The sequence below is a fragment of the Sesamum indicum genome, linkage group LG8 (genome assembly GCF_026168435.1).
Source record: "Sesamum indicum cultivar Baizhima isolate 11 linkage group LG8, ASM2616843v1, whole genome shotgun sequence".
NCBI classification, from domain to species: domain Eukaryota; kingdom Viridiplantae; phylum Streptophyta; class Magnoliopsida; order Lamiales; family Pedaliaceae; genus Sesamum; species Sesamum indicum.
The window spans coordinates 26,619,275-26,741,170 of record NC_142664.1 but is presented as its reverse complement, the minus strand read 5'-3'; the positions used below and the strand labels follow the sequence as shown (position 1 = coordinate 26,741,170).

The window sequence follows — 121,896 nt, the reverse complement described above, 5'->3', positions numbered from 1 at the left end:
TTTTCATCATTAATATTACTTTAAAGTCAAAATTCTCCACCAAGAAAAAAACAAAAAAATCTGTATGAGTGCGTGCAGTTTCCAGGAACCAAGACCAAAAGTAGCATATATCTGATTAATATGATTGTTCACCCATGTATGTTGTAAAAAAAATTTAGTTCCTTGTTAATTAATCACTATAGCTTAGTTTATATTTTTCGACAGCATTGACTAATATCAAATAATATAGAAAATAAAATATGAGATATAAAATTACAAACTTTAATAGCCCTAAATGAGTACAAATTATTTGGAGTTTAAAGTTCTAATCGGACATGTGAGTGTATATCACTTTTATGTGAATTTATAATTCTTAATTATATTAATATATTAATTGAATTGACTGTAAATCGCTCAATTTATTCAAATATTATTGTAATAATATAATAATTGCTTCTATTTAAAAAAAAAAACATATCCAAGTCTGTTTCCGCTTTAAATGTTGTCAGATTAAAATATATGCTTACATATACCCCAAAGTGTAATAACATAAGAAAATACAAAAAAAATAAGAATAGAAGATTGGAACTTGGAAACAACAGTTTTGGTTTATAAGATTGGATTTGGTAAAATTTGGAAAGCGTGATCTTGGATTCGCAATTACCTGAAATATTATATTAGTGTCGCATAACTTAGTGTGGTCGGCACAAAACGACAATCTTGCTTTTACCTCATTTGGGAATATATGCACAATTTTTTTTGCTCTCCACACACTCTGATCAGGACATATGCTGCTCCTCATCCTCCTCCTAATTATCTTACTACACTCCGCCTCAATTCTTCCTTCTTACCATAACATAAATGACAATGTTCGCTTAATTCCTATGTGATATGTCTCCAACATTACATGCAAAATTGCCTTGTCTCATTATGGAATCAATCCCTCTTCTTCTTTTCTACAGAAGAGAAAAGGAATCCTGAATTCATTTTAACACTGATATAATCAGCCTAGAATCGCACATATTAATATTCCTGCATAAAACTGACCTGCTGGGACACCCAAACAGGTGTAGAGTACAGTAGACGATCGATTACCTTTGTACGGATACATAGACGTTACGAAAGGGATCTAACATCAACACACACAAACCAGAGCAGAAACATGTGAATCTCTGATTCACTTTATTTTAGATAAAGATCCATTGTCAACCGGAAACTTGATCAATTGTTTCATTTGTGGTGATGAAGTCCAGTGTCTTGTCGTTGTAAATTTCCCACCAGCGCTTGATCAGCATTTTCATGTCCTCTCTGTCCATGTATTGCTCTTTGTCGGTGTACTTCCAAGGCTTTGACCCAGTAACGCAGTAGTGAACCACTTTCACTTTGTCGAGCTCAACGCACTCAGGGTGCCGCCAAAGCATTGCCACAAGCAAGTTATAGGTTGCGGGGATTGGCCTCGATGTATTTTTGAAGAAAAAATTGAGATAATCCTGCATAGTGAATCATTGAGACAGATAAGTGTGGATTTAGTTTCAGCAGTGAAATATGAGACTCTACTAATTTTTTACCCAAGCAATTTTCACTTACCTGCTCTGCGAATGGGGTCGGAGGGGTGATTTCAAGGGTGCTCAAGAGATTGTTGTATGTGTCAAGATCCGGCTCAAAAACGAACATGCCACCATTGAAATAAAATGGTGGTTCATTGCCCAGTTCTGCAGGCCACTGGACCTTGTCTGCACAAGGCTTGCCCTGCATCTCACACAAGCAGTCCATCACAGCATATAAGCAGCCACTCGGCAAATCAAAGAGGTGGTCTATATTGTCAAACACTTGGATGTCCGCATCCAGGTAAATCATCTTGTTGTACTCCACGAACTGCAGTTATTAAATTTGAAATACCAAGTGAAGAATTAGCTAACACATGATGGCACGCAATAGAATCCTTGAAATGACAACTAGAAAGGAAACAACTCCATTAAGAAACATTATATTCTCAACTTATATCATGCATTGATAAAGTTCCGAACTTTATGGTCAGCACATATGAAAAGTTGACCAAAATAAAAGGCAGTAAGAGCCTTGGTGAAAAGGCTCACCTCCCACAGGCGAAGCTTACAGTAATTGAGAGCGAAATACGCCCTAATATACTGGCTATCCGTGTTGCCAACAGGAGGACAAACGGGCTCAATCTCACGAAGGAGACACCCCTGGTTTAGCAGTAAGTTGCGGTGATCCTCTGGCACGTCAGGCAAAATTGCCACCACCAGCGGATAAGCAGCTTTCACCTTCCTTAGTCCTTTTGCCAAACAAATCACACCTTTCACGTAGTCGCCATCACCAGCCAAGAACGTAACATAAGCACAGCTACAATCATTGTTCCCTCCAAGAGTTCTTGCTGCCTCAGCTGCATTTTTTATTGTTGGAATGATAATTTCAGGAACCATTTGGACAAAAATGATTTGGAGCAGAAATGAGACTAAGTTGTACAAAGCAGATTGGTTGTTGAAGCAGGAAAGAGCATACAAGCAAATATATAAGCCTAAAAACTTCAGAAAGAAGTTTAATGGACTGATAGTTCTTCCCCTCTACTGACTTTATAGTTGGACACTTACATAAGGATAGGATTTGGTAAAGGGCTTGTCACATTTCAGAATTTCTTGGTAGCGGATGAGAAAGGTCTTCAGGAAGCAAAATATGCTCACAGTATTCACCTTTCTCACAGACTAGATGACAAATCAACCGCTTAAACAGAATTGAAGGTGTTGCTTTTCTATCTCAATAGAACAAATTAAGAATCCTTACACGCTATTACTTCAACTTATTTATTTACCCTATAACTCTGGTGACTTTCGGTAGGTGCTACTTTTTTTTATCCTGATGTAACAAATTAAGAATCCTTGCACACCATGGAGTGACTCTAACTTATTTGTCTGTCTATTGGTAACGGTAGAAGAATATTTCCAGCATCAGACATTTGTATTATCTTCCGATTTCTAAAACTTTCGGCAGGTGGTCAGTTTTATCCCGACGGACCAAGTTAAGAATCCTTTCACACCATGGAATGACTTCGGCATTTGCTTGTTTGTCTATCCGTAACAGTTAAAGAATATCTCCAGCATCAGCAATTCTATTATCTTCCGGTGCTGGTGACTTTCGGTAGCATTTCAAGGGAAAAGACAAGCTTTTTCCCAAGAGAGCAAAGATATTAGTAACTTCTTGGAACTTTACTGATTTTAATGGTTTCCAACTATGGTTAGCAAAAGCTCCAGGCAGTAAGAACTAATTGCATTCTGTAAATCACGACAAGATGAATTTATTGTTCTTTTGCAATCAATAAGAAAAAGGAAAACAATGGTGATTGACAGACGAAAATAGGGGCTATGTTAGATTATCTGTATGTTCCTTTCGGTTTGAAGAAAGTATTGGAGAACGTATTTATGTATGGTTCTTTTGTTGGTTACTTTTGGAAAATATTTCAATTAGTAGATAGGATCATATGAAATCTTTTTAATGATTGGAAGGCATAAACATATGTTCTTAATTGACGTAATAATTTCAATACATATCTATAAAAATATACAAAACTGTATTAACAATTGGGATATAGATATTCATGGTATTACATTTTTAGTAATATCCCCAAATTTTTCAGTCTCTTGTGGTTCCGAAATGAAATTTAACTTGCAGCACAGTGTTGTATGATTTCAATCAAAATTTTCAAAAGATTTTCTGCATATTCTGTCAACTAAAAGCCAGTACATTTTAGAGGGCAAACACTTTATTTTATGCCTATGTGCTCATCTCACCTGATTATTTTAGTTTACCACCTTCCCTAGCAATATTAAACTGATCAACCAGGAATCCATGAGTGGAAGAGAAAAACTAAAAATGGAGCGCTTGATAATTTGCATATTAAGCAGGTGTAACAACCACCAATACCACTAGATAAATTGAAAAGAACAATACACTAATAACACTTAGAAGACCAAGGATTCTAATAGTCTGAGTGCAAAACATGGAAGCAGGCTAGCATCAATGGACATTATGAAAGTAACTCTTTATTAAAAAGGTTGATCAACCAGCTTCTACTTCACAAACTTTATGATGTCCTCTTCAGAAAGTCAAACAAGATCAAAATGGTATAGCTTATGTTACCTTCACATATTCTACCCTGGCACCCTAAATCCCCACTAGCCCTAAACATGTATCACAGTCAAAACATAAGTCAAACTTACAGAACAGCAGCAACTTCAAGCACTCAACAAACTGATTATGGTAGAAGCTTTCGGTTAATCTGAAAATGGAAATGTATAATCTATTTCTTTTCTGTTTTCTTATCTTTTGGATGAATAAATTAAGATCTCAGACAAAATTCAGTATTTAGAAATAAGCAAAGACAATAAACACTAGCATCTCAGTTACCTAGCCTAGTAAAGTATAGGTGGAACTGCTAATCAGACATGGATATTATACATGTTAATAGCGACATTCACTAATAGAGAAAAGCTCATGTAAAAAAATATTAAAAAAAAAAAAGAAAGGGATGAAATACAGTTTGCAGCTTAAATGCACAGAACGTAGAGTGGTATATTGCTCTAAGAAGCACCAAAAAGATCTGCATACCTCAACTTTAAAGGACGTATAGGAATAGCTGAATTGAAATACACTTTCACTGACTGTCTGCAGAAAAGCGTCAAATGGATTACGCGTCCACCAAAACTTGAAAATAGATACACATGCAATATTTATTCATAATGTCAAATTAACTAAAATTCATTCCCCTGAGGTAATATTATCAAACTCTTATGATATTTAAGAAAATTGAAAAACCAGCAACTCAATTATTAGCATTTCCATTTTGGCTTTAGCTTCCAATTTCTGCATATTTGTAGTGAAGGACAGTATTACAACCACATAACTTAATATATATCCTTGATTGCCTTTATAAGAGTATAAGAAGTAAAGCAATAAAAATTCTCTAGTGAGCTATGAATAAGTTGATAGTAAGAGAATCCATGAAATATCTCTGCCATGTTATGGACACACGAGTAGGGAACAACTAGCATACCATTCCGCTGTGCCCGAGTTTGGGATATCAGGGAATCAATCTATATGTCCAATCAAACTAGAGGAGAAAATTTTTGAAGAAGAAACTACTTGGGGATGTTCAATGAATTCATGCTGTGAATCAGCAACTCTTGCATAAGCACAAGTCAATAAGCAATCAGCACAACCGTGCTTTACAAGAAATTGTTCCTTCAGCCATTTCTGGTCAGTTGTTTAGATATCCCAGCGACTAGTTTAAAACGTATAACAAACAATCCCAGGATAATGCAACCCCATGTAACCTTCAACAGTTCCAACCACCAAACTAAAGCAAAGAGGGGGGAGAAAAGAAAAAGATAGCTTCTTGATAAAAACCAATTAGCTTCTACAATGTAGAGGACAAATAGAAGAAATCGAGATGCTTGTCCTTTACATAATGCATAATTGCTATTAACCACACACATATAACATGGAAACAAATTAAAGTTTAAAGGAATGTCATTTGTTAAAGACTAAAAGCAGAAACCAGCCAGATTTACGCACATTAAGAATCAAGCATGACATAGCATATTGTAAATATACAACAGATGCAAGTAGTTGCAATTTTAAGATTACATGCTTGATGAGAATTTGAAGTTTCAAATTCAGCCCAAACCAAAAGAAAAAATCACATAGCTAATGTAACCAATTTTCAATCTTTAATAAGATATTATCAATTGTGTACTGTAGGAAAAGCAATATAATATAAATAAATAAAACACACAATTTCAAAAGAATTATATAATACTAAGATTTACAGAAGCTCCATCTTCAACTCAAGTTCTAGCACCTCGGATTACCTGACTATAGAGACAAACCAAAATTACAACAAGAACCTCACAGACCGGAAAAAAAATTGCAAAACTGAACATAAAACCACAAAAGCAATAATAGTAATAGTAATGCTTACAATCCCCGAGTGTTGCGAAAGAATTGAAGGTGGTGTCTGAGATTGGGGATCATCCGTGTGCTTCATCCTCCAACTTTTTCATATTTAAGGTGATATTTTCTCAACATTTGCTCCATGCAAATGCACCTGATGATGATCAAATGAAAGATCATCTCCTATTTGCTGGATTGGAGTGCCGAAGGGCGGAGCCGGAGATGAAATCCTCCACCTACCCCTCAGCTTTGCGAACGTAGCGGGATTTACAATCCACATTATCCATTTCAGTAAGCAAAGGACATCTGTTTCTGCGCACTCATCTCCTTACGCCATTAACAAAAATCATTTTAATCCCCTCCAAAAGAAAAATAAAAAAGTTCATTTTAAGGAAAATTTTCTTCAAGATTTCTTTTTTTTGGTTTATTTGTTCGTTTTTATTTTCACTGTTATCCTTGAGACACCTATTAAATTTGAATTAATCATGAAACAAGTAGTTGATGAAATATTAGGTCCTTTGTCACGAAACATATAAGTTGGGAAACAAAAGAGGGAGTACAGAGCCATCCCCAATTAGCTTTATGGGCTCATTTGGAGACACCACTATTACATCGTCCCGGAATTTTCCTGAAATTCCAATTGGGTCTTTCTTTGTGATTCTCTACAACATCCAGTTTTGTTGCTCAATCTGCCTCTTTAATCAATCCTTTGATTCTTTTGATTGCATTTGTTAAATTTGATTCAAAGATAACCTTCTCAATTGCAAGAAAATGCATTTTTTTGTAATAAAATACAATATGAGTTTTATAAATATGTCTAAAAATGTAGATAAGAGATAAATTGATCCCAAATAAAAATTCTTTTTTTTTAAAAAACATTAAGATATGATTTACAACAGTTTTTCGAAGTTCTTTTTAGCTACACGTTCTTTTATAAATGGGTCGATTTTTATTTGTTTTAATTACATAAAAATGGAATAAAATAGTCGAAAAAAACAAAATTCAAATGAAATAAATGTAACTTTCAATCTAAGAATTACTCAAATGGCATAACTGAAACTACAAACCACCAAGAAGTGTCAATTGAAGGTGTTAATTAAAAGTAGTCCATGATCTATTGGTAAGCCCAAACCACTATCCAAAAACTCACTTACCTGGATGGCCCAAAGCTGTTGACCTGGCCCATCTCTTGGCTCAACCCGCATCTCTCATCCGACCCATCTTTCTTGGTACTTATTCTTTGCTTTATTGCAGATGAAATCCTAAATCTTTGCTCTGCCTCTCTCTCTCTCTCTAAATCGCCTCCGTATGCTTTTCCTTTTTCTCCTCTGGAATTTTCCCCATTGTTCTTCTCTCACCATCATCACTAGCCGCTCTCTATATGTATCTTTCCTTATGTATCTGGTGGTTAGAATAATACAAAACAAAAGCCTCATTTCTTATCTTCTCTTGCTCCTGATTGAAAAGTTCTCAGTGGACTTGGTTCCTTAGTAGAGTACTCCTAAATGAGTTTGTGGATTTGAACCTTTGTGGCAAAACTGTTTTTAAATATTGTAACAGATATAGTCATTGCTAGCCTGAGTGGCTATGGTATTCCCTTCCATCGAATCTGGCTCATTGAACCAACTATTTTACTCTAATTTTCTTATATCTATTACTATATTTATAGATCTATAGATATTCTTATCTGTATATATATTATATTATTCTTTCTATAATTATTAATTGTAATATTAATAATTTTCATAACGCGACGAATTATTTGTAAGAGTTGATCAGGATTTTTTGGGCTCACTCCCAACAAAAGGGAGATGCAATTTACCCTTTACTTCTTTTCTTTTTAATTTCTTTTACTTCAATGCAAGAATGATTTGATTTAACCTAATCTAAAATTAGAATCTCCTCTTATGCCAAATTTTGCCATCTCCTTCCGCAAAATTACCCAAATAGGTATATCAAGCCAAAACTAGCGACTTTTAAAAGCTATATATAACATACATTTCTATATGTATACCACAGCAGAAGCGACCAACATATATATTGTCACAGAAACTTACATCTTCATACACTTATTCATGCAAATCATCAAAACCTGCGCAGCACATGCAAACAACCTACGCTGCCGACGAAGCCGAGATATAGTGCACCACCACCTCCGCCTCCCCTAGTGTCGATGCCAATTTCGCACGTTCTGGTACCCCACCACCACCGCCAGCAGGTACAGAACGAACGTCGGTTGTGAAGTCCAAGGCCTCGTCGTTGTAGATGTCCCACCATCTCTCCACCAGCATCTTGATATCTGCCCGGTCCATGTTCTCCTCTTTTCCAGTGTACCTCCACGGCTTCGACCCGGCTACGCAGTAGTGGACCACTTTTACGTTGTCGAGATCATCGACCCACTGCGGGTGGCGCCACAACATTGCTACCAACAAGTTGTAAATGGGAGGAATTGGCTTCGAGACGTCTCTGAAGAACATGTTGAGGAAGTCCTACACATAGATTGCACCTCACAAACAATCAACTAGTATAAGAGTTCAATTGAGACTAATTCTAGCTAAAATTCTTCGCAACGAGTGGAATTATGACTCTGTACATGCCAACGAATTTCCATTTTAATCCTGTATATATTGAGGTCTGACATCTTTGGTTTCATGAAAAGTTGATTTGACAATTTTCCCAAATTGAGGTCTAGATTTTCCATGTGTACATCACTTGGGGGCATTAACGTACGAGGTTGCATTTTATTACCTGCTCAGCAAACGGTGTGGAAGGGGTGATTTCAAGGGCGCCAAGCAGTTGATCATAAGTGTTGAGATTAGGCTCGAAGATGAACATGCCACCATTCAGATAGAAAGACGGTTGAGGCCCGAGCACTTCCGGCCACCGGAGCTTCTGCTCACAAGGTGTGTCATACATCTCGCACAGGCAGTCCGCCACACCATAGAAACAGCCACTAGGCAAGTCGAAGAGGTGATCAATGTTATGGAACACTTGGATGTCTGCATCCATGTATATCATTTTGTTGTACTCCACAAACTACACTCCAAACCAGAATAAAAGATATGATCAAACGTTTTATTTTCAATAAACTAGTTTGAATTCCCTAGTGCCCTTTTTCTAGTGGCACCAATCGACCTCAAACCAATTCAATTGCTTGATCGAAATGAGCAAGTTTTCATGCTTACATCCAGCTAGGGATGATTACACCGGCCCCCACTAAGTTTGGTATAATTATATAGATTTCATTATTTGAAAAATTACATCAATCTAGTAATGCTGGTATTTATAATTAAACTCATATGTTGGTAAAATTCATCAACCAAACATGAGGAAAGATTATTCCAACTTTTCTAAGGGCCGAGTATCCCAATATCAAACACCGATTTTTTTTTTTATTTTAAGTTTCTTTTATTTCATAAAAAAGTAAGTTAAATGAACTTGCCAAGAATTTAGAATTAGTATTATGCAATTAGCCGACAAAATTTCTAAGATTTTGAATTTGTAAATAGTTTATTTTTCCGGCTAATTCTTGAAATTCCTACTAACTCAGTCCAATCAATGTACAAGGTATCAGATGATAGATTAAAATTGCAAAACAAATAGCAAATAATAAAACTTGAACGGATATCAGTAGTTCCCCAAAAAAAGAAAAAAGGAAAACTTTTGCTGTATGTGTCAATTTTTCAAGAATAGCCCACTCATTCATTCACAGGATGATCAGTACTATACGTTAAACAGTCGAAGCATCGTATTACAGACAATTCCCACATACTTGGATCGAACATATGCTCCCCCGGTTATATCATGCATGTTCCTGAATTAAATTTTCTATTGCAAATTACCCGATTACATCCTCTATCTCGTTCATCATACGTACGCCACGCGTACATAATATCATATTTATATAGGTCGCACACAGGTACGTATATTGAATGAAGAAGTTGCAGATGGAATACAGATTGTAATATCATCTCTTGCATGTGTCGGTTTACACATAAAGTTAAGAAATGTCAAGACAAACTAAAATTATAAGGCTGAGCAGGTAGGTAGCTTACCTCCCAAAGCCGGAGCTTGCAGTAGTTGACAGCAAAATAGGGTCTGACAAAAGGGCTCTCCTTACCGGTGGAGGGAGGGAAAACCAGTTCGATATCACGGAGGAGACACCCTTGCTCCACCAGGACACGGCGGTGCTCAGCCGGAACGTCAGGCAAAACCGCCACGACAAGAGGGAAAGCAGCTCCGACCTTCCTCAGACCCTTGGCCAAACCTACAACCCCTTTCACATAGTCACCATCACCGGCCAAGAAGGTGACGTACGCATTCCTGGCCGCATTCCTGTTGATTATCATCAGCTCAGCTCCGCCGTCTCTGCCTGCTTTGGAGTTCACGATTTCAGGAGCCATGACAACAACCCACGTAGTTTTAATAATTATCAGAAAATGTTGTTCTCAGAATATTGTATATACGAGCATAAGTACGTATATATGTATTGTTGGAGTATCTGAAGGGGTTATTTAAAAGGACGAAGGCTAAGGAACAAAGTTAGGGCAAGAGTTGACGTGTAAGAAGGAAGTGGAGTAAGGAAGACACGTGGGCAAAGGGCATCAAAGATTGATGTGTTTTTGGCTCTTGTGAATTGCTTAGGCGTTGCTTAGGCATAGCCACGTATCATATGCCAATGTAGGAATAACATGCATCGTGGGAACCTTTAGATCCATATAAATTCAAGACATACTAATATTGTTGCATGGTTTAACCATCAAATTTGAAGTTATCTTTTTATTTACAAGAAGTTGTGGAACAATGTATCTGTTTGTTCATTCCCAGATTTCATCATTTTATTTACTCTCCAAATATTTTCTTAATATATTTTATTTTTCAATAGATTTTGTTTTAATTTTCATATTTTGTGTAGCTTTTGTTTGAGCCTAATAATTTAACATAAGATTAGATATTTTTGTAGGTAAAATTATATTTTTGATCCTGTAATTTTAGGTTGTTAGTACTTTTCGTCCTATAATTTATTTTATTTATATATTTAGTCCTTTTCTGACGAATTTAGTGCTAAACATCTCATATTTGGTCCTTTTTTTTGCTAATTTAATCCTGTTCCAACGACTCATAGTTACAGGATCAAAAAAATGAGATCTATTACAGTGTGAAGTGGATGAAAATTGTCAATACAAAACTAAATTTATCGAAAAAAGACCAAATATGCGATGTTAAGGACTAAATTCGTCCAAGAAAAGGCTAAATATGTAAATAAAATAAGTTACAAAATTAAAAGTACTAACAATCTAAAATTAACAGAAAGTTCATTTAAAGTGAAAAAAATTATTATTTTTCTCCGATTTTGTAGCGCTTTTCAAGTTGTAATCCAATGCATCCATTTTTTCTATTTTTCTTCAAATTTTAAAAGAGAATAAACCAAAAAAATAAATTTAAACAATAAATTTTCTAAAATTTATTGACAATTTTTGTTGAGATTATTTAGAAAATTTGTTGCTTAATTTTTTTTTTATTTATTCTCTTTTGAAGTTGATAACTCTGTCTATTGATTGGATGATAAATCCAAATTTTATTATTTCATCTTCAAAGGTTCCTATTATACCTCTCTCATTAATAGTTTTTATCGGAAAGATTTTCTTAAGGGAAGGTATTCCAAAAATAATTTTGTTAGTTAAATCTTTTATTAATAGGAAGCTTGTTGAAATACACTTTTTATTATTACATATGTAAGCTTTTGGAATTTTATAATCAGTCTCTTAATACTAGGGTTGAAATGTTAGAAATTAACAAGAATACCGAATTAATTAAAGAAAAATATGAAGATGATTTTCTGTCCACTTTAGAAATAGCCACTAGTCAAAAGTGGAATGCAAAAATTGATTTATTAATAAATAATAATTTTAGAAAAAACATTTACTGCACTTGTAGATGGACGATTCCTAAAGTAAATCCTAGACTAATTTATAATTTTGGAAGATTTGACTGTTGAAAAATTAAGCAGATAGTAAAAATCATTGAAGAATTTATTGCACTTGATAATAAAGAAAAAGTAATAAATTTTTTAGATGTCATAGATACGAGGCAAGAATATAAATTGCTATTATAGGTCTTCTATAAATAGTCTTTCAACCCCTAACATTAGAAGACTGGTCGAAAAAATTTTCAGCTGTGTTAGGAATTTAAACTGGAAAAGATACCAATAATGTGCATGTTAATGTTCATGCATGCGCCCATCAACTCCTCTCCACCACCCCACCGCCCCACCGCTTCAATCCCTACTTTAATAACAAGGACAAACCAAAAATTAAAAGGGCCCCCGAACCGTCATGTTCCATCTACAAATGTCAAAATTATAGTTTTAGTCCTATATTTTAAAAATAATATTTGTAAAATATTTAAATGATAAGTTGGATATTTTAATTAATTATACTTACATGTTCTCTAAAAATATAAAATTATATTTTTTTTCAAACAACTTTCATAATTACATTTACACATTTTCTAAAAGTTCACTATTTTAGACTTCACACCCTATCGTTAAAACTTGAAGAAAAAATGCTGATAGTAGCTAAAATCTTATGTAAAATTTCAATTTTACTCCTCGACTAGCATTCTCATGTAATAATTTTGTACTTAACAAAATAAATATAATAATATCAACTTCACTCTATATATACACATTATATTCTCTTTATAATTACAAAATTATACATGAAATTATTAAATTAATCAAAAAATTAAAAATTTATGTAATTTATTTTTTCTAACATCAGTATTTTTTATTCAAACCCTAACAAAAGGAAGTCATGTGTCAATAGAGAATTTTCAAACCAAGGGCAAATGCAATAGCACAGCTTCTTGGGGAAAAAAATAAAATTTTGCAGTTTCAAAAGAGTCTAAATGTAATTAACCTTAAAATGTATAATTCCTAGCAAAATTAACTCATACACACACAAAAGGTAGCTTATTATTATAACCAATGTGCATGGCACACTTAAATATATGTACGCAACTAAAAATACATATTGTAATTGAAGAAATAAAATAGTAGCTAAGAAAATAGATAAAAGAAGAAAGAAAATGAGAAGTTACTGAAAGAAGAGTGAGAAGTAAAAAGTGAAAATTAGTAAGATAATCGGCCGGGGGGAGGGGGACATAACAGATCAAAAAAATTGAAAGCCCCACAAAATTTACTTTTTCAATTATAGAAAGCTATAGATTACATAAAGCGCACCTATATTCCAATTCCCATGTCATCTTTTTTTAGGTGGATGAGAATTCAACAGTGTAAATTGTAAGCCAAAATGAGGTGAAAGCAATGAAAAAAACCAATGTGATTCCTAACAAGTTCTCCACCTTTTTAGGTATTACAGGATCTTCGGAAATCAGCTGTTTGTAACCAGGAAGGGGAAAAATCAAGCTGCCGCATAGTCACTCTACCATAGAATGTGATATATATACCTGCAAGAATGCACAAGCAACTCTTTCCATATGACCACATTAAATGCTTATGCAAATGAAACAAAGAGAAGAAGGATTGCTCTATGTACATCATGCGATCTTTTTCCTCCTCTCATGTAATCTAGTTGTGAATCCTTCAAACAACGCTAAACGCTGATTGAATGGTTGATTGGAAACGAGTGGCTAGGGTCTGCGTAGCAAATGCTTGAAGCTGCTTCTTGGCATCTGGAAGAGAGACAAAAAGTTACTCCTCAAGGAGATAATATCATGCCTCAAAATAAAGCCTTCCTAGCTTGAATTCTGGAAGCAAATTTGCATGATTGTTGTGTCCAAAAATGCAATTCTAGAAGAGCAAACAAGTGCCAAAAGGTAGTTCATATGTGAGAAAGAGTAACATAATTCACAAGAAGTCTATCACCAATAGCAATATAATGTAAGCAAGACAGCACCAGCAACTCAGTAGGTTATTCCAATATGATATCATACAAGAGAATGACATTCATACCATAAAGCAAGTTATATATTAGATGATATATCGTTGTCATAAGAAATATGAGAGTGAAAATTTAGGGAATATTTCTTACATGATTCGGTAATTTTGCTTCATAAATAAGGTGTTATATGCAAATTCATCAAAAGGATAATACTCCAGGGACGGCAAAATAAAATTCATACTCGCGTAACTTTCCATATCCTTCCAATTTGAAATGCCAAATTAACCAACTGCAAATCCCTCTGAAACCCATGACATTATAAGTCACAAATCCATAAAAGAGAATTAAAACATTTCTTTTGGCACCAACAGTGCAGAGGAGCACCACTAAGCTTTGATATACATCTTTAGCCAATTTGAAAAAAAATAAAGTATCCACAAACCCAATTGACAAGATATCCATATTTCAGAAAAAGCACAGTAAACACTTAGATGCAATTTTTAATTTGAGAGCCACATTTTAGCTCTCCTCAACCATTCAAATGATTTTCCAGGTTTAAAGATATCCACATTACATAACAATCAGAAAAATGTATGGAACTGGAGAAAGGAATTAGGCAATCTACTTACCTTTACGGCATTTAGTAAACCCAACAATATTGGCAATGCTAAGGGTCAAACATACACCAACAACAAGCAAATAATCAGCTTGCAGCCTAACAAGAGAGAATATGGCAAAAAAGATCCATAATACTGCCTACAGAAAGAAAAAAGACAAGGCTTTAGGTAATTTGATGAAAAAATGAAAAAGGCTTCATGCCATAGATATATGATTGTTCTAGATGAATATATAAATGCAGGCTTCATTGTAGATGTCAATTAGCAGTTATTTGTCTTGTGTCCAATGTATATTCTCATACCAGCATTTGCTTACCCGTTTCAGCATTTCTCTTAATATGTTCTCCATTTCTTTCCAGTTGAACTAAACATAAGATGGCTGTCAGAAAGGTTAATTCAAAACTGTTTACTTACTGTAAGGTATAAAGTCCACCAGAACAGCCATGAATCCTTCTTGTTGATCCGAGCCATTGACTGAAAAAAGGGGGCAAGAGGGATAAAATCTATTTAGTAGGACAGTGAACACACAAATTCATGAAGCAAGAATATTCTTACCTCTTGGTCAAGGCATTCAAATTTCCACACACTTTCACCACCCTCATCTATTTCATTCCACCATCTAAGGCCCACCAAGATGCGTCCACTGACATTCTTGACCACCCAAAAATCAAGAGCAGCTAGAAGTACAGTGACCACAAATATGATGACAAAACTGTTGACAAAGAGAGCTGATAGAATATAAAATGCCAATGCAGCACCCTGACAAAGGAAAGCAATTGAGCTGATGTTACAATATTTACAAACACAAAAGATTACAAAAAATGCCTTACCAGACATCAGAAAAGGTATATGAAATTGACCTTAAAAAACACATGGAAGAAGCATATCTGTGGATGACCATAATTCTCCCCTGGAGGCTGCACAAAGAAAGAAATTAGTCCAAGATGGGCTCTCTGCTCTCTGGCACATTTTTTTATTCCTTTTGTGTGTGTTCATGGGGTGAGAGGGGAAAATTGAGAACATAATATATCTTTGTTCTGCCATAAACACAAACAGGAGATGATAAAAGTTGGTTTTGTTTACAAGGATTTTCTATACATGCTATGATAAGCACGACAATAAATTTCAGAAATCATAAAACAGGCATTCATTATTCAACAGGAGACTGACATAAGAACAAATCACCCTGTAGAGTGAAATGCACAGTGAGTGGAAGAAAATCATACATAATACGCTGACAACAAGTTCTAGCACACAAAGACATTCTGTGATGAAGCCACTATGACAATCTATCACTTGATCCTAAAAAAATTACTTTCTCAACTCTCCATTATCTCATGTTGCCCCATTGAATCACTATCGGAGAGCAGCATTATTAGAAAAGTGAAAGAAACATATGCCATCACCTCAACAAGGCTAGGCTGTATTCACCCGCCAATCTGGTGAATCATTGGCATTCAATCAGCTTACTATCTAGCGCAACAAAATCTTAAAATCCCAAGTCCAACAATTGAAACCCTTCAAATTGACCGAAGAAACCATAGGATTTCTAACCTTGCCAGCCCAGGAGTAAAACTAACCAGACCTGTATCTTGGGTACAATACAGTACATATATTGAATTACTGATCAACGCCGCAAAAGAATTACACCCAGATAACATCATCAAAAATACCCATATTTCGCATATAAATACTTCACCCGCACATTTCAAACAAAATAAAGCAGATTTTTTCTTCTCAATGATGTTGGAGATTAAACTTACCGGATTCAGATCCATTTTGTGGGAATTCTGATTCGTAGCTTCTTCAATTCAACTTCTAGGATTATTCTCCCAGGTTTATGGGCGGAAATTGATTCAATTGCAACTCAGGTTATACGAATTAAGAAATATTGCAGCTTCACAACATTTATCATGATGAAGATCGTACTTTTGGTAAATTGCAGAGGGACCCCGTAATTCAGGACATATTATGAAATCACCCCCAGAGTGCTCTATATGGACATCTTAAATTCTTGTGCAAAAGAGTATATGTTAAGCATCACTAAAAAAAAAAAAGTTGCTACTATTGTAATTTGAATATGTTAAAATCCATATATTTAAGAAGAAGAAATTGAAATAAGAGCATATGTCACATAGAAATATGATGGAATAAAGTGGGCATTGATGTGTATATAAGTTGGATGTGGGGTCAAGTTGTTCTGTATTGGAAGTTTATATTCAAAATAAACTCCTCATATTAAGTTCAAGTCCAAAGTTGTATTTAAAATGTTATGAAAACTTGAGTAAACATATGGTTGTTCTACACGTGTGCCGTTGCCTGCCCATCCTAGCTCCACGCGCAGGTGCGAGTGTGGCTGAATGTCTTAGTTTCAAAATATTTTTTTTGGCATAAAAAACATTTGAATTTAATTTGACATGAATAAAAAGCAACATTTTTCAATAAAAATATTTTTAAAATTGCATTTAATATGTTTGACCAACTATTTTGAAACTGTCAACTGTTGCGAACAATTACTGGTCGTTTTCGGCCGTTTCAATTGGGTATTGATGTCCGACTTAATGCTGTAATAATGGCTGCTGCAAAGGAAGTGCCTATAAAAAGTTGTTCCTCCTTCGTTTTCACAACACCACAACCAAGAACATTTATCTTCTCTCGTCTCTATCTCTCGAGTTCTATCTCAAAATTCATATTTTGAGCTTTAGTTTCAATAAAAATGTTATTGAGTGTTGATTGAGGTATTTATTAGTATAAGTGTAATACTGAACAAATATTAATCGTCTTATTTTAGAAAAAATTGCATAGTACCCAGTTCACTTTTGGACGAGACGTATAATTTTTTCAAAACAAACAGATTTTCTATGATTTGGTTAGTGTGTCGTTTCTGTTGGATCGTGAGTTGATACGACACAACTCTCATGGTAAGTTATTTTTTAATTTTATCGTAAAATAGCATATCTACTTAATATCTCTATTATACTGTTCCAACGTGAATATTTGTGTTTTGATTCCAAAAATTGATTAATATATCCGGTTGTCAATTTCAAAACAATTTTACTTATTGTTGATATGAATTTTTCCAACAACTATGATTTGCTTGCTTGAACAATTGAAGATGTGAGGATATGTTGGATTTTTAAAATTTTGAAATATATATATATATATATATAAAATTAATATTCCATTAAAACTATTAAAGTGGATTTTTTAACATATAAATAGTTGGGGGTGTAGTAGTGAAGCAAAGAAGGGCTTATTTGATATAAAATCCATTTTAAGGGGTCTTTCAGTAATTTTAATACTACTACTCCTTGTTTGTGTAAATCTAATAATATTTGAGTTGAGCCAAAGCAGGGAGACAGAAGAGTAACTTGTAAAGGAGTCAGATGGGAGAATAAAGAGGTCCAAGAAGAAATTGAAGAGGTAGAAAAATGTTGCAGTGCATATTTCTTCTATCAGATTCCGGGTATGGTTTCGAATCTTTGCTGTTTTATCTATCTCTGTGTTATGTGCCTCAGCGAAATTGTTACCGAAGATGTGTGTAGTGTAATCTGGAAATCTTTTGGTTGATGGGTTTTCCAGTGATCAAACTAGGAAAATGAAAACAGTGAATCAGTGGAAAGGGAATTGCGCTCCGGAATTTCATTCTATCTTTATTGCTTCGTGATGCAAGAAGTTGTTGATTAAATGAAAAAGGTTATCTTGGATATCTCGCGTATTTCAGTTGCAGCTGCAAACGGTTTTTCGTATTTTCAGTAATGGGAATCAGGAATAGATGGTAGATGTTTTATGGCTCTAGATTTGTCATATGCGTTTGCTCAGTAAAAAAGATAACCTTGAGATCTTCCACTTCAAATGTGGTTGATATTTGGTAATGCAAAGTCCAAAAAGAAAAAAGATGTTTGATGGTTACTGAATTATTGAAGAGAAGAGAGTAAGCAGATGATTTGGTTGCGACTGTGAAATTTCAGGGAGGTGATGCTGGAAAAACAGCTCACGGGTCATCGGGTTGACCGCTCGATATGTGCATGGTTCTGGGACCAAATACTTACTCAAGGTGACTCTTTGAAGGTAACCCGCCTAATATAAATGTAGCATGTTGCAGTTCGGACAATTTGGATCATTCCGTTATGTTTGTGAGCTGTATGCTTAATATCGTTTTTAATAGCGAGCCCTTCCTTTTTCATTTTTTTTTTCTTGTGATCTTCTAGCTTGTACCCGTTATTGCTTCACCCACTCACTACCTATTTCAAGTGGTTCGTGAGGGGATCACATTTTTGGCTTGCACCCAAGTTGAGATGCCACCTTTGATGGCAATTGAGGTGGGTATCCTGTCTCCTGGTTCTCGCTATTTAATTCAATTAATATCTTTTGTTTCTCTGAGAAAGTTATGGATCCATGAATGCCTCTTCCAAAACTTGGAATTGACATCTTCAAAATTGTTGGACTTTATATATATCAAGTTGCCACTTTGTGTAGATATTTTGGATTTTGGGCTGATATGTGCTATTCTAGTTGTTGTGATGTGTTTCTGATTTGTGGGTACGATATATAGAGCTCCAAATTGGTTCCTCTCGTTTCATAATCGCAACAAAGACTTGTAATTGTCAATTTCATTCATTCTGAATAACGAGCTTTGCACTATTGATTTATTAGAGGTTAAAGTGAAACACGGTTGTAAGATTATTGGTTTTTCATTATTTCGTTTATAACTGCTTTGTGTGAGATAAAGATACAAACTGTTGAAAGAGGCTATCAAGGGAAGAAAGCATACATGCAACTATCCACGTAATTCAATTACGACTTGGTTGTTGGACTTTGTCATCATACAATGGCTATCCAGATAGTTTCTCCTTTGAAACTTATCATTCTAACCTAAGCTTCAGAAAAAGACTGAAGTTAGGAGGACTGCTCTTCAGCTGAAGGAATACAAGTGCAGCCATACAGAACAGTGATAGCAATCATTTGATGCAGCAGGCAAGTTACAATTTGGTGGACATGGGTAATTGGCAAGATGGTAATATGCCAACTACATTACCGACAAGAAGATTCTGTTGTCATATTGCATATAGATGAATCCATTTCATCTAGGATGTAGATTTTATAAAAAAGATAATTGTAATAAATGGGTGTTGACATTATTCTTGCTAAGTTGTGTGTTATGAAGTAGTGGCATCATCATCGATGCAAGCAGTGCTTCCTCTTGCACTTTGACATACCATATTATGCATATTATAACAATAATTAAATGTCCATGTGGCTGAGTCATTCTCAATAATTCTCTTCCACTTTGCTTCTAAGTTCTTCGAGACTTTGCCATGTCATGCTTGGTAGTGTTGATCTATATATGCATTGTGCACAAAGACTTGTTAAAAACTTGACGGTTTGATTTTTAGTTCCTTTGCAGGGTAGCTGATGTTCTTTCAGATTATTTGGATGGATTGAACGAAGATCTGATTAAGGATAATTTTGTTATTGTTTATGAGGTATCTGTGATGTTCTCATCATTTTGAAGTGGTCTTATTTGATTCTGCATTACTATGTTCTCTCATGACCTACTTATGTGGCATGTTATGTACATGAGAAGGCGATGTTCACTTAAGTGTGAAGGGATCTAAACACTTGTGTGATTTCTTAATTTTAATGTTGGCCAGTTTCAAGGTTTATTCTTTGATTTCCTGATAGAATGTTACATAAAATATTTGTTGGCATATCCAGCAGTTTTTTGTTGGTGGTCACAAATAAATCGTTCCATGCTATTGTTATTAACAGTGTAAAGTTTCACAGACATATATTATTAGTGTTTCCATAGGAATGATTATTCAATATTTTATATTCCTGTATTTCGTAGCTTATTTAGTTGATCATTTCAGTATATCCATTTTGAAACTCATAAGTTTTGAGTCATGGCTATTCATGAGATTTGTTTACATAAATCCAAGCTCCGGGAAACTAAATTGTTTCATTGACTTTGCTTAGACAGGAGGAGCAGGTAACTACATTAAGATCTCTCTATTAAAATCTTTTTCCTTAATCAACATAGGAAATTATTAAAAAGGACAGTTGTTTTTAAGTTTACTCTTTTGTTCTACTATTACAACCTGCATTATTATGTCAGGACATTTATCCGCTATCTGGTTGGTATTTTGGGTAGTCAGGTCAGAACTAGATCATTCCTTACTGCTACTAAGATCAGTGTAAAATGTCAAATTTCTAAGATTCCTCAACTTCATTAACTATGTAGTTAATAATCATTGTGTTACCTAGTATAGGAAATGTTAATGCAATAATTTCTGATTCGTTGCTAGTCACGATTCTTTATATACATCAAAACTCTGGAAAATAAAGAGTTTGATGGACTCTTGATAAGGCAACAGGACTAGGACTATGATGAAGATGGATAATTTGTCGACAAGAAGAGTGGTTGTAGGTTCAGAATGAAGCAAGCTTTTGTTCTTACCTTGACTTTAATCTGTCTTTATAATTTATTTGACATTCTTCCAAGTAACTCTAGAATCTTAAGTTGGCGGATTTTAATTAATTTTTGCAGCTTCTGGATGAGATGATAGACAATGGGTTTCCTCTAACTACTGAACCTAACATCCTGAGGGAAATGATAGCTCCACCAAATCTTGTGAGCAAGGTTTTGAGTGTTGTCACCGGTAACACCTCCAATATGAGCAACACACTGCCGGGTGCAACATCATCTTGTGTTCCATGGAGAAAAACAGACCTTAAGCATACCAGCAATGAAGTTTATGTCGATCTTGTGGAAGAAATGGATGCCACTATAAGCAGGTGGCTTTTCTTTCAAGAACTCATCTTCCACTTATTTCTTTTCCCCATTAGATTCCAGAATTTAACTCCCTTCAAAATCTATACAGCTTTCCAAATTATATTCTGTTGATTTGGATATTCCTGATCACAATACCTGGTGTTTTTACATGCAAACTTGCAACATAACTTTATCTATTTTATGATTCTATCTGAATCCTCTCATCTTTTTCATTTTTCTGCTGCTCAGAGATGGAACTTTGGTAAAATGTGAGATATATGGTGAAGTTCAAGTAAATTCTCATCTATCAGGTCTCCCTGATCTCACACTGTCATTTGCGAACCCTTCAATTCTTAATGATGTGAGGTTTCACCCTTGTGTTAGACTTCGACCATGGGAAGCAAACCAAATTCTATCCTTTGTGCCACCTGATGGACAATTCAAGCTTATGAGTTACAGGTTTGCAGTGTTTCACCGATACTCTTTTGCTAGCGGAACTTCATAGTTTATTTCATATCAAATGCAACCTCTACACTTTCCCTTTCAATATTTGTCCTCTGTTTTCAGGGTAAAGAAGTTGAAAAATACTCCAATTTATGTGAAGCCACAACTGACCTCTGATTTGGGGACATGTCGTATAAGTGTGTTAGTTGGAATACGAAATGATCCTGGAAAGGCAATTGACTCCATAACAGTTCAATTCCGACTACCTCCTTGTGTTGTGTCATCTGACCTTTCTTCAAATCATGGAGCAGTAAATGTTCTTGCTGACAAGGTACTCAATCTGGTAGTATGCCATGATGGGTACGCTAGTATGTGTGTTTCTTTTGAGTTCTGAACAAATGATATATTCTATGGTATACGATTTTTCCTCCAAAGGTTGAAACCCGGGGAATGTGCTTAGAATAAATAGTCAAAGGCTTCACTCATTTGAATTTGAAGTACTTTATATCAGGACTCCATCATGAACTAATTATATAGTCGCACTCATATTCTCCTCTCTTGACGATGCATTAACAATTTTGCAGACCTGCTCGTGGACTATTGGACGAATCCCAAAAGATAAGGCTCCATCAATGTCAGGTACCTTGGTGCTTGAAACAGGCGTAGAACGGCTTCATGTGTTTCCCACTTTTCAAGTGTCTTTCAGGATTATGGGTGTCGCTCTCTCTGGCTTAAAAATAGATAAACTGGAGTTACTAAATTTACCTTCACGTCCATATAAAGGTTTCCGAGCTCTTACACGAGCAGGTGAATTTCAAGTAAGATCATAACTTTTTGTGCAAGAAGGCAAAACTTATCAAGCGGGACCATGACTTTTTGCCTCAAGTAGGTCTCTCAACTGTTGTATCCTTATTGTGGTGCATTGAAACATGAATTCTGCTATTGTTTAGATTGTGTGCTTTGGTCCTTTAAATGTAACTTCTTTTTCTGAGCAGTAGAAGATAGAGTAAATATGGTTTGCAAATCTCAGAACCAGTTTTCAGATATGTGAAATTCTTGGATGAATCAATCTTTTGGTTGCCATTTTTATCAAGTGGACGGTGTTTCATGAGTCCAAATTATTCTTTTTTCTTTCTTTTTTTCCCCATTTTTCACTGTTGTTTTTCAAACTCTCTTTAACTTCCGTTTCTGCATAACTTTGAACTTCTCTACAACTTATCTCACTGCCAAAAAGAACACAGAAATCATTGCAAACAGCCCTTTAGTTTCATGTAATTGTTACTCAAATTTTCGTAAAGGATAACTCAAAGCAGTCAACAGTTGAACATCACCCCTCATAGATACTTCTATCAAAAAGACTAGCACTATTAACTTGGGAGCAACAACAATTGGAGAAAGAGGAAACCTAGAATCTAGATCATAAACAGACTTGAAAAGGATCGCTTTCAAGCAGCTACTTTGTTAACCCTAAAAGAATTCATAACTTCACGGAGATCCTTTTCCTCTTCTGCGAATGACTTTTCTGGTGTCTGTAATCTTAACTCATATAATCGATTGTTCTCAACTCCAAGAACAGAAAGGTAACGTCGATCCCATTCCAGACGGGCGACCCGGTCTTGAGGCATCACAGCCAATTCATTATTGTTTGCATACGACTTTATGTTTACCTAATCACATCAAGAAAATTACTGAAATCAGTAAATCTCAGCATATGAAGAAGAAAAAAACCACTACACGTTCGTACGAGGAAGCTCTATAAAGATCTCACCTCAACCTCATAATACAACTTTCCATCATCGGCTACTTTGGATGAGGTGGAAAGAATACTCGACTCCCGCCTGACACCAAGCCGAGTCGACATAAACTCGGTCAAATACTGCCTCATAACATTTTTCCCGGCTTCCTGTGGTGGGCCTAAATCTTCGACAGTCTTGTACCTGGAGGATGAGGGTGAAGATATGTTGACTGAAATATTCTCATCGAGAACAAAAGGATCTCTGAAAAATATATCAGCACCAGCACCTCGTACTTGGATCCAGTTCTGAGGGTACTTAAAGGAGTAACCATCAAAAGTATCTATATATTCCCGGAATCCGATGGATTGTGCAACCGCAATATTGTGCAAACCATCTTGTGAAAAAATGAAACCTGATAAGATCAATGCCATCGCGTTTCTCCTTGGAACTGTAAAATCTTTATTCTGGTTATATATAGTAGAAAATGTATGGTGAGAAGCCATGCAACACAAACAATGCAGTGTTTTATCATGGGTATCAAGTTAACAACGAGAAATGAAATCGCACAGATCAAGGAAGAGAAAAGAAAACAGATCAATCATTTAACTGTGCAACATGGTGTTGAGCTTACAAATCCAAGTCAATATGAAAGCTAAAGATAAATGTTATATCCTTATCTTTTTCACAATTTTGTTGACGTCATTCACACAACCCAAACGAGTGAGGAACCAATTCATAAACACTGATTTAACCACAGTAAGAGGTCTAGATATCTCTTCCAGCTCCACTCTTACCAAGCAAGCTAACTGAGACCATCATTTTAGTTCCCCATGAAAGACTCCCAACATAATTCTACTCCATTGAGGGTGCAATTTTATACAAATTAACAAGAACTCAATGCTCGGCATTCCACATCCGATCACATATTCTTGGCAAAAGACAAAAACGTTCCTATTATTTTAATTAACACATATGATTAAAATAGTCCTATCAATAACACTGTGTTTAGATCGTTGGCTTAACAAATCCTTGAAATTTGTTTAGGTAATTTCATATTAGAAAGTATTTCAAATACTTGAACTCACATTTCGAGCTATGATTGTGAAATACTGAATGATTTCAAATTCCTTTAATACATAGTCGTCTGAAATCATTCTCTAAATTCCTCCACCCATACCTAGGCTAAGTCACTTTTGCTGCTCATTCACTACGAATTTCCTTGCTTTACCCGATTATTGTTAAAATGCTACAAACAGATATCCCGGTCCAAGTAAACTCAATTTCCTAAGAACAGAGATTCTTGTCCTAAACGTCAGACTACAGCTCTTTAGCCAATTTTAACTGAGCAACTGCTACCATCAATCAACTAAGACTAACAACAGATCAAAGCGACGGACGAAATAATACCCAGATTATTCCACAAAAAGGATAAAATATAAAACCTGTTGAAAGCTCACGGCCGTCTTCCCAATGCTTCGACCCACTTCAGGCAACTTCTTCTGCCCGAATGCTAGCGCCACCACGCCCGAAATAACTGCGAGCTCCGGCGCTCCAAACCCGGGAAGGCAGTTGCAGGAAATTCCACGCTTCATGGCTCTCCTGGGCCGATACGCACAAAGCCGGCGCCCTGCCCAGTTACAGACATTGTAGCTGAAGAAAACTGAGGTGGAGGATGACAGAGAGGGGATTCTTGCTGATGGGTTTAGATTCTGCGATACCGTAAGTGCAGCAGATGAGACGGTCGACATTTGAAGACTGTGTCAGCTCCTGTTCTTGATGGGTTTTTCTCCTATTTGCTGCGCTGTGCAGAGTTCTTGTGCAGAACGGAGATAAAGTTAAGTAATATCCATTGATTGGTGGGGTGGATTTCTCTGATTTTCGTGGGTCTAAACGGTTCTTCCCATAGAATCGAATTGATTTGAACCCGGTCCAACATTTCGATAAATAAAAAAATTCGACACGACAAAATATTACATCGAATCAATTTGAATTAATCGGTTTGATTTCAATAATTATTAATTTTTTTAATACTTTGATTTAGTATTTTGATAAATCAATGTTTTTATTAAATAAATAGAAAAATAAGTATTAAAAGCCATACTTATATGTATAACTGGGTTTGCTAACATTAGTATAAAAATTAAATAAAAATTCAATTTTACCCTCGAGTCGATTAATTTAACTATTTGATAATTATATAAACCCCTTTAAAAATTTAGGGTAAATACGAAAATATACACCCCTCCAAAAGTTTTTGAAAACTACATATACCTTTGCTAATGTTTATTACATTCTACATATAATTTTTAACATTTTACAATACTATCATAACTCATTGTTTTAGTAAAATGATTGATACATTTAAATTTATAAAAGTTTCTTTATAAGTTTGACTATAAACTCATTTGAAATCATATATTATAAAATTGAGAAGTATATTCTAAATCAATTCAATCAAAATTATTTTGAATTTAAAAATCTAATTAAACACTCGATACATTTTTGTTACTTTATCTTAATAAATATTAAACTTTGGGGGTCTAGTTATAAAATAAAAAATTCTTAAAGGGGGCTATTGTAATATCACAAATTTTAGAAAATGTGCCTACAATTTGAATAAACTTCAAGAGTGGTTCGTGTTATTTACAATGAACAGCAAAAGAGTAATTTTATCAAGAACGTATAAATTTTCTAACAGCCGTTAATATCAGGACAGATAGATGTAATTTATTAAATCATAGAAAATCTAAATACAATTCGATCATAGGCCTCGAGGGAAAATGATGTAATTATCCCTAAAATTAATCAACGTTTTTCAACATTCTTGTTTTTAATCTTTTGGTATTTGAATACTTACTGTCAATTGGCTTCTTTTGATTTTTCGACTTTCCTTCTAAATAATCTTATTTCTACATTGAACAAAAGAAAAAATAAAAAAAATACAATTATTACAAGACCCCTCTAACTTTTCAAATAAATAATTAATTTTTTTCTCCGACTAAATTAATAATAATCATAATATAATTTCAACCGCTACAGTTATAACCATTTTTCAATTTCTTATTTTACTATATTCATCTATGTATTCTTCTATCCGTAGAGTACATTGAATGTACATAAATGACTATAGCAGAGTTTCTCTTATTCATATTAATAGCTACTCTAAGAGGAATGTTCAATATGCAAACTATTGATAATAAATAATAATAATTAATCAATAACTATTATTAAATTAAAACAAGAATTATATATTAATAAAATTTAAACTCGTGATTTTATAGTTAGCCTCGTTCTCATCTCAAAAATAAAATTCTCGAATAGAAAATAAAGAAAAAGTTGAAAAAAAGTAGTAAATAGAGGTGGGGGCTTATAACTTTTAGCAAAGAGGCAAATATCCATTATCCATTATTATAATTCTTATTTTATTTTATGGGGTATCATTATCCAATCACATCTAAATTTGGTCTCGAGTATTATCCATTCACCAATGGCTGAGATCGAAAATTCCACGTCAGAAACGTGGAACGTGGCGCTTTTTCAGTGGGCAGAAGAACTAGAGGCTTGCACTTTTTCATTTTAAGGATTACCAATAATTAGTGGATGAAATGTTTTGTTCCACGTCACTCCTACTTATATCCAAACACCATTAATAATTCCAAAATCTCTCTCTCTTTTTTTTAATGATTTTGTTATATTTTATTGTATTTTTTGGTACATTTTAATAATTAAATTTGATATCACGTTCGTATGTTTCTATTTTTTAATTGTCTAAAAAACAATACAAACATATTTTTGTCTCTTTTTTTTCTAATTATAAAACATGCAATTCACATCATCTTTATTCATTTCTTACGAGTATATAACAAAACATATTCAAATGTGTATGGAAAATAATAAAAAAAATATCAAGAATTAAAAAAATTATATTAATAAAAAAGGTAAGGAAAAAATGAAGCTAGACAAAACAAATGAGATAAATGTGAGAATCAAAGAGAAAGATAAATTTTTTTGAAAAAAAAAATATCATTATATATTATAATAATAATAAAGAAATGAATGAGTTTTTGGTATGTTGTAATGATAATAAGTCGCATATTATTAGCATTTGATAACTAATTATTAGGCAGAGTTGGCAAAATGGGGTATTGGTGTGTTGTCGAGCGATTATTGTATAATTTAAAAAAATATCAATTATATAATAAATATATTATATTTATTAATTGATGATTTTATTCAATTAGATTTGATTAAAATATATATTTAAAAAATGAAAAGAAAAAGAAAAACAGAAAAAAAAAAAAAAAAAATTGGCGCGGGTTGAACAAAGTCTAAAAATTGCTTGGGGTGGAAGTCGGCCCTAACCGTCCTATATAGAAGGATGGAAGAAACTAACACATTCGATGCGCTCCCCACTTTCCAAGAATTCAGACACCCATAATATCTCATCTTCTGCTTCTCCACCCAAAACCTACCCTCTTTCCCTTCTTACATCCCTATAAATTCATTTCAATTTTTTTACTACATACCGTTGGATTCGTTATTTTTAGAATTCAGATATCGCGTAATAGGAAAGTTGTGTTTTTTTTCCGCCATTTTCGGAATTTTCTGAATGAGATGAGAGCTACCAAATTTGTAAAAATGAAGCCCTGTTGTAGAATTTTGTTACCTTGTAGGAACACACCTTTTTTGGGTGTCCCAATTCCCAAATCCTCCAATTTTGCGTCGCACACTAACTGTTTGTTTGATTCCCACTTTAGTGCCCCCAATGATCGCACCTCTTCACCTCGTGTTTTCGTGTTCAAGACCATCCTGGGACAATCCCAGAAGCCGAATTCTGCACCCAATTCGAATTGGAGTCAGTCGAGAATTTTCTCAACCACCTGCGGGTGTAATTTTAGCAAAAGAGCGCATTATTTAGTTGGTAGTGTTGCATCAAATGTCAAGAGTTTTTCTACATCTATTGAAACCCGTGTCAATGACAAGAATTTCGAGAGAATTTACGTGCAGGGTGGGCTTAATGTTAAGCCACTTGTGGAGAAAATTGATTTGGATGAGGATGCAGTGAAAAAGGAGGATGATAGGATTGAGGTTAAAGATGTCGAAAATGATGTGAAAAATGAGAATTTGAAAGAGGCTGAGAGTGCAGACGCTGCTAAAGAAGAGTCTGAAATCGAAAAGGACGCGTGGAAGCTGCTGAGGGATTCGGTTGTGACGTATTGTGGGAGCCCTGTGGGTACCCTGGCTGCAAACGATCCAAATGACAAGCAGCCACTTAACTATGATCAGGTGTTTATAAGGGATTTCGTCCCATCAGCCTTTGCATTTTTGCTAAAGGGTGAGGGAGAAATAGTGAGGAATTTCTTGCTTCACACCCTGCAACTACAGGTATCTAATTTTCAATCTTGTAAATCAACACTTGTATATATGTTTTCATGTTGTCCGTGTGTATATGCGTGAGTTTTAGTGTTAGCATTCCTTGTTCATATGGATGTCGAAATTGAGTATTGGAGATTCAAAATTGGATCTGTAAAGAAAAGAAGAGTTTGAATTGGAAATGATACACGACTTTGCTGAACAGATAATTTTTATATAAATTGAATTTTCTTTAGCCAGTGCCTGGAGATCATCCTCGTCAAGAGCAGTTGGTGAAATGATGTGGTTACTTAACTCGTTCATTTCTTTCTGTTTTAATAATATTCCCCTCATTATTCTAGAGTTGGGAGAAAACGGTGGACTGCTACAGTCCCGGACAAGGATTGATGCCAGCAAGTTTTAAGGTTAGATCTGTGGCTCTAGATGATAATAAGTTTGAAGAAGTTCTTGATCCAGATTTTGGAGAGTCAGCTATTGGCCGAGTAGCACCTGTGGATTCTGGTATAAATCTCTCTTTCAATACATACAACAGCACTGGCTAGTGACAACTTTGAATAAAAGTGTAGCCTTCGTTTAGTCTCTTTTCTTTTCTAGTTTCCCTGTTCATTTTATCTTGGTATTTCTTCAATATTAACAGAGCAGCGGTCCATCTTTTGTTTGTCTCAGCCTAGAAACTTATTGATTTCAATTTCACATACTACTTCTCTAATATTAATATTTTCAATTTTATGTAGGACTATGGTGGATCATTTTATTGAGAGCTTATGTGAAGCTTACTGGTGACTATGCTTTACAGGAAAGAGTGGATGTACAAACCGGGATAAAACTCATAATAAATCTGTGCTTGTCTGATGGTTTTGATATGTTTCCTTCTTTACTTGTCACTGATGGCTCCTGTATGATTGACCGTCGGATGGGTATTCACGGGCACCCTTTGGAGATTCAAGTGAGCTTACTACATATATCTCTTTTAAAGTTATATTCTTGTTCGTTACCATCTTCAATATGGAACGTTAGGCCAGTAAGTTATGACTGTCTGTCTAATATTCTGTATGAAGGGTCTAAATCTTGAAAAGTAACTCTCCACTTCTTTAAAAAAGTATAAATTTAGACAATGAAGTTGTGTGGTTTTACAAAATAGGGCTGTCGTTTACTTGTCACATGAGTATCATGAATGGGGCGATGAAGCAATTCCATAATTCTATGCTTATGCTGCACATAATATACTTCTTAACTGTAAACTAGGAATGCCGTACTAATCAGAATGTGACATTGTTTTTGTTCTGTAGTCCTTATTTTACTCGGCTCTTCGATGTGCACGGGAGATGCTTGCATTGGATGATGGATCAAAGAATTTGGTGAGAGCCATCAATAACAGACTCAGTGCATTGTCGTTTCACATCAGAGAATATTACTGGGTTGATCTGAAGAAAATCAATGAAATCTACCGTTACAAGACTGAGGAGTATTCCACAGAAGCCACTAACAAGTTCAATATATATCCCGAACAAATTCCTCATTGGTTAATGCATTGGATTCCTGAGGAAGGCGGTTATCTTATTGGCAACCTGCAGCCAGCTCACATGGATTTTAGGTTCTTCACGCTCGGAAATCTCTGGTCCATAGTATCATCTCTGGGTACTCCAAAACAAAACGAGGCTATATTGAATCTCATCGAAGCTAAATGGGATGATCTGATCGCTCAGATGCCTCTTAAAATATGCTTCCCTGCTTTGGAGTCTGAGGATTGGCGAATAATCACTGGATGTGATCCAAAGAATACGTAAGTGCCTAAATGAAGTTTATTCAGTGCTCCATACCGTTTATATTTCTCTCCATTGTTCACATAGATAGAACATCCCAAGGTTGCTACTAAATTTTGAAGGATAATTTCATGTGACGCCGCATGAGGTTTAGCCATGTTACAAAAACATCGAATGGCTTTAGAAATAATAATCACCTGCACAACATGCATCATCTATACTTTATTATAATTGGAGAGCTCCAAAGTATTATAATTGGAGAGCAGTTCTTTGGTGTCTAAAATTTTTTTTGGTCTGCCATTTTCTTAATCTTTTAAATTATTTTCGCAGTTCTTTTCCCCTTTTCTGAACCCCATTTTTTTTCTCTCTCTTGACTTCCGTGTTTTTTTTTCTACCCCCACTTTTTTCTCAATAACGAGTCACAACCTCTATCTTTTGATATTTTTTTTTTATTTATTTAACTAAATTATATATTTTAGAAAGTAATAATTTTATTATTTATGTTTTAAATTAATTGCACACAAATTTAGGTATACCACACACTATTATTTGCATTATTGATTTTGCCCGAAGCACGAATGATAAGGGGAAATGTCGTGTATAAAACAGGACTGCAAGAAGTGTCGAGATAATTTTGCAAAATTGAGTACATACGTGGTGTATGTGATTATACCAATTGTAAGTAAAAAATCTAATTCTCTGAATGTTACTTGATGGACATCTGCAGACCTTGGTCATATCATAATGGGGGGTCTTGGCCAACACTGTTGTGGCAGGTAAGATGACTCTGAGGAACTAAATTGTTTTACCTTTAAATTCATGAAGATCATTGCTCAGTACCTTCTTGACAATATCTCCTCCCCTTTCCTCCTTTTGCTCTCTCAGTTCACATTGGCATGCATGAAAATGGGTCGAACAGATCTGGCAAAGAAGGCAATTGACATAGCCGAAAGAAGGCTACCTCTCGATCGCTGGCCTGAATACTATGACACGCGCAATGGCAAGTTCATAGGAAAGCAGGCCCGACTATACCAGACATGGTCTGTAGCCGGATACCTGACGTCAAAGCTGCTGTTGGAGAACCCGAATATGGCTTCCCTTTTATTCTGGGAAGAAGACTATGATCTTCTTGAAATCTGTGTCTGCGCCCTGAGCAACTCCAGCCGCAAAAAGTGCTCCCGCCGGCTCGCCAAGTCTCAGATTCTTGTTTGATTTCGCATCAATTCTTTGAAAGAAAATGCACCATTTTGCTGTATAGATGATTGGTGTTTGATCAAGTTGGTTTCACACGTAGTTGTAAATACTTAACTTTTACTCTTCAAGATATATATATATATATATATATAGCATATCATAGGAAATGAAATTAGATTGCATTCTTTTGTGGCCTTCTCAAATTTTGTACGGTTGGCCTTTTAGTTTTTCTGTTTGTGCACTAATATATCAGCTTTTAATAGCTCTAGGTAAATGTAAACACTTAACCTACATTTATTTCTTTTATCTTTTTATTCTTAATGTTGAGTTCTCGACCGAAATGTGCGTTTTTACTTTGTATATACTTTTTCTTCGAAATAAAATATATGTTCAGATAGGTCGATGAGTAATACATTAATATATTTTTGCATTTGGGCGAACATAATAGTTTTATTTTTCGTTATCATTTCAATGATTATGAAAAGAATATAATATTATTTTTTTAAGTTAGTGCTAGAAAAATTTGTATAAATTAATTGAGATGAGAATGATTGTAAAAATATTTTTAATAAAATACGTATAAATATACATGTTTTTGTTCTAGTTACTTGTTTGAAAATTGAAATTTGAGAATGAGAAACAAAGATTAAACAAGGGTTCTTTTTGTTTTACATTTTTTTTAATTAATTTGTGTGTTTTACATTTGTCACAGAGATGCAGTGATTTTTATCATTATCTTTGGAGAACAATAGTAATATATATATATATATATATATATATATTGCCATGTGTGGGATTGCAGTCAAACTCTTTGATGATGGATGAAGTATTGCTATGCTTTCCTGAATTTCTTCTCACATAATGAAAAGCTAAAGCCTTTCTCTTTTGAGTTCTATTAAAGAATCATCTTTTCCAGTTCAATTGCTTGATTTTAGCCTTATGCATTGGAAATGATATCAAGGAAACTTGTTAATATACCTCATCTTACTCCAAGGACTCACAATTCTACTCATTATCGCACGCTGAACTCCTCGATCCTTTTTAGCCCGCCTTTTGTACCGAAACCTCCTTCATTCCTGGCAACTAATGTCATCAAATCGTACTTCGAGACGGGCCTGGTCAGAGAAGCTCGTACTTTGTTCGACGAAATGCCTGAGAGGGATGTGGTTGCTTGGTCGGCCATGATAAATGGGTTCACCTCATGCAATCTGCACGTGAACGCGTGGACCATGTTCCGTGAGATGCTGAGGGATGAAGAAGATGTGAAGCCTAATGAGTATACCTTCTCTAGTGTGCTCAAAGCATGTAAGAGCATGGGTTCCCTTTCTTGTGGCGCGTTGGTACACGGCTTGGCGCTTAAGCATGGGGTGCTTGGGAGCATTTATGTCAGGAATGCGCTTATGGACATGTATGGCATGTGCTGCGATGGTATGGATAGAGCCTGTGCTGTTTTTGAGGAGATTGGAGTTAAGAACTCGGTGTCATGGACTACTTTGATTGCTGCTTACACTCACCTGGGAGATGGGCATGGTGGGCTCCGGGTTTTCAGGGAAATGTTACTGGTATGCAAACTAACTGGACTTGGAACTCGTAAGTTTTTGTGATTTTTTAGATTCCTATATTGCAAAAGAAGAAATGCCCATAGCAGAGGATTTGGGTGCAAAAATCTTGATAAGTCACGACATCATCACACACTATAAGTTCTTGCAGGCATTTTTATTACCAAACACGAGTTAGGTTCTTGCATGAGATTTTAACTGCTTTTACATATAAACAAGGTTGTGTTCTGAGGAATAAGCATAATTCGGGCTTTGATCTAAAAATTGTTGCTTTGTCTTACTTTACATGCTCTCTCATCTATTTATGCCAACAGGATGGGGCTGAACTAAATCCTTTTAACGTTTCAATTGCTATTAGAGCTTGTTCTTCAATTGGCTCACAAGCGTATGGCAAGCAGATACATGCTACAGTATTCAAGCGTGGGTTTGAATCCAGCATTCCTGTAATGAATTCTGTTTTAGACATGTACTGCAGGTGTATTGGTTTGAGTGAAGCAGATCAATGCTTTCATGGAATGACAGAAAAAGATATAATCACATGGAACACAATGATTGCAGGATATGAGAAGTCAGATCCATACGAGGCCCTCAACCTCTACTCAAGCTTGGAGTTTGAAGGTCTCACCCCAAATTGCTTCACGTTCACATCTGTTATAGCGGCAGTAGCTAACATGGCAGTTCTGGGGGTTGGGGAACAGATTCATGGAGGGATAATTAGGAGAGGCCATGGAGACGACCTAGGAGTGGCCAACGCTTTGATTGACATGTATGCTAAGTGTGGAAGCATCATGAATTCATGCAAAATCTTCAATGAAATGCATGATAAGAATGTTGTTTCATGGACCTCTATGATGGTCGGATATGGTAGCCATGGGCATGGAAAGGAAGCTGTTGACTTGTTTGATAAAATGGTTGCATCTGGAGTTAGGCCTGATCGGATTGTGTTTGTTGCAGTTCTGAATGCTTGTAGTCATGCTGGACTTGTTGATGAGGGTTTACAGTACTTCAAAATGATGGTTCATAGTTACAATATAACCCCAGATCAAGAGATTTATGGGTGTATTGTGGATTTGCTAGGCCGTGCTGGGCGAGTTAAGGAAGCATATCAGCTGATAGAAGCTATGCCATTTATGCCTGATGAATCTGTTTGGGGAGCATTTCTTGGAGCTTGCAAAGCACATAAGCTTGCAGAATTGGGGAAGTTAGCTGCAAGCAGGGTATTAGACTCGAGGCCAAGTGTTGCAGGGACATACCTAGCATTGTCCAGCATATATGCAGCTGATGGGAAGTGGGGAGATTTTGCTAGGATAAGAAAATTATTAAAAGGAACGGGAAATAAGAAAGAGGCAGGGAGAAGTTGGATTGAGGTGAGGAACCAGACCTATAGTTTTGTTGCAGGAGATAAGTTGGGTGTCCATATTGTGTGGGTCTATGAAGCAATAGATATGCTGGGCCTGCACATGAAAGAAGCAGGATATAATCCTGACTTACAATGCTTAATACATGATTTAGAAAATGAGGAGCCTGATTAGGAAACATGTGAGATCAGTGGCTTGAACAAGAACTGATATTAAGCATAGAAGGCCATATTACCAAGGATAACAGAAAATTTTTGGTTCTTCTTGGAGCGAAAGGACGCTCAAAATGTTTATGGTTATTCCGAGGAATACATATCCATTCTTTCATTCATTCATTCTGGTGGCTGATAATACCTTTCCCTGAATTAAGGTTTCAAGTGGTGGTCAGAAAAGAAGGAATTTCAGCATATCTATGAACATTCAGGATGGGACGCCAGCACTCAACTACGCACTGAATCTAACTGCGGATTTTTGTTTTTATGTTGTAAACGAATAAGCAAGTTTTCACTCTTTTTCTGGTTAGTATTGTATAATTGACAGTACCACAATGAAGCAACAATGTGACTAATTTACATCATTCAACCCTGCTGAGATGCATCAAAGACAATGTCATGCGTTATAAACTTGTTCAAGTCTCCTATGGAGCCAGTGCAATTGCTTTTGGTTCTGTCAAAAGAGGAGTTCCTGCATCTGTTTGTTATCTTTTAATTTAGTTTAAAGAAAAGATAACAATTTTTGACAGTATCCTTATAACTGGTTGCATGTTTGGAAATGATAAATTATTGTGATTCACTAGTGAAATGACTGGGAAACTTTTTAGCTTGGCTGGGAATATGACATCTGGGCAACCAAGTGAATTTGGCTGGATTCTTTAGGATTTTTTCTATGATCTGGAGCTGCAACTGAGTGTAACTAAAATGGATGTATAACTTTTTAAAGAGGCTTTATTTTCCATAATCTGAATGATTGCATTCAGTTGTTTCGTTGATCTAAACTCCTATTACAAATTCTTGAATCTTAGAAAGGGGGAAAAAAAGTAATGCTACGAAGTTTGATTCCATAAGATCAACATTCAAGTGTAGAATGAAACTTGAACCTGTAAGAGTGTATCAACTTAATGTATGGACTTCATCAAGAAACCAAAGGGATTTACAAGTAAAGAGAAACACCTTAGACAATAGGCTGATTGCTTCACAAAGGAAACAACCAGAAAACAAAAAGTTAAGGCATGATGGGCAACTGTTCAGATGATTACAAGATGGAGCCTATTAGATAATATCATTGCTCTAATCTGCCAAGAGCAGGTTCATGGCTGCAAATATCGCTTGCATCTTGCTGCTGATTACCACGTGTTCTGTGACAAGTCTGAAAAATCGGAAGTTGAGAACAAGAAAATGGGAACTTGAAAACCAGCAAGGAGCATCTCCAGTGCTACACTTATGAGAAGTGGCCTATGGACTGGAATTCTCCTAATTTCTGATTTGAGACAATCTCCTTCAATCTTAGAAAGTGGTTCAGAAGTGAGTGCTACTTATCCTCAATCGTCTCCCAGAAAACAATGCTTGGCAAAGATATTAATATCTTGATGTAACACAATAAACAACAGAATGATGTACATAGAAGTGAAGAACTGTGCCAATGACTCAAAGACAGCCTTTAAGGTGGCTACCTTCGATTGGATTGGACGGCCGACCGCAACTTCAAAGTTAATTGAAAGGCTAAAGCCAAAGATGAGCGCTTGTCATAGGTGCTCTTCTGATTAGGCTCAGAAAACAAAGCTGCTTCTGAATCAATTTGGAACAACTCTGTTAACTTGTACAACCGTGTTGCACAGACTTGCAAAGCACACGGACGTAATGACCACTTGTCATGACATCATTTCATGTGTTTTCTTTTTTCAATTGTTGTATGATATTCTGCTACCAATAATCCATACAAGAACAAGAACCATGCTTCAAATGGTGAAATCGGTGCCGATCCCTAACAACAATTTCACGATCAAAAGCTTTAGAGACCAGCTTTGCTGCCACATGACAATCGCTACAGATTCTTAAATTCTTAATAATTCTTATTGGTGTGGGTGCAGTAGTTGCTAACAGACCAAAGGCAATTGCAAGCTTCTCACTGTGTCTGAAGAGATTAGTTTCTTTCTCCTCTTCATCAATATCAAGTAGAACCTCATTTGTACCAGGTGCATAACCCAGCCTCTTTAATCTCCGGACCATTTCATCCAACATCCCCTCTATTTCCTTAATTTGAGGATGTGATCTGTCTCCAGCAAGGAACTCATGAACAACACCATTGGCTTCAATAATACTGCACCCTGGAGTTTTAACCACACCATGTCGTGTCATGATCCCTCTGATCTCTAGAACATTGGCCCAGTTACCTTTAGAAGCATATATATTGGACAATAGAACGTGGAAGCCATCATGCTCAGGCTGAAGTTCAATGAGTTTCCTCCCTATTCTCTCTCCCATTTCCTTGTCGCCGTGTTTCTTGCAAGCTCCAAGCAAAGCACCCCAAGTAGCAACATCTGGTGCCATTGGCATGGTGTCAATTAGTTCCTCTGCTTCCTTGAGCAGCCCTCTGCGTGCAAGAAGATCAACTAAACATCCATAGTGTTTAATGTTAGGTTCAATGTTGTACACCTTTACCATAGAATCAAAGTATCGGCGCCCCTCTTCTACCAGACCCATATGTCTGCAAGCACCAAGAACCGATACAAAGGTGATTTCATTTGGGATCACCCTACTTTTCTTCATCTCTTCAAACATCTCAAGTGACTTTTCTACCTTTCCATTCATAGCCAAGCCAAGAATCAAAGCATTCCATGAAGAAACTCCCTTTTCCTCCATCCCATGGAAAACCTCCAAGGCATTTTCCACACTTCCGCATTTCATATACATGTTAATTAGAGTTGTACCAAGAATTATATTCACCTTGAGCCCATTCTTCCGTATGTAAGCATCTAACCACTTCCCTTGATCAAGGGCAGCAAGTTGAGTGCAAGCTGAAAGCACACTGACCAAGGTGGTTTCATCGGGCTTAACACCTTCGCGCTGCATATCATGAAATAATGCTAAAGTCTCATGAAACTTATCTAGTTGGGCATAACCAGATATCATTGAACTCCATGACACAACATCCTTCGCAGGCATGTTATCAAATAATTCCCTAGCCTTCTCGACCAATCCACATTTGATGTATCCAGATATCATAGAATTCCAAGATATTATGTCCAAGAAACAGCTTTGAGTAAATAATTTCTCCGCAGCCGACACATCATCACATCTGGAATACATTTGAATCAAAGAATTTTGAAGATTTACATAAGATTCAAATCCAACTCTTACAGCCAAGCCATGTACCAATTTTCCTATTCTGAAACTAGATAAATGTGCACAAGCTGAAATCACGGCTACAACGACCACCTCATCTACACTAATTCCATTGTTAAACATTTTTAAGAACAGATCCAAAGCCTCTTCATACATACCATTCTGCTCGTAACTAGAAATCAATGCAGTCCATGATACCAAATCCTTCTCCTCCAGCTCATTGAACAATTGATGCGCCTCAGTCACCCTGCCACTCTTACCCAACAGCACAATCATAGAATTCGACGCAATGACATTCTTTCTAGGCATCTGAGCATAGAATAATGTTGCCTCATCAACACTTCCCCCTAAAACATATCCAGCCAACATCGAATTCCAAGAAACCAAATCCAGCACGGGACTTTCATCAAACACCTTTCTAGAATCACCCACGTGCCCACACACACTATACATATTGATCAAATTGTTCACCACATAAACATCACTCTCAAATCCCATTTTCACAACATGATCATGCACCTCTCTCCCCTCGAACTCGGAGGAACTGAGAGAGCAGCCCTGAATCAAGATGGGATAAGTATAATTATCAATGCATAAAAAACTATTCTTTAACATGGATTTGTACAAAAACATTGAATCTTGCGCCCTGTTACTTTGCACAAAGGCTCTCAACATAGTATTCCAAATGAACCCATTTGGGTCCTGAATGATTGTAAAGATTTTGTAAGAATAATCACTGTGAACGAAGGGTAACTCAATAGAAAACTTGAGGATTCTGCTAGCAGCATAAGTGTCCTTGATTAGCCCAGTGCATATCATTTGACACAAAATCTGATTTAAGAGCTTGATATTTCGGCATTGCAAGAACAAACCGTCCAAATTTGAGCAATTTATGGTGGCTCTTGAAATGGGTTTTTGGTTAACAGATGATCTAATAGCCCAAAATGCAGTTAGTTTTGCTGAACTCATACACGCAGTTGATGAGGCAAATGAAATAGTTGAGTTGAATTCATACACTGAATTTACAAGGTGATGTTGGATAGTATTGATTCTGTTTCTACCGTGCAAAGAGCTTAATCTTCCTCTCTCTTGTGAGGAGTTTTTTCAAATAAAACCGTTAAGGATTGAGTTGAACCCAACAATACTTGTACAAAGACTTGCATTGCGATGACTGATGAATGTGTACCAAGTCATTTGATTAAAGCAGAAGCTTACGTAAAGTGTGGGGATGTAGCTCAAATGGTAGAGCGCTCGCTTTGCATGCGAGAGGCACGGGGTTCGATCCCCCGCATCTCCATCCTTTTTTATTCCTTGTTTTGGAGCCGAGTCCCAATATCAATCCCTACCCGTCAGACTCAAATCTTGCTCTCTTTCTTTCTTTCTTTCTAAAATGTATTCTCATTGCTGGCGTGGCGCCCATCCCTTCTTCCACTCCCCGTATTCGCCTGCTCAGCTCAGCTCTTCCTCACCCTCATCACCTGCTACTTCATTCAAAACCTAAACTAGTTAATATTTAACATTCTATTAATTTCTCTTTTCATTGTTTTCTCAAATCCAGTTTTTTTTTTTATTTTTTATTTTTTATTTTCAAATAATAATGATCCCTGATTTAATTACCCTTCATATGTTTTCTCTATTTATTTCAGTTATATCAATTCTTTAATTTTTTTTAATCTTTACATTTGTGCCATTGAAATATATTTCTAAAATTAATTAATTTATTTTTTATCTGAATTGATTTTGCGATCTCCCAAGGGATGGTGGCCCACAATTCTATATGATTATTTAAAATGTTTGGTTGTACCTGAACAAAGAAAATCATGTTAGGTTAGTTTAGATGGTCCCCAGTGAAAATCTTCTGATACTTAAGTCAGTTTAAGTTCTAGATGATAAATGATAATCTCAAGTAGTAAATGAGGTAGTAAGTAATAAATGTGTCCTGCTATATATGCTATGGATGAAGATATTTATAAGGTTAAATGTACCCACTTGTTGGTCCACGTGGTATTATATCAAATCATGAGTTATCAGAGGATCTATATCTAGATGTTGGGTCATTAGAGCGAATTGAATCAGCAATTCGACTTGAGATAGAAAAACATCGATCCAGGACTACAGTGGTATTTCAGTGTTGTTGGGAGATTTATTTATATCTTTTTTCAAGTGGATACAATATACCCCGGTCAATTTTGGATACACTCAAGTGAATGTTAGGGCACACATTAGTACCAAAAAATTCAGTGGCATAATGTTAATGAGATTTAGTTTAATTGATAAAGTTGAAATCCCATAACTTCAAAATTATAAGTTCAAACACTACCAACATATAAGATGCTATTTTACTTCAATAATAAGTGTCATTTTACGTGGCTAATCAGAAATGTTAGGCATCCCATTTGCCCTTTTCTTGAGTAAATCGCTGCCGGACTACTACTACTGTTCCATATACATAGAGAGAGACATCAATTAAAGGGATATCAATTGCTATACTTGTTTCAATTTATTGTTCGAGATCCAGAACAAACAAGAGTTGTCGCCAATGGCCACAGACTCAGTGAAGGCTTGCGGGTGGGCCGCTAGAGACTCGTCTGGACTTCTCTCTCCTTTCGCCTTCTCTAGACGCCCCACTCGCGACCGCGGCGTGCAGTTCAAAGTACTGTATTTTGGGATCTGCTACTCGAATCTTCACACAGTCAAGAATGACTGGGGCTCCTCCCACCACCCGCTCGTACCCGGCCATGAGATGTTCGGAAAAGTAACTCAAGTCGGGTCCAAGGTCCAGAAATTTCGGGTCGGGGACAAAGTGGGTGCAGTGTGCCTGGTCGATTCCTGCAGATGCTGCGATCAATGTGTCAACAATCTCGAGAATTTACTGTCCCAAACTCGTTTTAACTTACAACAGCATTCAGCCCGACGGCACCGTCACCTACAGCGGTTACTCCGACGTCATGGTGGTGGACGAAAATTTCATTATTCGCTGGCCCGAAGACTTCTACATGGATAAGGGAGCTCCCTTGCTTTGCGCTGGGATCACCACTTACAGCCCGATAAGATACTAGGGCCACCACATCGGAGCTATCAGGCTTGGCGAGCTGGGCCACGTCGCCGGGGTGATCAGTACCTCCATCGGTAAGAAAAAGGAAGCCATGGAGAGCCTCGCCCCCGACGGATTTGTGATCAGCTGCACGCTGCAGGAAATGCAAGTTGCGGCCTGGACTTTAGACGGGATTACGACACTGTTTCTGCAGTTCACACACTGGCGCCGTTGTTAAGCTTGCTGAAGCCACACGGGAAGCTGATCGTGGTTGGGTCGCCGGAGAAGCCGCTTGAGTTGTCGGTGTTTTCAATCACTCTGGCGTGGAAGACGGTGGCGGGGAGCATAATGGGGGGGCTGAAAGAGACGCCGGAGATGATTGATTTCGCAGCGAAGCATAATATAGTGTGTGATAAGAGATAATTCCGATGGATTATGTGAATACAACGATGTAGCGGCTGGCGAAAGCCGATGTCAAGTACCGGTTCGTCATTGATGTTGGGAAAACACTGAAAAACAACGAAGTGTAATCACCTCTAACGAACCATGCATTTGATACCGGCTACGTGAATTTGGCTTAATATATGCTTTGAATCGATAAATTGATATATAATTATGCTTAGAATTAATAGTTTACGTAACTACACATTCACACGAGTGACGTAGACAAAAATAATAAAATCGATTAAGAGCAATTTAAATCCTAGAAAATCAAATCCTAACATAAGAGAGTCACGTATAAATACAGAATTTTTTTAAAAAATATAACTATAATTTCAATTTTTTTTATAAAAAAGGATAAATTGATATTTTTAGAGAATGTTTAAGTGTAATTAACACAATTATTTGTTCTCTTTTACTTTCTCTTTCAAAATTTGTGATGAAAAAAATATATGCATTCATTTTCCAATGATTTATGCTCTATCAACCATTTTAGGTCAAGATGCACAGTGGGCCGAGTTGGGCTAGTCCGGCCTAAAATCGATTTGAACTAATAAAAAAATGGACTGGGTTGGCCCAGTCTCACTTGGGACCGGGTCGATCCAGGCCTAGGTATTAAAATTTAGGACCAGCTCAGCCGAGGACCACTTGGTCCTGAGCTAGACTTGCTGGGCCATTTTTTTTTTATAATAATAATGCATGGTATATAAATTTTATTTTATTCTTCTAAACTAACTATTCTAATAACATTTTTATATTTATAGAACTCTAAAAATTATTATTATTTTATTTATTTTTTCAAAATTTATTATTTTGAATTTATTATCATCTAAGTTCCTTATTAATATTAACTATTATTTCTTTATTTATGATTTCTTAGTGATTTAATTTATCATTTATTGTATTTCATAATTCTGCAAAAAGTTTAAGTAATGGTTTAAAAGACAATACTCCGTACCGCTTTGTCTTCTGTCTTGAGCTGATCATATTGGACAAACATTTGTGTGAAAGAGTAGTTTTTCTTTGTTTCCAAGTTGACGGAGTCAAGTCAGACACAGGCTCTCTAGAATTACAAGTGTTAGACGCGTAGTTTGAATCCTCAAACCAAACTACTTTTCCTGCTCTATTCATCATCATAAACGCTCCCTCTCTCTCTATATATGTACTCATCTCTCGTACCAAAACATCAGACCCTACTACTTTCTTCATCCATTTAGCATACATATCAAGAAAGATTTAAAGCAGGGCAGGCAGAGGCGACCTGTTAGAACACAGAGTATTATTGGAAAATGGGCAACAAGCTGGTGCTGATTGGGTGGTTGATGGCTGTGGCCACTCTGTTCGCGGGATGCGCTGCCGATACGTACACCGTGGGAGATAATCTGGGATGGACTATTCCTCCGCTGGGGGACGTCGCCTACAGAACCTGGGCCGCCAAGGAAGACTTTGACCTCGGAGACAACATAAGTCAGTATTCTAATGAGCACCTTCACACTTTTGATTTTTGGGCTTATTTGATTATCATGGAGTAACTAACTGTATTCCGCAAAATCACAATTTTTGCAGTATTTAGATGGAGTGGAACACACGATGTAGTTCAAGTGACAAAGGAGGGGTACGACAACTGCACTGCAACAAATACCACTGCTCTAACTCCAATCCAAACCACTAGTCCTTACACCTTCACTCTCAACTCCACTGCTCCTCACTACTTCATTTGCACCATCGAAAACCACTGCCGTCTCGGCCAGAAGGTCACCATACAAACCGAAGCATCGGCTGCCGCCCCTGTACTCAAAACTGGTGCCTTGTCCGCTCTTCTCCTAGCCCTGGCTGCCTTCATCTCTCTGTAGAATTACTCTTAGTATAATGGATTTTCTATTATTGTTTTGATCGCTTGTTTGTCACATTTGTTTGAAATCTTCAACTTCCTCCTGATAAGCGCTTAGATGTCTTGTCTTGTAGGTATTTCCTTGTATTGTAAATAATACAATCCTACGCTATAAATAGGATTGATTTTTCTCATGTAAACTTATTGGAACCAATAAATTAATAATTACTTATATATTTTTGCTGAGAATTAAATTAATTATATAAATTAAGGGTTGTATTAATTAGTTTAACCATCTATCTTACATTTGAAGAGTCCAAAGTCAAGATGCATTTGAAAAGTCAAAGAATATTGTATTGATAAGTTGTGTTCTTGGTGAATGTAATGTATAGTGTATATTTTTCCTTTTCTCGCCAACAAAGTGATATAATTAAAGTGGTGATGGAACAATAAGCAAATGAAGAAGCCATCACATGCTGTGGCTCAAGCTTCCGAAAGACTCATAGACTACGTTTTTGGAGAAGGTTTCAAGTGTATCAATTGTCAAGCGAACATGAAAGATTTTGCACAATTCTTTCAAACTAGTAGATAATGTGGTAAAGGTACGCCTTGAGACAATATTATCTTAAGATGAAATTGTTAGATCCATGAAATCAATTAATATGGTGAAATGCTAGAAGATCAATTAATGTTCCATTAATTGAAACAAATTCTTCATTCTCTTGATCCAGAATTTAATTGAATCGTTGAGGAATCAAAAGATTTGGATACCCTGACTATTGATACACTCATTGTTATATACAAGCCCATGAAGAGAAGTTGAAAGACAAGGAGCCTCAAAAACAAGTCTTTTTCTCTTGGCAAAATTGCAAATTTTGTCCCGTAGGATAGACCTATTTATAAATTAGTCATGTGTTTGATGGGTTTTTAAAGATAGTCCACCTTGGGTTAAGATTGGTGGAGTGTGGATAAAATGAATGCAGAGTTGGTCACCTCCATCTTCTGCCGTTAAAATATATGACAGAAGGTATGTGAAAAGCACTTGGCCGTTAATCGGAGGGAAAAAGACTCGAGCATAATTGCAAACTTAGTCGGGTAGGAGAAACTCATTTCAAAAACAGCCCACCTTCATTAAAGAAAATAAATAAAAATTGAATACCACGCATTATTAAAACAAAAGAATTGGCCAAACTGGGTTGGTGAACTAGCCACACCAACAGGTCCAATTTCAAACTAGACGGTCCTAAACCATTGGGCTGGGCTGGGCCGATCCCAGGTCTAGATACCTGAGACTAGCCCAGATCCAACCTATTCCCATCCTATTTTGTTATCATGCCAATTGAATCTTGATCCAGATTGACCCGACCCAATTTCACCCACTACACATATGGAGCAGTAACTACCGCGGATGGGTGGCAAAAACAAAGGTGGAAATGAGAATTACACATATTTATGGTGAAGGGAATGAATATGAAGCGGCTGAATTTATGGGATTGGAAGCGTGTGACTGTGACATTTAGGAAGGAAGAGTTGGATGGTAATGAATGGAGCAACTGCCACTGCCACACTTGGATTGTCAAAGGGGCGTAGCAACTCACTCACACTCCTTGCTTGCTTCTAACAACTGTTTTCGGAGTTTCCTACTATGTAAGGAGCAGTAGGAGGAGGAGGAGGAGGGGCTATGGCTTCCACCAAACCCCACCTCCTTTCTAAACTTTTCTTTATACCATTTCACACCACGTACTACACCTCCCATCCCATGTCTACCCTTCATATATATGCCACTCAATCACTCCCATTCTCACCAAATTCTGAAATTTCATCATCAATCTGATGATAAAATCAGCATTAGTGCTAATTAACAAATCAAAATTAATAACGAAAATTTAACTTATTAGTCGCTAAGTATTTTTTATTGCTATTCCGCAATTTTCTTGTAATGTGGAGATCGACTCTTTCACCGCCAAATTCAGCTATGTATGAATGTAAACATTCATACACAATCCCAGAAACAAAAACATCAATTTAAGACCAACATAATTCATCCTACGAATCAAGTGAATGTTAAAACCCCACAAGGTTGATGATCTCCCACACAAAATATATAAAACTAGGGTTTAAGAAACACTTTGAAATAAAACTTATTAATAACAGAAATTGTAATTAGAAGCAGAGACAACAAGTTAACATAAAAAAGACAACATGGTAGCTAATCAGATGTGATTATTTTCTTCCCAACACTAATTATGCTCTAACTTTCACACTATTACACCTCCTTCACTTCCACAGCCGCCGCATTCACCTTCACCTCCTCCTTCACGGCCGGCGGCTCCTCCTCGAGCTGGAAGGCCTCCACCGGGAAGGAGCGGGACAGGCCCGTCGGGGTCTTGAACGTGATCTTGCCGGTGGGCGGGTCATCAAGATAAATGTCACTAAGAGAAACCCACATGAGGAGCTCCTTGGTCTTCACGCCCGTCAGTTTCTTGATCCTCTTCGGCTCCACATACGCTGTCACCTCTCTTGCGTACTGCACAGGCCGACCGATCTTCTCGAACTTGTGTTCCGACTTCTTCTTCTGTATCAGCCATACAAATCCTGTCTCCTTCACGTACCCGCATTCCTCCATGTCCTTCAATGGCAGCAGCCCGTTCGGTAACCCCATTTCTGTCAGCAAGAACCTGGATTTTTCCTGGCAGATTGCATCTCCGCGATACATTTCTGAGGCACTGCTTCGGATTTCATCTGTAATCAGAGACATGTTGATGATTGTGAGGTGGGAAGGGGGGTTGGGCACTTCTTCTCACTTGATTTTTGGTTTGAAATGATGCGTATTGCAGTTGGAGAGATGTGGGGAAGAGTGGATGGAGAGGGGGGATGATATATAGGTGGGAGACTGCAAATTTGGCCCTCATTTTGGTCTATAATTTCCAAGATACCCTATATTTTTTTAATACCTTATGGATTAAGTAAGCAAGAATAATTTTGGGTTGGATTTTTTATTTTATAAAAATTATGTGTACAATAGTTATGTTATTTATTTAATTTTAAAATATATATATATATGCATGATGTATATAGTAAATAAAGTAAAATAATAAAATATAATTCGAAATAGAAAATTTAATTTAGAATGTTTGACAGACACAATTATGGGAATAAATCTTGGGAGGGTAATTATCAGATAAGATTTTCCTTACGATGGATAAGATTTTTTCTTAAGGTAAATAATATTAATTGTGAATTGAAAGTCAGTGAGGAGAGGCAAACATCTGTACTTTGTTATTAAGGAAGCTGAGTTTTTTAGTATCTCACCTCTTTATGATATGCTATTTTTAATTTTTAATATTTAAATTTATTTATCATGTATATAATTTCTCAATATCCCGTTTTCTAGACTTCCATCTTTCAAAAAGTTGGACTCCTTTAAAAGTTCAAACGGCTTTCAGGATAAAAAGAATATATATATATATTATCGAAAATATGTAGAAGTTGAATTTTGTTAGGTACATATTCGAATTATTTTAAAATATTCTTTATGATAATATGCATTTAATTTATAAAATTAATATTTATATTTTAAACACACATGGAGCATGCCCTTATTTCCGGCAATGACTGGTTTCTTCTCCCTTTTTGTACAGTTTGATGCACAATTCTCCTTTCAACCCAATCAGTTGTAGATTTGTTAACATATATTGTTGTGTATATTTGAGTTTAAATAAAATGATATAAATTCAAGTGAAATTCTTTTGTGCCAAGAATTTCAAAAATACTTCACACACATGAATTTGAGAATTTATCACAACTCAAATTAAATTAAGATTCATCGTATATAAACTATTGAACTAATTACCATAATTTATTATGATTATAAATTTGAAATAGAAAAAAATGCAAGCAACTCTCTTGTGATATTACGAATAAGCAAATTACCTTGTTATGAAATAATAAAATAGCAATTAACCTCTCAATATTTTTCAAAATGAAGCAATTTACCTCTGTTGATCTCCTTGAATAGAGAGGTAAATTGCTTCATTTTAAAAAGCATATGGGGTAAATTATTATATTTTTTTTTTCATAATGAAATAATTTACTCATTTACAATATTGTAGGAGATAAATTGCTATTCACCCCAATCTTGACTCCAGATCCATCATTCAATGTACCTATGGTAATAATTATTGCCCAAAAAAAAAAACCCCAAAAAAGAAAAGTTGAATTTGAATTTAATTTGTAGTGTTGAGAAGGGGTTGGACACATTTAAACCTACACATTAGAGAAGTCAATATTATAATAATAAAGTAGGAAAAAGAAGGGCAAAAATTAAAAGAGAGAATTGAATTCAGCAGCTGCATATTTAAGAAGGGGATGGGAAGTGGTTGGGAGGAGAGCAAACAACATTAGTAAATTTTTCTGGTGTAGTTGGGAGGGGGGTGGCAACAATTTATTTGCAGCTGATGTGAACTTCATCTATTATCCAACTAATCTATTTATCATTATTATTTTTTTGTGATAATTATACTTTCCTCCCTTGAAATTTGGTGTCATTACACGTACGCCTCTTGTGATTTAGAATATTGCATTTAACACACCTAAAGTTTGTTTCAATCTAACAAATAAGTCCCTCCATTAGTCTAAATTCATAGAATTTGCTGATATTAACAAAAAAATCTAAGTTAATTTATTACTGGTTTATTGCAGGTCAAACAAATTTTGATTATGATCAAATTACCTTCATACATCTCCACACGTCAATGCATGTGAAGAGTATATCGTCATCGTTGTAAAGATAGTTTAATCCAAAAAAATTTGTTTGACCTGTAATAAGTCAGTAATCAATCAATCAAGGGTAAATGTCGATTCTCATTCAATTTTTTTATTAATATCAGTAAATTTAATAAATTTTGACTAAAAGTATGACTTATTTGTTAGACGGAAGCAAACTTAAGAGTTGCTAGATATAATTTTTTAAATTATAGAAAGTTTACATATAATTACTCCAAACTTTATAGGAGAAGAGTGTAATTAATTAATTAGCATCAAAGAACGAAAACGTATAATATGGAGGTGGTAAGTTAAGTGGAACAATTTGTGCCTTCTTATAAATTAGATCATAAGATTGTATCAATTTAAACATTTATGTTTTCCATTCCACTTTCGTTTTAAGTATAGTGCAACAGTTTCTCATCTCCTAAATATATCTTATTAGAATTCCTGACGGTTAAATCTAACAAAATTTAAATTATAATGAATGGAATATTACATTAAAATGAGGTAAAATTGAATTTTTTTTTTTGTCAAAATCCTGTATCGATCTTCCATGGTATTAAATCATGATTATAGTCTTATTTACATAAAAAAAATTAAAAATTTAAAAAACCCGAAAAACAATGCATACAAAAAATGTCATTTTTTTATGAATTACAAAAAAAAAATACTTTGGTTGAAATATAAAAAATTTCATTTTAATTCTACACAAAATGAAATATAAAATCAGATGCAAGAAAATAAGTCTTAAATGTCATTATAATACATCATATCAATTAGTACAATTTACTTTGGATGAAAAATTTCAACATCAGGTCATTATTAACAAAACTCTTGTCATTCTTTAATATCACGTACTGCTCCAAATTTTTGTAATTTTTCTTTGATTTTGGTTCATAAATTTCGTATCTTGCATTACTTTGTAAGGATCTTATTGCAACACGTAAAGAAATTTATAATAATTAAAAATCTATGGGAAAAGTATTATTTTAGTCCATTAAGTATGCCTAGTTTTAATTTTAGTTCGATAACTATATCCATTTTTGTTTAGGTCCAGTAACTTACGAAATTGCTTACTTTTGGTCCTCTGGCAGATTTTCGAACAATTTTACCCCTATGAGTGCATATGGACTAAAATTGCCTTTCAAAAATTGCATAGGGGTAAAATTGTCCGAAAATCTACAAGAGGACTAAAAGTAAACAATTTCATAAGTTACTGGGATCTAAACAAAAATGGACATAATTATCGGACTAAAATTAAAATTAGGCATATTTAACGGATTAAAATAATACTTTTCCCAAAATCTATTTTAACGATGAAAATAAATGTGAATGGTGTGTTATGAATTATTTTTATAAAAAGCATATTGTAGTATAAAATGTGATGTCATTATAATGACGTTTAAAACTTGTTTGTTTTTTCCGCCTCTTTCTACATCTATTTTTAATATATATTTCATTTTGCGGATAATGATAATGACATTTTTCTAGGATAAATTACACATACCCCCTTAAAATCAGCGGTCATCTAATAAATATTCCTACTATGCAGTGTCACAAAGGAAGTATTTGTTAGACACATCATTACTTTTAGGGGAGTAATACATGTTCTTGTGATTTTTTTAAATTCTCTATATTTCTTTTCATGCGAATAAGACTATGACATACATCAATATTTTGTGCTAGATTTAACTGTCAGTATTAAAATGAAATATATATCAAAGACTACTATAGTGCATGTAAAAGATGAGGGACTAAAGTGACATATTAAAAAAAAGGGAAAGAAAAGAGACGAATAGAGAGATATAGCCAAATATATACAAAGTAATTTGTAGTAGTAAAAATATGACTTGATTATGGAAAATAATTGTAATCCACTTTTGAATTTTGTTGGGAATGTGGTGAGTAACTCTGTGTCATGCTAAAAGGACTCCTATGCATACCACATATACGATGATTATTATGTTGCTCGCTCTTTCTTGTCTTTTTTTACTTACTATAAAAGGAAAAAAAGGAAGGTAGGACACCTCATATGTAGAATTGGGCACCGAATGTGTAGAAAGTAGTAAAAATGTGAACATTAATAGTCCAACGACTTGTTATGGGGGTTGGATTTTTTTTTTTTTTTATAATATATGGGAATATTATTGTTGTATGGTAGGTGATTTTCACCACCTAAAACACATCATTGTAGCTAGACCCCACATATCTATAGAACAAAGACGTGTAACATCCTATCTAGGATTTAGGGGAAAAAAAAAATCTAGGGGCTGTGGGCTACCAAAATTAGGACGTAGACTTAGTTTTAGTACAATCAACTTATATATATTATGAGTGGTTCTATCGAAATCGGATTTCTTTTAATTGTTTCTCTTTAAATGTGATTCGGGTTTAAAATTATGATAACTTCGAGAGCAATCCAATCTCGATAAAAATTTAAAAAAAAACATCAAGAAATTTTAGACTGCCAAAATTAACACGTAACATTAATCAGGAGTGGTATTATCGAAATTGGAATTTTATTTCAATTGTTTATTTATTGACAAGATAGAAAATTCAATTTCAGAATATTGAATTTCAAATATTATTATATTTCTTGAAAAGATTTTCATCATCACCAGAAACACCCATTTCGAGAACATTGATGAAAAGAGGTAAAATGGTAGGACGTAACAAACACCTTAATAGAATTACTCATACGATTCATGTGTGGCCGATGATGACGATAACATGGAAAGAAATCCTTCTTTCCATTTTATTATTTCATAATATATATATATATATATATATATAACTGCACGCTTCAATTCAATGCAGGTGTCGTGTATTGGTAAGTGTAACAAGAAATGTTACATAATTGCAATTCAATTATTTTACCTCATTCAATTCTATGATAGATCGCATGCAATAAAATTTTCCTGATTATTGAGCATTAATAAACAAACAAATTCAATGCATGCTTTACATGTCCTATTGATTTACTCCCTTCTAATCAATATAAGCATTCAAATCAAAAAGGGAAATAAATGGCTTCAGACAAAACAATCAAGAAAATAAACTAAACATGAAGGTATGTCTTTCATTCTATAAGAGGTTTAAAATTTGACTTGACTTAATCAATAATTTTTAGATGATTCAAATCAACTAAAGCGACTCTAAACTTGATACAGTTAAAACAACATAACCAAGCTCAATCACAAATTTTTAAAATTCGGTAAAACTTAAACAAGTCTGTATACCAACCCGTTTGGTTTAAATGCAGCTAAGATAATGTCCCATAACTTAAAAGGACATGGCACCAAACGAAGGCCATAAAGGAGGTGAGTTATTCACAATCACACCCATATTGAACGCAGGACCAACTCACATTGATTGCTCTTTCTGTAAATCACTACCTCTTACTGTTATCTCTTTACTGTCTTAACAAAGAACTTGGAAGTTAACATCTTTATAAATTATTTCACATACGTTACCCCCCCCCCCCCCAAAAAAAAAAAAGAAAGAAAAGGAAAAAAAAATGTCCTATTCGGATTCTAGATTGAATATTTAACCTCACTGTAATAAAAATCACAGCCACACAAAACTTATTGCCATGCTGCGGATTTAATCTATCAGAAAAAGAGATTTCTGAGAAGTAATGCCCAACAACCTCATCTGACAACTTCTAAATGGTTGGAACAGTGCCCGTGTTGCTGTTTATAACAGTGCGGTGGCTATAATAATAACAATAACAAAAACAACAACAATAATAATAATAATATGTTGAAGTCTCTGTGCATAGGCACTCAACGTTATCAAATAAAAAAGGGCGAACACAAAGAAATTTAGAATAAATGGGGAGTATTACACCTTGACAATAAGTTGAAGTGAAAATTTAAAAGATACAGTCTATTTAGTTCAGTTTGAAATAACAATAAGTTATATCTATCCTTTCTAAGATTGATACATTTGCCATGTACAAAACAGGGAAATTTTGCGCCTTTGTTTTCTTTTATATAAAAAAAGCACACATTCTTTTTTTGTTTTTGTTTCCTCTAGTTAATTATCAATAACAAAACACATCAATATCTCGTACTTAAATAGATAAGAAAAAGAGTAACATTATTAGCTCCGATAATTCTTGAACATATAACATCTAAACAGGTATAGACACTTGCAGCAGCTGACAGCACCAAATTGCTTATCATCTCAGCTGAATTCATGACTCATATATTACAGACATTTACTGTTGGAATACATTCCAAAACCATAACAAAAAAAGTTTAAATAAAAATAATTTTGGAAATAAATTAACAGTTACAGTAGAAGTAGGATCCATAAATGAAGGTTCAATATTTAAATTTCTTTTGATACAAGAGTTAACAGGCAATACCTTGCTCGCCGTATCCAAATGTCAGCAGCTATCAAGATTGAAGTAAATCTTCATCTGTTAGAAGCAATGTCTACTGAATTATGGAAGTGCTTAACCACGTTATGAGTCTTTACCCCCATCCCACTGCTCAAATTGTTAAGCAAGGATTCCAAGTGTCTAATCTCTTTTGGTACCGAACCCGTAAGTACCTATCCACCCACCAAGAATATAGAGTCAGGACCTCATATATCTAATGGCACATAACAAACTGCCAGCTATTTGGACTAAAATTGTACAAAAATTAACACTACTGGTTACATAGTTTGAATAGCACAACATGTAGCACGGGAACAACATGCATTATGACTGGTAATTAGCATTACTGGAATGACTTTCAATATTCAATCAAAAATCTTACCTCATATCCTGACTCTGTGATCAGAACTTCATCTTCTATCCTTATCCCAATGCCTCGATACCTGTATTTCATGCTCTAATTTAGAGGGTGTTTGGGGAGCTTATAAGCTGTATGTTTGATAGATTATAAGATATTACAAGTTGTTTGGTAAACATTTTAAAAAAGAGCTTATTTTATAAAATATTTGGAGCTTATTAAAGAAAAGTAAGCAGCTCCTACTTATTTTTAATATTTTAACAAACCCCTCCAAATTAATTACAAAATAGTCATTGTTGATACCTTATAAGCTTCGTTTTGTTGTTTTATTCAAACACTTCAAGGACTTACATTTAAAGTAAGATTTGACATTTTATAAGTTATAAAAAATATTTTCCAAGATATATGAATTTATAATATCTTCTTCAATAAATTTAGCCATAACACCCACTCAGTGCTAGTGAATTCATATCTAAAATTGCAATCTGCATGAAAAGAACTAATGAAAAAGTTTCAGTTTGTTCAGTTGTTACGCTGGAACCTTGCAGAAGGTCCATGACCTTAAGCTACAATCCCAGTAGAGGAATTTGGTCGTTTCATCAAGTTTATGTTTATTAGTTCCTGATTTAATTTCTTTCATGAAATCTCGAACCGTTAGAGAATTTTCATAAAAGAAAAGGAAAAAGCATCCAAGACTAACAAAAGTTTTTGCAATGGTGACAAGTTCCATCAAGTAGGTTTATAAGGAAGCAACAAAACTGCAAAGTTATTATCTTCTCGTCCAAAGCTTAAGCATGATTTTAGTTGATGATATACATTTTTTTCAGGAAATGGATAGGGCATGTGCCCTCCTTGTATCTTTTCCTCAGGAAAGCGATGGGTTATGTGCAAAATGCAACAGGATTTTGGAAAAGCAAAAATGTTTTACTAGCCAATAAAAAATATCGATCTGCAAAAGTGGCAAGAGTACCTCTCTGGACCATCAAAATTAGAAGGGATGTAGACGCCAGGTTCAATTGTGATCACCTGTCCATTACAAAAGTTGCAAAAGAATGACATAACAAAAGGATAAACTGAGGGAAAACCAACCAGCAGGTGATTCTGCAGCGACAAAAGAATTCGGACTTATATTTGCAAGACTTAATATTTTCTAGGTCAATTCATGTTTTCAAATTCACCGTCATACCACTTTTTATGAAGATTAGTCACTCTACCTTCTGCCCCAATTGACTAAAATCAAATAAATCAAGGAAACTCCAGAAAAAGTCTCTTCCATCAAATTTCAGCTGACAAGTGCTTCTCAGAAACAAAAAGAAAGCAAAGCAAATATTTGCAGCCACGTTAAGAAAAACAAGATTTTTCATGACCTATCAACCAAAATAAACTATGCTACAATATTTACTTTGTGCATATGAACCTTCACCAATAAATGTACAGGGACTTGCACATCTTAATTTCCCAATCAATCCTCATCTTCAATCCTTTCTAGGTAAACAACATTAACAAATCAGAAGCATCTCCAGGATCGGTTCTTTTCTCCAAATTTCAAGAAATTTAGGAGTACAACACAAATTATTTCCAAAAATTAACTGCATAGCAACGTCTGCCAAGCAGATTGAATTTTTATTATTTGCCTACCTTTGGGAAAATATAGGTATATATTAGCAACCTAGATGGTGTCTATGGTGCGAGGACAAGCTTATAGACTTATTAAAATAACATTTATAGCTATGTTGATAACCTTTTAAGAAAATAAGCTTGTCAAATCCAAGCTAAGATGTTACTTTTGCAAAATTGTGAAGTTCCTAAATTATATTTAAAATTTTAATTTTTTTTTTTTTTTTTTGGGAAAACACTATTACAAAATTGTTAATATCATTATTTCATCAAAAAATTTCAAGGGCTTATTTAAGACAATATCCAAGAGCATCTTAAAACATGTAAAATCTTATAAGATCTTTTGAATAAAATTAGTCAAGCGCCTTCTTAGACAGGAGTAGACCCATCTCCAAAAATGTTGGCATAAGTAAAGTATTTTATACATGATTGATACAAAGTGAGAAAATCCTCACAAATCATCAGGTTCAAGAGTCGAAAGATTATTGCTGACGAGGAATACTTACAACACCGGGCTTCAAAGGAACATCGTAGCTTATTTTGGAGCAATCATGAACATCCATACCAAGATAGTGGCCTAGACGACATAGTGAATATGCCAAATCAGATCAATTGTTATGACTTACCAGCAACAATTTAGCAACAGAGCAAATCAACAAAATATATGAGAACAAGCACAAGTGTACATAATCGGATGAAAGAATAGAAAGGACCTATACTCGTCGGGTTCAACAAATGGTAACTGTGAGGTTGATCTCTTTTTAATATTCCAAGTTCTTTGAATCCTTTTCGCAGCTTGTGAACCTACCGCAACAAGCACACCAAGGAAGCTATAAGACCTCATAACTAATCAAACATATATAGCAGGAATACTCAAACCCACATCTAAGGGTCAAGGAGATTTACCAAAGTTTCCACTATGTTACACCATCTAGACACAAATGCATATTACTCTTTTACTTTCAGAAAACATAATTGGATTGATGGTCCTAACAGTAACTAATCCCATCAAATCTCCATTTCAAAATAGATACCAACTGTTGTTAAGAAGCAAACAGCCTAGGGATGTAGGTGGCAAAATCCATACAGCAACCAGAAACTGATTTACGATATCAACATGAACACATTATGAAAAGAGAAGAAGATTTTATAAAATGAATTTGCGAGTAAATACACTGTACATGTAATATGCACACGCATAAACACATGCATGGAACCATATTTTGTCTATTACATTTAACATCCACTTAAGTAATTCTAATTTATTATATATGTACAAATATATGAATGGCATGTGATAATGAGATAGTTATGGCCATATGTACATACTAATATACAAATATATGCATAGCATACACATAAATGTGTAGGCAGCATATATATATCTATATTGCAGTTCCACATATACACTAACACATATGGTATATTACCCAAAAAAGTTTCCCCTATTTCATTAAATACAAATTTACTAATAGTATTACCTATAGGATGGTATCAAATTTATCCCCCTAATAGAGCTTACTCCACTAACTCTTCAAAGCTTGGTTATCCAAAGTTCCAAGTTTTATTCTTACTCATCTCTTCCCCTTCTCTTGTTACTTCTCTCAAAATGGTTACTCCAGTGCAATTTGATACAAGAGACTGGAAGATACTACTATTTTCCGCCCATCCAAAATTTGCAGAAAAGAACCTTGAAAAGTTAACCAACCATAACATTTGAGGCTTGTACCCCAAGGCATGACTTAGGGCAAAATAGTTATCCTATCACAGGAATACGAAGCAAAATGTGGAAAACCCAACTACAGTTGGTGTAAAGTGAGTCTACGGGCAAGATCATGAGTCTATTGGCAAGATCTCCAAACCACTCAAAGATCTCAAATGGCTTTAGAAACCAAAGATTTAACTTTTCTTACAGACTGAATAATGTTACATGCTGAGTTGGATAGGTCTTAAAAGCAGATACGCCTCAGTCCAGGACTTACAATACACAAAAGTTTTCTAAGCTTTTAAACGCCACCATAATTCAAAATCAATGCGCGATATAAAGGAGTTGCGAATGAAAATTGTGAAATTCAATTAGTGTCGAAGAATATAACTTATCAAACGATTTAAAAACTTAATACTAGTAAATATTGTAAGTTAAAATGATCATTGATGTTGAACTTGTAAATATTAATTTAGATATTTTAAAAATTAATGAAGTATATTTTCAGATGCACTAAGATGAACAGGCTATGGATTGAAAGTTTAGCAAATAAGATGATAAAGGTAGCTTAGCAGATGATATCATACCATATTAAATTTATGATAAGCAATATTAGTGAACAATGACTTTAAAATACTTTGATTACATTGTAAACTCTACGAAAACGTCATAGTAAATGAGAGAGGAGAAAAGGGGGGGAAGTTATAGAAAGAAAGAAAGTAGGTAATATTTTGGTTTTAAATAGTTGCTAATGTACCTCCTTCAACTTATGAATTACAACTAAATCCTTTGTATGCATATCACTTACAATGAAGTTATTACAGCAAGGGAGCAACACTTTTCCATATTACATTTACCTGTGGTTAACATTTTCTATCATGGTGCAGCAGGGGACTTGTTACTACAAGGAAACACCGAAGAAGGTCAATGTAATAGCCGAATTTGGGAGGGGTGCACAATTAGCAGATTGGATAAATCTACAGGGAAATCCGCGCATTTATCACTAAATTCCAGTGATCAGAATACTTTTAAAATTTTAAATAATCTTATGCGGCCACATTTGCTAGAACTCTAAGGGGACTCCTAACTCCTCAAGTACAGTCTGTCATACCTTTCATCAATACTCCTTGTTAACATGAATACTTGACAAAGCCACATTCCACCTATTCTTAGAAATTCCACTTCTTCATACAAACATGTTCTACAATACATGAATACATGTGCTTTGTTATGTATTAATCCCTTGCCTAAATCAAATTTGCCAGTTAACCAGTGGTCAGAGTACCTTCTAAGTTTTTAAATTAACTCCAAAGCTCACTTTTTTCTACAACTCTCAGGCAGCTTTACCTCTTCAAGTACCTGTCCCTACATACCTTTTATTAATACTCGCCTCTTCCGACATGAATGCATAACAAAGCACATGTTTGTCCATTCTTAACAAAATTCTACTCTTCATACAAAAAAGTTCTACCATACACGAAATACATGCATGTCTGCGAATATAATAACTAAATTTCATTACGTACGCATGAACTGGTCTCTTGATCCAATCCTCATTCAATTATAAACGGATATCCATAAAATAAATATGTATCATCCAATTATAACTCATATCTATACAATATCTTCTTACTTAAATTCATGCCTTAACAATTCATTTATGCGAAAGGCAACCGCAAACCAGAATCTATTCAAAAACGAAGACAAAAATATTAGTTCATTGAGTAAAAGTAACTACAGGTGAAGAAGAACAAGAACACAAGGGATATCTAACTGCATCAGTTCAAGTTTTACCGAGTAGTTGTGTATTTCTCGAATGCTCGTGCCGGGTTTGCAGAGTCTTAAACATTCTTCATTTGTCTCCAGTATAAGGTCATACAATTCTTCCTGAACATTTCCACATAGAAGCATTACAACTCTTTCCAGTATCCAGTTTCCAAACAGAATACTAAAAGTTTACGTAAAGGGTTAATAATTTCCAAAAAGGATCTTGAAACTCGAGTTATTTTACACAAAAAAAACACATAGTTTCTCTTTCATACTACAAATTATAAAATGAGACAGGAAAAGGAAAAAACATGATATAATTAAATTTTGTTCAGAAAATATAGAGGCTGTTCTTTTTAACTTAGATTTCACAAAAGAAAAAGATGGAGAAGCACAAATAATGCCATCTAGATTCTTGACACAAATGTACATTATCGTTAAAGCTTGTTTCATATTACATCAAGCTTCAAAAATTATGTTTGATTTTTGTTTGGTAACTAATTGAATCAGGATCGAGCAAGATTAATCACGTCGAACACAAATTAAGCACAAAGAGCTATTCTTCACACAGTTCATCATTTTCATTGATGGAGCAGAGCTTTGAAACTTACCAAGCAAAAATTACATCAAGCTTAGGTTGTTATGTTTAATACACTGACCACAGATAAATTTTTGCCAATCAATATCTAATTGAGTATCCAAAATTTGATTTATTTTTCCATGTACTTCAGCTCTGTGTTATTCATTCGCATGTAGAAATTTAAATATATATTCCATTACAACCAAAGTATCATAAGATAACAAGACGAGCGGAATGCATACTTGAACGGAAGAAAATCTACCGCAAGGTGGCCATGTACGAGTAAGATCACTAACATAACCGTGGAGTTCACATCCTACATCCATCAGAACAAGGTCTCCATCCTGAATCTGTTGAAAAATAAGACAACTAATTTAGCATTTAGAAACAGAGAAATCGAACGTGAACATGGGATGTACTAAAAAATACTTTTTGATCATTTCGAGCATAATGTATGACACTGCCATTAGAACCCCCACCAACCACAGGATTGAACCTGTAAAAGATAAAATAGAACATTGCATCAGAAAATCTCAATTTTTTTGCGATAGTGGAGCTTACGGCTTGGATAGTTCCTAGAAAGTGCAGGAGGATATAGAGCACAAGTAGCTGAAAGCTCTGACATCTAGGTGGAAATTCAAAGTGTTAACACACATTTTTTGCTTAATTGCAATATCTTAACATAAAATAAAATAGGACTTGGAAGCAAAATTTTCGTTGGTATCTTCTTCTGCTTATAGCCAACTTGCACAAGTATACTATATCACGAAAAGGAACACTTACGCCATTCTTTGGGCACCTCGCGTTTTGCATTCATATTCAAACTTAGCTGAGAGCATACCCTCATTCGGAAATGACATCGAGTGCAACATTGTCAGCAAAAGAGCCTATTCAACATAACATGTAAAACAATTCATATATAATATAAGCGTAGTAACCTCCTCAAAAGGGGGTTGTGGGGGGGGGGGGGGGGGAGGGAATGAACTCTCCATGCATACTTCTCAAACCCGACTACTCAAACAATTCGAGCTCTGAATTGTATGTTTATTCCTTCAAGCATTGAACTGCTCAAGAGTGGCATCTTAAGCCTATTTTGCAGAAACAGGGTGGAAACATAGCTTAACCCAATCAGAAGTCCAAAAGTTCAAGACAAGAAAAGAAATGATCAGAAGAGGGAAAAGCAGAACACAAATGATAACCATTAAGGTAGTTGTAACACTTTCATATATGATGTCCATGCCATATTCGTATCCAAACAAATTAGAATCAGTAATTCTTCCATTAACGACTCCTCCAAATTGCATATCAAATATTGACTCTTTAGCAAACATAATTTCTTGAGAAATTTACTTAAAGCTCTATAAGACATCTCATAAAATTCTTTTCAACTAAAAGCTTTGCAGACTTACCCCGTAAAAAATTTATGATCTTGTGACTAAATTACCCTAGAGCTTCTTACATATATAAAAAAAAAAAAAAAGAAGAAATATTATATTCAGTTCTTCTGATCCATTTTCCTGAGGGTACATTTGTTATTAATAAGTTTTGTACATGATCTCAATTTCTTGACTATGATATGTTATGTGAATGATAAAAATTTGAAACTCACATAAATTTAAAATCGTCACTTAACAAATTTCAAAATACATATTCTATTAGAAGGTACCAAAAATATCAAAAGTAAAAATTACGATCATGATTGATACAATCTCTCAATTTAAAAAATAAAGAAATAATCTTTATCAGAAAGCCGAGTTCACTAAACCTCTTTATCCAAGGATTTAAGAGCAATTTGGTCCAAAAATCAGTAAACCTTATGTTAGAGTAAACTATTGAGTTTTCTCAACATGAACTTGGTTGGATGAGATTGGATTCAAAATATTTTTATGATTTTGGAATTCAAAAGTTTGTATTAGAGAGTTTTTGTAATTTTTCGAAATTTCATCAGCATTTCGACATGAAATACATATATAGAGATGTTTTTCTGAATAATAGCCATACATTCATCAGTCACCAATTTGATGCTTTTCTTCCCAGAAATTTAATGGTTGAGTGCATATCTTTTATAAGAGAAGCTAATTAGACTCTGCTAACACGTTGAAAAGCATATCCAGTTTACTATATGTTATGTCTCCGTCCCAAGGCACCTTCACTTTACCCACATAGATATATCTCTCCAGTACATGATCTATTAAAGGTAAAATTCCTCCGTTACAAGGGAAAATTGATCAACGGTCTTATTTCATCAAATTGAAGTATATAGCCCAGTTATCTTCATATCAACACAAGGTATAATTCAACTCGTAAAAAATTCATACAGACACAAAAATCGGATCCCAGAATAATAAGCTACTTGACTACCAACTCTTAGCTGCTACATCCCATCACATACCTGACAAGCTATAGAGGCAGAATTTCTCATCAAATTAACCTCAGCTTCTGATTTTATCCACCGTGCTTCATGACTATAGACTGAAAAATCTCTGACTTTGCCATTGTTAGCTGCTCTATGGAAGGCCTCCAAGTTCATGTAAGAAGAATTAGCTGTATTCACATTATGGAACAACTGGGATGAGCTTCCTATCATCCTTGAGAGGATCTGCAATCATAGGTAAGAAACCATGAACAGAAAGCTATAAATCAACTTTATATGGCAAGTCAACTGTAAGCTATGAACAAATGAGACAATACAGAGGCAAGCTATTAATTTGGTCCACTCTTATTTCTGATTCAGCGAGAAGCAGCAAAAACATTAAGTAAAAACTTCTTTATTTTCAAGATGTAAACTTTACTGTTGTGAATATTGTAGCAACAATGATCAAGTAAAACCTCTTTGGGGTTTCGAATTCTTGCTGAATTTGTCAAAAGAGTAATCAAGGATACATTTCATAATTCACTGGCACCAATATTTAGTACGAGATCTGAGCAGTTCATAGACTTTGACATTATCTTTCTTCTAAAACAAAATTAAAACAGATAATTAACTCTAAATTTGAACAACAAAAAGATCATTTGATATAAATATAGTTCTCATATTAGGTGGGGACTGATTTACTTTCAAGAGTATTGAAGAGGAGTCTTTTGCAAAATTTATGGGGAAAAAAGAATATAACAAATAACTGAATATAGCGTGCATAGTATTTAATACTTTTAAATTCTTCCATCTATTCGTAGAAGCTAAGACGCAGGTCTAAAGAGATAAAACACTAAGCACCAATATGAGATATAACGATACCATTCTGAAAGCAAAACAAAAGGCAGAAAGGATAATCCAGATCAATTTTTTTTCACATTCTAAGTTCTATTCAATGATATACACTAGCATTTGCAACTACTAAGCTATCATGTGTCAAAATTCCAATGGTCTTCTGCTTTTAGCTAACTTATCTGTTCCAGAACAAACTCACTTTTAGGAAATAGATCAATTCACCTTATCCAATGCACTCATTGGGTATGCTTCATCAGCCTTGAATGTGTCCAGAGCTGCATCGACCCCAGCAATCTCACCTTGCCACATAACATCCTGAAACAGATTACATTAACACTTAGTTCAAGTAGAAATTCTGGTGCTGAACACTTTTAGGGCAAACTGATAACGAATGGCTTATATGCAATGAAATCAGGATGAAACAATATTCCAATTACTAAAATAACTGGTGATTCTATCCAGGCGAAGACACATGTTTTAGTAAAACACAGAGAGAATGTTTCTTAATTTGATTGGTTTTGTTAGTGTTATGGGTTTTGGCATGGGGGACGCAGCACCAGAGGAAAGGGTATTCAGTTTAGCAGGTAGTTTGAAACATTAGTAGAGTAGACTCATGATGGATAAATTGTTCAAAGAAGCTAAAATGCTGTATGCTTCAATAACTACACTCTAGAACCACCAACCATTAAATGGTTTGTGTAATTTTACGCAGAATGCATTGGCTGTTCAATGACCATATAATAACTGATATTTCATTTGGAAAACACAATTCCCCCACTACTATATTCCGGTGCCTGTAGATATGATTGTTGATGAATCTGGAAACGAGTGTATCTTTGTTATTCATTAATCATGACAGTGACAGTCTAACTGTTTTTGATGTAGGTTAGCCTGATTGGTCGAGTCCATCATGATGTTACAAGTGTATAGTATATTTTATAGTACTTCAGATTACAGGTTGATAGCAACTTGCAAAGAGTTGCTTGCTACACCGTCATTTTGCCAGTGTCAAGTAAAAACTTAACGTGAAAGAAGTTCTGCAAAAGTGTGCATATGTTGAGATTCAAATATGCTGTCGTATTCCTAGAAATATTATACTTAACCTAGAGATAAATATACATTTTAACTTACATAAAAATGGGAAAAACTGAACAGAATAGAGAGAAACCGTGGTGGGCAATTTTTGGCTTACATCGGATGTTACTTCTGGCATGAACATGCATAAACCACAATGATGACCTAAAACTGCAATGCCACCTGGTTGTTGGCAGCCAGTAATGTAGAGATAATCGGCATCTTGCCGGAAGGTGTATGGCACGACATCAGTCATCATCTTCACTGGGGCAGATGCAACAATTGCCAAAGCATTCTCCGGAAGAAGTTCTAATAATTTCTTTCGTCTCCAGATGTATTCTTCACTGCTTATGCCAGGAGTAATCTCCCCTTTCTTCAATAACTGCAATAGAGAAGAGAGGACAATGTCAAGCTTCCTCATTGAAAGCAAATAATGATCATAATGACACAAGACATATGGGACACCTGAGGATGAGTACTGGCTGTTGGCTGTCCCACATCGCGGACTGTCCTACTGGAAAATGCTCTCTCCTTTACAACCTATCCAATCAATAACGAACATAAGGCTAAATAAAATATATATGCAGAAAATATTCCAGTTACTTTAAATCCTGAAATAAGTCCGGCGTCTACTTCATCATGAGCTTAACACCAAGAACGGCTTTCTCTCTTACTTCTAAAAGACAAAAAGAGTCAAAGATAAAGTTAAGAACCAAACTTATGTGCTTTGCCGGAGCAGGCGATAGTACAATGTACTAATCAATGTCCAACAATAACCAGACTTTATTTTGCAAATTATCAGAAGTGTTTGCATAAGTAAAGAGGGACCAGTATTCATAAAAATCGCATATCTCTCAGCTCCGACTGCATCAAATGCATACTGCACAAATCGAAAATGCAACCACCAAACCATTTTTTATCAATACCACATACACTTCACTAGAATTTTAGCAGAAACAAAAAATTAGCAAACTAATCAAGTTCAGCTTCAATATGAAGATGATTACGGAAGAAAAGAACAAGGTACACTTAAAAGGAAATCCAACAAACATAGAACAAGAATATAATTCCACATGTAGCATTACAGTATTCCAAAAAAAAAAAAAAAATGCACGGAAAGGCGGGGAAGTATGAACTTGATCGAAGAAATTGGAGCGGATTCTTTGTAGTAGATTTCTACGAAGAATATGCATATCCACTCCAAGTTCCCTCCTTCTCCACAGTTCTTCGCTGGTATGTTCTTAGGTTATGTGTGCTCGTCGGTTCAACAAGTACTTGTATATTTCGCAAAAGCCTGCGATTGTTAGTTTCTCTTTTCAGTTAATTTTAGGGCTTAGGCCCCCTATTTTTGGAATAATTACGTTTGTTGTCCTTTTATTTCTTTAAAATTTTACTTTTGTCCCCAAATAGAACTTTGAGGGTTCCTTTACTTTTATATTGTACAAATAAGAGAAATGAATGTTGGATAAATATTGAGTTTAATGCAAGAAAAAAGAAAATACTCATTGTTATATGACAATAGTCTAAAATACCCTTGTGTTAAATAAAATTTTGCACACTTGTGGTTCCGCTATCAGCATTAACAACATTACATTTTTTGTCGAGTCGTTATTTGCTATTTATTTTCTCTATTTTTAGTAATCATTATTTTTTTATTAAATGAATGAGAAGTGTTAGTTGTGATCAACTATTAAATTTTAATTTCGAGCGATGAATAGGTTAGATTTTTGAGAATTTTTATATTTATTATATACATATATGTGTGTTGTTATAGAATAATATAATAAATAGATAATGAATATGATATCAACCGTTGAATCTCAAAATTTTGCAGATGAAGAACCCATACATGAACTATTTTTTTTAATTTATATTTTATGCTATCTTATGTATGTATATTATATATAATAACAAAATTGAATAAATAAATTATGAATATAATAACAACCATTGGATAAAATAATTTAAAGATAAGGGAGTCCAAATTTTAAAACTTTCTAAACTTATATTTTCATGTTTTTATAATAGTACTGTACGAAGCACACTCAATATATGTGTAAAGTAGAGGCGATAAATTATTTAGTACTTGGTTTAAGTAAATATAGGAATTATTCAATATAAATACAAAACAAAGTTTAATTTAAAGTAAGCCAATAAAAGAGTGTAAGTGGAATATAAATTATCTAATATCAACGAATGATAAATAACATATAACAGAAAACAATTAGGGTTAATTATATTTATACCCCTCTAAGAATATGAAATTGCACTTTTTCTTAAAAAAAATAAATAAAAAATATAGGAAAAATAAAAAAATTGAATATATAATTTACAAAATAAATGACTTCACAAACAAAATAAAATGAAACAGAAAAATCATGAACTATATGCAATATTAGGTGTGTGAAACCCTTAAACCGAATAAGAAAACTTTAAACTTCAATTTACAAATAAAAAACTACAACACAAACACAAAATTAGTAGAATATTATAAATATTGAAAAAAAATCCAAATGAGAAAATAAGAAAAACCCAACGACCCAAATGAAGATATTGAATTTCAACAACTCCAATGAAAAAAAAAATCACGAAAGAGTATAATTCACAACAAATCCAAATACACTACTATTGTATAAAAAGATAAAAAATTCAAACCCAAAAAAAAAAAAGAAAAAAATTGTGTATTTCGGCCACCGCCACCATCAAGCATATGTGTGTATTTCAATCCGTGCCAATAATACATTTGGCTTGTAAGGTGAAGTGGTTTATTTGCAAATCAAGTATTAAATTGTTTGAATTTTTTTCCTTTTTTCTCCAATTTTCAGAACTTTTCTCCGTATTTTTCTAATTTTTTAATTTATTTTGATTTTTTTTTTGGTTTTGTAAAAATGTTGGGGGGTAAAGTGCAAATGATCTCATATGTTGCGGGTTGTTTGCATTTATCCTTTACAATATTACCGAACCCAAAATCGCCCTTAGGCGTGTATACACACGTGAACGAAATATTTCATCATTAATTTTCAAAAAATGCAAAGTGTTATAAAATCAAAAGGTTAGATAAGAAAGTGTAAAAAAAAAAAAAAACAAATTGGGGGACAAAGTGCAAATGGCTCCATAAGTTGTAACATGTAATTATTTTTCTAAATTCTATTTTACCCCCTGTGTTTTGTTAAATTAGCAAAAAAAGAAAAACTTGTATTTTGAAATAGGCAAAAAAAACCCTCCTATTTTCAAAATTCAGTAAAAAAAACTCTGTTCTATTACAAATTGAAGGAAAATGGTGTGGACGCGCTGGTCATCCACCTAAATGCCGATTTCAGTAATTTTGGTCAATATTTTAGTTCATTTTGGACTAAAATGTCCCTTATACTAGTATACAAGAGACTAAGGTATTTTTAACTTGTTTTGTGTACATCTTTTACTTGTTTTTAACTTGTTTCATATTTTTATTATCATTTTCATCTCTGTAAAAAATTTAAAAATTTATTTTAAATATAGTTATTTAATAATACGAAAATATTATATAAAAAAATAGCTTTTGCTGAATTTAAAAAATATAGGGGGTATTTTACTTATTTTTAGAATAGGTGAGAGTTTTTTGCTGACTTTTTAAAATATGAGTTTGTTTTTTTTTAACAATTTAGCCAATTATTTTCTATAGTAAAAATGGAATAAAGTGTTCTTGAGAACAACATTAGCCTTAAATACTTGAACTCTTTTGTTGACTATATAATAAGGTACGAAGATAGGACATAAAATGGTTTGAAACGAATTGAACAGATTATTATTTAAGCGTATTTGAATTATTATTGAGTTTTAAAATCGCCTTTGAAGTTGATTATATTATTGATCTAATTGTACTAGAACGAGTTTTAATTGAATAAAATATCAGTCAACCTCGAATTATTTGATATTTTAAGTATTTTTTATTATGTTTGGACCAATCAAATCGATGTCGAGCTGAGCCCAAAATTTTATGAAACCAAATTTTTTATCAAGTTTGGTTTGTTAAGTTTAACAATTAAATTCAAACAAACTTTTATCGATCAATTTCAATCGAATATCCAACACTTTAATTTATTTTTCAATCCTACAAGAAGAGACAAAAGAAAAATGCAAATATTGTAGTGGAGGTCAATGAAGCTGATAGAAATTAAGATAAATTACAGCCACAATTCTTGATGTTTAACATAATCACAAATAATTTTCGTTATTTAAAAAATCACAAATACTCCCCTCAAATAAAAAGTAATTATATTTTTTAGCCAAAATGTACCAAAATCAGAGAAAAATCAATAAAAAAAAACTAAAAAAATTGAGGAAATAACAACTTTCTCTTTTACGAAACCAACCAGCGGTCGCAAAGAAGGTAAAAGAGTCGATTTTTTATCTCCCAAATTGCGTTGCCTGACGTGCATTTTGTATGAAGCGACCGTTGACTTGGATGATCAAATTAACGATCGGACTAATTTGATCAAAAAATAAAAAGTTTTAGGAACCAATATTGAGAATGCGAATTTTGAGGGTTCAAAATTGAATTAATGCTTATATATTGGGATGAAAATCGTAATTAACCCACTCAAAACATCAACCGCTCATAGTTGGAAAGTCCAGTTTGAAATAAAATCAACAAAAATTGTAAAAGGTTATAGATAGTACTGTATAAGATAATTCATTGCGTAGGTTCTACAAAAATCATTAATATTCAGTAATAGCTAATGTCCGAACCCTTAATTTAACCTCTTTCTCAACTAAATTACCCCTTCAACTATTAAAAAAGAAAAAATAAAAGGAGAAGTACGAATTGTAATTGACAAAACTACCCTTAGCCTCGAGCAGTCAGAAACGGCGAAGCGGCAGGCCGTTATTGGCTGCAATTTCAAAACCGAACCACCAAACTCCACGCGCCGCCACATGTCGAAACTTCCGCCGGCATTACCACCACAACCGGCCACCGATAATTCGAAAACAGAATTTTGGCACGTACAGACACATTTTGAGGTATGCCTGATGACCTCCTATGGTTGAAGTCCGTCATACGGTGCAGCCGCAGAAGACGAAGAAGAAGCAGAGGAAGGACACGAGAGCTACGGACTCCACGGCGGAGACGACGGACCACACGACGTCGTCGATGTCCGGGAGCCGCAGCCGTGAAGCCCAGCGCCGCGGTTCTAGGGTACTGAGAGCGAGTCCGAGGGTGCTGCTTCTACTCCTACTTCTGCTCCAATTCCATCTCCAGCTCGGCGGCGTCAAGCAGGAGGCGAAGAGCCGGGGCCACCGGAAAAAGGACGTCTGGAGAGAGAGGCCGTCGTCGAGCCACCGGAAAGCTGCGGTCCAGCGAGACATCTGAGCTTAGGCTTCTTCTTCTTCTTCTCCACCTCACTGAGTGTCAGTGGTTTGATTGATGAGCTTTAGGCTATAGGGAGAAAATGTTAAAAAGGAAATGGCGGAGCAATCTAGGCCGTTGATTGAGTTTATTCAAATCGAGAGAAGCCTGCAATTACGCAGCCTAAATCTTTATTAAAAGTTACATGAAAAAGGTTGAGATCATCAAAATTAGAAAAATATTTATTTTAGAAATGGGAAAATTTAAACTCAAATCGAATTTAGTTAAATTTGAACTAATTGCATGGTATTTGACCTGTGATTGATGCTCAACTTAAAAAAAAGATCCATCACATAACAAGTGTATGGTTGGTGGATTAATCACTATGAGTATATCAAACTTGTTGTGTGATTAGTTTGGGTCGACTAGATCTAATTTGGCATACCAATCACACAGTCCTGGTACAATTTAAAAAAAGTGACTAATCACATGTCAATTATATCACACTTGTTGTTACTTTGGTTAAATCTATTTCAGATTAAAAAAATTCTTATAATAGAAATAATGTTAGGGAAAAGTGTAAAAAGAAAAAAATCAACCTTTTACACCTAAAACATTGACATCAAGGTCTTAAAATATGCTTACGCAAATCCTAAATTGAATTTTGGCGCTCCAAATGGGCGCGTCTTCTCCACCTGCTGCAATTTTTGAAGTACCACTCCGGTACTATACAAGAAATTACGAAAAAATATGTGGCGATAAATATCGTTAGTGATTTTTATATTTGTTATATAATTAATTGATTTATTTAAGTTATATAATAAGTATATACAATGCACCGTATTATTGATTTAAATTCTAATTTTTAGAGTAATATTAATTGATTTTTTAAACTCGATTTAACGTAATGTCGAGAGCTAAAATATCCCACAAAAATCTCTATCTAACCTTATCTATTACTCTTTTGATTTCTGTCTTGTGTGATGGCAGGGCTCATAAAAAGGCAAGGACTGAGTGTGACATTTTTAGGCTGTGATTGTGATTTTATTTCAATGACAAAAATGAGATGAAATAGATCTGGTTGAGATGATTTTTTTTCTTTCTTAGTATGTAATCGGATGAAAAGTAAAAATATAAATGATTATAATTAATATAATATATGAAATGTGCTCGATAAAAAAAATTAATAATTATAATTAACATGATATGTGTTTAATTTTTAAAGTAAGGGCGATGAATTATTATTAATTGAAATAAAATTGATTATAATCGAATATTATTATCTAAACAACCATTACAGCAACCATATTATGATCAGTAATATCAAATACACTATATCAAACCAACGCATAATAGTACAATAGAAACACCATCTACTATTAAGTAGAAACGATATTTCATGCATGGGGCGGGATTCGATATTTATGCCAAGAAAGCATAATTTGGATATTTACTTTTTGAAGATTCGATAGGAAATACAAATATATAATAGTTTTGGCATTATTTGAATTTCCCACCAAAATTCAATTGATTGCGAGAAAGGCGGGGGTGAGTTCTTACACAAATGTAGCATGTGGGGAATGTTGTGTGCACATGCTACTACAGTACAGCTGTAGAATGTGGTATGCTATTGCTAGGTAATAACCTAATCCTCTTCTTGGGTTGAGGCCCAATTAATTAATTTACTTCCATCCATCTCATTTTCCGTGTGTCTGTCTGTGTTTATAATTGTAATTTTTACAAGATTTTATTCGTATATTCATTCAAACAAAGCTGATTTTGATTATTATGTTATCAATTGGATTTTGATTTGAGAGAGAGTTTACAAATATGAGATGAAAAATGTTGTCTGAAAATAAGGGTGTAATTTTGATATTATGACATGAGTTTTGAGAGCATCATTTTCAACAACTAAAACCATTTTTGCTATATTTCTTATATGAAATGATTTGAATTATAAGAAATAATTTGGATTTTGTTAGTATTTCATAAAATAAAGTTCAGAATTAGAGTTCAAAGATTTGAAATACTTTATAATATATAATTATTCAAACAAAGACAAATAATTTATTACCTAAATTCTTAATTTTAGATCAATCGATCAAAATATAATTTGATAAAAAAACATTTCAGAAAACAAGCAAAACACATTGAAAATGCAAATTTATTTCCAAATATGGCGTGAAATCTTCTTCTTTCTTTTTTTAATAGATACGTCTCCTTACACCATTTTGTATTTTTAATCAGTCATCGAAAACTTGTCAAATAATAAAACATAATGTAGCATTTTTTGGTAAATAAAAAAAAAAATCAAATAACCAAACGTGATAATTTCCATTAATTATGTACATTGAATTGTAATTGCAGCATGTGTACAATTTGAAATGACATTTAGTATGTTCTCAACAAGAATGTAGGAATACAGTTGAAGTGACTAATTACTGGACATAATTGTCCAGCTCAGATAATAATTGAGTTTTCATAAGAGCAAGTAGGTGCGAATATGATACTTCCTGACAAGATGGGCATGGCCTGTGGGGACACCTCTTAACAACTGCAGACCTAAAACATGTAATAAGTTAAGGAAAATAATACTGGGCACCAAACACAATCTTAAGAGTAAGGTTAATATTGGAATTTATCTACAATTTATATTTGCATAGTAAATTATGAAATTCTACTACAAATTTTTATGTAATTGATATGGGTTTCATGATCAGACCATTCGAGTAACCAATAAATCAAGAGCAAATTACATCGACGCCAATTAATAAATTTTTTTAATAGTCCTCTGGAAAATCATAAGTACAATCGTTGAGGGCGTATTTGTAATTTTTATAAGACAAAAGGTGATTGTATAATTAGACCTAGGGATGTAAAATTGTAAATGAGTCGAGCTTAAGTTGAACTCGACCATTTTTTATGAGCTCAAGCTCGAATTTTCTTTTTATGGCTCGAGTTCAATGAACTCTAATGGTTCGAGCTCGAGCTGAAGCTCGAGTTTTCGATGAATTTTATTATATAGATAAATAATATTAAATATTATTATATTAATTATAAAAATGTAAAACATATGGTATAATATTTAATGTATTGTTATAAATATAAACTACTAATAAGTTAATTAGTAATATAATTAGTAAAAGTATAAAAAATATATACATCAAATTATTAAAATACTTACACATACTTTTGTATACTTATTAATATTAATATAAGAAATAAACATAAATTATTTTTAAAAGTGATTAATCTCATTATATATAAAAACAACTAATAATTAAAAGATTAACTTTTTAAACCAAAGTACAAAGTGATTAATCTCATAATATATACAATAAAATAAAAATAAAAATAATTTAAAAATGATTTAATTATCATTATTATTATTATTTTCATCATGTTCAGATTAATTCATGAGAATCATCAATTTTGACATAAATTTATAAGTAATAAAATAAGTTGCATGCTCACAAATAAATATTCTTGGTCTGTCATTTTTTATTCTTATAAAAATATTTAATTTATTTACCTAATTTTCAACTCTCCCACATTCTTTTGGAATTCTTTCTTTTTAATAATAATAAAAAATCATGCATCTTTTTTCTTCTCTCTAATATTTATCATTATTTGTTTTAAAGTAATATTTTTTTATAAATCTAATATATATTTTATTTTAAATAATATTAAAGAATTATGCACGTGCAAACGCACGTCGAGTGTCCCACAAGTTATTGCTATTAATTGTCTACACGAGAATTTCTTCATAAAATTTTGGGCCATATCCCCAATTCACATGATGATCCATTCTACAAATTCTGAATGGAAGCCCAATTATTGTTCTTTCTATTGGACACCTCAGTAGGCCCAAAAAGATATTAGTGGCCCAGACTTGGATATTTTAGTTTAGTGATTAAGATTGATATTTCATGAATGAGTTTGAGGTCGTCGGTTCAAGTTTCATCAAGTGTGTGAGTATTTGTTTCATTTTATATGGATGCCTGTCATTTGTTTAATATTGTTGGTTGTATTGACGTATGGATTGAATTGATATATTGTTCTATTTATCGATATGTTAATATAATCACGTAATTACCACTTCAAAAAATGATCATTATATATGCAGAAGGACGAGAGTGTTAATTTGAACTAATTTTCTCCTCCGTTTGTGTTTTCTAATTCCAGAGTTCGCCCAACTCGGATGGATATTACCAACACCAATCTAACTATAACACTGGTAAAATCCCAAAATCTACCCCAAAAAGAGAAAATTTGAAAACCTCCAACGCCAACGACGTCTGACTAATTGGTAAAATTGAGTGTTGAGAGTTTGAATCCCATGAATGTAAGTATATATCTAAATACTAGTCTTGTCCAAATTAATTTTCACTAATTAAAATTAATAATGTATTAAATTAATTTTTAAATTTAAATATATTGAGTCGCATAGTATTTAAAAAAAAAAAAAAAAAAAAGAAGAAGAAGAAGGCCGTACGTCCATGCAACTCCTCTTTACTTGAACATATTGTTAGTTAAAGCCCTCCCCGGCCCATAATAGTGAAAGCTACAGGTCTAGCTTTTACAATGGTCCGAAAATGACCACATTGTTTGGACGGACTTACACAACACAAACCTGGCAAAGAAACACTCTCGAAACACACACACACACACAGTAGTAAATGAAGACTGACACACATGTAAGAAATGAGAAATCTTAAACATTTGGGGATGGGGGTGAAATTGAAATTGGAAGTGAAAATGACAAGATTGGTACACGAGTTGTCTTGCATTCAATGGGTGGGCTAAACAAATTAAGATTGGCTGTCCTATTTCCACTCACATGCATGTGGATGTGGATGTGGATGCATGTGAGATTGTTGGAGTAATGACTGATGATGATGATGGTGATGATGATGATGATGCTGCACAGGCCCAGTCGCCCACCACCAAACAAATCTTTGTTACCCCCCAATCCCATCCTTTTCTTTGCCTACAATTTGCTTTGGTGGCTGCACATCCACCCTGTGAATGTTGGGGAGTGTTTGGAATACTACAAACTATTTTAATATTTTTAAATTCCAAAAGTGTTGCCACCTCTTTTTGGAGTTCAGATAATAATGGTGTTTGTGATAACAACTCATGAAAATTCTGAGAATACCCTACTAGCTACTCTTGTTTGGTCGCGTTGATCCGATTATGATGGACAACTTAAGAGGAATAGAATATGTATGATTCAATCCAATCTAATAATATTATGTTTGGTTCAACTGATTACTGACATAACAAGATAAAAAGACAATTCACGATATCTTTTTTCTAACATATTCCATCTATTTTCCAAAATTAACATTTTTTTTTGGTTTTGTTGTGCAAATTGTGGAAAGGGGTTCTGGTCCATGCCATGAAAAATTAATTACGTCTATCTATCTAAGTGAGGTGGGATCCATAATCCCTCGTTCCATGGGATGAAACACTATGCCGTGATTTTATAAAGGCCATAGACATATCAATCAAAAAAAAGATTATGAGTGATATGTTTTGTAAATCATATCTCTAGTATCAATTTTGTCATTAAAATTTGAAATCTTGAGATGATACGTCAATTTTTTCATTTTTTATACCGAAATACGTTCATATCAACCTTTTTGCATTAATAATCAATATTCTCATACACTAATAACTTTTATAATGAACAAATTTTGATTGCAGAATCTGAGTATTTCTATTTTATCAATATTTATATTTTTCCTCAAAAATTACAATCTAGTTATGTATTTATGGAAAATTCTTTCCCAAATCGGATCCGACTGTACCAAACCAATCAAAGAGTAGATCCATGTGATTAGTCGTTTTTCTTATAAAACTGTACCAATCACATGATAAGTATATTGTATTTACTATATAATTTATTCAAATTCGATCAAACCTAATCTATATTAAAATTTTCCATGTGTGTTTAGACCAAATTTTGAACAAACATGTCTCATTGAAAATCATCCTTAGAGATTGAATTAGTACCATATATAGTCCTAAATCCAGACAGTGTAAAATAGAGTCTATGCACGTGTTGCCTCAGAGACCATGAGAAAAAAGGTACCTTCTTTCCAGCTACTTGTTGTGATGTTGTGGAGGAATTAATGTTAGGGTGCACAGATGTTTGGTTCTTTGTACATTTTGCAATTCAATGCTCTTCAGTACCTAAAGGGATATCTCTTTGTCAAAACAGTCAGCACATTGGGATTGGGTAGCTATTGTATCTTATATTTTATTTAATATATTCAAAATATGTATTTTTTGAGGGTTTTTTTTTTTAAATAACTTCATGTAAAAATTACAATAATCTTAAAATTATATTAATCCGATCAAATAGAATGAGGACCGATCTGCATCATTTTATGACCTTACATGATCCATCCATTTTAATGGTTGTTTATCTTGAAACCATATTAGGGTTATCACATTATACATGGATCCGTAAACCTCATGATACGCCAACCTCTGTTTGTCATATATGTATTTATTAGATTGAGATCCAACTATTTAACTCCAATTTGTCGGTGTGGATCTTCTACCACAATTTTGTGTTGTACGTTAGTGTCACACAAATGAATGATTGACATGTGTTATTTTCCAAAGTACATAATTGTGATAGAAGATTTTCACCCCACCTTATGAGCATCCCAGCATGCCTAAAGTATCTATAGTTACCGGAGATGCCATAAGTAGACCTCATTCTAATTCATAAAACATCAGCTTAAATTTGTATACGGATCAGAAAAAAATATTTTTCTGGGTATCGGTGAGTTTTATAATTGCAAAATATGAAATATAGCACTCTAAACCTAAAGTAGGAAAATGTAGAGCGATTTTATTGAAAAATTGAAAATATTTATGAATGTTGAGGAAACCAGTTTTGGCGTATTGTTGAAAGCAGGAAACGTAAATCGTGGTTGAATGCACAACACACAAACATGCGATTGCCAATTTTGATTCGTAAGTTTTTGTCCTTGTATTTGCTTTCTTGTGCCCCTCAATAAGTGTATTGTGTCTTTTCACGTGGGTCATGCATGTGGAGCTCTGGAAATGACACTTTTCTTATTACAAGATAGATGGATGGGGAAATTCTAACTTAAATTATATTTCAACATATTTAAATTAATTATATAATAAATGTAATATATTTGCTGTATAATTCGAACAAACTTGATTTGAGTAAAATTTTTCTAAATAATGAAAAGAGGGGGACATGGTGGGTAGGTTAGATTCTTTATTGTCAATTAGTATTATGTCTCCCATTTTATTTTATATTAGCAGTCGATATATATTTTATGTGCACCTAACATAAAATTTTGTTAATAGTAGAGAATATGGTTATTTTGGTCCGTCGATTAAAGCCAATTAATTTAAGGCCTTATGGCAATTTTTTTTTTCATATTTTAGTAACTGTAGATCATGTATTAGAAAAAATATTAAGACAAATTATTTAAATATTGAAGTATAAAACATTAATTGTTATCTTTCCCAACTGTTTCTACTTAAAGTAAAAAGGAATAATCCTTAGTTATGGCATGCAAGAATCTGTCTATTAACTATTTTTGTCCTCAATAAGGACATATTAATGACCACTGTGTTGACATCTCTTGTTTTTCAAAATAGTTGCAGTCAATTCTATGGGCCCCCCATCTTATATGATTTGAACATCATAGTGAATATATGTATAGAATTGGGAAAAGTTTTCTTCAAATATGATAAACTTATGAGAAAAGTGTAATTTACTTATCATGATTACAATTTTAAAATTATACATCAATTACATGATAAATATGATTGAGGTTGAACAGTAAAAATGACGGGTCGAGAAAAAATTGATAGACATTTGGTCCACTGTTTGGTAACTGAAGCAATAGAGTTAATCCCCTTTAGCTACTCCGTCAAATAGCTCAACCGATGCCACCCACGTTGCACACCGCAGGGCTATTTGCAATGCTGCTATCGGGATTGATGCTTCGAGAGATCGATAGCATTAGTGCAGTTAAGCTCTAAGAAGTCCTTTCAAGATTCGGTATGCTTATATGGGTTTCAAGAAATAAGTCCGAAACCAACATAAAATATTAGAGATGTTGGCTCTCTCCCTTCGTAAAAACACTCCAACAATCTAGGATCTTATGATTGGAAAGTAAAAGAAATATAGTAAAAAATTGTGCCAAAAGCACACCTAGGGTTATTCAGGATCCAATATTTATACTAACCCAATGTAAATATCTTATGATTCTGTCATGTGTCCATCATTTATGTCTAGCAAATTAGTTCATCGACTTGGATCGACTAAAATTCATACAAAAACACGTAATTTTAGATTATAATAAATTAAACTTACTGTAAAATTAATCAAAATGGATTTAGAGAGTAAATTTTGGTATAGATGAGACTTATTTTTGGCATATTTTGATGAAAGGAGAAGGAAACTGGAAATGTAAAAGGTGGTTGAATGAAGGAGTGGAGACACGCATGACATTCCCGATTTTGACTTGGAACAGAATTTTCTGCTCTGGATTTGTTCTGTTGTGCCCTCGACAAGACAAGACTGCCCCAATTATTGTTTGTTTGTTTTCTTTTTTCACGTGGGCCATGAAATTGAATTATTGGGTAAAAAAGAAAAAAAAAATAAAACAAGAGGAAAAATCAAAACAAATGTATAAATATCTTCTGGACGAGGTTTTAATTTAGTAGTTTACGACTATGATGTAATAAGAAATAGTTCTGGGAAAAATAGTAATTGTTCTCAATCAAGAAATAATTTGAATAATTTTAAGATCATAAGTTTGTTTTCTTATAGGTTGTTTGGCTAAGTTTATCTAAAAGCTCTTATAAGTTTGTATAAATTATAAAATATTTTTATAGTTTATAAGCTATCAAATTTTATTTTAAACATAAACGTTTGTAGTTCTTGATAAAATAAAATGATGGGATTTCTTAGATGTTTGAATCCTATAATTAGTTTGAAAGAGTTTTATTAAAATCTTATAAAAAAGGTATGAACATTTTTAAAATTTTTTTAAAAAGAGTTTATAAGATTCGAAATATTTTAGTTTTGAAATTTATAATTTTTTTTTAAAAAACTTATATTGTGTACCATTTTAGAAGTTTTCAAACATCTCATAAAGTGGTTTGACGAGCTTACGAGCTTACCTAAAGTGTTTGTGTGAGCTTCAAAATATCTTACAATATTTGAAAAACTTGTATGATGTTAGAAAGTGGTTGGTATATATTTTTACGAACGAGCGTATAAGATCAAAATAAGTGTTGGGAGCTCATAAGTTACTTTAGAAAAAATAAAGGGTTTTTAATTTATATTATTATCTTAACAAACTCCTTCAATTTTAATCACATTAGTTATAATATTTTCATTACTAATATTTATAAGTTTCATAATCTTATTTTTATCCACATTTCAAGAGCTTATTTTTCTTTAAATAGAATCTGATATTAAGCTTAAAAAAGCATCTTATAAAATCTATAAGCTTATAAGATGTTTTAAACAAATTAGCCAGACACTCTTTATTTTGGACTCTTACCTAATTCGATTTTGATTCGGGTAGTAACTTTTTATATGTTTTATTTATATTTATATAAAATATATCTACACATATATTAAAAAAATATGTAGTGTTTTATTTACTCTTTTGTATAATACTAAAACTAATACTATTATAAATTAAAACAATAATATAAATACCCGAACTTTGTTATAAATGAATGTAAGTCACGGGTTTCAACAATTAATTGTACTAATGATAATCACTACCAAAGATATATATACTCGTTATATTATTAAAAACCACGATTTTAAAATGAATATGAAAATTTAAGTGCATGCAGACCACGTTGATATTAATATTTATGAGTCATGATTATTAACTAAGTGAAATTAACATATACCATAATTTATGAGGATACTTATAAATTTTTGACCAACACGACATTCAGATCATAACACCAAAGTTGTGTGCATGTAAATTGTATATGTTGAAACACATACATATATATGTATAGGTAGCACAGGTGCAGCATTCCATTTCACTCGATTGTGGAGTCACACTAAATACTCATAATTCCTCTTCCTCATCACATGAATGCATGTGGGAGATATGCGCATTTATGTATTTTCCCATATAAAAGAATATGCGATGAGGAGAGAAATATGCAAAGCAGTTATAGATCTAAGTAGAAAGCCAGATAATAAGGACACGGACACGGTACATGCACGGTGGTCCTCTTCATCACCATCATAACTTGCCTTTGCTCCAAAGCCCTAGCTGTGATGGCGATGGCACGTCGGCCACGTGTTGATTCTTGGAGGGAAGAAAGGGGAGTTAGGGACCGAGTTTTCTTAATAAGTGTCGGGACGTGCTTGAAAATTATTTTTTTTAAAAAAAAATAAAATTAATAAAGTGGGTGGTTTTGGAGTATATGTATAGATATGTGCATGAATAATTGTAGGGAGGGCATAAAGGGTTTTAGTGAGGGGATAGGACAATTGAATGGTATTGGAAAGGTAAAGCACATCTCATTATGAAAAGAGTAATGTTTGAATCTTTAGTAGCCATCCCACATGTGCCATAAGTGGGTGGGCCTCTCCCTCTAACTGCTGCACATGACACCCCAATACTTTTCTTGCCCCATTTCTCACTTTTTAGTATACAAAATTTGGATGATTTCCATTTCAACCACTAACTTAAATTTAAGACACATTCCCAATACATCATTTATGACCATACTTACAAATTTCTCACCAATACCACAATATTAAAACTCACTCATTCTTATCAACTTAATAACTCTTTAAAATCAGTTACAAGAATGTTATGCATTACTACTACTTTATTCACTCTATCATCTTATTTATCTTTAAAATACTACTTAACATTTTATAAAATGTATGAATTTATAATTTTTTTTTTAGAGAAATTTAGCCAAAACCCCCCTCTTATTTTCCGCCACTCCCTTTCAAATAAATCAATTAAGAGATAACCATACCGCCTTCTTTTGAAATTTAGTGTATTACCCGCAAACCCCTATCATTTTGAAAATTAAATCTAGTGCTTTTGACGTATTTTTTCTTTCTAACAAATAGATTTTTTGTTAGTCAAAACTTATCTAACTTACAAATACTATTAAAATAAATATGTGAATGAAATAAATAAAATATAAATACAATTGAGCTGATAATAAGCATAAAACAAGATAAATAGTAGGGGGAATCAAAGGAAATGGGGTGTACACTAAACATTATAAAAAGCAACAAGGGGTATTGAATTAGTTGGGATGTTCCAACTCAGGAAAACCAAAGAATAAATAAATTAAATTAAAAGTCAAAGAGAAAAAGTGGGTATGCTAATGCTAATGCTAATGCTAATACTAATACTAATGCTAATGCAGGGAAATTTACATAATAAAGCACACCAATAAATATATTATCCTTCTCAATTATTAACATATTTAAGCTTTAATTAATTCAAATTTAACCCCCAAAATAATATAGTTTAGAACAAAAAAAGAAAAAAAACACCAGCTAAGCCGAGCTAAAATACTGAATTTGATCGGCTAATGAGCTGCCGGCGGCGGAGGAAGCGCCGGCGTTGAGTAGCCCTGTGAGAAAAGTCATAGCTTTGACTTGCATTTCCAACGCCGCAATATAGTCAGTCGTTTCTTCTAGAAGGTTCGGCAGCGGGAGTTTCCGGCAGCCTGGAACTAATCGGCTCAACACCTTTACTTTTCGCTGCAACAGCGGCTGCTTCTTTTGGACGACCGGTTTCTTGACCCGCGAGTCGGCGGCGGCGGCGGGTTTGGCCGCCTTTTTGTGTTTCTTTTTTATGTGAGCGAGGCGGAGGCTGAGGCGGCCGGCCAGAATAGCTCTGCTCCAGCGGGTTCTGCCCCTGGCGGAGACGGCGAGCACTCGGTCGGCGGTTTCCCGGACGGCGCGCCCGGTGGAGTCGGGGGATTCAGGGCGACGGAGGTGGCGGAGGGCGTCCACAAGCTTCGACGAATAGATCTGCTGCTCGGTTTCCGTCCGCCACCTGGGGCGACCGGCCTCTGTGGGAAGTCGAGCGGAGGAGTGGGGCTCAATTTTTCTCCGCTTGCGAGAGAGATTGGAATTGGCGTCGGGATTCGATAATGAAGACGATGATAGCACCATAGTTAGTTACTCTTATCGGCTCCCAAGTTGCTTGAATTGGAGATGAAGCAGAGGCAACTGCAAACACAGAGAGACAGAAAATTCCGACTCAGATCATAGATGGACTGAAAATACAGATACAAATTCAAAGTTGAAAAAAAATTGGACGTCAATGTCAAAATAGAAGTAAAAAAGAGAAAAAGATACCTGAGATGAGTGAGAAGCAAATCGGCGTGAATGGAAATGGGAAAGGGCGAAGAGATGTGTAATGGAAGCGTATTTATATGGAATATAGAAGCAAAGGGGCGAGAGCGAGAGAGGAGAAGGAGAATGGGATTTTGGGGAAGGAGAAGAAAGCTTTATTTGGAGTATTAATAATATATGACATGAAGAGAGAGAGAGAGAGAGAAATGGGAAATGGGAGGGTAGTAGTGGAGCACTAGTTGGGGGTTAGAGAGAGAGAGAGGAAACGACAAGACACGCGTCGTCTTTTGTCTGTTGCGCCCAAAAAGTAGTCCTTCTAACCCCAATTCATGTGCGGAGCCGTAATACTAATTAGGAATATACATATACATACACATTATACACCTCTTTTTCTTTCTTCTTTTTACATTTAAATTCCTTTTTCTTTTTTATTTTCATTATTCTAAATTTCAGAAACACCCAACATAATAATATTATTGCAATCACTTCTCTTTTTAGCCCTCCTTTCTTTCTTAGGATAAGATTAGGCCTCACTCCATTTGGTCTCATCACAAATTCAATATTAATTAATTCCATCTTTCATTATATATTATTTGATTTGAGACATTATACGTAATAATATAATGTACTATTTCATGTAATCATTACATCATTTTGTACAATTAATCTTTACTTGTATGTTTGTTTAGAATCTATGTCAATTTGTTTCATTTGCCATTTACTATGCATAACTTCTCGTTTATTATGTGCTCCAACCAAAAAACACACTTTTAGATGATCTTTTTTTACTATTCATAGTCGTCATTTCACATGAATTATCAATTACCAATCAACCATAATAATAAAGAATCGTGTATGAAATCCCATTTTCTTTGAATTTTTTCATCTTAAAATTTGTATTTCACGACTCCACATTCATTGACCTTTTAATGTTATTTAATCTTAATATCATCAATTCATATTTAAAATCTGTTGTTATCTACCGTACGAACGATTTAAAATTCATAATTTTAAAATTTGAATTTTAAAACAGGCCAACAATAACTTCATTTATGGCATATTTTGATAGGTATAAAATCATCAAAATTACTTTGACAACAAAAAATAAAAAAATCAACCCAAATCTATGGTACCCAAGTGTTTATATATAAAAATACAAAATGGCCACTGTGGAGGTATGATTTCACATTTACAGTAAAGTAACTTTTTTGTCTTTTTAAAATACAATATCAAACACATTTTCCATTCATTTTAAGTAAGTTTTGACTACTATCATTGTATGATTTGATGTCTACTGTCATTTTTGTCAACTTTAATTAAGAACAATGTCAAATATATTATCATCTATTTTCAATCATTTTTAAATCTCTTCTACGATAATACCAACCAATCACATTTCTCAATACAAATTTCAAAATTTTAATAATATTTTTTCGATTTTGTTATGATAATTTAATATATATATATAAGAAATAGATTTTTATTCATTTTTTTGATTAATATTAGATGAAGGGGTCCATTTGTTCGGCATAAACAAATATCAGGAACACTAAATATAATTTTTTAAATCATATGAAATTTATGTATTATTATACTAACTCTAAAAAAGGAGTATTACAATTACGTCTAGTAATTATTTATTTTTTTAGAAAAAAAATCAAATTATTTCATTAGAATATAGGGTTGATTGGGTGAAGGTAAACGATGTGAAAACAAGAATTGATGAATGAGGTCGTCACCAACACGTCGTACATGGTTGGCATCTATGTCAGCTTCACCTACTACAAACAAATCAAAAACAATTATTAATTTCTCTTTTCTTAGTATATGCATTTATTTAATAAATAATGGTAAATACGACATATAAAAACGACAAAAGTTTATTTTAAATCGAATTAAAATAATAATAACACACACGCGTCACTATCCGTTTGTCTTTTTGATTTATCGGGTTGAATACGTGTTTTCAGTGCAAACGTAATTTTTTTGTGTTGTTTTGATTTATTTTTTAATAATTACTTTTAAAATTAATTTTTAATTATATTCATTAAATAATTTTTTAATTTCTTCATTAATATTAAACTTAAGAAAGGGTATTTGCTTGCAAAATACGAATTCAAACACGATAATACTTAATTATCGTATAATTAATTATACAATGATCGGCCAAACTAGCTCTAAGAAGCCCTTGAATTTGATTGGGTGAGGCGGGGGTAGGGGTGGGGGAAGCGAATTTGTGTTTGTAGAGAGCAATGATTAGTGGGTGTTGGAGAAACTTTTTGCTTTTCTTTTCTAATTCTTTCCGCCCATTGCTCTCACCACGTCCACATTAATTGTTGACAATGATTAAAAATAAAAATAAATAAATAAATATTAATTAATTACAATTGGACATCGACTATTAATTGTTACTTCTATAGACGAGGCCAAAACATTAGCTAAAAATTACAATAAATATTTTGGACATAGGTCGAACCATAGCGAATATTAATTATATGTGATTAAAATTACAACAAATATTCATTATTTTATCAGTATAATGAATTTTATAATATATCGTCATTGTGTAATTATGATTAATTAATATTTATAATAATTTTTTATTTTTAACCATAGTAATTAACTACGACAAGAAATCACATTTCTTCTACGTGAGTAGCGATTTTAAAATTATCACTTAATATATGATGACTAATATTATTTGTTGTTTTGGTGTAAATTATTGGATTAATATTAGGGAAAGAAAAATTCAATTAAATATGGTGTTGTTGTAAGAATAAATTTAGTGACATAAGGAATAATAGTTAGGTGTGTGTCTCTCCAAAACTAGGCTTGACTTGCAAGAATGTATAGAAATACTTGTAATGCCCGCAAACCTAAATCATTTGGTCTTAATTACTTTGTTAATTTAATTAATGTTGTACCTACGACAATGCTTATCCACATTAACAACTTCTCTTTCCCAAACCTAATTGCCTGAATTTGACAGGCAAACTTTCCTTTTGTCTCATTTGTTGCAAACAATTGCATTATATTTATAGATAATTACACAGCTTTCTTTAAGGTTTGGTACAAAGTATATGCGGATTCTCTATAGTTTGAAAAATTATATTTAGTACCCATGTCGCTTGTTTCTATCTAGCATATAGACTCCTTTGCTAGTCAAAATTATTTGAATTTGCTGGTATTAGCAAAACAATTGAATGAAAACTCATATTTACCCCCAATTGATTTATTACTGACTTACTGGAAGTCAAACAATTTTTTTTTTATGATTGAATTATCCTTATACATCTCATATGCTAATGCATGTGAGAATGTATATCTTCACCTTTATAAGGATAGTTTGATCATAAAAGATTTGTTTGCCTTGCAATAAATCAGTAATAAATCAATTGGTGATAAATATAGAGTTTGATTTAAAACATTTTGTTAGTAACAATAAGTTTGATAAATTTTGACTAACGATGTTCTATTTGTAAGATATAAACAAATATCAGGAATATCAAATATAATTTTTCAAATCACAAGAGATGTACGTGTAATTATATTAAATTTCAGAAAATTACGGTATAATTATGCTTTATATTTATATATACTTGTTCCCCTCCCATAGCAATTAGGTCAATGACCTAACACAATTGAGTTTGGCGAAATATTAGCATGTCCTAAAATTTATTAAACTTAAAATTTTGAATGCTTGTGGGGTTTCATTTTTTACAAAGTGGTTTTCTATTTATTTTCCTGTGGTGTTACCAGAAATCCTTGCAAGAACATTTTCCATTTCTAAAATGATGATACCGTGCACGATCTCTCACGATAATTTCCCGATTGTACAGTTGAGAGATGATCTTGGTGGCAGAGTGGCAATCCTCACAGACCCTTAAGTTCTTCACGATACGGATGGTGGCTCCGGGTTCAGTATTCAGGATTCCGAAAGCTATAGCAAGCTTTTCGCTGTGGTACTTGACCGACGTTTCCTTCTCTTCCTCATTGATGTCGAACAAGACTTGTGAGGTATCAGGTTGATGCCCTTTTAACTGGATTTCTTGAATGATCTTTTCAAGAATAAGGTTTATATCTTTCATTTGAGGGTGAGAAGAATCGCCAGCTTTGAATTCATGAACAATGCCTTTAAGGTCGATTATGCTTCTCCCAGTTACAGTTTTCACCCCTCTTTCCTTCATCAGTGTCCTCACTTTCTGGGCTTTATCCCATTTCCCTGCCTTTGCATACATGTTTGACAGCAACGTGTATCGACCGCTGTTTTCAGGTTCCAAATCGAGAAGGATTTCCCCAACTTTCTCCCCCAACTCGACGTTTCCATGCATCCTGCAAGCACCTAGAAGTGCACCCCAAACAGCACCGTTTGGCTTCATTGGCATAGAACTTATCAGATTCTCTGCCTCCTTCAAATACCCTGCCTTTCCTAGCAGATTAACAACACAGCCATAGTGCTCTGCCGTTGGTTCGACTAAGTACTCCCGTTTCATTCTTACGAAATACTTTAGGCCCTCGTGGACCAATCCAGCATGAGCACAAGCATTCAGCAGGGCCACGAATGTAATATCGTTGGGCTTCACATTATCCCTCTGCATCTTCAAGAAGAGGTCGATAGCATCGTCTGCCCGGCCATGCATGGATAGCCCAGAGATCATTGCATTCCAAGAAAATACTTCTTTCCATTTTATCTTCTCGAAAACATCCCATGCCAAGTCAAGACGCCCACATTTTGCATACATATCAACCAAAGAAGTCCCCAGAACTGCATCCACCACAATCCTGTTCCTCCTCATATAAGCATGAATCCATTTCCCTTGATCAAGAGCACCCACATTAGCACAAGCAGCCAGTGCACTCGACAGAACAAATTTTCCAGGCTTGATTTCCTCTCTTTGCATTTGATCGAAAACTTCCAAAGCTTCCTTTGAGTAACCCCCTTTATTGTAGCCGTCTATCATTGCACTCCAAGAGACCTCATCCTTTTCCGGCATTTCATTAAAATACTTCTCAGCTTCGGCAATCATCTCATTGCTGCAAAGGCCACTGATCATTATATTCCAAGAACTGATACGCTTCTCCTTCACAATTTCAAACAGGTCTTTAGCAGCTTCCACGTCTCCAAATTTCATGTAACCATCGATCATAGCATTGCAGCAGATAACATCTGATTTTCCAATCGTCTCAAGCATGTTTCGAGCTTCGCTGAGATGTCCCAATGATGCATACATCTGAATTCCAGCACTGATTATGTGGACATCTGCATTAAGCCCAAGTTTAACAACGTGGCCGTGAATTTGCAGGCCTTCACCAATAGCTTGTTCTAAGGTGCAAGCCTTGAATAATGGAGGATATGTGTATTTATTCGGCCTGGAGCCCGAAATTGCCATTTCATAGTACATTGAGATGGCCTTAAAGGGCTCTCTAAGATCCATACACCCCTTAATAATGCAGTTCCATACGAAAACATTAGGTTCATAAACTTGTTCCAGTACTCGTAATGAATTGGATAAACTTCCAAATTTAGGATTTGCATAGCACTTCAACAAGGAACCTGCAACGTAATGATCTCGGAAATGGCCAGTTTTGAGGATCAAAGCGTGGGCCTGCTTCAGATTTCCCAATGAATCAGTACATTTTGTGTTCAAAATATTTAAGATTGCTTTCAGGGAGGGATTCTCTGTCAGGTCTGGCTCTGCTGGAGAAGGAATATAAGGCAACTCTGTTATGGTGGAGGTGTTTAATATTCCCATATCACCTGCTTGGCATAAGGTATTGAATCTCAATTCTTACAAGAATGAAAAAGAAAATCAATTCTAAAGCTAAGTCCTCAGTACCTGAAAGACGACATTACCTGAACGAAACAGTCTTTAACATGATTAAATCCTTATGATGTTGGCTTCTCCCATGTCTCCTCACTTATAACTGAGGATGCAGTTAAATAGAAAGTTAGCAGAAAGTTTTAGTGAGGTCAATAAGTAGTAAAAAACTGGTTAACATGCAATTAAAGTTTCTGATGCATAAAGATATGAGCAGAGACTGAATCTTTTCCCCCTTCAGAAATACATCAAGTCAAACTAACTGAAACGACCTAATAAACCTTATCAATCTTGCAGTATCCAAAATTCAGTCCTCAAATTTATCATTAATAATTGAGTTTCAAGTGTTACAAGGATAAGAGGAAATACTCATACCTGCTGCCTGCTCCAGATTCCATAACTCTTAGTCCTCCCATGTAGTCTGAGTGCAACTACTCAGAAGGGTTTTTCCAACCTTGCAGCTGCACAGCGGCCACAGCCCCTGTTTTCTCTCTTTGTTCCCTAACCAATTAGTATGAACAACAAATGGAAAAGATAGAAGTTTACAGTAAGATAGTTAAATTGAGGTAAAAAGAATAACCAGCAAAAGCCATTAATTCACTATCTGTATCTGTTGCAAGTCCGCATTTTACCACACAGTTCCAGCAGTCTAAGATGGGTCCTGACATTGTTGGCTGTGGTGGTCACCATTTTTCCTTTGCAATTACCTGTGGCTAAGGATCAAGATAATGTTTTTCTCCACCTCACAGGTTGGTATGGTCCAACAGCAGAAATATTACATTTTGATAATTGTAAATATTCAGTTATTCACTACCATGAGATAAAGGAATTCTTGGCCATTTCCGGTCCTGGAAAATGACTTGAATTTTGAGGAATGCATAGAAATCTGATTACTGAAGTATTCACTGATTATTTACTACCTAAGTTGGTAGACATATGGTAAAAAATGAAAGGAAACAGAGAGTATAATCAATTTGATAGTTGGAATAGAGGGCAACAATGACTGTACAAACACATATTTAAGTGATGGATGCTATAGCGAGAATAGCGGGTACAACCATATTTACATTAGAAACTGAGGGAAAACGTTAATACAAAAACAACCTTCCGGCATAATAAAGCTTAAAAATCACACACATTCAGGAAATACAAAACATACAAAAATGCTAAAAACTGCAGACAGCATTACATGGGCGCTTCCTGAGTAGAAGGTCCAGTTTCATTAATTTACATGGCCACCTCTTGACTAGAAGGTCCAGTTACATTAATAAGATATGTCGAGGGAGCCACTTTCCCAGTCAATCTGAAAGATAGGGTCACTCGATTCAGCATTCTTCATCACCTCAATCGCCAATTCAACCATGGATTCGTCGGGCGAAAGGAAGTTTTCGCAGTCGGATTCCAAGGACACGTGATAAACATCATCTGTTTCCGAAGATGTAGAGAAGTTTAGCATGCTTGGAGTTGAATTGCTGAACAAACTTTGGCTCTTGGAAATCTGGTTGCTTTTTAGCTGGTTGTAATTACCCAGCTCTTTCTCGTATCTCTCCTTGTCCATTTTGCTTGCCTCTATGTACGGCTGCAGAGGGAAACGGAGAATAGATAAACCCAGAAAGACGACTTAGATGCTCTTCTCATGAGCATGTAAAGATACTGATTTTTCAATGCAACTCATTAATTAGGATGTCTCAATCAGGATGATAGGTTGATTGAAGCAGTTGATTAATTTGATCAACGCTTCTTTCTTTCAACATCGTATGCAATTATGGCATTTCCTGCATTGTAAAATACCTGTTTGTCTTTCTCGGATAGGCACCTCCATGCATCAATTGCCATGTCCCGTAGATTTTGGCTACTGGAACTCTCTCCATGAATCATCTTTAATCTATGAGTCTCCAATCTAAGAAAGATCTGATATCCAGACCTTGGTTTCAGAGGAGCATCAGGGTCCGGTGAGAATTCTTTAGTATTTGAGTTTGACAATGTTATCATGGATGAATTCTGGTGCATTGCCTTGGCCCCTGCATATTTATATAGTTATGATGCAAAAACAGAGAAATGAAAGTGGCTTGAACTGAACCAGAAGTCTTAACCTAGAAAACTTTTCAAGATTGAGTAATGGCACCCCCTTTATAGCTCATTGAATACATACCAACATACAGATAAGCTAAGGTTCTTCTTCTTCATTGTGTGGCGATCAACGCAAAAAGTTGAAAATTTTCCATAGTTGGAATAACCAAAGAAACTAGAGGTCGGTCATCAGTAGATCAGTGTAGAAAGTGATTACAAGTAGCTTGTCTTAATCATATATGCTCAAGTAAAACACAGGCCTGATGGGGGCGAGAGGGTGAAAAGAGAACAGATGATAGGGGAGAGAGAGAGACTTGGTGAAGGTTAACTGCATAAAGAGGATTGATCTACCGGTGCTTCACCATTGTCATTGACTAGTATCCAGTTACGTCTCTATTAGACCTCTAAACAGAGTGTGTAATTCAACTGCCTTAATTTGCACAACCCTCATTCTTCTAGACAGGAAATATGAAAAACCTGCAGCCACTAGACAAGAATTGTTGGTGGGCTTCCATATATCTGCCGGTGCTGGATCACCAGAGTGAACTGTTGTAAGAGGAGATGAACACTCGCAATGCTTCCGCTTTCCCGTTGAGCAGCTTGGACCAAACCCAGAGTTCAAGAAACCTGCCAAATATCATTTACTAACCATTTTTAAATTAGGAAAGTTCTTAAATAATCTACTATTGTTGGAAAATACATATGAAACAGCACTGAGAAAAAGAAATAATGGGAAATAATACCAAAGTCCTTAAAAAGTGTTTAAGGCAAAAGAGAGAGTTTTTCAACCTAGAGAACTTTTATCCGGCCATATATTTGCTTCTTCAGGCATATTTCGACAGTACATTAGTTCGTACTGGAGAAGTAGTAGTTCATAAACATTCTGAAGCTGAGCTGCGGAGATGGACACAGAGCTTTTCAAGTTTGATGCTGATGCAACATCATCCCATTTTCCAACTTTGGTAACCTAAAAGTTTGATGAGCCAGTTACACAATTAGTAAAGCAGAAGAAAGAGCTTTTGGACAAGTTCAGCTAGCAACCAAAGTGCATGTTGCAGCAATTGTTGTTCATGTTCAATATTATGATTTCAATTCCATAGTGTCCAGTAACTGATAGTGATAGATTTTTCAGTGCCCTGATTTACTACTAATATGCAATTTTATCGGAAGCACACTTTGAATACTACAAGCATTAGTGTTATTCTTAAAAGACACTCATAAGAGGACATTCACATAGACATGTGTGCTTGTGAATAAATTTAAGTGTCGACAGAAGTCGACTCTCCTAAAGTAAAACAGCATCAACAGGATATGCAAATAAAAAGTAGTTGACGTCATGCCTGATCAGACTCCAACAAAATAAGAGCTGCACCTGATAAAATCCCCCTCTCTTGATCACTTCTTTGTAGAAAAGATGCAAATCCAACAGTGCTTCACGGAAATTAAAGCTGCATGCAGTGAGACATTAATTAATCATCAAACTTCCAGCTAGTGAGGTGTGGCCTCCAGCAATTGATAAACCAATCAACCAAGGAAAGGTGGGAAAGTCCAAATTCAGATTGTGAAAACACTTAATGTCCTAATGTAGTTGCCGGTATTGTGTGATTGCATGTGATGTATCTAGCCACATATAATAACTGAGAATCAAGAGGGTTACTATCACATATAATAACTAAGAATCAAGAGGATTAACAGGTAACTCTTTAAGATACATACAAGGTTTTAAAAATATATAAACTGCGTAATACAGTGAAATTCAAACAATCAATAGCCTTTAAACTAAAGTTCACTATTTATCTCATGTATATATTTCTATTGTTACATTAATGACTTAAAGAAATTCATTCAATCAGTTTTTTTGAATTTTATCTTTTCCCTTTTCCTTTGTTCTCCAACTTCTGTTTCCTGTCGGATATATGTGCAAGAGTTGTGTTCGTCCAACATCAAATACCACAAGACAACATCACATTATATTTGGAGTTCGTTGCTGCTTGCCGTGCAGCCTAGTAATCCTTCAGAATTTTTACCATTTTTCTCAAATTACACCCTACAGAGCAGAGTACTGATATTAAGCACCCTTGCTGGTGATACACTGAATAATGCTGCCATCTTGCATTCCTCATAGGCATGTAATCAGCATTTTCAATTTTCTTTCATGCAATATGAAAACAAAAACATGGCCTAATTCAAGTGTCAAAGTAACCACTTTACTATCATAAGGCCTCAGTTTCAAGCCCCGTCAAATTTGTAGGAAATTAGAGTCTAATTTTGTAAGTTTATTGAAAAATTATGACTTTCTACCGTTAATAAGACGTTTCCTGGAACTCATAAAATGTTAAATTCTTTTTAGAAATAAGTTGAAAAGTGTTTGATAAGATCTCTGATTTTTACAACCAATCATTAAAACAAGAGTTTGGAAAAATTGTTATCTTTTTCTTCCTGAACATTGAAATCATCAAATTAAGTTAGAAGCTGCTCTAATTTTATTTTGGGAGCTTATAAACCCATTGTCTATAACTTTTACCAAACATTTTATGATATTTTATCAGTTCCCAGATACTCAATGAACTATTTTAAAAAACTTATTAGCTTAACCAAATAGCCTAAATGACAACGCAACTTCATAGTGTATCTGACCGTTTCACTCAAACAAAATAAAAACAAAAACGCAAATTTTTATAGAAAAATAAAAACAAAAAGGAAAAACACACACACCCCAATGATGATAACAACAAGAAAAAGTAGCCCAGCAATTTTAGTTACCCTTCTTCTCTAATCATCCAAGCAAAATACTCCTAGCTACATGAAATCCATCCTTTCCAACTCCATGTGCATGCAGATATACTCATCCATGTACACATCTATGCACACACCTACAGTCACCTATATCTCTGTGTACATATGAAATTACTGCATGTGAAAGAGAAAGAGAAAAAAGAAAACTCAAAATAAAAGTAGAAGAAGAAGACTCACACCGAGCTGAGTCCGGAAGACTCGTTCAATTTCCCAAGCTTTTCATAGAAACAATCCACAGCCGCCTTCTCTTGAGCAGCAATCACCGCGGGTTCTGGGTATTTCTCGCCGGAAAAACCACCGGCATTGTCATTCTTCTTCTCCATTTCTGCCGGAACTCTGTGCTTCTTCGTTTCTCGGGCTGTTTCTGTGGGCACTTCGCATGGAATTCGTACCGTTTGACTCCCCCACTATATCGATTCGGAGCTTCTTTAATGCGTTAATTAGACACAAATACCCATAAAAAAATATATGTAATGGCAACGGATTGAATTAATTGTTCAAATTTATCAAACACCACTTATCTAATTTTTAAACTTATATCCACTGATATTGTAAGGACTTATAATCATAACTACGCATACACATTTACTTTACACACACTTACACATATATGGTGCCACTTTTGATCTAATTATTTGAATTGCAATTTTATTACGAAGCATATATTATAATTAATAACTATAGATTTTATGAGAAAAATCTTCAACTATATTCATTCATATCTGTATTTAGAGGGCGTTTGGACCACTCTGTAAATAAAATGTTCAGAGTTTATAAACTTTTTAAGGTAAATTAAGAAGTTGTTGATTTAATTTTAAAATCTTAATAATAACATTTTATAATTTAATAATCTCATTTTATTCAAACACTTTATGATATTATTCCTAAAATAGAAGTTAACATCTTATAAACTTTAAAAATATTTTATAAAATATAAAATTTTTTAAATTTTTTTAAATAAATTTAACCTAACACCCTCTTACTGAAAAAACGCATATTGTCATGGGTATTAGGACATTTCCAAAAAACTCGATTAACAAATGGGGGAAATTTTAATTCAATTTGGTTGGACCTAACTAATTATATGATAATCATAATATATTTATAGTGTGATTAACATATAATTTGAAAAAATTAATAAATTATATAATAAATATATTACACTTATTTTATAATTAATTTTATTTGATCAAAGTCATTTTAACAACAATTTTCATTTAGGACACAAATGGAACAGGAAAATCTAATCCGAATTTGCTTTGGTCAAACTCGAATTAATTATTTAAAAAATACAATACACTTATTATGTGATTGGTGTACAATTAAGAAAAAAAATGATTGATCACATAATAAATATAATTACTTATTCTATTATTAATTTAATTTGATTTACACTAAAATTTTCGGATATGGAACACCCCATAAAATGACCCCAACAGCCATAGGCTAAACCGAACAACTTGGCAACAGCCATAGGCTAAACCGAACAACTTGGCAAGTCAATTGTGAGTAGTGGAAAGGATCCGAACACGTCAGAGTGATTTATGGTCTCTACCATATCCACTTTGTGGTTTTCGTCATTTGAAGTGTCCGCCCCACTCATCCCCCTCCGGCGGCCACACACTGATTGCAGATACACCACCACCACCGCTACCTCCTCCCCGACTCTACTAAGAAACTAAGAATACGCACAAAAACACCCACGCAAAGCAAATCCAGAGTTCCGTTTCCCTGACATTCCCAGGAGTAATCTTCATAAGTTGCGGATGAAAAATTGAGGACTAAAAACAGCTGTAAATTGCATGAGCTCCATGAGGTGGCTGCATGAGTTTTCATCTGGAAGCAGCAGAATCAGGAGAAATAGTTGTGCCGGTAATCGGGGAAAAGTTGGGGAAGGTTTGGAGTAATAGTGTAGCACAAGAGGAGGACGGCCATGGGTGTTGTTGTCATTGCTCATGGTCAGCCTTTCGCCGTTCTCCGCAGACTCCAAGCTCATCCTACGTCGTCTTCTTGTCTTAGACTGCGTCCTTCTCACCTCTCTTCTGCACCACGATGGTTGAATCCCCATTTTGCCTCTCCCAGGTACGCCACGCTTCACTTCTACTTGTCTCTTTTTTGTTGCCTGATTTTGTAATTTGATAGTTTTGAACGATGAATTGGATGTTTCTGATGGTGATCAGGGAGATTTTCTACCCTTTTATATTGTGAAGTTATTTCCTGAGTTTTCTTTTTTACGTTTTTTAGGATGAAGTAGATTGTCTATTCATGATTAATGCAGTGAATCTATGCTGCATTGTTTTCTTTCCGGCTTAACTATAATTTGCATTCTTGCTAACTTCAGAATTGTTTCGTGCCTCTTTGTTTGGAAAAGATTATACCTTAAAAGATGATACATGAGTTTTGAGCAATATTTAATCATTAGAAAGTTAATCTGCAAAATGAATTCTAGCTGTATTACGTCAAAAATATCTTTTCTGTATGATCATGTTAATAAAATCTTTCTAACAAAGTGCTTTGAATTTTTCATTTCCGGTTGAAAATAATAAGTCTGTTTGAAGTACCTTGTTATCTTGCGACTGTTTTGTAACTGTTACATCTCAGTTTTTTCTTTCAAGAGGCGCATTTTTATTTGATGACTTAACTGCTTCTTGTTCTTAATGCTAGAGAAGTCAGATAAATTTTTGGTGCTTACTATCAAAGTTGTGAACAAAGGATGCTCGTTATCATTAATATGAAGCTGTTCTAGAGAATTGTTGCTGGGAGAGTATATGACTTAAGAAAGTATCTCAAAATATAAATTTATTTCTCAATGCTAATACTCAGTAATGTTTCCACTATGAGGCAAATTTTGGTATGACATTATTGTTCATTTGCAGGCTTGGCGCGTTTAATTTAAGGTGTTCGTTGACTAACACTGATGTCTTGAATCCTGTTGCAACCGAGGAAGTCTATAATGATGCCACATCTCTTGATTCAAATTGTTCGATTCCAGTTGTTCATCTCAAATCTGATACTCTGGAGACAGAAGGACTGAACTTACTTGTTGGGGGCACCTATGTGGACACCATTTTGACAGCATTGCCTGTAAGATTTGTTTCCGTGATGTTTCTGCTAGAATCCTTGCATCTATGAAAATTATGAATTTCTGTGTTTGATTTTTGATATCGACAATGTATTGGGGATCATCTAGGTCTTATCAGTGGAGGAGCAGAATGCGATTGCTGCAACTCCTGCTCATCCAGCTGGACTCTATGGTTAGTGTTCTCCTACACAAAATTGAAAATGACAAACTGATCAGAATGTTGATTTATGAAAGTAAATTAATTTACATAGAAAATTTTATTCTGAGGTCGAAGATGTGTGACAGCAATGTGAATTCCTAGTCTATTTTGGTCTACTGGGGATACAGTTATTCATATGCCTTCATGCGATATATCTTGAATAATTTTGTGTTACTAATAATGCAAGATTTAGAGATGCTGGTCAATTTTCTTGAGTGGCTCCTGAGGTTTCCACATATTGTTTATCTTTGACTCTTTTAATTTGACTCAGATGCCTCCATTCTCTGTCACCCTTAGTAATTTCTATTGCATAAGAACTACCACAGCAAATTGCAGTAAAGAGATTATTCTCACTATGCACTGAGCATATATCTTTGACTCCAAGTTGCCTTCCAATGATACTAGTTTTACCATATGCAGCAATATTATTTCGTAGATTTGTGTTAATTCAGTTTCTAATAATAGTCACATGTACAATTAGCTTTATATGCTAGCTGCTTGGCTGGGAATCTGGTTGAACAGCTCTGGAATTTTGCTTGGCCAGCTGCCATTACAATGATCCATCCAAGTCTTCTTCCTGTGGCTGTCATGGGCTTCTTTGCAAAGGTATCTATCCACATGGATAACAACCATTTTGAGCAAGAACCAAGCAGGTTAACTGTGGAAAAATTTGCATGTTTTAACAGCTTGCAGTAATTGTTGGTGGCCCTCCGGTAGGGAAACTTATGGATCATTTTCCTAGAGTACCCGCATATAATAGTTTGACTGTTGTCCAGGTATCTACGTTCTGCTTGGCTGAAATAAATTGAAGATGAAATGGTATCTTTTCTCCAAAAGTTTTATTCTCCAATTCTTTCTTCCAGGCAGCTGCTCAGTTATTATCTGTTGGAATGATAATTCATGCACATACTGTCCTCTCTGCACCTGGGTCTCCTGTTCTTGTCCAACCTTGGTTTGTTGTACTTGTGATAGCTTTGGCTGTTGAAAGGCTCTCTGGACTGGCTCTGGGGGTTGCGATGGAGCGTGACTGGGTTGTTTTGGTAGTCTTTTTATTTATTATATTGATTGCTTTTTCCTATCATCAATACTTTTAGAGCCCTTTAATGTTCTGTTAAGTTTTATGCTGTCTGTGTAACTTAGAATCTGTTATTCAGTTGGCAGGAACAAATAGACCAATTGCTCTTGCTCAAGCAAATGCAATACTGAGTAGAATTGATCTCTTATGCGAGGTGATTGCCAAATGTGATCTCTACATTGCCTATTTTTGCAATATTTATTGTATAAACTTTTCACTTGTTAGAGATAATTATGATATCTTTCGTTATCAAATATTGGGGCTGATAACTTTCATGATTTTGTGCAACTGCAGATTGCAGGAGCATCATTATTTGGCATTTTCTTATCCAAACATGAACCAGTAACATGCTTAAAGCTGGCAGCTAGTTTGATGATATGGTCGCTACCTGTTGTGGTACTATGACCCTGCCATTTTTCCAGGTGCTTGATTTGCAAAATTTGTAACTTTTTTCTGATTACTTTCTGCATGATGTAGGTTGTTCTTACATGGTTAACTAACAAGCTTTCTGCTGGAGTCCTGGACCGAGCCAAATGTCCACAAATTTGTGAGAGTTCCTCTGCAGTATGTATGCCAGATACCAAAAACATATGTAAGTATAACTGATGAACTTTTTGAACCAAAAAAACAATATATGTGTGTTTTGTGCGTGAATATGTATATATATATATTAATTTAATTATAACTAATCCTCATTATTTTTGATTGAGGATTTTCCTTCTTGTTGTACATTGATGCCACCTTTCTTTGACGTAGTGGCTACAAGTATAGAAGCTATCAAGCATGGGTGGTTTGAATATATTCAGCAGCCTGTTCTTCCAGCAAGTCTTGCTTATGTGTTGCTCTACTTCAATGTTGTTCTTGCTCCTGGAGGTTTGATGACTGCTTTCTTAACACAACATGGTATCATCTGGACTCTTCTTAACTTAAAGAACTAGTTTCTTAAATGACTGAGTATGTGGATTTAACACAATTTGTTCCTGCGTCCTGAATTCTTGTAGTTATGATTCTATAGTTGATGTTCAATATAGCCTTTAGTTTCTCATGTTTAAAATGGTGACGCCTTTCTCCAAAACGAATTATATTCTTCTCAGCTGAAGAAGATTTTTTCTTAAACACTCTGCGAAGTGTGATTTTGATGTGAAAATTGTGATGAATGTAAGTGATAGAAGAGATCTCAAACAAAATAAACAAACCAATTTTGTGCTTACTTGGAGGCATTTGCTGATCCTAAGAAGAAAGAATGTTACTCTGTTTGTTGTATTTGAAGCAGCAGCAGTCTTGAGTATTATGGAAATGGGATCTTAATACATATTCAGAAAATAGTGTTACTCTTACCACTGTGAAAACTAATTTCATATCGTTCTTTTATAAAATCTTAAAAGTTAAAACTGATTCCTACAAGAGTTGTGAAGGGGGACGTTGGTGAGAAGTGGGAGGGAAGTTATTAGGGGTCTGCTTGGCCCAATTCTGCAATTTTTTGGTTTTTCCAGAACAAAAATGGTGAGCAGCATTTGCCTTTATTGGAAAAAGAAAGACCTCTGTGCAATAGATTTGCAGATCAAGTTCCAAAATCTTTTCCATCTTCTAGAGAAACTTCTTCGAGATGTTTAAGGTGTTTTGAAGAATCATTCTTGATTTCTTCAATTTGTGTACATTATACCCACCAACAGCCAAGAAAAAGGGGAAAAGGAAAAAGAAATTGAGAGGTCCTTGCATTCCTCTTCATCTACTTCTCCAGTTGCTCACTGTCCATGCCCTTTTTTGACCTTGCTGTTGCGTGCCTCGTGCCATTGTCATCGCTGCTGTTTGCTTCTCTTCCTTCTGCCTCCTTATTTCCACCCTTTTTCTCCTGTTGCTCCACCCATTTTCTTATTTTCCCTTGGCTTTCTCATTCCTCCCCCAGCATTTTCACTCCCCCCAAAGCCACCTGTCTCCCACTACCATCACCAACAGCCGTCACCAGTAACCCTGCAACCAATCTCTTCTGTGGCCTATTCCATGACATCGGCCACCTCTGACGCCTCTTCAAACCAATCCATCCCTCAGCTGCAGCCAGTCTGTTGGATCCTCTCTTTCCACGTCAAACAATTTCAGATATATACTTTGAGCAGTGGTCCCCAGGGTTTTGGTGTTGTGGTGGTGTGCTCAACAACAGCATGAAAATTGAGGGGAGTGCGATGCACTCAGAGGGAGTAAAATAAAATAATATATCATAGTACAGACTGAAATAAAAGATTTTGGCTGTTGAAATGGTATTGAAATTTCATGATTCAATAGGTTCATGTACTCACATTCCTATATATTTCTTCAAAACAGAGTACAATATTACAAATATTTGCATCCAGAGACATTTTCAAGTTGCAGATGACAATCATGAAAATGTGAACCACCACAAAACCATCATTCTCAAAAGAACCTCTCGGATTCAGTTAACAAATCACGGATGGTGTAGGATTTATTGTTTGTGTCCATTTAAAGAGTGTTTTATAAATGGCCATTGAGGTGATTCAGGTGGTCATGCATTGGGTCTGATGATTATGTCCAGACTGTAACTAATTGCTAGAAAGGGTGTCACATTTTGCCTTCAGGTGGGAATTGGAAAATGGTGATTATATTGCAAGCTGGAATGTGAAACACCTTTAATTTTTGCCTCTCTTAGTAGTCTGATGTCTCATCTGGATTAGCAGAAGAAGTTGACAATTGAATGTATTCAACCTTTTGATTCATTCGTTACTTTTGTGAGACACTGAGTGGTTATGCTTTAAAATTTTATTGCCTCCTAGCAATAAACTAAGTCTTTTTATTGATGTACTTGAGACTGTTTCAGGTCTAAATCCTACAATTATTGGAGGGTTCAGTGGTCTATGTGCATTCATGGGGGTTGCAGCAACATTTGTGTCTGCAAAGATGGTTGAGCGACTTGGCATTCTGAGGGTACTAAAGATTTTTATTTGTAACTGTATTAGCTTTCTCTGTAAGTGAATTTGTATTCTTACCTCTAGTCTTAATGAATCTTATGCCAGGCTGGAGCAGCCGGCCTCGTCTTTCAGGCAACACTTCTTACCATCGCAGTTGCTGTGTATTGGAGTGGTTCGCTTTCTCAGAAAATTCCAGTTGTATTCTTCTTGTGTTTAATTGTGAGTTCCTTCTTTGTTTTTGTTTCTAAATTGTCGTCTGCATGAGACTCCGGATCAATCTAAAGGTGTCTTAAGTCTAAATCATGGCTGATGATCAACCTAAGTACAGAATTATCCATGTAACACTTTTAAACTTTGCTCATTTTTAGGATGCTCAGAAAATTAGTGTAGATTGAATTATGAAGTTTTCCTTTCATTTTATCAATTTTACCTTATCTGACAATTTTTTTGTAAGAGTCTGTAGTTTCAGGTTCATAGATTCTTATCCTTATCTGTAAGGAAAAGTTGATTTTGGTGAATATTGCTAACTTATTTCTCTGCCCAGTCTGAATTCAGCTACTTGCAGCTCTTTTCGTCCTCTATGAACCAATCTCTTCATTTGTAGTCGTGGGTGACCCAATTATCTTCTTAGTTTGTAAGATTTTATATACTGCATAGCATTTCTATTAGCTGCAAAAACAGTTGCCAAATAGACCTTGCATCAATCATCAGTAGATGCCCTTTAAACTTGTATCACTAAATAATCTTATTTTGAGCTCACATGTAATGAACCTTTTCCTGTATAGTTCTTAATTTTCTGGTAAATATTCTGTGGAAAACAACTGCTTTTGAACTTATCTCAGAAAGAGCTCTTTATCATATAAAAATTTAGACCTATAAGGAAAATATTTTCTTCTGCCAGTGTAAAATGCAGCAGAAAACTTAACGTGCTGTCAAAGTTACGTTCTAGGGATCCTTACTTAGTAACTGATTAAATTAAGTAGATGCATGTGTATGTGGTATTTACGGGATGAACCACCCATATGCAGATTATGTTTCACATTTTCTGATTCTGTGAATGGGTCTCATGTAGTCAAGTTATATGTACTTGGCTATCTATTGCTTGTGCAGATAAATAGGTTTGAGTTCACAATCTCATGCATGCATGACTATGTGATACATTTTTGAGCTTCATTTAAAACTTTCTATTTTAGCATTTTAAACAAATACATTTCCTCTTAACAGGTATTATCTAGATTGGGACACATGTCATATGATGTCGTAGGGTCACAGATTTTACAAACCGGGATCCCTGCATCTAAAGTTAATCTTATCGGGACAACAGAGATTGCGGTTGCTAGTTTGGCAGAGTCAGTGATGTTAGGGGTTGCAATAATTGCTAATGATGTTTCGCATTTCGGTCTTTTAGCAATCTTGTCACTTCTATCAGTGGTTGGGGCAGCTTGGTTATACTGTAGATGGTTGAAGAATCCTACTGATATGCAAAGGAGTCTCTTCTCTTTTGAGCCAGAGTTCTAAACAATGTAAGTGGAGAAGATCTTTCCTTTTGTACCTTGTATTTGTACTTCATTGAGTAGTATAGTTTTGATCTCCATGAAAAAGTTTTCTGTCTACTGATCCTTATATTATATGGTTCTTGTCAAATTTAAAGGAATATGTGGAACAAATTGTAAAAATTCCCTTATATGCTCTAGAGAAATTTTATATTTCCTCCAGAGAACATAGATGTGACCTCGTAGCACATATCAAAGTAGATGTTGGATATTGTTGCAAAGTTTTTCGTATTCCAAGTCAGGGAAGATGGGGCCTATTTTACTTAGAGTTCAGAAATTAAGAATACAAAGACTCGATTAGCTTAAGAATTTTGAGTAAAGTTCCAAGCTATGGGTACCTGTAGTTGGTCTGATTTGACTATCCTATTCCTGTTATGAAAATAAAATGTTTGGTTGAGAAATTTGTAGTTGATTCAAATTGATATCTGGATAATTTCTGCATTTATCATAGGAATTCAAGGTTGCATTATATGAAAACACCCAAAGATAAGTTTCCAGAGTACAGAATGCTTTTTAGTATGTTATAGGGGAAGAAAGAAATTAGGTCAAACAAAAGCAGATTTATATGTTTTTGACAGGAGGACAAGGAAACAATTGAATCCAAACCTGAACACTGGCCAAAACTTTATCTTTAGAACGATAATATCAATACCTAAGAGGTGCCTTATTACAACAGAAATTTTCATTGGGTACACAAATAAATTCCTTTGAGCATGCAGAAATTAAATTCAAACTTAGCACTCTAGTCCACATTCTTCATGCTATTTCATTGTTTTACTCATGTAGCAGCGCTGCAGCTACAAAGGTCTGAAGCAGCAAATTGATTGAAACCAGATCTCAAACTTCAGAGACTGCTACTTGGCACTCGCAAGAAGGCCAAGGTATATGTCTCCTACCGCTTTGATGCATACTCTAGGAAAACTGAAATAGCACTCAATAGAGATGAATCTCATGCTGTACATGTACAATTCCTCACATGGAAGCTTTCAAGCATTTTAACGCTTGCAATTCTCATTTTGCCCACATTTAGTCATTCAAAATGGTCTTTTCCCTTATACGAGCGAGCTGTAAATACAAATCCTGATAACGAATCCAATTGCTTCTCAGTTTACATATTCTTTCTCAATATTGTACTCTAGCTTGTTAGTAACAATAGAGACGGTTGCACTTGAAGGGGCCGCATTTGGTAGTAACTTCTCTCTGGATGAGCATTCCACATAGATCGTTATGATTTCAAACTGTAATCAAATTGGTTTAAGTCGGTTATCAATGTCAATAGACAATAATTGACAATTTCATCAGTAGAACTACTTATTTTCTTAGTTCTTTGAAGCAGTCACATTATAGATCATGCCAACTTGGAGAACCGGGTACTCGTTGCTGGGATCTATGCTAAAGTTGGCCATAGTGTCAAACTTTTGTTGCTAAGTTACAAAGATGGCATGAACAAATTATATTGGTAGTTTTTAATGTGCATATATGCATACATATGTGACAAATATGTTAGATTTTGTGTTATAAGTTTATTGGTGTGATCAAAACGCCTTCCCGTTTTGATATAAAAATATAGAGTTGAAAGAATAATGCCGTTCCAAACTTAAAAATGAAAACATAAACGTAGAAGCTGCAAATATTTGACCTATCCTTTGATCTGAATGTAACATGTCATTCTCCAGATTATGTTATTCGTCAAATTGCAATACTAAATAATTTAGTTAATTCTTATAGTTTTAAATACTATAACAAAATATTAAATTGAAATGTCACCAACATTAATTAATTAAATAAAATGCCTTTGATCTATCATCAGTTGTATATAGTCCGGAACCGAGTCGTACAACATGTACTAGAATACTATGGAGTACATTACGACTTTCCACTGTTGAATCATTATTTGTCCGAAATTCACAAGTAAAACTCGCACAAAGACATGCTGTATTTATATAACTTTTTAGATAATTGATAATTAGGGTATGATTTCAATCTCAGACAAGTTTAGTAATAAATATATTAATTATTAATATAAAATAGTTGTAATTCATCAATAGTTATTATTAATGTAGATATTAGTACTATTAAAATATATATTTTATCAAACCTAATCTTAAAGAATGAAATATATTCCATCAATTCTTTATCAAACTAAGCTTAAAATAAAGTACATTAAAATCACAAATATTAACTTAAACGAATGAAATGTATTCCATCTATACTTTACCAAACTTTTCTCTTTTGTTATTTATTTATTTATTTTTGGTTAAAATACTTTACCAAACTAAACTTAGATTAAAGTACTTTAAGATCACAAAAAATTATATTAACCAAACGACATATATTCCATCAATACTTGGATCCATAAATACACCAAAACAATTCTTAAGAATTTTCAGTACAATCACATTCACTACTTAGAGTTTAAATTATAGATCCATCATACATGTTTCTTTTTTGTTTTCAAAATTTATTACATGACTATTATGAAGTTTGGTTTAATTACTGCTACATCTTCTAATATTCGACATAATTGTAAATGTTTTATTATTGTCCGGAAAACTATAAATACATTACTTGATTTTAACGTACGTTTAATAACGAGCATATCCCATTAGCCTTCATTAGGTTTTCATCCAATTTTTGTGGTGAATTGACCAAAATATTCTTATGAATTATTAGTTATATTTTTATATGATTTTCTAAAATATTTGTATGAACTAATATACTTAATCCATTATTTATTTTACCCATACTCGATTCTTTCTATAATTTTTTCAAATATTCTTTTTCTTTTTAGAATAGTGAGGGTAAAGTAGATTAGTTCACGTTCGTCTAGAGGTTACATAATTATATTTCATTTGAAGGGGTTATTTGTAATTTTTAAAATAATAAAAAATATTCATAATTATGTTAAAATTCAAAAGAGGTAACTATAATTTACCTTAAATATTTTAGATTATTCCGGAGCTACATGATTTGTTCTACTTTTAAGTTTTTTTTTTCTTTTTTGGCATATATATAGCGATAGAAAGATATAAATATAAGTGTGCATTCTTTAAAATTTTAATATGTTTAATTTCGCATTTTGTATTAGTATAACATAAATAAAAATAAATTAAATAACACTAAATTATATATCTCATATGTAAAAATATAAGCAAACATTTTTTACTATCTCTCACACATTTTCACACAGTAAAAAAAATAAAAAATAAAAACAAAGTTCGGACATACCAAGAATTGGTCAAGTACAGCGACCAATGTAGATCCGAACAGGGCCAGATGTACTAACATTTGTTGCTGTTATACCTTCCAACAAGTCAACCGTCGTCCTTCCCACTCTTGGGCGCCGCGGCTCCTTTGAAATCTCCATCTTCGAGCTCCCAATGTCGCTCCAACTACTCCTTCACCTCTGTCTCGTTTGCCTTGCAGTCTTGGGCTGCGCGCAGTTCGCGGCGTCTCATCAAGAGTCCGGCGACTGGCACTGTGATGCCGACGATGAGGCCCGAATCTCGGCCCAGTTCAGGCCCGGAATCGTTACTCTAGATGGCCACGCCGATGACTGGGCCGAAGTCGACGGGTTCGAGTTTCCCTTGCGCCCAGCTCTCGACCCAGATGAAGATAAAGAGTATAAAGCTGGAAAGATGACAGTTAAGGTACCGCCATCTCTTTATTGATGCTTCAAAGTTGTTGGGTTGTGGTAGTTGCTGTGTTTTATTACATTATTCGAACTTGGCACTTCTTGATTTAGTACATTGGATGAGAATAATGCTATACATAACAGTGGCTTAATCGATTTGTCCCTTTTCTCTTGTAATTGTGATGAGAAATTTAGTTGTAATTAAGATAATGTGTAATATACTGTACTAGCTTCAATCCTAATCGTTAATTCAATGTCTATTGCATCAACTTTGATTAGATGGGGATAAATAATTACCACAGTGAACAGAAGCACAGCGAAGATCGAACTGAGATATCTTTGGTTGCTGACAGGGTGATATTTTGTAAAAGCAACAAACATCGCGCTAGGTAGGAAAATTAAGTAGTACAACGATTCAGTTTAATAGATTTTTACATGTATGCACTTATTTTAAGTTGATGGGCGGACTCAAAATTTGGACAGCTTGAATGGAGGAGATGTTGAATAGCCTTTACAATTCAAGATTTACTCGAGCTACAAATTCAAGGTTGAGCTAAAACTATGGGATGTTCAATTAAGAGTTTAACGCACTTGTAGATTTCACAGATGAAAGTAGACATAACCCGTATTCCAAATAATATCATTTTCTTTATTTTCTTGGAGTTATATTGGCTGATAGAAATAGTAAATGCTTCTCTATGCTCAAAGTTTTGTATGTCTAAATGTGAAATTATGAATTCTTGAAGATGTGTTGTGGAATGGATGTTTGTTTTGAGTGTGATTTTGATATTTTCATAATGGTCCATACTCCATAGGCTTTGCATGACGGAACCGATGTCTTCTTCATGTTGCAAGTTGATGGAGATTATGTATACTCCAAAGGGTGAGTCTTCTTTGAGAATGGAATTCTGAGGTTCAAATACTTTCTTGGGATAATTACATTTACACCCCCCTTAATCTATGGTCTATTTACATAAATCACCCTTATCTTTTAGATAATTACACATACACCCAATATCATCATGACTTACACAAACCACCCTTTAATTTTTTGAAAAATTGCATCCCCGCCAAAGAGTTAGCATCGTTACACAAACTATCCCTATTTTTTGGCTGTTAGGGATAGTTTCTGTAATTATACAAAAGATAAAGGTAGTTTGTGTAAATAGACCATAGGTCAGAAGGTCTAAATGTAACTATCCCTTCTTTCTTTACATATCCTGTCGTTTTGTACTTGTAATTCATTCCTTCATTTGAGGATGGTTTCGAGACAACTCCAGTGATTTGGATTTGTTTTTATCACCACAGGGTAGCTGTAGTTTTTCCTATTCCATTAGTACATGTTCAAATTATAGTGCTTATAGTCAGGTGGAATACCTTACATAATATGCAGCATCATGGTTTATGTCATCCTTGACCGTTCAACAGAAATGTTAGATTGCTTTCTTTGGTGGATGTCTACACCACTGCAATTTAATAAATGTTTGGACAAGAAGGTTAAGATTAAAAGTGTATATACACCATGCTGATGACAAGTGGCATTGCATACTTTTAGTCCTTATTTTATAGCACATAACTTTGGTATTGGACTTGGAATGTTTCTAATTAAACAGATATTGCAACTGTACTCCGTTTACATGCTGCCAGCCACATTCTGAACTGTATCAGTTTTTAACCTTATTTATCAGCATTCTTTTTTGTGATTTTCTAAATGTGTTCGTTTACTGTCATTACCCTTGTTTCCCTTGTCGCAAGTTGGGGATCAGAATTGAACACAACTTGAGATGAGAGTGTCCTTTACTACTAGAACCTTGCCATTCAAGCAAATTTTTTGGAATACTCGGAAAAAGTAAATGAAGTTTAGATGGTTCTGAAACTTTGTGTTATTTCTCGAAGACATTGCGTGTATGATTTATTAGAGGCAATTACTATTTCTTATTTGTTGAGCTGGTGATTATGAATATTCCCGTATGTGATAGTGATCAGTTGAAAATGGTTTTACTCCGGGAAAGTAAATAGCTTAATTTCATTGCTCTTTTCTTGATGTTGGCTTTCAAATCATGCAGAGATGACCGTAAATGCCCATCCGTAGCTTTGATGTTTCAAGTTGGTGAGAGTGCAACATACCACGATGTACGTTGCTTAGTATCTTAACTTACGCTTAATTGTGATTTTAGCATTTTTCTTTTCTAATTATGAACTTCTTTTCCCAAAATTTTTGTTAATCTTTGATAAACAAGATGGGCGGATGTAAGGAATCACCCGATACATGCAACAGCACAAGTTGCCGTGGCTTTGAAGTCGACATCATGCACTTCTCGATTGGGAATTCTATTCCAGGAAGATTGTACGGTGGGAATTCAATAAGTGGAGAGGGTAAAGGTGACGGGTAAGTGTAATTAGGATTTTTTCCTTTTAATCAGTTGCGCATAGTCCTCGAGATCACTTATTATCGTAATTTTGATTTTTTTGTAACAGAATTGTCTTGGTCGACATGTATTCTTGGAATCCACACTGCAGGAATATTGATGGTAGTGGCACTTCAGGTACTTTGATATGTTTCACATTTTATAATGGCCGATGCTTCAATTAATTTATTGTCACTACAAACAACGAGAAGATTAGCTACAAAATATTAGAATTATTAAAATTGTCACTAATTATATGTTAGGTGAGAAGAATTTTTATTTTCTCACTTTAATGATTTCCTCAATTTTAATAGTGACAATATTTGCCTAAAGTTGTCATTGACAAAAAATTATGCATAGATTTATTATTGTACGCAATTAACGACACATATATGATGATAATGCATCAACAAATTCAATTGTCACTAAATATATTGTCATTGTAGATGCGTCGTGCTAATTGTTTGTAGTAAAACTTTATGCACAATTCTTGTCACTATTGTTATTATAGATGCGTTGTGCTAATGATCATGCTTTTCTAATATATGGTTAATATTTTCTTACTTTATAGAAAGTTTGCTAGACATATGCATAATAAGATTATAAAGAGCAAATGGAGTTTGAAACTTTGTAAGGAAGCAGAAATATATAATCGAAATAATTTTTAATTGCTAGTAGGTGAAGATGGTAAAATCAGAAAAAGGTAAAAAAGATATGCGGTGAGCATGGATCGAACACGCGGCCTTCAGATCTTCAGTCTGACGCTCTCCCAACTGAGCTATCCCCGCTTGATGATAATTAGAATAGAGAACCTTAGGAGAACAGTGGCTAGGCCTTAGTCACGTGTCTCCATTTAGATGATTATTATTTATAAAATCACGCCATGATACTAATGGACAAGTTTAGATTTATACTATTTTTTTTTTTTTCATATATAGGAGATGTAATACGGTGAATCTCATAATATTGAAACCAAAACTACAGAAGGCTCAACTTTGGGGACGGAAAATGCAATTTTTCCAACGAAGAAAGAAGGACTTCACATGGAAATGAATTAGCATTTTGAACATTTTTAGGCCTTTAATTCCAACTACCTCTTCAGTAAGTAATATATTTTAAAAATAAAATAAATGTAAATCAATCACGCACAATGCTCGTGCACCTTACTAGTAATAATGGAAATTTTCTAATTTTATTCACTTGACAGGAAATGATTCTACTGCACTGAATAACTGGAAAGGTGCGTGGTGGCACAGCAGTTTTTCTTTCCATTCAGGCAAGTATTTCTCATCCAGATGTGCAATGGATAACTTACGTACAGTCAGTCGTGTAATAGTTCCAAGAAAATGAGTTTGTTGTTGAGGTTTCCAGATGTGCTGATTGGGCACAGGCATGCTTGAATTATTTGGCTATAGTTATTTATGTGGAATGCATCACGCTAATTTCCCTTTCATTTCCTATTTTTTGCAAGCTTTGGAAAAGATGGTTTTGAACATTATGATATAATGCAAAATCTTATATTGAGTTTGAAGAAATTCCTGTTGTGTTGATATCTATTAGTCAAAAGTTTACCCAATGATTCTTTTGTAATGGACTTTCCTCTAGACACTTAACTCATTTAAGTGATACGACTCACAGGATTTATTGAGGATGATAGTCCTTACGGATCATCTGGTCAGCAAGGCACATATTACTTTGAATTCTCTCGGCCTCTAAGAACGATGGATCGTCTTCAACAGGTTGTCTCATCTTCTCAGTTAGTCTTTACTTCACTACAAAAAAAACAAAATAATATTATCATATATAGATTCGTAATGCCTTAATTTCAAATTTAATGTAATAGAATGGTGGCCCTAGGGATGAAATGCATTGTAAATCACTCAGTTTAAAAATACTGAGGTATCTGTTGTTTGTGTGATTGCAGGATGCACAGTTCGCCATTGGCCAGTCAAGCAAATTCTCGGCTGCATTCTGGTACCCGACTGACGGAAATCCATGGCAGGGTTCAGCCCACTACACAGTGAGCTGTGACTGGGTACCGATGGACGTCACTCCTGGCTTCTCTACACAAGGCAAAGTAGCATCAAGCTCTTGGGATGCTGCCACTGGCTTTGCCCTCCTCTTATCATTCGTCGCCTTCTGCGTGTCTATCTTTGTCGCCCGCTTGGTTTCTAAAAGTAAAGCGGTACCTTTTACCCCAATCGATCGGCTCTAACTGTTCCCCTTGATTTCTCAACTGTTTTCCCGTTCTCTTTTTTATCTCTCTCTTCATCACAAGCATAGACGCAACACATTCTTACTGCACTCGTCTTTCATCCTTTAAATTTATTTGTTGGAAGGAAAATGTTGAGCTACTTTTCTTCACATCAAATTGTTTTCACAGATTGTAAATACCTCAAATAATTTATAGAGAATTTTGTTCTTTCATTTCGTTTCTCCTCTCTTTAATGTTTGCTAGCGCAACAATGATCGATGATGTTATAGTCTTCAGACTGCACCTCCTTAACTCTGCTAACAGTTTGTAAGTAGAGTGTCTTTACTAAAGTAGCTCAACACACTCGACCCGAACGTTGTTGGTTTTATTAGTATAGAATGTTAATTACCTATTCTTTCAGCAAGTTTACCAGAATTTAGAATATGTCAAACCACAAGAATAGTAAGAGAAGTGCTAGAGATGTCGAAATAACGTGAAATTTTTGTTCGAACCCAACTTGTCTAAATTTAAATTAATCACATAATAAGTGTAATGTGATTGATTTATAGTTGCCTACTTTGTAATTGGATTGATTCGACCAGAACAAGTTCGAACAAAATTTTTTCGTAGAATAACATGAAACATGCTAAATTGAAAGTTGAGAAAGAAGATGAAATTGATGATCGTAAAGGACAATTTCTTTAACCATCATTATTTTAAATTGGACCCTGCATTGAACTGAAAATTTACAATCATCACTTACTGATCATAACTAATAATAATATATGAAAATATACGTTGCAATAGTATAAAATAAAAAGTGTAAGTATAAAAAGCTTAGAATTAAAAATATCCCAAAATTCGACAGAAAAATCCATTCTTTTAACTTCAGAACAAAGACAAAAGACTGCATAGTAATGAACTATTTAAAGCTAAAGTTAAATCATAATTACATTTTATTGTTACATTCACACCCTCTCTCTCCTAACATATTTGCTATAATTACAAACAGATCCTCCATTAAATAAAAAATTACATTTAGTCCTACTAAGATTTACTTAGTCTTACATGTAACTCCATCATATAAGATCTTGACGAATTTTAATGTGATAGTTTAAAATTAATCCTCATAACTTTTTGATTGAAACGAACTTGGCAGTGGCTATGGATCTCCATCAAATATTCCCATCCATCAGAGATTATTTTGCACATAATTTATTTTTTTGATAACGGGACTATGAATTTATATATACAACAATTCATTTGGCCGTTATGTTATTTAGTTTTTTAAATTTTTATTTATAAACAGCCTTTGCAATAATTATTTTTAACAACTCTTATTTGATAAACGCTAAGAAAATAATATCTTTTACAAAAGTATTCATCAAAATTTTAGGGTACAACATAATCTATTTATTTATTTTCTGTTTACAAAGACCTTGTGATGTTTTAATTCGGCTCAGCTAAAGTTTTAAAATATACACATAACAATATGAAATAATACAGATCAGTGCGACGCACACACTTCCTGCTAGTACTATTAAAAATAAGTAAAAAATTCAATGTATATTTATATTTTCATCTATGTAATAATTAATGAATAAAGTTATAATTATAGGTATAGCAAAAATTTTAAAAAATTCTCATATTTTTATTTTATAATAGTGGAGGTACCAAATATCTTTAGGATTCAATATTAATTGATTAATTACAATCCCACCACGCATGATGTAATTTTAATGATCAAAACTGCTTCCTCCTACTCCATTAATCCCATATATCTAAACAAGTATTACATAAATTCATTCTATTTTTCATGAATTGGATAATCAAACAAGCTATGCGCTTGTTATGCACTGAAAGATGGAAGCCAGTTTTTCATGCAAGTCAAGGAAAACAAGCATGCACATCATGCAGTTGAGTTTGCTAAGATATACTCAAGCAGCAGCACCTACTACTAGCTAGCCAGCCGGCGTTCGCAGAAAAATGGAATGCTTACAACGGGTTATGCGTTCAAGTGCCAACCCCTCCGGTTCCTCCCCCTGCATCAAAGTAGACGGATCCTGCGTTAGCACCGCCACTTACACCCTCCATAAGAGCGAATCTCATATCTTCAGATGGTCGCCAGTGTCGTTTCCTCTGGTTAATGAACCAGTTGTTGATCTGCTTCTGGTCTAATCCAGTTTTTTCTGACAGCCAATTTTTCTCTTCTTCCTGCATCGTATTGCAAAGCCAAACATATATAGCTCAGAAATTATAGAAGCTTCAGAAGTTTCTCCGGCAGGCCCGCTGTTTTATTTTGTTGAAGCATGCGTGATGGTTCTTGGCAATGGCTAATAATTTGACCACATTTGTTGAAACAACAACTAATGACCGTCACAAAATTGTGATTTAATTATTATTTGTCATGATTTTTTTTCTTTTGACTATAATAATTAGTCATGTAAAAAAATTGAATTTCTCTTAGCAACATGAGGCGTCTTTAACTACTAGACTATGCTATGTAAGAAACAACACGAATTTCCGGTACTTCTGTAGGCTGTTTTAAGAATCGAGTCCATGCTTCAGGATACAAACCAACGAACTGCGGAGACGTTCCAAGTTCATTTTTGGTCCTTGAAAATCTGCACAATTTAGTGCATTTCTGAAGTAGATAATGCATAAACTTGGAGAAAGAGTCGAAAGTTTACCGTGGGATATGGCCACCTGTAGTGTGTGTTCCACCATTCCAGCAAGGCAGTTCTTGCATCCTTGGGTAGCTTACCCTTTTTCCTTTTCTTCAAGAACTCCTTTCTCAGACTGCTGAGGTAGCCACTGTATTTGCGCATAAGCATTTCTTTTAGCTCGTGATCACCTTGACGGTTACCTGTAGATTCTTGGCTTCCAAGTGCTTCTAGTTCTCCACAACTCGGATCCTCATCGGAAGGACCACCACCGTCATCTAATGGAAAAATCAAAATAGATTCCTAACTCAATTTTTCGAGCATATATATGTAGTTCATCAACAAACTATGAAAGCATAGTAGACTCGACAATTTCTTTGGTTTACATATACATTTATGTTTTCCCATTACATAGTAATTAATCTTGTGAGGATCTGCATCAGCATAAAATTTAAGGTCTCAATAACTGAAATCCTTCGGACATAAATCATAGATCACACAAAAAATTGAAAGACCGCAAGTTAATTTCTTAATGTTGTCCTCCAACATAGTTTTGACATCAAGCAATTAGCAAGATTTAATGATCATCTGCAGGGAGAACCCTGTGGACTCAGAAATTAATAGGATATATCCTCTTCCATACAACATATTTTTCCTAGATAATCAAACATCAACAAATTATATTACATGCCATGACTTTTGCAAAATAGTGTAAATAGTAATATAACATATAAGAAATATTTTCAAAAAGATAACATTGCAGCCTCCGACAAGCCTATTAAAAAATATCAATGCAACAACAACGCCTTAAATTCATTGTATTATCGAATATATTCCGTTGACAACTTCTTTACCATCACATTTGAGATTAAGGAATCTGAATATTCATAAATCGTAATTCATAGCATATGGTTGTTGGAAACTATAAATTCTAAAAGAAGAATTTGAACATCATTGTCTAGATTACCTTAGGCGTGGCTAGAAAAAAAAAAATCCAATATTGTAATTTTAAATGGAGTTCTGGGTAAAAAAATGAAAGTTGGTTCTCTGATATGGACTAAGACAGAACTTATGCTTTATATGGAAATTTTTGAGAAATTGGGCTAAATTATCAAACCAGTTCAAAGAAAGACGTCCTTTTGTATTGCCATTTAGGGATCAAGAATCATTGAAAAGTGTTCGAGTTATAAAAGAAAAAAGTCAAAATTACTGCTATATAATTTGTTCATGAAACATAGAAAAGGGACAGTGAAACTGTTGTTAGAACATCTCAAACCAAGTGGGAAAATTAATGGATTTCTTTTTTCACTTCCATTACATGGATTTTATTTACAAATTCAGACATACTCAAATGATTTCATGCTACCTCTCACAAATCCTATTAATAATTATTGAAAATAAAGTCAGTTAATTTCTTCAACTTGTTTAGCTTCTTTATTATTTTGTACAATGAAGTATATATCGTTTAATATTCTACTGGAAATCTTCAAGATAAAAAATGGAAATTAAAGGAAGTAGTGCTGTGAAATGTTGAGAAAAATGAAAAAGTATGGGAAATCTAGAAAGCACAGGGAAAGAGTAAGCTTTTATGTACGTACCAGCAGAATGATAAGAAGAATAAGAGGTTGGTGATGGTGATGGTAGGGTTTCCTTGCAGAGATCACTGAGCTGAGACTCTATGCTGCTCAAGAAACTTGTGGCCTCATCAAAAGGCTTTGAGAGCTCCTCCTTGTATTTGTGTAGAACCTCACAGTATGATTTCTTCAAAACAAGAATGAGCAATATGTATGTATACAGATGCGTGTATGTACGGAAAAGAGAAAAAGTAGCAAGAAAGGAACATCTTAGGTTGACTGTCGGAAAATTACATTATAAATCATTACCATAAAGTCATCAAGTTCAGGATCTATTCCAATGTGAGTGCAGGTAGGCATGGGGTGGGTTTCTTTGCTGATTTCTTCAAGAAGTGAAGCCATTTCTGGTGGTGCTCCCACCTGCAAACAAACAAAAAAGTGTTTTAAGGTTACACACACTAGAACACACACATGTGGGCATTGTCTATCAAGAAAAAAAGAATAGTGATATCAAGAACTAGTGTGTGCTGTGTGTGTGTGTGATTGAACTGTGTTTCTGCATAGTGTTATCATCATGTGAACAGTGAAATGAAACAGGGTTGTTTTACACCTTTCTGCACTCAATGTAGGCAGAAAGTAAGGTGGGATAAAGAGGGTGACTAGCAATCTGGGCTTTGATTATATCTGACATCTCCAACGCTGTAGCTTCTTCATGAGTTTCAGCAGCTCGTGGCGCTGTTAAGACCAGATTGTGGTGATCGCTGAGGCCAGCAATAATACCGCTACTGCTGCTGCCATCTCCAAGAAAATTACTGTCAACAGGGCATGAGATAGAGGAATACTGAAACCTGTATAGCTCATCCATCACTACTAACTCCTAACAGTTCTTGCAGAGGGTATATGAACAGGCCCCCCCACCCCCACCCCCTATATCAATTTGCAATTCAGAGAGCAATTGTCATTCTCGATGAAACACACAGCCATGTGTGTTTGTGTGTGTCTGTATGTGGATAAACCGAAATCCCATGTGGGAGAGGCCAGCAAAATCATGATACGAAACAGTGATTCTTAGGTACTCATTGTTCACTTGGAAACGGTGATCATCAACACAAAGGATTAATGCTGGAAACTTGGATGATTTTTAGACCCTATAACAAAAGAAAAAGAACAGTAGGGCAAAAGATTTCAAGAACTCTTACAGAGAGAGAGAGAGAGAGAGAGAGAGTTAACACCTTAGACTTTCCAAGCTGAGAAAAAAGTTAAAAAGAGACCAGACCCATAACTTTCTGTTATAAACACGGAGAAGGAAAGACTGTAGACAGTAACAAAAACACACACACAACACAGAGTGGTAGAGAGTTAAGGAAATTAAAGGGTGGGTTTTTGGGAAAGACTAGAAGAGATAAAAAGAGATATATTGTGCGGACAGGGGGCTGAGAATTAGGCGCACGAACGTTCTCTCCACTCTGCCAACAGTAACAAACTAGAGCACTTTTACTAGGATTAGAAGAGAGGGGTGTGTGTGTGTGTGTGTAATCATTAAAACCTCCGTATCACAAAGAGATGGAGACGTTCGTTCGTATATATGTGCACACAGATAAATAGATACAGAGAGAGAAAAGGATAGATGTAGAGAGAGAGTGACATGACATTCGGCCACTTTTCGCGAGGTGATTGGTTAAAGACGCTGCAGGGAAAATATTGCCGTACTTTTTGACTGTACGTACTGCTTTTCTTACACTGCTCACTACTACTGTTGTCTCGTCACAGGCAGAGTGAAACAACACCACTCCCATAAGCCATGGAAGTCCAACCACAATACTCCCACGCCACTTCTGTTTTATTTTCAGATCAGACTTTGATACAGCGAAAAGTAAACAATGGTTCCTATGGTTAAATGACCTCCAATTAAGATTTGAATATTCCTTCCATTTCTTAAAAATGGTAACACTTAGATATGAATAAAACATCTTCAATCTGATTTTTTTAAGGTAATATATAACTCAGTTATTTCGCACAATAAGATCAAGATTATGAATCCGCTTATGCTGATTATAAGATTAAATTGTATTTTTAGTCATGTATGTAGTTAGAGTGGCACTTTATGGACATCCAAATACGAACGTGACAATTGAATGACATTATGTATTTAATTTTACACAATTTGAGGACTCAGCCTACTTGAGTCACCAAATTTGGTCGGAATGAGCATGTTTGACATTTCCTAGGGTTATTAAAGGCTAATTATGCAAAATAAAAGATTTTCCCTACTGATTAGGATCATGATGTGGAAATAGAATTACAATTTTAGTCCTATATGTTTGAAGGTGGCAACCCTAGACCAAGCAATAGAATTCCGACAAAGTAATTGAGGATATTTAGGAATTGGGATTTTATGCAATTATATAGGAAAACTGCACATCAATTTCAAGTCGGTCCCCAAATCAAGAACCCTATAAATCCTTTTCTCCACCAAAGGTTTTCAGCCTAAAATTACTCAAAATTTTCTAACAGAATTGATTATATATTAAAGCAGAAGAAAGCTACTTCGTAGGAGTCCCGAAATTCATTGATCTTCCACTCCTAAGTACGGTAAGATTTCATTTCTTAGTACTTGTCTATGTTGTCGGTATTGAGGGAATGTACAAATTGTTTTGTCGGTGTGTATTTCTTGGGTCCATTTAAAAAATCATTTTTATTAAAACGATGATAAAAACTGATTTTGGAATTTGTAATTCTATTACCTAAACCATTTCTTCTTCAACTTTTGGCTTCGATTATGCAATATTTAGGAAGTAGCGGAAAAACACTGTTAAGTTTTCTCCAAATTGGCTAGAGAGTGTTGCGACTAAGCTGCCACATGCAATTTTTTTTGTTAAATCGAATAAAATTCCTAATTCTCGATTCCCAAAAATCCTATTTGCTCTAGTATAATTCAAATTAATTTTGATCAGAATGATTTAAATTGCCAAAACTAAATAAATTTTAGAACTAAAATTGCTAAGACTTTAGTTACAGGACCATAGTCACCTGACTCACCACCCTTTAAAACATACATAACTAAAATTATAATTTTTTTCCATATTATCATCCTAGTTGGTAGTTTTTTTCTTTTTTTTTCCTTAGTCGACTGCAAAACCAATTTTGAAACCCTAAAAAATGTCAAATCAACTCATTCCGACCAAATTTGGAAACTTCAGTGGCCAGAGATCTCATATTGCTTAAAAATTAAGTATATAATATCATCAAATTGCATCTCTCATATTTAGGTGTTCTCAAAGTGCCATCCCTTTACTCCCTAACATTGACGTCAACCATTACATCCCGATTCAAGAATTTTAACTTGATTCTTTTTCGGAGCATGTGCTAAATGGGTTGTCTGTCGGGTTTTTCCGACCCTTAGGATCGACTAACCCATGAGCGAGTGTTGTTCACAAGGAACCTTTCCCCCTCTTCGCCTTCAAAGTTCTTATTTGAATATTTGCTACTACTACCAAGTTCTGCATCAACGACGGCTCAGTCCAGGCTCGCGCCCAAGGTTTTGGAGCCATCGCTGCGCCCTCCTACTCATCAGGGCCTGGCTCTTAACCTGATGGCTGGGTATAGGTCTCGCTTCAGTGCCATTCACTTTTAGGGCTAGTTGATTCGGCAGGTAAGCTGTTATATACTCCTTAGCGGATTTCGACTTCCATGACCACCGCTCTGCTGTCTTAATCGACCAACACTTTTTGTGGGATCTAGGTTAGCATGCAGTTGGGCACCGTAATTGGTTTCGTGTTCATCCCGCGTCGCCAGTTCTACTAACAAAAAACGACCCACTTGGAGCTCTCGATTTCCTACCGCGACTCAATAAAACAGTTGCACTGTCCTACCTATTTAAAGTTTGAGAATAGATCGAGGGCTTGTGCGCCCTTGATGCCTCTACGCACTTGACCTCCAGCTATCTTGAGGAAAACTTTGGAGGAAACCAACTATTAGACGGTTTGATTAGTCTTTCGCCCCTACACCCAAGTTAGACGAATGATTTGCACGTCAGTGACGCTGCGGGCCTCCATCAGTGTTTTCTCTGGATTTGTCCCGTTCAGGCATAGTCCACCAGCTTTTGGGTCCCGACAAGTATGCTCACTCAAACCCTTCTCAAAAGATTAAAATCGGTTGGCGTTGCACCCCTCGAGGGATTGCGCTAGTCAGCTTTCTTGTGACTTACAAATTTACTCGCTTGTTGACTCGCACACATATCAGACTCCTTGGTTCGTAATTCTTTTTAACCTTATGACGTCATTTTAGGGTTTGAGGAACCCAAAAACAAAAAATTACTTTTGTTCAACTGAAAAATTACTATTGCAGATGGGCCTCGCCACAAAGGTTCCAACCCCAAACAGTGGTGCATATACACCAGTACAATTACATTTCACTACAAGAAAATAACTCAAATAGCTACGAAAAAAATTTGAAAGTTAGTGTCGAGCTAATTAGTAAGTAAATTTTTTTGCTAAGCTACACTATTTAATATATATTACAAAAAATTCATTGCAAAATTTATTAGCAAGTAAGCTTTCGTTACTAAATTAGCAATTAAATTCTTATATTAAATAATGTGATTTAACAATAAGAATTTTACTTGCTAATTATCTCGATGCTAATTCTTTTTCGTTGTCATCAAGCTATTTTTTTGTAGTATTTTCCCATGTGAATAATTGGAATTCTTTTTTTTTTTTAAATTTGAGAGTGTTAAATTAAAAAAAATATTATTATAGCAATCGACTTCGACACTTATAGTTAACAAAACTTATGAGAAGGGTAATTAATTAATATGGAAACTGTTTAAAATGAGAACGACCATAGATTAAGCTCATATATATTTCTATGAATGTCTTAAACAACACGGCCGAAGGATAAATATGTGATGTTAGCCATTTTGACACATCGTTTTTATCTACATATAATAAATAATATTTTATATTTTAAAATATATTATAAATAATATATATATATATATATATATAGATCATCACATCATATGTCTAAAAAAGGGGGGAAAGAGAGAAAGAAAGAAAGTAACAAAGAAAAACAAAAAATCAACTTAGGAGTAATATTAATATAATAATAAAATCAATATTATGGTGTTTATGACAGAAAAACATCTCTTTTTTTTATATAAATAGATGATCCCATTGAATTGACAATAAAAGTACTGAAACTTATGGTGTCCATTCATGTACTGTGCGTAATTGTTCCATATATAGCATTCCTTTTCTGGAAAAAGCTAATGTACTCATAATTAATTGTTGTAGGTCCACACTTTTGCAATGTGATATATCATATGATGGGTTTTAATTTGGGCTAAAATGCATTTTATCCTATGCGATTTGTTGAAAAAGTTAAAATTTTTCATATTTTTTAAATAGGTTAAAAATCTTTTTATATTTTGTAAAATTCAACAAAAAACACCTCTTTCGTTAGTATTTAATAAAGGTGCATTACACGCGCTCCTTGCACCTTCGGGAATGATTTCTAACTACTTTTAACCTAAGACGTACGCCTTGAACTTGAAATTCAAAATAAAACTTTTTAGGTTAAAGTTATCTCTCATCTTATCCGTTCTTAAGTTTTCAAATCTTTGCGAGATGTATGGTTCTAAAAACCAACCACTTATTTCCACATGTTAGAGATGTAGTGGATAGACTTATAGTCATATCATGTTTACCCCAGTAAGTCCTTAACAAAATTAATAATGTTGTCTTTAAGTGTAGTGTGATAAGAGAGTTGAGGAGGGTTTGTGAAAATTAATATTCATATTGTAATAATTTAATATATATTTGATCTCTTCACTCAAATAGGAAAAAAGAAAAGGCAGCAAGTGATAAAACCAATTTATATAGTTTTGGAAATTGAAGAAAAAGCTATAACTAAATTGCATGATTCAAGGAAAACACCTCATAAACTTTAGGACTTCTTGAAAAGGAAAATAGTATTGATCTGCTGTACCTAAGTCAGGTACCATGACAACTAACTTGTATCACCTAGGAATTTTGTCTTAAGTTGAGATTGCAATGGAAGGTAGTCAAATTTGAGCAAGTTAGAGAATCATATCCAAGTCAATTTTTATAGCCATAGAGGCAATTGAGAGGAGAAGACCCAGTTATTTATTTTTTTATACTAATAAAAAAATAAATAACTCGGAGAAGACCTCTATTTTCATGTATTGCTTTGTCACCCCCTACTTACCTCAATAAAAGTAATTTAGTGTTACTTATAAAGGGTAATATTTCGGTATGTTATTCTAATTATTCAATTATTCTACCCATGTCAAGTCTGATTGAACTCAATCAATCAAACAACAAGTGTAATACAATTGTCATGTGGTTGGTCACTTGTTCTAAACTGTACACGAATCCCATGACAAGTATGTTACAGTTGGATTGTTGATTCAAGTTTGGCCAAACCCGATTCGACCTGGAATTCTCGAGAAGTGATCACAAAACATATTAGGAAAGTAGCTTAGACTAAAATGTGAATTAATGATATTTGTGAATAAAAAAAGGTAACTAGAAAAATCAGAAATGAGATCAACGAATTTAGCAAGGGATAAGAATTTTAAATTTTTGTAATTTCAAAATTAACGTTAGAAACAAAACATTTCCTTTCTATAATTAAAAATGAAGTTTAATATTGTAAAACTTCGTAGCTCGACTTGATAAAAGTTCCTCCAAAATTTTTACCAACAAGTATTTTCATTAGCAAAATCAACAAGAAGAACAACGTCGAGCTAATTATTAAAAAATATTTTTATTATTAAATTCATAAATTAACAACAAATTTTACTATTTTATGAGAGATTTGTGATGTTGGTGATATTATTTGTTGGCGTGAGTGTAAAAATTGATATATATTATTATTTTAAAACTATATATAAGAACCAATTATTACTTGCTATTTGTCCATACCCTAAAGTAAACACTATAGTGGCAAAGGAGCAAACAATCTCCGCATTTTACGGATCAAAGACTCCTTACTTGTAAGGATGCACAAATTCGGAAATTTTGACGATCACCACAATTTTATGTCTCAACTGATGCCTAACTTTCATCAAAACCCACTTGTTTCAACAGCTTTTCTCCTTCCTTTTTCTGTCCTCCTATCAATACAACAAATGCAACATTTAACTCTAATTAATTATTATAGTTAATAATAAATTATCGCATTAAATAATTATTAATTATGGTTTTTATTACTGTGATTTGTCATGGCCAATAACCATGGAAAAAAGTAATATTCATAATGGATAAACTGAATTTTTACATCAATTATAATTAATAATAATTATTTACCACGATTTTTAATCTATAGTCATAAAAGTCTAGACAATAGTAGTTTTTTTTCTAGTGATTTTTTTTACTTTAAAATTAATATGTTTTTTTTATATATATATTTCACTTTATCTACTTGTATTTAATAACAAGAAAATATTTTATATACCTAACGTATATTTATGAAATAATATACATGATACCACAATAAGTTGTCTTTTAGATGATATACCAAATGTTAACAATAATATCTGAAAAGTGTTGTCTTTTGAACCTAACAATAACTTTAATCGGCTATTAATTTGTCATTAGTAATTATTTATCACGAAATTAGTTTTGTTTATGACAACTAAGTTTTAAAGAGATCTTATTATGATCCCTAACTGTTAAGTTTTAACGAAATCCAATCGAATTAGATAGAATATTACATTAATGGGAGATAAAATTGAAAAAATTCATTAATTTACTAAAAGATATCAAATACTTGGATAAAAAGAAACATCAATTAGTTATAATAATGAAGAATAAATATGTTGATTGAGATTCATGCAAATTCTTTTTGTTATGTATTTTACATTTTAATACATAGACTTAAAATATATGACTTTCTTTTTGAATAATTGGTAGTTGTTTTATTAATATTTATATTGTTTTAGTTATAACATGATATTTTTTAATAATCCAGAAATTATGAGTTTTTTTTTATCCCTCATTTGCGGAATATTCCTTTCACTTTAATTAAGTTCAGTTAAATAGTAAGATTTATTTAAAAGATGAGGGACTATTATAGTACATTTAAGTGAAAATAGGAAACTAATGAAGAGACATGCTACATGAATTTATGTTGCTCCATCAAAAATAAGAACAATTAGACGGAAGCACACTTAAATTTCTTAATTATGGTACGAGTACCAAAATTACTAGTATTTACGTGAAAATTAATCTTAATCTCTTATAATAATTTTCATAAACCCTTGTAAAATTCCCCAGAAATAGGTTTCAATCCAGAGCGTTCATCTCACCAACTTTGAGTCGCAAAAATCCAAGAAATGAACTGCTGTGCTACACTTATGTCGTCAAGATTTGCTACTTTCAAGACCAAATCTCCATTAGCCTTCTTCAGTTAAAAAACAATGAGCAATAGAACTACTTCCCTTTTCAAACAATTACATTTAAGTTTCTCAAGTAATAAACTTAATAACATTATATTTTCTTGTTGAACATTAAACTATTTGATAGTCCTGCAAAAGATCGGAAGCAACTCATCTGTGTATTTCAATTCAACAAGTCCCTCGCTCCAGAATGAATTCCTGTTGATCTACCAGATATGCAGCTTTTTCCTCCAAGCATATGCCTTCTCCAGAAATAGAAGTAGAACAGTGCTTGTGTAGACCAAAATGGCTTCTCCAGCAATGATGCGACCAAAAGCAAAAGCTCGTCACTGTTTTATGCCGTATCTCAAACGCAAATTACCAAGGATATCAGTGTAATCTGTCATCCCCTTGCTGAAAACTTCATTCCATATCTTGGAAAGATCTGTTCAAATGTAAATCAAGACTCTCAAATGCATTGCTAGTACACTGTAAAAATTTAACTTGCAATCTATCAAGTACTTGTGCATTATCCACTATTCAATTTCTGCAACTAGTACAATGAAATAGCCATGAAACCTATGCTTAGATTACAGATGACAATGAGACATGAGAGGTCTCTCTCATCTTGTAGCATGTGAATCAAGTCAGCAACCTTGAAAATGTAGTATCCATTGGAGAGTGGCCAAACCAGTCAATTTATGGTCAGGAGGTAAAGGGTAAGTTTTGAGAAATTGCTATGGTAACCAAGAACTCACAAGCTCTTCAAGTCCATTACATATTTTTCTAGGCAGCTATCACATGGTGGGTCTAAATTTCACTAAAAACTTAAATCAGTAGAATTACTAAAAGACGGTCCCAGCAATTAATTATTTTCTGGAAAAAAAATACCAATTAAATAAGGATTAAAAAACTAAGATCATATGTTGCTTCACAAGTTTAATATTAGTCTCCCTGCAGGTATGCACATACATATATGCATCTCATAGTTACTTTGTTTAAGAGAAAGATCATGATCGAGCA

General features: G+C 34.2%; 18 protein-coding genes, 2 non-coding genes and 2 pseudogenes across 27 annotated transcripts in view; 8 read left to right on the top strand and 14 right to left on the bottom strand.

Moving 5' to 3' along the window:
• Positions 1 to 979: 979 nt before the first annotated feature.
• On the bottom strand, positions 980 to 2,576 carry LOC105168976 (galactinol synthase 2). The gene is made up of 3 exons (XM_011089210.3): positions 2,076 to 2,576; positions 1,567 to 1,854; positions 980 to 1,469 (listed from the first exon to the last, which is right to left on the bottom strand). The coding sequence occupies exons 1-3, from the start codon at positions 2,421 to 2,423 to the stop codon at positions 1,185 to 1,187; spliced, it is 921 nt and encodes a 306-aa protein (XP_011087512.1). The 5' UTR covers positions 2,424 to 2,576; the 3' UTR covers positions 980 to 1,184.
• A 5,337-nt stretch (positions 2,577 to 7,913) lies between these two features.
• Positions 7,914 to 10,443, bottom strand: LOC105168975 (galactinol synthase 2). The gene is made up of 3 exons (XM_011089209.3): positions 10,002 to 10,443; positions 8,695 to 8,982; positions 7,914 to 8,435 (listed from the first exon to the last, which is right to left on the bottom strand). Exons 1-3 carry the CDS (start codon positions 10,347 to 10,349, stop codon positions 8,061 to 8,063), a joined length of 1,011 nt encoding a protein of 336 aa, XP_011087511.1. The 5' UTR covers positions 10,350 to 10,443; the 3' UTR covers positions 7,914 to 8,060.
• A 2,684-nt stretch (positions 10,444 to 13,127) lies between these two features.
• Positions 13,128 to 16,388, bottom strand: LOC105168974 (Golgi apparatus membrane protein-like protein ECHIDNA). Of its 2 annotated transcripts, XM_011089208.3 has the most exons (7): positions 16,231 to 16,388; positions 15,328 to 15,384; positions 15,023 to 15,226; positions 14,882 to 14,941; positions 14,480 to 14,606; positions 13,506 to 13,641; positions 13,128 to 13,416 (listed from the first exon to the last, which is right to left on the bottom strand). In XM_011089208.3, exons 1-6 carry the CDS (start codon positions 16,243 to 16,245, stop codon positions 13,553 to 13,555), a joined length of 552 nt encoding a protein of 183 aa, XP_011087510.1. In that variant the 5' UTR covers positions 16,246 to 16,388; the 3' UTR covers positions 13,128 to 13,416; positions 13,506 to 13,552. The 2 variants fall into 2 exon arrangements, with proteins under 2 accessions (XP_011087510.1, XP_088739227.1); XM_088883101.1 differs by lacking the exon at positions 16,231 to 16,388 and having other exon boundaries at positions 15,023 to 15,248; positions 15,328 to 15,383.
• Positions 16,389 to 17,776: 1,388 nt separating this feature from the next.
• Positions 17,777 to 22,779, top strand: ZIP4 (Clathrin adaptor complexes medium subunit family protein). Of its 2 annotated transcripts, XM_011089207.3 has the most exons (8): positions 17,777 to 17,933; positions 18,439 to 18,538; positions 18,679 to 18,789; positions 19,864 to 19,953; positions 21,018 to 21,265; positions 21,492 to 21,701; positions 21,810 to 22,017; positions 22,271 to 22,779. In XM_011089207.3, exons 1-8 carry the CDS (start codon positions 17,899 to 17,901, stop codon positions 22,514 to 22,516), a joined length of 1,248 nt encoding a protein of 415 aa, XP_011087509.1. In that variant the 5' UTR covers positions 17,777 to 17,898; the 3' UTR covers positions 22,517 to 22,779. The 2 variants fall into 2 exon arrangements, with proteins under 2 accessions (XP_011087509.1, XP_088739579.1); XM_088883453.1 differs by lacking the exon at positions 19,864 to 19,953.
• Positions 22,780 to 22,946: 167 nt separating this feature from the next.
• On the bottom strand, positions 22,947 to 25,283 carry PPD1 (Photosystem II reaction center PsbP family protein). Of its 2 annotated transcripts, XM_011089205.3 has the most exons (4): positions 25,141 to 25,283; positions 24,865 to 25,049; positions 23,455 to 23,886; positions 22,947 to 23,353 (listed from the first exon to the last, which is right to left on the bottom strand). In XM_011089205.3, the coding sequence occupies exons 2-4, from the start codon at positions 25,012 to 25,014 to the stop codon at positions 23,132 to 23,134; spliced, it is 804 nt and encodes a 267-aa protein (XP_011087507.1). In that variant the 5' UTR covers positions 25,015 to 25,049; positions 25,141 to 25,283; the 3' UTR covers positions 22,947 to 23,131. The 2 variants fall into 2 exon arrangements, with proteins under 2 accessions (XP_011087507.1, XP_088739580.1); XM_088883454.1 differs by having other exon boundaries at positions 24,865 to 25,258.
• A 2,503-nt stretch (positions 25,284 to 27,786) lies between these two features.
• Positions 27,787 to 32,066, top strand: LOC105168971 (alkaline/neutral invertase A, mitochondrial). Its single transcript, XM_011089204.3, has 6 exons — positions 27,787 to 28,807; positions 29,137 to 29,296; positions 29,530 to 29,741; positions 30,085 to 30,578; positions 31,286 to 31,334; positions 31,444 to 32,066. The coding sequence occupies exons 1-6, from the start codon at positions 28,037 to 28,039 to the stop codon at positions 31,768 to 31,770; spliced, it is 2,013 nt and encodes a 670-aa protein (XP_011087506.3). The 5' UTR covers positions 27,787 to 28,036; the 3' UTR covers positions 31,771 to 32,066.
• Positions 32,067 to 32,418: 352 nt separating this feature from the next.
• On the top strand, positions 32,419 to 35,358 carry PGN (Tetratricopeptide repeat (TPR)-like superfamily protein). Of its 2 annotated transcripts, none has more exons than XM_011089202.3 (2): positions 32,419 to 33,314; positions 33,626 to 35,358. In XM_011089202.3, the coding sequence occupies exons 1-2, from the start codon at positions 32,703 to 32,705 to the stop codon at positions 34,841 to 34,843; spliced, it is 1,830 nt and encodes a 609-aa protein (XP_011087504.1). In that variant the 5' UTR covers positions 32,419 to 32,702; the 3' UTR covers positions 34,844 to 35,358. The 2 variants fall into 2 exon arrangements, with proteins under 2 accessions (XP_011087504.1, XP_011087505.1); XM_011089203.3 differs by having other exon boundaries at positions 32,420 to 33,342; positions 33,774 to 35,358.
• A 418-nt stretch (positions 35,359 to 35,776) lies between these two features.
• Positions 35,777 to 39,141, bottom strand: LOC105168967 (pentatricopeptide repeat-containing protein At3g62890). Of its 2 annotated transcripts, XM_020695731.2 has the most exons (2): positions 39,026 to 39,131; positions 35,777 to 38,568 (listed from the first exon to the last, which is right to left on the bottom strand). In XM_020695731.2, exon 2 carries the CDS (start codon positions 38,506 to 38,508, stop codon positions 36,589 to 36,591), a length of 1,920 nt encoding a protein of 639 aa, XP_020551390.1. In that variant the 5' UTR covers positions 38,509 to 38,568; positions 39,026 to 39,131; the 3' UTR covers positions 35,777 to 36,588. The 2 variants fall into 2 exon arrangements, with proteins under 2 accessions (XP_020551390.1, XP_011087503.1); XM_011089201.3 differs by having other exon boundaries at positions 35,777 to 39,141.
• A 93-nt stretch (positions 39,142 to 39,234) lies between these two features.
• On the top strand, positions 39,235 to 39,307 carry TRNAA-UGC (transfer RNA alanine (anticodon UGC)). Its single transcript has one exon. It is a non-coding gene; the product is annotated as a tRNA-Ala (tRNA).
• A 1,096-nt stretch (positions 39,308 to 40,403) lies between these two features.
• Positions 40,404 to 41,515, top strand: LOC105169404 (8-hydroxygeraniol dehydrogenase pseudogene; annotated as a pseudogene).
• Positions 41,516 to 42,661: 1,146 nt separating this feature from the next.
• On the top strand, positions 42,662 to 43,550 carry LOC105168966 (umecyanin). Its single transcript, XM_011089200.3, has 2 exons — positions 42,662 to 42,952; positions 43,052 to 43,550. Exons 1-2 carry the CDS (start codon positions 42,775 to 42,777, stop codon positions 43,336 to 43,338), a joined length of 465 nt encoding a protein of 154 aa, XP_011087502.1. The 5' UTR covers positions 42,662 to 42,774; the 3' UTR covers positions 43,339 to 43,550.
• A 1,894-nt stretch (positions 43,551 to 45,444) lies between these two features.
• LOC105168965 (uncharacterized) lies at positions 45,445 to 46,185 on the bottom strand. The gene has a single exon (XM_011089199.3). The coding sequence runs from the start codon at positions 46,072 to 46,074 to the stop codon at positions 45,583 to 45,585; it is 492 nt and encodes a 163-aa protein (XP_011087501.1). The 5' UTR covers positions 46,075 to 46,185; the 3' UTR covers positions 45,445 to 45,582.
• A 5,957-nt stretch (positions 46,186 to 52,142) lies between these two features.
• Positions 52,143 to 64,073, bottom strand: LOC105168964 (Metallopeptidase M24 family protein). Its single transcript, XM_011089198.3, has 14 exons — positions 63,916 to 64,073; positions 63,245 to 63,319; positions 62,898 to 63,161; positions 61,928 to 62,020; positions 60,890 to 61,096; positions 59,281 to 59,384; positions 58,927 to 58,993; positions 58,740 to 58,847; positions 57,945 to 58,037; positions 55,159 to 55,249; positions 54,952 to 55,022; positions 53,799 to 53,854; positions 52,853 to 52,913; positions 52,143 to 52,643 (listed from the first exon to the last, which is right to left on the bottom strand). Exons 1-14 carry the CDS (start codon positions 63,970 to 63,972, stop codon positions 52,506 to 52,508), a joined length of 1,485 nt encoding a protein of 494 aa, XP_011087500.1. The 5' UTR covers positions 63,973 to 64,073; the 3' UTR covers positions 52,143 to 52,505.
• Positions 64,074 to 79,549: 15,476 nt separating this feature from the next.
• LOC105168963 (transcription factor bHLH149) lies at positions 79,550 to 80,657 on the bottom strand. Its single transcript, XM_011089197.3, has 2 exons — positions 80,488 to 80,657; positions 79,550 to 80,358 (listed from the first exon to the last, which is right to left on the bottom strand). Exon 2 carries the CDS (start codon positions 80,299 to 80,301, stop codon positions 79,678 to 79,680), a length of 624 nt encoding a protein of 207 aa, XP_011087499.1. The 5' UTR covers positions 80,302 to 80,358; positions 80,488 to 80,657; the 3' UTR covers positions 79,550 to 79,677.
• A 3,392-nt stretch (positions 80,658 to 84,049) lies between these two features.
• On the bottom strand, positions 84,050 to 87,256 carry LOC105168962 (pentatricopeptide repeat-containing protein At5g66520). Its single transcript, XM_088884286.1, has 4 exons — positions 86,936 to 87,256; positions 86,679 to 86,804; positions 86,339 to 86,409; positions 84,050 to 86,242 (listed from the first exon to the last, which is right to left on the bottom strand). Exon 4 carries the CDS (start codon positions 86,235 to 86,237, stop codon positions 84,237 to 84,239), a length of 2,001 nt encoding a protein of 666 aa, XP_088740412.1. The 5' UTR covers positions 86,238 to 86,242; positions 86,339 to 86,409; positions 86,679 to 86,804; positions 86,936 to 87,256; the 3' UTR covers positions 84,050 to 84,236.
• A 92-nt stretch (positions 87,257 to 87,348) lies between these two features.
• Positions 87,349 to 91,618, bottom strand: LOC105168961 (putative high mobility group B protein 11). The gene is made up of 6 exons (XM_011089195.3): positions 91,347 to 91,618; positions 89,746 to 89,821; positions 89,163 to 89,340; positions 88,851 to 89,000; positions 88,095 to 88,324; positions 87,349 to 87,882 (listed from the first exon to the last, which is right to left on the bottom strand). Exons 1-6 carry the CDS (start codon positions 91,490 to 91,492, stop codon positions 87,568 to 87,570), a joined length of 1,095 nt encoding a protein of 364 aa, XP_011087497.1. The 5' UTR covers positions 91,493 to 91,618; the 3' UTR covers positions 87,349 to 87,567.
• Positions 91,619 to 92,658: 1,040 nt separating this feature from the next.
• Positions 92,659 to 101,125, top strand: LOC105168959 (solute carrier family 40 member 3, chloroplastic). 2 transcript variants are annotated; one of them, XM_011089193.3, is made up of 14 exons: positions 92,659 to 93,251; positions 94,046 to 94,253; positions 94,360 to 94,423; positions 94,932 to 95,056; positions 95,137 to 95,226; positions 95,314 to 95,490; positions 95,605 to 95,679; positions 95,820 to 95,921; positions 96,003 to 96,117; positions 96,282 to 96,428; positions 98,356 to 98,462; positions 98,552 to 98,665; positions 99,671 to 99,969; positions 100,789 to 101,125. In XM_011089193.3, the coding sequence occupies exons 1-13, from the start codon at positions 93,103 to 93,105 to the stop codon at positions 99,962 to 99,964; spliced, it is 1,767 nt and encodes a 588-aa protein (XP_011087495.1). In that variant the 5' UTR covers positions 92,659 to 93,102; the 3' UTR covers positions 99,965 to 99,969; positions 100,789 to 101,125. The 2 variants fall into 2 exon arrangements, with proteins under 2 accessions (XP_011087495.1, XP_011087494.1); XM_011089192.3 differs by having other exon boundaries at positions 100,786 to 101,125.
• A 2,128-nt stretch (positions 101,126 to 103,253) lies between these two features.
• On the top strand, positions 103,254 to 108,468 carry LOC105168960 (uncharacterized). The gene is made up of 8 exons (XM_011089194.3): positions 103,254 to 103,649; positions 104,449 to 104,516; positions 105,700 to 105,766; positions 105,874 to 106,022; positions 106,112 to 106,179; positions 107,249 to 107,317; positions 107,680 to 107,780; positions 107,966 to 108,468. Exons 1-8 carry the CDS (start codon positions 103,380 to 103,382, stop codon positions 108,254 to 108,256), a joined length of 1,083 nt encoding a protein of 360 aa, XP_011087496.1. The 5' UTR covers positions 103,254 to 103,379; the 3' UTR covers positions 108,257 to 108,468.
• On the bottom strand, positions 106,757 to 106,829 carry TRNAF-GAA (transfer RNA phenylalanine (anticodon GAA)). The gene has a single exon. It is a non-coding gene; the product is annotated as a tRNA-Phe (tRNA).
• A 1,498-nt stretch (positions 108,469 to 109,966) lies between the features above and the next one.
• On the bottom strand, positions 109,967 to 114,028 carry LOC105168958 (homeobox protein knotted-1-like 1). The gene is made up of 5 exons (XM_011089191.3): positions 113,083 to 114,028; positions 112,782 to 112,892; positions 112,497 to 112,659; positions 110,926 to 111,176; positions 109,967 to 110,449 (listed from the first exon to the last, which is right to left on the bottom strand). Exons 1-5 carry the CDS (start codon positions 113,335 to 113,337, stop codon positions 110,249 to 110,251), a joined length of 981 nt encoding a protein of 326 aa, XP_011087493.2. The 5' UTR covers positions 113,338 to 114,028; the 3' UTR covers positions 109,967 to 110,248.
• Positions 114,029 to 115,673: 1,645 nt separating this feature from the next.
• Positions 115,674 to 116,724, bottom strand: LOC148787335 (25S ribosomal RNA; annotated as a pseudogene).
• Positions 116,725 to 120,864: 4,140 nt separating this feature from the next.
• TPR5 (Tetratricopeptide repeat (TPR)-like superfamily protein) overlaps positions 120,865 to 121,896 on the bottom strand; it is a 6,787-nt gene continuing 5,755 nt past the window's right edge. For both annotated transcript variants that reach the window (XM_011089189.3, XM_011089190.3), the window contains exon 12: positions 120,865 to 121,318. In XM_011089189.3, the coding sequence (XP_011087491.1) occupies positions 121,221 to 121,318 (98 nt within the window). In that variant the 3' untranslated portion in view covers positions 120,865 to 121,220. The remainder of the gene's footprint in view (positions 121,319 to 121,896) is intronic.

Excerpts from the sequence above, each read along its gene's own strand:
- LOC105168962 (XM_088884286.1), bottom strand. The coding sequence starts at position 86,237 with ATGGGAATATTAAACACCTCCACCATAACAGAGTTGCCTTATATTCCT.
- LOC105168971 (XM_011089204.3), top strand. The coding sequence starts at position 28,037 with ATGAGAGCTACCAAATTTGTAAAAATGAAGCCCTGTTGTAGAATTTTG. Across the intron at positions 30,579-31,285 it reads GGATGTGATCCAAAGAATAC|ACCTTGGTCATATCATAATG; the intron begins GTAAGTGCCTAA and ends GGACATCTGCAG. Across the intron at positions 31,335-31,443 it reads GGCCAACACTGTTGTGGCAG|TTCACATTGGCATGCATGAA; the intron begins GTAAGATGACTC and ends TTGCTCTCTCAG.
- LOC105168966 (XM_011089200.3), top strand. The coding sequence starts at position 42,775 with ATGGGCAACAAGCTGGTGCTGATTGGGTGGTTGATGGCTGTGGCCACT. Across the intron at positions 42,953-43,051 it reads TGACCTCGGAGACAACATAA|TATTTAGATGGAGTGGAACA; the intron begins GTCAGTATTCTA and ends CAATTTTTGCAG.
- LOC105168974 (XM_011089208.3), bottom strand. Across the intron at positions 15,227-15,327 it reads TCTTCCATGTGTTTTTTAAG|GGTGCTGCATTGGCATTTTA; the intron begins GTCAATTTCATA and ends TTCCTTTGTCAG. Across the intron at positions 13,642-14,479 it reads GTTTACTAAATGCCGTAAAG|ATGCCAAGAAGCAGCTTCAA; the intron begins GTAAGTAGATTG and ends TCTCTCTTCCAG.
- PGN (XM_011089202.3), top strand. The coding sequence starts at position 32,703 with ATGATATCAAGGAAACTTGTTAATATACCTCATCTTACTCCAAGGACT. Across the intron at positions 33,315-33,625 it reads TTTTCAGGGAAATGTTACTG|GATGGGGCTGAACTAAATCC; the intron begins GTATGCAAACTA and ends TTATGCCAACAG.
- LOC105168976 (XM_011089210.3), bottom strand. The coding sequence starts at position 2,423 with ATGGTTCCTGAAATTATCATTCCAACAATAAAAAATGCAGCTGAGGCA. Across the intron at positions 1,855-2,075 it reads GTAAGCTTCGCCTGTGGGAG|TTCGTGGAGTACAACAAGAT; the intron begins GTGAGCCTTTTC and ends TAATAACTGCAG. Across the intron at positions 1,470-1,566 it reads CGACCCCATTCGCAGAGCAG|GATTATCTCAATTTTTTCTT; the intron begins GTAAGTGAAAAT and ends TTCACTATGCAG.
- ZIP4 (XM_011089207.3), top strand. The coding sequence starts at position 17,899 with ATGTTGCAGTGCATATTTCTTCTATCAGATTCCGG. Across the intron at positions 18,790-19,863 it reads CACCTTTGATGGCAATTGAG|TTCCTTTGCAGGGTAGCTGA; the intron begins GTGGGTATCCTG and ends TTTGATTTTTAG. Across the intron at positions 21,266-21,491 it reads ATGGATGCCACTATAAGCAG|AGATGGAACTTTGGTAAAAT; the intron begins GTGGCTTTTCTT and ends TCTGCTGCTCAG.
- LOC105168961 (XM_011089195.3), bottom strand. The coding sequence starts at position 91,492 with ATGGAGAAGAAGAATGACAATGCCGGTGGTTTTTCCGGCGAGAAATAC. Across the intron at positions 88,325-88,850 it reads TTCTTGTCTAGTGGCTGCAG|GGGCCAAGGCAATGCACCAG; the intron begins GTTTTTCATATT and ends ATAAATATGCAG. Across the intron at positions 87,883-88,094 it reads TATCCGAGAAAGACAAACAG|CCGTACATAGAGGCAAGCAA; the intron begins GTATTTTACAAT and ends TTCCCTCTGCAG.
- PPD1 (XM_088883454.1), bottom strand. The coding sequence starts at position 25,170 with ATGTCGACCGTCTCATCTGCTGCACTTACGGTATCGCAGAATCTAAAC. Across the intron at positions 23,887-24,864 it reads CGGCCGTGAGCTTTCAACAG|AATAAAGATTTTACAGTTCC; the intron begins GTTTTATATTTT and ends ATATATAACCAG. Across the intron at positions 23,354-23,454 it reads AGTTGTATTATGAGGTTGAG|GTAAACATAAAGTCGTATGC; the intron begins GTGAGATCTTTA and ends TGATGTGATTAG.
- LOC105168963 (XM_011089197.3), bottom strand. The coding sequence starts at position 80,301 with ATGGTGCTATCATCGTCTTCATTATCGAATCCCGACGCCAATTCCAAT.
- LOC105168960 (XM_011089194.3), top strand. The coding sequence starts at position 103,380 with ATGTCGCTCCAACTACTCCTTCACCTCTGTCTCGTTTGCCTTGCAGTC. Across the intron at positions 103,650-104,448 it reads CTGGAAAGATGACAGTTAAG|GCTTTGCATGACGGAACCGA; the intron begins GTACCGCCATCT and ends CATACTCCATAG. Across the intron at positions 106,180-107,248 it reads TGATGGTAGTGGCACTTCAG|GAAATGATTCTACTGCACTG; the intron begins GTACTTTGATAT and ends TTCACTTGACAG.
- LOC105168959 (XM_011089193.3), top strand. The coding sequence starts at position 93,103 with ATGGGTGTTGTTGTCATTGCTCATGGTCAGCCTTTCGCCGTTCTCCGC. Across the intron at positions 94,424-94,931 it reads TCATCCAGCTGGACTCTATG|CTTTATATGCTAGCTGCTTG; the intron begins GTTAGTGTTCTC and ends ATGTACAATTAG. Across the intron at positions 95,227-95,313 it reads ATAGTTTGACTGTTGTCCAG|GCAGCTGCTCAGTTATTATC; the intron begins GTATCTACGTTC and ends TCTTTCTTCCAG.
- LOC105168967 (XM_011089201.3), bottom strand. The coding sequence starts at position 38,979 with ATGAGTTCAGCAAAACTAACTGCATTTTGGGCTATTAGATCATCTGTT.
- LOC105168964 (XM_011089198.3), bottom strand. The coding sequence starts at position 63,972 with ATGCATATTCTTCGTAGAAATCTACTACAAAGAATCCGCTCCAATTTC. Across the intron at positions 59,385-60,889 it reads CTGCCTCTATAGCTTGTCAG|GCTCTTTTGCTGACAATGTT; the intron begins GTATGTGATGGG and ends TATGTTGAATAG. Across the intron at positions 58,848-58,926 it reads ATGCTCGAAATGATCAAAAA|ATTCAGGATGGAGACCTTGT; the intron begins GTATTTTTTAGT and ends ATTTTTCAACAG.
- LOC105168965 (XM_011089199.3), bottom strand. The coding sequence starts at position 46,074 with ATGTCTCTGATTACAGATGAAATCCGAAGCAGTGCCTCAGAAATGTAT.
- LOC105168958 (XM_011089191.3), bottom strand. The coding sequence starts at position 113,337 with ATGGATGAGCTATACAGGTTTCAGTATTCCTCTATCTCATGCCCTGTT. Across the intron at positions 112,893-113,082 it reads CCTACATTGAGTGCAGAAAG|GTGGGAGCACCACCAGAAAT; the intron begins GTGTAAAACAAC and ends GTTTGTTTGCAG. Across the intron at positions 111,177-112,496 it reads TTCTTCTTATCATTCTGCTG|ATGACGGTGGTGGTCCTTCC; the intron begins GTACGTACATAA and ends TTTTTCCATTAG.
- LOC105168975 (XM_011089209.3), bottom strand. The coding sequence starts at position 10,349 with ATGGCTCCTGAAATCGTGAACTCCAAAGCAGGCAGAGACGGCGGAGCT. Across the intron at positions 8,983-10,001 it reads GCAAGCTCCGGCTTTGGGAG|TTTGTGGAGTACAACAAAAT; the intron begins GTAAGCTACCTA and ends TTTGGAGTGTAG. Across the intron at positions 8,436-8,694 it reads CCACACCGTTTGCTGAGCAG|GACTTCCTCAACATGTTCTT; the intron begins GTAATAAAATGC and ends ATCTATGTGTAG.